General features: G+C 41.2%; 3 protein-coding genes and 1 long non-coding RNA gene across 4 annotated transcripts; all 4 read right to left on the bottom strand.

Moving 5' to 3' along the window:
• Positions 1 to 23,569: 23,569 nt before the first annotated feature.
• Positions 23,570 to 28,369, bottom strand: LOC140372496 (cilia- and flagella-associated protein 43-like). Its single transcript, XM_072459610.1, has one exon. It carries the CDS (start codon positions 28,367 to 28,369, stop codon positions 23,570 to 23,572), a length of 4,800 nt encoding a protein of 1,599 aa, XP_072315711.1.
• A 33,702-nt stretch (positions 28,370 to 62,071) lies between these two features.
• LOC140372492 (uncharacterized) lies at positions 62,072 to 72,731 on the bottom strand. The gene is made up of 5 exons (XM_072459598.1): positions 72,610 to 72,731; positions 67,974 to 68,666; positions 65,953 to 66,018; positions 64,003 to 64,151; positions 62,072 to 62,137 (listed from the first exon to the last, which is right to left on the bottom strand). Exons 1-5 carry the CDS (start codon positions 72,644 to 72,646, stop codon positions 62,072 to 62,074), a joined length of 1,011 nt encoding a protein of 336 aa, XP_072315699.1. The 5' UTR covers positions 72,647 to 72,731.
• A 142-nt stretch (positions 72,732 to 72,873) lies between these two features.
• LOC140370544 (uncharacterized) lies at positions 72,874 to 85,670 on the bottom strand. Its single transcript, XR_011928374.1, has 4 exons — positions 85,387 to 85,670; positions 78,759 to 78,847; positions 73,027 to 73,148; positions 72,874 to 72,920 (listed from the first exon to the last, which is right to left on the bottom strand). It is a non-coding gene; the product is annotated as an uncharacterized lncRNA (long non-coding RNA).
• A 2,191-nt stretch (positions 85,671 to 87,861) lies between these two features.
• Positions 87,862 to 130,592, bottom strand: zbbx (zinc finger, B-box domain containing). The gene is made up of 10 exons (XM_072459584.1): positions 130,567 to 130,592; positions 129,619 to 129,732; positions 128,632 to 128,745; positions 104,054 to 104,156; positions 102,104 to 102,155; positions 100,984 to 101,090; positions 96,045 to 96,140; positions 92,085 to 92,306; positions 88,986 to 89,166; positions 87,862 to 87,899 (listed from the first exon to the last, which is right to left on the bottom strand). Exons 1-10 carry the CDS (start codon positions 130,590 to 130,592, stop codon positions 87,862 to 87,864), a joined length of 1,053 nt encoding a protein of 350 aa, XP_072315685.1.
• Positions 130,593 to 144,179: the final 13,587 nt, after the last annotated feature.

The raw sequence follows: 144,179 nt of genomic DNA, 5'->3' as shown, positions 1-144,179 counted from the left end.
AAGCATTTACAACCCTTACTAATTCCCTTCTACCTTTGTTACTCACATTAAACACAGTAGAAAGTCTTCAGTTTGTTTCCAGCATCTCCACTTGATTCGTTTACTGCACTGTTTGTCCACAGCCACACTGCCCCGGTCGATGCGAGTGTAAATGTGCTTACACTGTACATGTGTACTAATGATATATTGGCCTGTTTGACCTCTGTTATTGCCGAGAGAACGTGAATAATAGATAGAGCCAATCAAAGAGATGGTGTTTGGAAATGATCCCTGCACTCATGGAGAGGCAGCAGTGCCATGTGCAAACAGGAGAGTGCACACAACAGTTTGGCTCATAGATGGTCAAATTGGATTTTTCCCCCATTCCCTATTCTTGTAGTAATCCTTATATATATATACAATAAAATCAAATAATATTATAGATTCCATAAAACGAGTAGTTTCAATCCTTTGGACTGGCAGTTTTCTCGTACCTGCTTATCCATGTCACGCCTTTAAATAGTTCCAAGGCCTAGGCTCATTATGGCATGATGTTAGTTAGGTTTTTTTGAACATGAAAATAATTATTTGTTTAATTATTTGATTTAAGTTAATAAACATCAACAACAGAGAAATGCATGTAAAACATATTTCCTCACATTTGCTCCTCAACACTGGAGACAAGGTGGCTGCAGTTTCCTATCCATGAACACAACAACAATAGGCACTTGATCTATACAGGGTTTTGAACTGGCGACCTTTGGGCTGGTGGTCGAGCGCTTTATCAACGGAGCAACAATAGTTAAAATGGCAACTTTACATGTTGCAATTTATAATCACCTTTTGTAGATGTACCATTGTCTGCTAATTCAGAAGAATCAGACGGAGAATGAGAATGGAGTTTATTGCCATTGTCATTGAAGAGAATTCACAAACTAGGAACTGGCTTATCCCACTACCCTCCTCCACACAAGCTCAACTATCAAATATAAATAAATTGTCAGACTATTTGCTGCATGTCCTTCCCCAGTCCCACCGCTTTATTCCCTTAGATCTAAATACAATTGTTGCACCATCTCTTTACAGTATGTTGGATTAAAAAAAATACACCAAAGCCCTAAATACATTTCATGACATCACATATCTCATCACCCTAGTTACTTGGTTGCCAGTTTCCATGGCGTCTCAAGGGGGAAACGGTTTCAAAAGCACATTGGTCGATTCGATTGGTTGTTGGGGCTTTTTCCCTCTGTGCCGCTAATTAGCAGTCTCGTGGCTCGCCCCAGGTCTGGGGAGATGTTGGTGGGACAACGGGCTTCCGACTAATCACACAATCCGCAAACAACTCCATCTCCGCCGGCGTGTGGGATACAAGCTGTGCGACGGATCCTTTTATGGGCTATTTGATCCTGGTCCATGGCTTCCCTTCCGCCCCCCCTGAACGCTGGATCTCACCCGGGGACGTAATCAGAGAACAGGGACGGGGAGGAATAACAGGAAGACAGCCATCTAACATTCAGACGAAGACGCATCACAACATCAAGAAGCTGGGAATAAATAGTCCAATTGAAGGCTTCTACAGCTCTGTTTCCAAGAGCGTTACCTTTGGACAACCTCTGGTGCTTTCAATGGAGGGAAATTATGAGTAATACAGCTCACTCAGACATTGCCTCACTCACTGCACCCGGATGCTGTGGCAAATAGGTGTAATTCCAGTCTGGTGAACATTCCAGAAACACTAAAATGTCCCCCAAATACTTACCGCAGTCCTTATAGTCACTGCAGTGAGCTTCTTTCTTGTACATCGGCCACATTACCCGCTTACCGTAACCGCTGCGTGTGCTATAATCGTCTGGCTCCACAAGCAGCTTTACAAATGGTTCATTAAGTGTGGCCTTTAAAACATAATACCCCTCTTTGATTACTGTATTATACCCCATTAGTGCCACTCCACTCAGGGGCGGTCCGGTACATCACAGGCCTCGCCAATCAAAACCACCAGGCTTTTCTTGTGCGCACTCTTGCGTCGTGCCCTGCTCCAACTCACTGTTTAGAAGGATCATACGCAATAAAGTGCGGCTCTCTGTTGGCCTTGGTGATGAAAAGGATCGATGTCAGGTATGGTGGAACTCGTATCCCCGATCAATACAGATTTATGCAGCGAGTTTCAAGGTGCAAGCGGGTGAATCTGAGAGAAATGCCGTCGGCCCGTTCGCGGTCTGCGGGAGAGAGGTTAAAAGAGGAGATTTGGAGATGGACTTCGCAGAAAAAATGGTAAACAGAGATACGAAGGTTACGATCAGCTTGCTCACACTCAAGAGAATAACGGTAGAGACGTGAAATGTGACTTCTCAACAAATACTGTCAAAGATGACGCCAGATTAAGTGGTTCAAAGGCAGAGAGACACAGAAAGAGAGACGTACAGCTTCTTACAAAGCAAATAAAGTCTGAACGGTGAGTCACACAAAACACTTTCTTGATGTTGATCCTCCTCGTTCAGCCCATAGTCCTGATGAAACGCTGTGTGTTTAAGGAGAAAAGGCCTGTAATTCCACTTCTTTCCTCTAATTTAATTATGTGCAGACAGTCTTCCAGTTTTACTTCTGCAGGATAAAGGCAGATTAAGCTTATACAGAGCTTTAATGACAGCGCTAAAGAAATGTACTCACGAACTGCATGGCTCTAAGTGAAGTCTCTCCCCGGCACATGCTGACAGTAAGTATTTATGGCGCAGACTGGATTTTCCTCACTTTTTTCCCCCTATTTTCTTGACCCATTCTTCAACCACTGGACAACGGCAGAAATTGGCGTCCACAGTGCAGCACAGAACAGGTCTTAATATCGTTTTTAGCTAATTCTATTGAAAGGTTTTAGTCAAAAAAAAATAAGATAAGATAAGATATTCCTTTATTGTCCCACATGGGGAAATTGCATTGGTGCAACGCAGGTAGATACAGAGGTAGATACAGAAGAAAAGAACAGATCACTTATAGGAAGTCTGAAAAACACTTTCAGTAGAAGATCTCCTATAAATAAATAAATAAAAACTCCCATAGACAAATAAATGAATAAATAAATACATAAATACCATTGCATGTGATCACGACAGCAATTGCACATGAATATGTGTCACGACAGCACATAGATTGCACATGAATTTCACAGTAATTGCACATATGACAGAATTGCACATGGTTAGGTCAGTATTGCGAGTGTTCAGTACTAACAGTTTTTGTTATAAAGCCTGACAGCAGCAGGAAGGAAAGACCTACGGAACCTTTCCTTCACATAGCGAGGGTGGATCAGTCTCTCACTGAAGCTGCTCTCCAGAGCGGAGAGAGTGTCCTGCAGGGGGTGACACTCATGGTCCAGCATAGAAAATATATGGATAATAATGTATTATGTACCTTGAAATTATCATCAAGTACTAAACACTTTTTCCTAACTGGAGATATCAACTGATGTTTGCATCCCCATGTTTCTATCAATTGGAAACATTCCAATTGTGTAAAGTTTTTTGTACAGCACAAGCCAAGATATGCTTTGTGCCTCCCTCACCATTAGTCACGGCATCTTTGCGTTGTTTAGTGTTTGGTCCGTGACAGTATGTGAAACACAAACGCACTCATTATCTGACATATGAACAGTGTGTCAGCCATGAGCTGTTCTCTGCACAATAAGTACTCACACACATTCACACAGAGCAGTGGTGTAGAGTAGGCCTACTCAACATCCACCGGATATTTAAACATGTACAGTATATTCACTTGTTCACTGGTTTAGTCTTGGTTTAGTCTTGGTATAGTATTGGTTTAGTCCTGGTTTAGTCCTGGTTTAATCTTGGTTTAGTCTTGGTATAGTCCTGGTTTAATCCTGGTTTAGTCTTGGTATAGTCCTAGTTTAGTCTTGGTTTAGTCCTGGTTTAGTCTTGGTTTTGTCCTGGTTTAGTCTTGGTATAGTCCTGGTTTAATCCTGGTTTAATCTTGGTTTAGCCTTGGTATAGTCCTGGTTTAGTCCTGGTTTAGTCTTGGTTTAGTCCTGGTTTAGTCTTGGTTTTGTCCAGGTTTAGTCTTGGTTTAGTCCTGGTATAGTCTTGGTTTAGTCCTGGTTTGGTCCTGGTTTAGTCTTGGTTTTGTCCAGGTTTAGTCTTGGTTTAGTCCTGGTATAGTCTTGGTTTAGTCCTGGTTTTGTCCAGGTTTAGTCTTGGTTTAGTCCTGGTATAGTCTTGGTTTAGTCCTGGTTTGGTCCTGGTTTAGTCTTGGTTTTGTCCTGGTATAGTCTTGGTTTTGTCCTGGTTAAGTCTTGGTTTAGTCTTGGTTTAGTCCTGGTTTAGTCTTGGTTTAGTTTAGTCTTGATTTAGTCTCGGTTTAGTCCTGGTTTAGTCTTGGTTTAGTCCTAGTTTAGTCCTGGTTTAATCTTGGTTCAGTCCGTGTTTAAATTATCCTTATTGAAAGTAGTGCAATCCCAGATTGTGTCAAAAGTGCTGACGCAGCGTGAACCTATTCAACCCAGAGGCCAAGCCCCTCAGTAAAATATGGCCCACAGTTGCTTCCATACCACGAGCATTTGCTGAATGTCTCTACCTTCTCTTCGTTTCATGCTGTAGCTGCCCTTTCCAAAAAAGGCCTTCAGGCCACAAAATCTTTCAACGTATCAGTTTAGGACCATTCATCAAACTGCTGTAAGAGGAGGACTTGCATTGTAGGGGTCAGCTGGATGTACGGCAAGCGGAAGGAGCCAAATCAGCACAGATATCTTTAATTAGCATGAAAGCAAAGACTATAGTCACACGGACAAACAAACAAGCCATTCATCACCCCATTGGCGCTCGTGCACATGAATTCACAGACTCAACGCAGTGTGGACAAGGACAAAAAAAAGGAGTAAAAAGCGATGGTTAAACATGAGTCACATAACGACGAGTTCACAATAATAGACAATAATCCTTGACCAAAGAAACCTCCTGCACTTAATCATTCAGCGTTCAGAGTTATGTGACTATCTAGGCAGGGATTTGTGTGGGGGAAGTACTGAGTTATAGAAAAGTATATACAGCATGTTTGTAACAAAGAATAAGACAAAAAATGCAGAAAAATACTTTTTGTTTGGCGCAGTCATACTTCATGTTGTATTGGAGAGTTGTCCCCAATTAGAGAAGCAGCATACTTGGCCCTAAGGCAACACTATTTAATTAATCGCTACTTTCAAAACAACAACAAGCATCTTGCTAAAGTGAACGAGCTCAGTAGCCTGGCCATCATATTATCTGTTTTGAATAGGTCGCGTTCACATTCTAGAATTTGGTGGCATCATTTCAGATGGAGCCTTCAAGAAAGAAAATAACATACAAATTATCACCTACAAATGTTTTTTTCATTAATAGTTAGAGATTTAGAGACCAATTGATCTGACAACAATCTCGTCTTCAGGGTTGAATGATGGCCAGACTTTTTAACTTCAGTTATTTTGGCTATAACTAACTATTTTCTAGTTAAGCTGTAATTCTGATCATTAAATTGAGAATTGTCTTGCCCTGAAATGGCATATTAACAACAATGCATGCGTTCTCTGAGTGGCTTGATTCAGTTCATGAAGAAAAAAATAACGAATTTGGACAGAAAATATGGAGTTCAAGAGTGAAAGCCCTTAGAAAATGTAACTTTAATTTCCCCCTTAAACTTTAAAAAAAAAACTATATGTTGAACGTTTGAACGCATGCAGGGGGGTAACCAGCTATGTAGTAACTATTGACCACAAGAGATTGATTTAAATCTGATTGTGAAAATGTATAAACCACCAAGATATTAAAACATTTTGCCAATTTTGAAGTTTTAAATGTTTGTTGGACAGAAAACAACAACAATACAGACATAAGCTCCATTAGAATGTACAGAAAACTTGAATGAGTCTCGCCCGGCGGGGAGAGCACGCCAGTGGAGAGGAACGGCCCATGACATCCCCTCACTCAGAGGAGTTCATCTTACAGTAAGTGAGATCACACTGAAATATAATCCTTTGTCATTGGCAGAGGTCGAAATTGACTAATAAGAATACTCATCTCACTGTAATTGAGCAGATTTTCTTGGTAGTAGTATTTTCTTTTGTTTTAGCACATTTTTAAACTTGTACTTGCAGTTGAGTGTAAATTCAGCATGTATTTTAATCAATGACATCTAAAATCATATTAGTAACTGAGTACAACTTACCTTCCAATCGTCCCAATGCATGTTTTCCCTCTGCTCCTTTTTAAACCTACAAACTCACAAAACATTACTCAGAATCAGAATCAGATGAACAATGAACAAAACTCACAAACATAAGAACTTGTCCTGGTGATTCGATGCAATGAACAAGTCAAAAGAGGAACAATTTAAATCTACAAGTACTGTGACTCTGATTGGCCAAAGGGTGTGCGTATTGTGTTTCAAACAACTTAATTTAGCTTTAAACAGTTTAATAAATGAAGATTTGAACAAGAGTAGTACATTTTTGGCAGCAGTACTTTTAATCGGTTCCTGCCGGACACGTGCCACGCGCAGCCATCATGGATCAGGTTGCTAATGTAAACTAATGTAAACTCCTCAGAAAACATGTATAAACTGCACAAATATCAGAACAGTCTAATCTTTACTGTTAATTGTGGTTCTGACATTTATACAACAACAAATTACATTGTGCCAAAGTACAGCTGTATTTTAAATGCAAATGTGGCTTTGTTGTCGTAAGTTATGTAGAAAATGCTAATAAATGATTAGCATTGGTGACTAGCATACAGGTCAAACATTATGGACTCAAAGAAATCTGCTAACACCAGAAATATAGCTTGAAACTTTCTTTTTGGTAATAGTGCCGCACTAAATATAAATGTGTTTTGTGTAATTTAGAGCTTTTAATGCTTTGATGAAGGTATGTGCCTGTTAAAAATCATTGTAAAGCCATGGAAAAGCCTCAACATCTGCAATGACAGCCCTGTGAGACGATAGTAGGAAAAAAACATGTTTTCATGCAACATTTGTGCACCTATTTTGCATTTATTAAAAGGCAAAGTACAAAACGGAAACCCTTGTCGCTAGAAACAATGCCTCGCAATTTAACCCTTGATACGTGACGTCCGATGGCACGAACCGAGTACATTTTCAGCCACGCAACAGTAAATAAATACAAATACAGGATTGGTTAGCTAACAAATTGAACTTGGCCCATCACGGTTTCTGTTTTTTACTCCATATGCATCAACCACACATCCAAACTTTCTTTCCTTTCATCTGTTCATCTTGTGCAATGCTACGTTGGAAATAGTGTTGCCCGTATAAGCAGATATTTGTCTAATTGAAGTAAATCTAGCTTGCTCCCTCCACTGTCTGACGCTCGCTCTAATGGGACCGGAACAAGGGCCGGCTAACGAGCTACGCTAACAGGTGCTTTCTCATTACACACAGGCAGCGCGCCGACATTTCCCCGCGTTCTTCATTAGCGTGGGATCGTGGACTTTCTCACTGATTGGCTGTCCGTAACATCTATACGGAGAAAAACAAGCGCGCTCAGGTGAGGGTCTCTTTGGCCTCGCGCACTTCCAGGGCAGAACACGTCTTTTCATCTCCAAGGCAGCTGAGTTTTGTTTTTTCTCTGATTTATGCAGGTTTCTTTCATTTTTGGAGCGTGCAGATTGTGTTTGTTAAAGATTCTCGCCGTGGGTCTTACTGGAATTGATCAAACAAGTTGAGAAAATATGCAGTATTTATTTGGAGTTGTAGATTATTTGGTGGTGTAGAACTTTTTGTTTTCACCGACTGCATCGCAATTTTATGTTCACACAATGTATGTCAAAACGGTTGATGCGATTTTGAGATGATAATTGCTTTCCTTAAATCATTTCGTTACGTTTTTTTTATGAATTTGCATACATGACAATATGGCATTTAAATACAGAACAGTGAAACCAGGCTGACAACACTTATTATATACCTAGCTACTCATTTAACCATCACATGTCTAAAACGGTTTGACGCTCTCATTATCAAGACAATTATGAGTATACAGTATCATTTGTGTTGTTGCTTTCTTATATTTTAAGATAATTTTAGAAAAAAATTAATCGCCAATTCCCCCCCCCCATTTTGATCACCTGACCTTTTCCAAACTCTCATTCTAGAGTTTTCTTATTACTTATTTGAAATGATTTTATAATGATTTTGCTAGTTGAGATAATCAATGACAGTCTTCACATGTGATAAATGGACATAAAAGGACATTTCAGCTCTTGTAGTGTGAGTTTTAGCAGATCGGAGCAGGACCAGCTGAAGATTTGGCTTTTATCTTATTCTTATGAGAATCAGTTTGTTCATTTCACAATAAATAACCGATTCTTAGGATATCTTCACACTTGTAGTTATTTGGTCCTAAATTGAGCCCAGACATGAACTAGGTTTGGTTCTGTTCCAGTCCTTGTTTAGTCCCGGGTTTAGTCACAATTTTTATGTGGTGAAAGTGGTGAAAGTATCAAATCAAATCAAATCAAATCAATTTATTTTTGTAAGGCCCAAAATCACAACAACAGTTGCCTCTGAGGGCCACAGGGAGAAATGAATCAACAATGTCTGTGGTGGCGATGGAGTCAGACAATGTCTGTGGTGGCGATGAAGTCAGACAATGTCTGTGGTGGCGAGGGACGATGTCCCAGGGTCCTCTGTCCTTAGACTCTCCTTCTCGGCCAGGAAAAACTACAAAAAAAACCTCTTTGGGAAAAAAGCGTAGAAACCTGGAGGAGTTCCAGTGAAGGAGAGATCCGACTCTCACAGACGGACAGACGGACACGAGGGAGACTGGAGCTGGACCCACTCTTCAGGCAGAAGAGGGACCGTCTGAGTCGAGCTGGACCCACTCTTCAGGCAGAAGAGGGACCGTCTGAGTCGAGCTGGACCCACTCTTCAGGCAGAAGAGGGACCGACTGAGGCGAACTGGAGCCACTCTTCAGGCAGATGAGGGACCGTCCACACAGGGCAGGGACCACTTCACCAGGGGAGGGGCATCTGGGTCCACAGGTCCTCAGGAGTGAGAGAAAGAAAAGAAGGCGGTGAACAGTTTGCAAGTGGAATCAAAAAATAAATATTGTTTGATAGCATAAGTAGTCAGAAGAAGAAGAGGATAGTGCTCAAGCTGTCATACTTCCCCCAGCACAGTTACTCCTTAAAGTATAGTTACCGTAGCTAGAAAAAACAAACATGCAGCAGTGTGTAAATCACATTTATTGTAAAAGAGCCAAGAAAACATTGTGAGAAAAGCATGTATATGTTTTTTCAGCTAGTATTCTTTAATTTGAGCTTCCACTGGTTAGCTGTGTTCACTACTGCCCCCAGTGGTCAGCACATGTACAGCTCAGTTGCGACGCATCCATAAACCAAATGACAGACATGCAGAGGATGTACAAAAGCCTCTATCTATCCTTATCCACCTCAAAAGTAGTGAATAAATTAGCTCGATCTGAGCCGAATGACCCATGACTATTTCATTGAGCTTTCCCTCGACTCAAGTCAGTTTTCAACCAGGTTCAACGGTTGTAAAGAGGATTTTAGAGGTTTAGTTTACAGTCAGTGTGCATTTTACATTTAGCCTTTAGATGCCCTAAATACCTCTCAGAACCCATCCATCACTTTGGGGTCACTCTTATTGTTCCTTAGTGTCCCGAACCTGTCACCAAACCCACCTGCTCACACCCCCACCCTCCCCCATGGAGACACCTCGCCGCACATGGCTCCACTACGCCTTTAACCGCACTGCACCGAAGCCCACATAGGACAAAAAGACCAACACACGTCAGTTACTGTGACCTATTGATTTGTCCGAGGGCTGCTGTGGTTCAGAGCAGGTGCTGTGGTCCAAGGATGATATGACAAAAGATTATGTAGGATAATAAGTGAATTGAAACGTTTTAGTGGTGCTGTGATGGTGTTATGATGCACCAAGCCAAAATCCAGAATAGACTTTCCAGCCTGATTTTAAATTTCACAACCAAAATAATCCAGAAGTGACAACAATAATGACATGCAATATTCCAATAGGATGAAGAAATTATATAAAAATAATTTGGCAACAGAAAGTTTTCAACTGATAGTGATTAGGGTCATTTTAACACAATAAACAATGAAGCCATGGGAAAGGGATCATCTTTTCACAACTGTGTCCCAGCTAATTTCCTTTCCAAATATGTTAGTTTTGCTAGCCAACTTGCTTTGCACAGCCTATCTTGGCCTCTATTGCTCTGGTGCTCAGGGCCTGTTCCTGTGCAGCCATGACGAGTGCCTCTGTGCTCGGTCCGGCCTGCTCCACTCCAGTTATGTTCCAGTGGTATGTATATAACTGAAGTCCAGAGTTATCATAGTGGATGAATGTAAAGGCGGTTCATGTAAAAGCAGAGGTGTGCAGATTTCTTTCGATAGCTTAGATAGCATTTCTGTCTATTCGCCTCCCCCTGTCTTTGATGTGTGCCCGTTCACCTGTCGGTCCTGCGCCTCCTCCTCTCCTCTGATCTGCCTCGCTTCATATTCCTCTCTCCTCCCCTCCATTATAACTTTCCTGGATAGACTCTGGTGCAGGACGTTCTGTGCTTCCATCTCCAAACTGAAAATAGACACACTTATGCAAACTTAAGAAGAACACTTAAGCATGAAGCATCTACATGCACAAACTGTTTGATTAAACTAGAATTAATAGATTTAGGTAGAATGTTTTCTTTAAGAAACTATATATTGACGATTATGAGCCTTTCAATTACGGGGTTAGCATGTTCTCCCAGTGTCTAGGTGGATTTTCTCCATACCCCAGTCCACCCAAACTAAATATGGCCAAAAGCGGTAAAGGGGCCTTCCAAAAGACATTTTAAATGTATCATAAAGAATGGGTTACATAGTATTTGCACGGTAGGAACCTTTTTCTGTTAGTGGTACTTTAAAAAAAAGCCAGCCCCATTTGGTGCATGTTTGCACAGAGCAGAAAGTAGGGACTGGGGTCAGACCAGCCTTTTTTGGGAACTATTTTCATACATTTTCTCTTAGACAAACCGATCCATTAGATAAATTACTGCATATATGACTTGCGCTAAGAATACCATTCTTAATTTGTACGTAGTATTCATTTTTTGTGTGTGTCCATTTTTTTGATAGTTTGAGCTTTTTGCGCATCACTTTTTGTAGCCTACATGGTTTACGAAGCTCAATAGAAGTACAACAAAGTTTTCTTACCCCGCTTGATTAAATATTTAAATGTCACACACTTCATTTAGTTCATATAGTTCATTTTAGACTCTTTGCAGTAGTCCAAAGTTAATGCTTTTGTCAACTCTCAGAGTAGGGTTTTGTTTTCACGGTAAAGCTGACAACAAATGAAGCCTGCGTAAGTTCACCTGGAAGACCTAACCTAAATCTGCGTCGGCCTCCATGGAAGGACCCCTCTCCCCAGCGCCATCATCGCACTCAAGCGGGCGTCCGCCTGTCCGTCTGTGAGAGTCAGATCCCTCACTTCACCATGGACTCTTCCAGGTTTCTGCGCTTATCCCAAAGAGGTTATGCAGTTTTTCCCGGCCAAGAAGGATGGTAAAAGGACAGGGGACGTCTGCGTCATGGCCCCTACACCTGCTCCTCATCCCCAATCAACGCTCTCAGTCACTCCTCCCCGCTCCTCCCCGCACAGGCGGCAGCATTTAAGCGCTCAGGTTGATGGCTCAGTCGCTTCAAACCGTATCTGCGACCCACCACCTCCCCTGCTCCTCCTCTGCATCTATTATTCTCTCCATCTACCACCACCAGTCTCCAGGGTCCGGGGGGAAGGTATCTAATTCAATCAAATCATGGAGTGCCCATGATCGCTACGCCTTCCACCGGGGTCTGAGCGCCAAATAAACTTTGCAATAAAGTTCGCTAAAACATCTTTTCTGCTTTTGTGTCTGAGTCTCTCCAGGGTGAACTAGCATGCTAACAGGGATTTAGTTCTTGGTACATATACAGTACCTAGCATACCACAAGCTTCCTCCCTAGGTTTCTTTAGTAACAGCCCCACCCACATAACAACACAGGGACCTATAGCTGAGCTGAATGTGTAGCATGACTGAAACTATTGTGTAAAAATGTCCTTGTGGATTCTGCTATAAATGAATCCGGCATACATCTATGACACCCAGTCTCAAACCTCCAGCACCTTTTTGTGAAAATATATGGCATGCTCACCTCATACGTGCACGCTCCACATACCCATCATTATTTCCAAATCCCCTCCGCTGTGCTTTACTACAGCAGCACTGCCATTCACAGACTGCGGATAATAAGGTAGACACGTCCTGCTGCCTGCACAAACCAAGTAGCTGTGAGGTTGTTTAATGTATTTTTTTTTACCCCTCGTATTCCCTAGAAGACAGACAACACGTATGCAGCTCTTCCCGTAATGAGGTAGCAGCGCAGCAATAGACAACATGGGGCATGATTAAGATATTCCTTTATTGTCCCACATGGGGAAATTTCATTGGTGCAACGCAGGTAGATACAGAGATAGATACAGAAGAACAGATCACTTATAGGAAGTCTGAAAAACACTTTCAGTAGAAGATCTCCTATAAATAAATAAAAACTCCCATAGACAAATAAATAAATACATAAATACCATTGCATGTGATCACGACAGTAATTGCACATGAATATGTGTCACGACAGCACATAGATTGCACATGCATTTCACAGTAATTGCACATAAATTCCAACAGCAATTGCACATATGACAGAATTGCACATCAGTATTAGGTTAGGTCAGTATTGCGAGTGTTCAGTACTAACAGTTTTTGTTGTAAAGTCTGACAGCAGCAGGAAGGAAAGACCTACGGAACCTTTCCTTCACACATCGAGGGTGGATCAGTCTCTCACTGAAGCTGCTCTCCAGAGCGGACAGAGTGTCCTGCAGGGGGTGACACTCATGGTCCAGCATAGATGTGAATCTAGCCAGGACCCTTCTGTCCCCCACCTCCTGCACCGAGTCCAGAGCACAGCCCAGGACGGAGCTGGACTTCTTGATGACTCTGTCCAGCTTCCTCCTCTCCCTCTCTATGATGCTGCTGCTCCAGCAGGCCACACCAGATTAGATGGCACAATACGCCCTTGACCTCATGCGCGGGAAGATTAAAAGAAGTCATTCGTACAAGAAGACGCACTTGAAAGAGAGATTCAAGGTAAGTTATAAAAAGACCTAAAGTGTGTTGTGTCCCTTGCGGTAAAGGGTAATTGTGGTTTGGAGTATGGGTTTAGTTGTTGCACATAAAGTTCTTGAGGTGATTCTGGTATAGAAAAACATAGTATTTTGGAATATATAGCCTGCATCTCCAATTCACTTGTTGGGCATTGTAAAAACAATAACAACAGCAATAAAATAAACCTCTAATTGAATAAATGTAAAGCAGATAAGTTAATGGCCTCCTATGGAACACAGAAATCCATTCATTCTCACGTGTCACCATCAGATTTCTCTTGGGCATGTAAACAGCAATAATTGGATCTTATTAATGGGTTTTCTAATTATCGTGGTGTATGGTTTTTAATGTACCCACTCTGGTTCTGATCATTTCCACACTCAAGTTTCCTTTGCTATGCTGCAAAACAACTTTTTTCCCCAGCAAATTCCAGCAGCTATTGTTTTTAGCCCATATTAAATCGCTTTCACTGTGAAATGAAAGTTCTGGTAGCCACAGCACCAATGCCATCCAATAAACATTTATTTTAGATTGGCAAAAGCTTCAAAGCCTTGCATTTATATGGCCTGCTGTCTTTGCAGTTATTCTGTTATCATTTATACTTCTGATAAAGTGAATAAATAGTGCTTTCCATGGACTTGACTAAAAGTTGTTCATTTGTGCAATCAATCGATGCAGTAACTGTCCCTCATGGCCCACTGCTGCTGACTTCTGAGACATGATAAACAAGGAAGTCCTTTCTGGGCCTTCTGTGTACCAGCAATCAAGTACATTTTCATCAAAGAACAAGTAGACCGCCAGCCACAGGCGCAACAAAATACTTGAGTCGAGACAACTGTTGCAATTTTAGGAAGCCACTGTCTCCCAGACTGAATAATAGACAGGCAAAGAACTCTCCCGAAAAATGACTCAAACCAGAGGCTGTTGGAGTGATAGAAGCCAATATTTTTTAGTGATAACAAAAAGTTGCAATTACAGTCTGTATTATTAAAGCAGAACTAATTCTGCCCAAAGCCCTGTTATGGAGTAGAACACCCAGTAATTACTATCATACAAGCATTTATTTTATCACGGGTTAAATTATGGCAAAAACTGCCTTGAGAAACAGATCTTATTTTGATAATCCACAGCTAAAATAGCATTATCAATGTGTAGTTGGGCTTCAATTTGTAGTTGGGCACCCTTGGTGTCATCAGCATTTGTGACTGTGTAAGGCAGTTTTCACACTTGTTAGAGTACTGTTACACTGTACAATATATACTGTAACATACTACACTACTAAATGGGAGTAAAAGCATTGTGTCTTAAAGATCCCATATCATGCTATTATAATAAGTGTTGTGCAGCGGCAGCACGCGGAGGCAGGGAGAGCATGGATCTATTATATTATCTGGATAGGGTATGGCTGAGCATGACTCAACCACCCCCAGTGGCCACTCCATTGGTACTACAGCCAAAGAAATTGTGCAGCCCAGAAAGCTTTTTTTCCATAGAGCGCAATGTAACAAAAAACTGCTCATGTTCGGCTGACAGGGCACCTACAGCTTTCAAAAATGTTGGATATAGCTGCAATTCTTACCGATTTTTGAGTCGATGACTTTTTTTTTTAAAAGATTCTTCAATCATCTTTAAAATTTTAAGCTGTTAGCTTCGGCTACGCTCTAGCGCCCCGCTCGTGCGCTGATTGGTCAGAGCGGTGACCGTCACCGCTCCGACCAATCAGCGCGTGTAGGTGATGCCATGAATGAGCTACAGCCATAAAACTATGGATCCATGAGTTTAATAACAGAACAAATCATCAAACTAATGACCACCGAAGCAATGTCTTGAAATGTTTATGCCTGAAAAAATAAATAACGTAATTAATGCTATGGAAGGAAAACAAGAAAATGGAATGTTTTGCCAGGTATAAAATAATCTATGTTACGTTTTGTGTCCATCAGTGTTGTTATCTGTATATTACTGACTTTCAGCATGATTTGTAGATAGATAAACATGTCATCTGAACACATTTGACATGTTGAGAATGATAAACCACAAAACACTGAATAATAACACTAAAATATTGAGCCCTGACATTAAGAGATTTTGGTAAATACATTATAAAATTTACAGTTTAGCACGATGTATAAAATATAATTAAATTGACGTATAAAAACAAAATTGTATTAATGAGCAAATGTTCTGACGTAAAAGTAAAGAAGCAGCACAACAGCATTAGACCATGAGCTAAACTTTAAGGTAAAGCTCATATTTTAATAGATCCATGAGTGAAAACGGCTTAATTTTATGAAGACGCAGTGGCAGCGTGCGCTCTCCTCGCTCCGCACTCACTACTCGCTTTGCGCGCATCATGGAGCTACTAAAATAACACCTTTATCGGGTCATTTACTTTTTACGGTTCATAATCCTTCAGTTTTCCTAAAACCAGTTTAATATTTTTATTTATCTCACACTGGGCTCTGCGCTGCTCTAGTAACTCTCGCTCTGATTGGTCAACACGATCACATGGTACGCAAACCTACGTAACTTCCGGGCCGCAGTGCCTGAAGGCTAAAGGCTAAATGGCCGCATGCGCCACTGAGCAGCAGCCATTGACTTAAATGGGACGCCATCTTGGCCGCTGGGGGCTTGAGAAGAGGGAGGGGTGCGTGTTACAGAGTGCTTCCTGGAGGAGGGGCTGAAACAGGGAAGGGATGACGCCTTGCTGTGGTCATGACGCCTTGCTGTGGTTATGACGCCTTGCTGTGGTCATGACACCTTGCTGTGGTCATGACGCCTTGCTGTGGTTATGACGCCTTGCTGTGGTTATGACGCCTTGCTGTGGTTATGACGTGGTTATGACGCCTTGCTGTGGTCATGACACCTTGCTGTGGTCATGACGCCTTGCTGTGGTTATGACGCCTTGCTGTGGTTATGACGCCTTGCTGTGGTTATGACACCTTGCTATGGTTATGACGCCTTGCTGTGGTTATGACGTGGTTATGACGCCTTGCTGTGGTGGTTATGACACCTTGCTGTGGTTATGACGTGGTTATGACGCCTTGCTGTGGTTATGACGCCTTGCTGTGGTTATGACACCTTGCTGTGGTTATGACACCTTGCTGTGGTTATGACACCTTGCTGTGGTTATGACGCCTTGCTGTGGTTATGACACCTTGCTGTGGTTATGACATGGTTATGACACCTTGCTGTGGTTATGACATGGTTATGACGCCTTGCTGTGGTTATGACGACTTGCTGTGGTTAAGACGCATTGCTGTGGTTATGACACCTTGCTGTGGTTATGACACCTTTCTGTGGTTATGACGCCTTGCTGTGGTTATGACACCTTGCTGTGGTTATGACATGGTTATGACACCTTGCTGTGGTTATGACATGGTTATGACGCCTTGCTGTGGTTATGACGCCTTGCTGTGGTCATGACACCTTGCTGTGGTCATGACGCCTTGCTGTGGTTATGACGCCTTGCTGTGGTTATGACGTGGTTATGACGCCTTGCTGTGGTCATGACACCTTGCTGTGGTCATGACGCCTTGCTGTGGTTATGACGCCTTGCTGTGGTTATGACGCCTTGCTGTGGTTATGACACCTTGCTATGGTTATGACGCCTTGCTGTGGTTATGACGTGGTTATGACGCCTTGCTGTGGTGGTTATGACACCTTGCTGTGGTTATGACGTGGTTATGACGCCTTGCTGTGGTTATGACGCCTTGCTGTGGTTATGACACCTTGCTGTGGTTATGACACCTTGCTGTGGTTATGACACCTTGCTGTGGTTATGACGCCTTGCTGTGGTTATGACACCTTGCTGTGGTTATGACATGGTTATGACACCTTGCTGTGGTTATGACATGGTTATGACGCCTTGCTGTGGTTATGACGACTTGCTGTGGTTAAGACGCATTGCTGTGGTTATGACACCTTGCTGTGGTTATGACACCTTTCTGTGGTTATGACGCCTTGCTGTGGTTATGACACCTTGCTGTGGTTATGACATGGTTATGACACCTTGCTGTGGTTATGACATGGTTATGACGCCTTGCTGTGGATATGACACCTTGCTGTGGTTATGACGCCTTGCTGTGGTTATGACGCCTTGCTGTGGTTATGACGCCTTGCTGTGGTTATGACGCCTTGCTGTGGTTATGACGCCTTGCTGTGGTTATGACGTGGTTATGACGCCTTGCTGTGGTCATGACACCTTGCTGTGGTCATGACGCCTTGCTGTGGTTATGACGCCTTGCTGTGGTTATGACGCCTTGCTGTGGTTATGACACCTTGCTGTGGTTATGACGTGGTTATGACGCCTTGCTGTGGTTATGACGTGGTTATGACGCCTTGCTGTGGTCATGACGCCTAGCTGTGGTTATGACGTGGTTATGACGCCTTGCTGTGGTTATGACGTGGTTATGACGCCTTGCTGTGGTCATGACGCCTAGCTGTGGTTATGACACCTTGCTGTGGTTATGACGTGGTTATGATGCCTTGCTGTGGTTATGACGTGGTTATGACGCCTTGCTATGGTTATGACGCCTTGCTGTGGTTATGACGTGGTTATGACGCCTTGCTGTGGTTATGACGTGGTTATGACGCCTTGCTGTGGTCATGACGCCTAGCTGTGGTTATGACACCTTGCTGTGGTTATGACGTGGTTATGACGCCTTGCTGTGGTTATGACGCCTTGCTGTGGTTATGACACCTTGCTGTGGTTATGACACCTTGCTGTGGTTATGACACCTTGCTGTGGTTATGACGCCTTGCTGTGGTTATGACACCTTGCTGTGGTTATGACATGGTTATGACACCTTGCTGTGGTTATGACATGGTTATGACGCCTTGCTGTGGTTATGACGACTTGCTGTGGTTAAGACGCATTGCTGTGGTTATGACACCTTGCTGTGGTTATGACGCCTTGCTGTGGTTATGACACCTTGCTGTGGTTATGACACCTTGCTGTGGTTATGACGCCTTGCTGTGGTTATGACACCTTGCTGTGGTTATGACATGGTTATGACACCTTGCTGTGGTTATGACATGGTTATGACGCCTTGCTGTGGTTATGACGACTTGCTGTGGTTAAGACGCATTGCTGTGGTTATGACACCTTGCTGTGGTTATGACGCCTTGCTGTGGTTATGACACCTTGCTGTGGTTATGACATGGTTATGACACCTTGCTGTGGTTATGACATGGTTATGACGCCTTGCTGTGGATATGAAACCTTGCTGTGGTTATGACGCCTTGCTGTGGTTATGACGCCTTGCTGTGGTTATGACGCCTTGCTTCGGTTATGACGCCTTGCTGTGGTTATGACGCCTTGCTGTGGTTATGACATGGTTATGACGCCTTGCTTTGATTATGACACCTTGCTGTGGTTATGACGCCTTGCTGTGGTTATGACGCCTTGCTGTGGTTATGACACCTTGCTGTGGTTATGACACCTTGCTGTGGTTATGACATGTTTATGACGCCTTGCTTTGGTTATGACACCTTGCTGTGGTTATGACACCTTGCTGTGGTTATGACATGGTTATGACGCCTTGCTGTGGTTATGACACCTTGCTGTGGTTATGACACCTTGCTGTGGTTATGACATGGTTATGACGCCTTGCTGTGGTTATGACACCTTGCTGTGGTTATGACACCTTGCTGTGGTTATGACATGGTTATGACGCCTTGCTGTGGTAATGACACCTTGCTGTGGTTATGACGCCTTGCTGTGGTTATGACGCCTTGCTGTGGTTATGACGCCTTGCTTCGGTTATGACGCCTTGCTGTGGTTATGACGCCTTGCTGTGGTTATGACATGGTTATGACGCCTTGCTTTGGTTATGACACCTTGCTGTGGTTATGACACCTTGCTGTGGTTATGACATGGTTATGACGCCTTGCTGTGGTTATGACACCTTGCTGTGGTTATGACACCTTGCTATGGTTATGACGCCTTGCTGTGGTTATGACGTGGTTATGACGCGTTGCTGTGGTTATGACGTGGTTATGACGCCTTGCTGTGGTCATGACGCCTAGCTGTGGTTATGACACCTTGCTGTGGTTATGACGTGGTTATGACGCCTTGCTGTGGTTATGACGCCTTGCTGTGGTTATGACACCTTGCTGTGGTTATGACACCTTGCTGTGGTTATGACACCTTGCTGTGGTTATGACACCTTGCTGTGGTTATGACGCCTTGCTGTGGTTATGACACCTTGCTGTGGTTATGACATGGTTATGACACCTTGCTGTGGTTATGACATGGTTATGACGCCTTGCTGTGGTTATGACGACTTGCTGTGGTTAAGACGCCTTGCTGTGGTTATGACGCCTTGCTTCGGTTATGACGCCTTGCTGTGGTTATGACGCCTTGCTGTGGTTATGACATGGTTATGACGCCTTGCTTTGATTATGACACCTTGCTGTGGTTATGACGCCTTGCTGTGGTTATGACGCCTTGCTTTGGTTATGACACCTTGCTGTGGTTATGACACCTTGCTGTGGTTATGACATGGTTATGACGCCTTGCTGTGGTTATGACACCTTGCTGTGGTTATGACACCTTGCTGTGGTTATGACATGGTTATGACGCCTTGCTGTGGTTATGACGCCTTGCTGTGGTTATGACATGGTTATGACGCCTTGCTTTGGTTATGACACCTTGCTGTGGTTATGACGCCTTGCTGTGGTTATGACACCTTGCTGTGGTTATGATACCTTGCTGTGGTTATGACATGTTCATGACGCCTTGCTTTGGTTATGACACCTTGCTGTGGTTATGACACCTTGCTGTGGTTATGACATGGTTATGACGCCTTGCTGTGGTTATGACACCTTGCTGTGGTTATGACACCTTGCTGTGGTTATGACATGGTTATGACGCCTTGCTGTGGTTATGACACCTTGCTGTGGTTGTGACACCTTGCTGCGGTTAGGCCCCGTCCGTCTGCACATCAGAGGAAAGGGAGAGATGTTGTTCTCCAGCTAAAGACTGCAGGAATCAATCAAAACAACACTTTGGGCACATATATGAGCACAAATCATGGAACTGATGACCACCATGGATCTGACGGCCATGGATCTACTTCTCAGAGGCGTTGTATTGAAATGTTAATGCCTGAAAAACTAAAGAACCAAAGAAAGGAAAGCAATTAAATGGAATGTGTTGCCAGACAGGTATAAAATAACTGATGTTTACGTTTAGTGACCATCAGTGTTGTTACCTGTATTACTCATGGTATGTAGACACACAAATTATCCAAGTTGCCTAAATAGTTGCAAAGACTTTTAGCATCTTTTAAAAAGGTTCACAAACTAGTCATTCATGGATTTATATTTTATTTGCGATACACCACTAAACACTGAATAATAAAATATTGACTGAGCCAAAACAATAAATAGATTTTGCTAAATACATAATGTAGAAAAAGGTCAATGGTATTAATATACAAATTAGTATAATTACACTACACTGCATTTTGTTACATGTAACAAAATATGCAAATTGGAAAATAATTACATTATCATACATTCAATATTATAACAACATGTTATTGTCAGTTTAGCACTATGTCTACAATATAATAATTAAATTGATGTATGAAAACAAAATTGCATTAATAATCAAAAGTTCTGATGTATTGAAAAAGTAAAGAAGCGGCTCAACAGCATCAGACCAGACCATGAGCTAGGATTTAAGGTAAATCCAATATCCAATCACTCCTTGCTCTGTGCACACCATGGATATGCTAAAAATAATGCCTTTAACATTAACCTTCAAGTTTTTTTAAAAAACTGTTTTTTCAATATTTAGCTTGCTCTGCGCAGCTCTAGTAACAGAGCGATTGCGGGGTATACGAGCCCTCGTAACCTCCGGGCCACAGTGTACTAGCTACTAAAGGCTAACTGGTGACATGTGCTAATGAGCAGCTGCCATAGACTTGAATGGACCGTCATCTTGGGCACTGGGGGCTTGGTGCAGCGTGGAGCCAAAACTGCTTACAGGAGAAAGGCTGTCTCGTCTAGCATACAACTATACTGAACAGAAACTGCTAGAGAGACTGTCCTCATGGCTTTTCCCTGCTCTGATGGCACAGCTCGTGGAATGGACACTTTGAACTCAAGCATTGTTCTTATGAATTTTGAAACCTACACAACAATCACCTCAGGTCTCAAGCCCCGCTCATCACATCCCGTGTATGAAATGGCAGCAGAACTGCGCAGAATGAGCCAGAGCGCTGTGTTAGCTCTGCAAGAAACTGTGAGTGCGTAGGATTGTGTCCGCTCTGCCGCAGAAGTGACTCCTTACTACTGTAAGGAGATGAGAAGTCCTCTGTCCAGCGTCAGGTGGATGTATCATCACACATCAACACTTTGACCCAGTAGGCAACACTGGAGAGGGAATCACACTCATACTTTGTGAATGAGTGCGATGTTTACAAATGTTACAGGCATATAACAATATAAGTGCTTGTGTGCAAAGTGTCTATGCCATGACCTGTGCCACACAGAGCAGGGAAAAAAACACAGCCATGGCAAGCAAGTTTTTTCATAAGATTTTCACCATTCCACTTTAGCCTCGAAAGCATCGGCCAGTAATTCTGCTGTGGTTATTGTCTTAAAATAATGTAAGAAAAGGTAAGGAAGTATATGGTTTATGTCTTGATGTCATGATAGGTGAAGTTGTTGTTGTTGTTGTTGTTGTTGTTGTTGTTGCTGCTTTTAATGGCGGTTGGCAACCAACTGCAAAGGTGCATTTACTGCCATTTTATTTAGATTTTAGACGTAGTAACAGCTCTATGTCATTGCACGTATTGAAAGCCTGATGACAACTCAAAAAAGCCAGAAAAGGATCATGTATACCATAACTCTTTCTATCAGCCAAGCGTTGAACTAAACATGCATAAATATATTAATATAAATAAAAATATAAAAGTATTATTTACTTAAAAGCAAAGCAGAAGGTATGACGTAAATATTGTCAGTGGTGTTGCTGCCAAAATCTGGTCTTCCAGAAGATGTGAGACAGGCTTCTACCCTGACCATGTTCAAATCTAAGTTAAAAACTGTTTTGTTTAGCTGTATGACTGAAATTATTTTATTTGCACTCTTCTCTTTTATGTTTCTCTTAAAACTGTTTTGTAATTTCTGTCTTGTCTTTGTGATTTTTTCCTGTTGTGTGAGCACTTTGAATTGCCTTGTGTACAAATTGTGCTCTACAAACAAACTTGCCTTGTGTGGTGACCAAGAGGTAGGGTTATAGTTTGGACTACGAAATTCCCCACTAGCTCCCCAATAAGTCACCCACAATCCCAAATTCTATGCAACGCCACCTGATTATGGGTCCAGGAAACCCAAATAAAATTTAGCCCCTAGAATTGGGGCACCAAAGTAAAAGGACTGACTGGTCAGAGACAGGAAATATGAAAGTTACATTCTTTATTTTATTAAACACATTTTAATTACCAATATTCTAAAAGCAGACCATACACCATGCACTCTCTCATTCACACATAAAACCTGGCTGTTAATGGAAAAATATTTAAGAACTAGCAATTTATGCACAGGTGAAAGGACAGTCCAATATCATGCTACTTAGTGCGCGCTGGCGGTACCGATTCAGACCCAACTAGTTCAAAGGGCGCGGTGTAACTCGCCTTGTAGGTCTTTAAACTACGGCAACAATGCAGAGGAGCCTGATGAGCGGAGAGGTGATCGGAGGCAAAGGGGAAACAAAGGGGAGACCAAAGGGGGGCAAAGGGGAGGCTTGAGCCGATCCTGTAGCACACAATAAGTTTGGAATTAATTAACATACTCGCTATGGGTTTAAGCCGGCACAGAAACATACCTGTAGCACTCTAGAGGCGAAACACCGCGTAGCAGTGTTCCGAATGGTCCATGTGCACGGCGCAGCGCTAAACAAACACCAGACATGAACCGCACGATCCGTTTACGATTGACTAATGAATTAAATATAATTAGATTGCTTACCAGGATAATCAACCGAACAATCGTACGCGCCAGGAGTAATGCAGACTGCGTGTGCAGAGTCGAGGATGCCAGAGATCTACGACAACGTATGTTTAACTCTCATGGCAATGTATGAATGGACAGGCGAGGACCCACAGTACTCACCTACGCGCAAACAGCGGAGCGTATGTTGCTGGGCATTAGGCCGTTTGGACAGCAACTTGCGGTGTTTGAAACTATATTAACACGTTTTTGAACTGGCGGCTCTGCTTCAAAGCGGCGCACTTGTGTGCCAACATCAGGTGAAAGCCAAGAGAGAGACGCAGGTGAGGAGGCTTCCCTAAATTAGCTTTGCTAGATTGGCCAGCCCGCGGATGTGCGTGTCACTACACTTGCTTTGCCTAAAAATAAACTTGCCCTCTCGTGCCTTTCAGCTGAGGGACAGAGGGAAAGTTCCTGTTCCTCATACATTCAAGTTCATCCCAAAGCAAAGCCAGCTCCTCGGCCTGCGCAGTGGCCAAGTCCTTCAGTGTCCCCCTTCGAAGTATTTGCTGATAGCGTTCTTCTGTTTTTATTGAGGGCTTATCTGCAGCTATTCTGTTGTAAATGTGCTTCCACTCTGACACAGTAACTTCCATATCTGACAGCCGGAAATCCAACACAGAGGTTTTGCGCGACTTTAGTGTGGCCTGGTATTTAAGGTGTTTAATTTTATTCTTGCGAAACTCCACATTTTTTAGATGACGCTGTTCATGACCATCTGTCTTTTTTTCAAAATGATTGACTTGGTTAGACATTCGGCTATCTCCACTAGCCTTTTGGAGGAACTCCTGTTGCTCTTCAGAGATCTTTAACATCTGGATGTCTCTAGCTTTATTTTCTCGATCTACAATTTGCATCCTTTTATTTTTGTGTTCCCACTCCTGCTGAACAAAACCTTTGCGGAAGTCTTTACACGCCACCATGGTTGACAGCTTCTGCTTTGCTAGAATCCTAATTGTTTTATTCAGGTCTTCCACCACACGTCTATGGAGCAGCAGAGAGTTGGAGTAGTTGGCTGTGAGCTCTGTGTTGGCTTCCTCTACTTGGTGCCATTTCAGGAGAAACTGGACCTTAACGTCTGCCATAAAGCGATTCTTCACTTTATGCAGTCTTTTGAGCTCCTCTGAGATAGTTTGAATCTCCTCTGTGGCAGCTCGCTCCTCTCCACTCCTCTTTTTCAGAAATTCTTGCATCTCAGCCAGAATTAGAGCATTGATTTTTACCTTGTGCTCACTCTTTATTTTGGTTCTGCAGGCAATGCAGAATCTTTCCCAGATGAGGGGACTCAAGCCCTCGGGCATATTTTGGGGTGAGTTCATCTTTTCCATCGCCTTCAGCTCGTTCTCCAGACTGTCCGGAGCAATAGACCCACATAAAGTCAGGCCTTTGAATGGAATCTGGGTTTGAACCCTGGGTCTACGCTTGAACATTTTGTACAGTTTGCTAACAAAGTGGCTGGGTACATTGCTGAACCTTTTTAGAAAGTCTTTCTCAAGATCTTTGTCTTCAGCTACCATAAAGTTGTAGATCATGCGAAATTGGTCTACTTCCTCTTTACATTTTACCACCTCTACTGCGATGCCATCCTTGTATGTCAGCAATTGTTCAAGTTTGAGCTTGAGTTCCACCTCTCGATTTCTCATCTCTTCTTCAATAAGCAGAGTGTAGACCAAATGGGTAATTTTTAACTGTTCCTGATTTATAGCCATTTCATATTTAATTTTCCTCTCAGACAACTTTTCTAAAGTTTCATCAAACTTTTCAGTGGCTTCTTTTGTCGCGCTTTGCAGTGTTTTAATTTCAGTTTCCATGACATTTCTGTATTTCTCTTTTTCTTCATTGAGGTTTTTAGACTTAATTTCATATTCATTGTGCATCTTTATCTCCTCCTCGTTCCACTGGAAACTAGGTTTGGTCAAAACAAACTCAGGCGGAGGAATTTCTAATTTTAAGATTTCTATGTTCACTTCAAGTACTCTGCCCACCATGTCGTCCAGAGGTATTTCCTGGGCATTATCATTGTTGGAGGCCAAACGTATTTTCTCTTCCAACTCCTTCTTCTCCTGCTCTTCTTTTTGCTCTGGGGTGAGGTATTTCTCAGTTTTAATCTCTGAGTCTTTGACCGTCAGCAGCTTCTCGGGACACTCGGCTATAGTTAGACTCGGCTCCCAGATCTTCTCCTGGAGATCCAGCGTGGTCATGATCTCTTTAACGCGAGTGTTTCTTTGTTGGATATTCTTCAGCTCGTGCACTTTCTGTTCATGTGCTGCATCAAACTCCTTGTTAAAAGCCGTTTTGACTTGACGGATCACATCTTGTAGCAGTATGATCTGGTTGAGTATCTGCTCTCGACTCAGCACTTCGAACTGATCATAGAGGTACGGACTCGAACACCCAAATTCAAAGGAGGAACTGCTTTTAATGTTGACACGCTGTCCCTCTTCCTCTCGCTGGGTGCATTGGACTTTTTCAATTTTTCTCATCTGCTCAACTCGACGTAGCTCCTCCAATTCTTGTTTAGTGCGTTCTTCCAGAGGGTAGTTCTTCACTTCGTAGTCTGAGTGAAAGGCCCTGACAGATCTGCCTTTGACATTCATGGCATCCCAGTACTTGCTCTTTAGGGCGTCACGGTTGTAGCACTTTTCCAGAATGTCCCACTCAGTTTCAGTCCTCAACTTTACCACTTCTTCCTCCATTATGGCTTCTAGTATGTTCTCCCCTTCCACATCCAAATTGAACTTGTTTTGTTCCAGACGCTCCATTTCAGGAACACTATCATTTTCACGCACCATGTCTTGGATAGTATCTCGTAACTCTTTTAGTTCTTTCATGAGTTTTTTCTTTGTTTCTTTGCTTTCTTGTACAATCGCCTCTTGTCTACTTTCCAACCAGGTCTTATGTGAAAGGCTTTTTGTACTTTCACTGTCCTGTCTGTTCTGTTCACTCCACTCCCTCATATCACCAAGGGTAGAGTTTTCAGTTTTGACTTGGCTTTTTAAATGACCCTCTAACGACTTGCTGTAATCAGAGGCCCGGTGAATAGCGCCTTCACTCATTCTCAGATTAGTACACACAAGAGAGCCATCTTTAGTATTAGCAGTTAGAATAGTTTGGCTGTCAGCAGAGAATGACACAAGCTGAACTCCAGTACTGCACAGGGAATGGCACTGTTGCTCAATGCACTTATCCATTGAAGCACATCCTCTGACTTGCAGGACACCATCTCGGCCCAGGGAGGCGAGCCATAACTTGTGAGGAGAGAGCGCAAGGGAAGCAGGTCCCAAAGCATGGCCTTTTACTTCACATTTTGGGTTAAGGTGAATGAACTGGTCACTCCGACTAAAGTCTGAGTTCTGTGGAAGCTCAAAACACTGCAGGGTTCTCTTTTTGTGGCAGTAAGCAAAAATCTCATTGTTCCCCAAGGCGCAGGATGTAAGTGGATAAGGAACTTCATACTTGGACACATTTATGACATTATTTGATAGACAGCCATTTCGATCAACACTATAAGGAATTTTGTTTAAGTTCTCTGCAGGAAAAGACAATAGTGTCAGCGTTCTGCTGTGGTTCTTGCCTGAGTCGACACACAAAGCAAGAACTTTTACCTGCTCACTTTCCTTTACATACTGAGCAGATAGAGTCAAAGATGGGCTTGGTAAAATTATGTAGCCAAAGATAGCAAACTTTGATGATGGCTTGGGATCAAGAACATACATGTAGGAATCTGGGCCACTTGTAAATAGATAGTGACCGTGTTGTTCAAATACTAAATGCTCCACAGATGTGTGATAGAGCTGAGTTTGGTGCACAATACGAGGCTGCTGTGGATCTCTGACGTCAATGAAGAGAACCTTTCCACAAGCCGTTCCTAAAACCACATAGTTTGCGATGGGACAACAGGCCAGACTTGTTATCTTTGTTTGCTGGGACAAGGAGCCGAGGATTTTGCCGTCTGTCGACCACACCTGCAGTTGTCCTGTGTCCCTCGCAGTCAAACATATGTTCTTGTTGGTGGGCGAGAAAGACAAAGCCACAAAGTCCCCACACGAAACATCCAGGACCTTTGTCATATTCTCTGACGAGTTTTTGTTTAAAGTAAAAATTTGACCCAGATCAGACACACAGAGTAAAGTTTCATAATCTGGTGAGTAAAGAGCAGTTGCAACAGGACAGGCTAATTCCCATGTTTTTGTTATTTTTATCTGTGTTCCTTCTATCTGTAAGTCATGAAGTACATTATTTGTTCCTGCTGCAATTAAGTGGTCTTTATGAAGGGCGAGAGCTTGAAAGCCATGTTTGAGTTCATGGACTTCATTAGGAGTTTTGGGATTGAAGAGAGTAGAAACAGAAAGGTGCTGTGGATCAACAAGCAGAAGAAAGCCTTCTTTACAGCTCACATACAGCTGTGATGTGTTTGTCCAGCAGATGGCAACAGGAGTCACTCTGGCCTTTTGGAAAAGCTTGTTCACAATGTCTTCTGTGTTGTCTCCTTTGAGGCCAGCGATCGCTGATGGAGGCATCTCAGGTCCTAAGTAGCAAAGCTCTTCACTGACACTGTGGGAGCTCAGCACAAATCTCTTAGCAATGGCACCATCAATGTCTGGAAGGTCCACTGAGCATGGTTTAAGAACGTGAATACTTCTGTTCCTCTCAATATTCCAAACAGTGAGGGAGGATTTGTCTATAGCACACAATTGGAGCCAATTCCAAGGGTTAAATACTAAAAAACATCTATCGTTCCCACCACGTTCTTGTTGACAAAGTGGTGTTGCATTTTCCCAATTCCACACTGTGATGGTGAAGTCTGGAAGAGAAGAGCAGCTTACTAAATATGGCCCACCATCACTTAATGCCAAAGAAATGTAGTCTAGTTTAGACGATCCTTTAAGTTCATTATTTAATCCTAGCGAAGGATGACTGTGTACAAATATAGATGGGTTCAGCCCACGTGGAGAGAATGCAAAGACTCCGTTGTTTCCATTTGCAGTAAACACACTCACACCAGTGCCAGGGCCCTGAAATATACTTTGTTGTTTAGTGTTCAAATCTAAAAAATAAATATAATTGCCACATGGGTATGCTATGGTGTTTTTGTCCACAAAGTAAACGTCCTTATTTGTAAATCCTTGTATCCACCTGACTTGTGCAGAGAAAGCCATTTTGAAGTGTTAAAAGAACGCTTTACACTACATAAATACGATTTTCCTGACAAACTGCTAACTATACATGGGATGTCGGTTCGTCCCCTAGAAGACCAGATTCATCAAGACGCCGTGCAATGGGAACAAGCCATTCTCCTTCTTTGGTGTTTTATGGCGAGTGACTTCTTCTTCCGGTTGGTTGTTGTTGTTGTTGTTGTTGTTGTTGTTGTTGTTGTTTTATGGCGGTTGGCATCCAATTGTTGCATTACCGCCAGACTTTATTCCTCAGACTTGTTGTTGTTGTTGTTGTTGTTTTATGGCGGTTGGCATCCAAGTGTTGCATTACCGCCAGACTTTATTCCTCAGACTTTGTCGTAGTCCCCTCAGACTTTATCCAAGCATTACCGCCACCTACTGTAGTTAGTCTTTATTCCTTAGACTTTATTCTTTAGACTTTATTCTTTAGAATTAATTCTTTAGACTTCATTCTTTGGACTCTTTAGGCTTTGCTCTTTCGACTTCATTACATCTTTCCCCCAACCCCCGAGGCCCCTTCTTCTTCTTCTTCTTCTTCTTCTTCTTTGGTGTTTTGTGGCGGTTGGTATCCAAGTGTTGCATTACTGCCACCCACTGTCTTTATTCTTTAGACTTCATTCTTCAGACTTTATTCTTCAGACTTTATTCTTTAGACTAAAGTCTGAAGAATAAAGTCTGGCCATGCATTACGCCCTTCTTCTTCTTCTTTGGCGTTTTATGGCGGTTGGTATCAAAGTGTTACATTACTACCACACACTGTAGTTGTACATCTTGGACTTCATTTTATAGACTTCACTCTTTAGACTTCGAGGCCCCAAGGCCTGATGGCCATATCCTGTACATTTGCCGTGACAATGATGTCACGCCTTTGAATCACTAAATTCCGCCACAGTGATGTTGTTGCGTCATAAAAAGAATGAATGTATTTTTTATGACATCCCAATGATTTAATTTTTAAGAGGAATAAAGTCTGGCGGTAATGCAACACTTGGATGCCAACCGCCATAAAACTAAGGAATAAAGTCTGGCGGTAATGCAACACTCGGATGTCAACTGCCGTAAAACAACAACAACAACAACAACAACATAAAACAACAACAACAACAAGATAAGATAAGATAAGATAAGATATTCCTTTATTGTCCCACATGGGGAAATTTCATTGGTGCAACGCAGGTAGATACAGAGGTAGATACAGAAGAACAGAACAGATCACTTATAGGAAGTCTGAAAAACACTTTCAGTAGAAGATCTCCTATAAATAAATAAAAACTCCCATAGACAAATGAATAAATAAATACATAAATACCATTGCATGTGATCACGACAGTAATTGCACATGAATATGTGTCACGACAGCACATAGATTGCACATGAATTTCACAGTAATTGCACATGAATCACAACAGTAATTGCACATATGACAGAATTGCACATGGTTAGGTCAGTATTGCGAGTGTTCAGTACTAACAGTTTTTGTTATAAAGTCTGACAGCAGCAGGAAGGAAAGACCTACGGAACCTTTCCTTCACACATCGAGGGTGGATCAGTCTCTCACTGAAGCTGCTCTCCAGAGCAGAGAGAGTGTCCTGCAGGGGGTGACACTCATGGTCCAGCATAGATGTGAATCTAGCCAGGACCCTCCTGTCCCCCACCTCCTGCACCGAGTCCAGAGCACAGCCCAGGACGGAGCTGGACTTCTTGATGACTCTGTCCAGCTTCCTCCTCTCCCTCTCTGTGATGCTGCTGCTCCAGCAGGCCACACCATACAGGAGGGCTGATGCCACCACAGAGTCGTAGAAGGTCTTCAGGAGTGGCCCTGTCACTCCAAAAGACCTGAGTCTCCTCAGGAGGTAGAGCCGACTCTGGCTCTTCCTGTACAGTGCGTCTGTGTTATGAGTCCAGTCCAGTTTGTGGTTCAGATGAACACCCAGGTACTTGTATGAGTCCACTCTCTCAATGTCCCGTCCCTGGATGTTCACTGGTGAAGGGGCAGTGGGGTGGCTTCTGCGGAAATCCACCACCATCTCCTTGGTCTTCCCCGCGTTGATGAGGAGGTGGTTCCGCTGACACCAGTCCACAAAGTCCTGCGCCAGTCCTCTGTACTCCGCGTCATCGTCGTCCGTGATGAGTCCGATAATGGCAGAGTCGTCAGAGAACTTCTGCAGGACACAGCTGTCCGTGTCATGTCTGAAGTCTGCAGTGTAAAGGGTGAAGAGAAAGGGCGCGAGGACAGTGCCCTGGGGCGCCCCCACACTGCAGGTCCGAGTGTCAGACACACAGTTCCGGGCTCTCACAAACTGGGGGCGGTCTGTGAGGTAGTCCAGGATCCACTCTGCCAGGTCATACTCCACACCAGCCGTCTCCAGCTTGTCCCTCAGGAGCAGCGGCTGGATGGTGTTGAAGGCGCTGGAAAGATAGAAGAACAGAATCCTCACAGAGCTGCCAGGCTTTTCCAGGTGAGAGAGAGAGCGGTGCAGCAGGGAGATGATGGCGTCCTCCACTCCGATGCCAGACCGATATGCAAACTGCAGCGGGTCCATGGCTGAGCTCACGGTGGAGCGGAGGTGGTCCAGGACTAGCCGCTCCAGTGTCTTCATCAGGTGGGACGTGAGAGCCACTGGCCTGAAGCTGTTGAGGTCTTTGGGGCGCGGTGTCTTAGGCACAGGTACCAGACAGGAGGTCTTCCAGACCTGTGGTACCACCCTCAGCTTCAGGCTCATGTTGAAGACATGCTCCATAAGTCCTGCGCAGATGAACTGTGTGGAGTTATGGAGCCTGGGGCTGATGCCATCAGGTCCTGCTGCCTTCCTTCCTCACTTTAATCCTCTTCAGCTCACTCCTCACCTGTGCTGCTGTGACAGTCAGTGGTTGGCAGGGGGACCGTGTGCTGGGGGGATGGGTGAGTCCAGGCGAAGTGGGGAGCTGATGGTCCGGGGCAGATAAGCAAAGAGGAACAGATGCAGGGCATTGTCCAGCTGTGGAAGAGGGAGCATGCAGCTGTGCAGGGGGAGGGGCGGGTGACCGATCAAACCTCTAGAAGTGAGCATTTAAATCATTCACCCACTGTAGATCCCCCTCTGTCTGGGCAGGGGGGATTTTGAAGCCCGAGATGGTTTTCAGGCTCCTCCACACTCCCTGAATGTTCTTTTGCTGCAGCTGCTCCTCCATCCTCCTCTTGTAGCCGGCCTCAGCCTGCCTGATCTTCCTCCTCAGCTCCTTCTGCACAGTCCTCAGCTCCTCCTTGTTCCCTGACCTGAAGGCTCTCTTCTTCTCCTTCAGCAGAGCCTTCAGTTCACGGTTAATCCATGGCTTGTTGTTTGGAAAACACCGCACCGTCCGGGAGGGAACAATGTTCTCAAAACAGAAGTTGATGTAGTCCGTGATGCACTCTGTGATGGTGTTGATGTCCTCCCCATGTGGGTCATAAAGCTCAGTCCAGACAGTGGTGCTGAAGCAGTCCCTCAGAGCCTCCTCGCTCTCAGCAGACCACATCCTCACCTCATGGGACACCACAGGCTGCCTGCGCACGATGGGTTCATACACAGGCCTCAGATGTACAAGGAGAGCAGTGCTTCACAAGCATTTTCAGCATTGGCAGACGGGGCCACATAGACTGCGATCAAAATCACATGTGAGAACTCCCGGGGCAGATAATATGGCCTCATGCCAATAGCCAATAGTTCAATATCCCTGTTACATAGCTGCTCCCTCACTGTGCAGTGTTCGGGTTTGGACCAGCTCGTGTTCACATACACCGCCAGACCTCCACCTCTTTTCTTCAAGCATTCTCTCGTTCTGTCCGCCCGCAGCAGATGAAAATTGTCCAAACCTACAATAGAGTCTGGCATTTCTGCTGTTAACCAGGTCTCTGTGAAAATCAAGACGCTGCTGTCCCTATAAATCCTCTGGGACCGCATGAGGCTCGCTATTTCCGTCATTTTATTTTGAAGGGACCTCACGTTACCCATGACTACGGCGGGAACCGACTTCCTGTTTGTCCCTCTCTTCTCTCTGAGTTTACGTCCAGCCCGTCTGTCTCGTTGCGTTTTACTTAGGATGTCCGCCGGGATAACGTGACGATCTCCGGGTAAGACGACTGTTCTCCGCAGTTTCATGAGTTCCTCCTTTGTGTAAACGCGGTACGGCGCCGGGCGGGGGGCGGGGCCGGAGCCGGGGGACTCAGAGACAAGACACATCGCAATGACACGACAAAAACACTCAATCCAGCCGAATAAAGTCAAAACAAGTTAATTTAAAGCAATTCCAGTGCGTGTCCCGATCGTTCGTGAAGTTCCTCTTTCATATAAACGTGTACATAAACGTGTACCGACGACACGCCGTACTTTAGCGCGGCCGGAGGGCGCGGGGGGGGCTGGTGGGCTCGCTCGGAGCTAGCTCACGTCACAACAACACAACGAACGCCACGAAAAACGCTCAAATCCAGCCGAGAAAAGTCAAAAACAGTTGAATTAAAAAACTATTCCAGCGCGTGTCCCTATCGTACAGTAAAATAGAAAAAATATACTAATTATATTTACAAAATATAGGAGATAAAGCACAATAAGTGTGAGAAAGAAGAGAGAGCGTTTACACCGGGCTGCCAGCTGTACCAGCGCCTTATGACGTATATTCATTTCTGCTGCGACGGGTTGGCCACTGTCCAGGGTGTACCTCGCCTAAGGCCCGAAGTCACTGGGATAGGCTCCAGTCACCCGCGACCCCGAAAGGGAACAAGCGGTAGAAAATGGATGGATGGATATTTATTTCTGCATATTCAATCAAGATTTTTACTTGATTGAATGTTTAAAAAAATGCAGTTCACATAGTTCAAATGCAACATGAATTAATTAATTTATTACATGAATTCAGTGGAAAATACAAGTTTGGTAATAAAAACACAAAATATCCTCCATACGAATCTGATCACAATTTTTTCAATATTTTTTTCAGCCAAAAAAAAAAACACTTGATTGTGTAAAGGCAAGATAGAGTTTACTGCTGTACTGTGGAACATAACCAGCAAAGCAATAAACTCCATGAAACTAAGCAAGAGGCAAACTTGCCGCCAGAAAGTTAAAAGAAGGACAGGGATGTCAAACGTGACGCCTGTGGGGCGTATCCAAGCCCCCAGACATTTGAATTCAGCCCACAAAACATTTTTAGTTTATATTGATTCATTTCTGATCACATTAAGCTTTTTAGCTAGAATTACAAGTCCCACAGTCCTTTGCAGCAGCTGACCCTCCCCTGCGTGGCTCCTCGCCGCTACGCTGCTGGAGCGTCTCTTCAGTAAACTTGAATCAATATGAACAGTAAATATGTGTGACCGACTGTGGAAAAAGCAGTTACATGTCACCCCGGAGACATTTTGAGTTATTCTGAAAGTGTGAATTCAAAGCTTTCCAATGATGTCTAACTCATGCACATCTGATACAATTTGAGTAAGTTGTGGTCATTTGAATGTATACAACTCTGAATTCCTCTTTCTGAGAAAACTGCCTCTAAATATTCTCACCTGAGTGAGCTCAGAGTCACAGGGGGGCTCATTTGTGTAGGGGACCCATATGTCCCAAAAAGACGACTGAAAGATAATACCTTTTCACAGCTCAACACAGTTGCAGAAATCAAAGCATAGTGTTGGGTGTAAAGGAATGACCCCCACGGAGAGGACACTGTCTTCACCGGAGCCCTTCCCCCTGAATCTGATAAGAGACATTCCTCAGGACTAAGTTTCTTAATGACTATATTTCACATCTAAACCAACTTGATGCTGACTGTGTGATCTAAACTTGTGACTAAATCATGTTTTAGTTTTGTTTGCCACAAGAACTGGTTTGAAGTGTATTCATGTCGTACTTAATGTACTTTCTCATTACCTGCTATTGATGTGTGTTTGTTGACAATGTTGTGTATTTTATTATGGTCACATGTCATTTTTGCTGGTTTGAGTTAAATTTGCCCAAACCGAGAATAAGTTTGACCAAGAGTTAAAGCCACTCCCGCTAGGCCACTCCTCCCAGGTCAATAAAAGAGCAGACTCAGCTCTGCTTCCTTCTCTTTTTTCTTCCATCGTGACCTGCCAGGACGACACACCGGGTCGGGGACCCCCGCAGGGGCCCCTCCCCCACCAGTGAGGCTGCATTATCTCCCAAACTCGGCTTTCACCAAACAACCCGAACATCTTCATCAAAAAAATGCACAATTCAACGAACCCTGGACTCATCAAACTCTTCGAATGCTAAACCTGCTCAAGCATCAGCGTCCGGACAGCTCCAAGGACGCAAAGGACTCTGAGAACGCAAAGACGTGGGAGGCCTCGCTCCACACCTTCCTTGGACACGTGAGACCAGAGAGTGGCTGATTACAGAGAGGTATTTAAAGACAGGTTCCCTTGAATTATTCCCTAAAACCAATCAAAACCTAATTCTTAATACTAGCATTTCTTCTAACTAAGTTGAGCCCAGGCACAGCCTGTGTAACCAAATGTGTCATTAATTGATTTTATATCTTTGTTTTTGTTAAACCACACAAAACCATCCTGGTTTATAGAGCCTTTGTATTGATTTTTATAGAATTATAATTGTCGGTCAATGAATCGTGTACTCCCCTTCAGAGAATGAGACTGAGTAGATATTAATGTTTTGCTGAACAAGCTTCAGATGGTGCCCTTTTAAATATAAATATGAACATTAACTACCTAAAGTGCTACACGTGTTGTCCACGATGAAATGGCTAGTCCCAGAGAATATACATTCCATCTTGGTACAAAATTATACTCGTTTCTTACTCACACATTTAATGTGTGAGTAAGAAACGAGTATAATTACCCTACATTTGCATCTCATTGGGATAAGCCCTCCCCCCTGTCACACTGACTGTCACACTGACAGACTTGAATCAGAATTAGAAGTTACTATATTAAAATGGAAATACTTGGATTACAAAAGGCCCCGAATAGCATCAAAGAATCAGAATCAGAATAGGGTTTATTGCCATTTGTCGATAAACAGAATTCACAGGTGATTCAGTACATAGTAAAAATGTATTAATCTAAGAATGTGAAAGTTATTTTCACGTTAACAAATCACATCTCTACCATCCAGAAGTTGGAGTTGAATTAAATATTTACTTTTGATTCAGGACCATAAAACACACACATAAAGCACAACCCACATGTAGCATGTGTGTCAATATGCCACTGGGCTAGATCAGAAGGTAGGTTTGACTCAGGGAGGTGCGTGTAAGCAATAATACAAACTAGTGAATCAAAGTGTGGCTGTGCCTTATATATTTACAGTGAAGGTTTACCAACATACAATTGATCCAATACTTACAAAATGTACAATCTGCAGATGTTCAATGGTTTCATATACTGAAAGGTTCACAATCTATGGTTGTATAAATTTCAATCAAAGTTCAACACGAGATTCAGCATAAAACATCCAGTGTAGGAAGTGCACACACATATTAAATAACATTTGCACATCTCAATGAAATAGCAATAAAGTGTCCATGAAAGAGCAAGCAGAGTTTTTTGTATTGTCCAAAAGATAGCGCTGTGACTGATTTGAGAGTTTGCAAAGTCTGTTTTGTCTTTTGGGTGGGATTGGACGGCTGAATCAGCCCCTACCATACCGCAGGCGACTCATGTTGAAGGATTTGTAGGTTTGTAAAGTTCAGTGAATCAGTTCTGGTTCCGGGTCCAGGCTGGTCTCAGCTCGCCATCAATTCAATCTTTTGTTCTGGTACCCCACTGGGCACACCTGGCCTGCGGTCAATAGACAGGACCATCTGTGAAATACCAAACATTAGCTAGCTTCTATGTCATTTAGTTCATCTCTTTAAATTAACAAATAATGCAGTAAATACTTCAGTACATTCATCAATTCAATTGTATAAATACATTATATAAATACCTTTCGTTAAGGTAAATAACCGGTTGGTACGGGTAATGAATATATATATAAATATATCAACAATCAAATCAATATGTAGCACAACAACAAGAAAACACAGACAAACAATTCAGACAGACTCACCAAATTCCACATTTTCCTGCGCTCTAAAAATCCAGCATCGGCAGCGGTTGATAAGGCGTTTATGAACATACACTCGAGTTTAAAACCGGCGCACATTAAAGTGATTAAAAGCGGGTGTTTTAGTCGCAAAGCTTACCTGGTTCAGACGTCCTGTCGTCTGTGCACGGAAGGACGAGAGTTGTAGTTTTTTTTCTATTCGGAGCTAACAGCCGGTTTAGCCACGAAAACCAACGCAAAGCATCATAAAACACATAAAGCACAACCCACACAACCTACGGGTCAAGAAATACTACATAAGTATATCATTTGTACAGACAAAACGCTGAAAAATAACCCGATAACAGGTTGATAGCAAAGTTTAGCTTCCAACTTAGCCCCACAGCCCGGAGCTAAACGCAGGTTTTGCCACGAAAACTAACGCAAAGCATCATAAAACAGACATAAAGCACAAGCCACACAACCTACGGGTCAAGAAGTACTACATAAGTATATCATTTGTACCAACAGAAGACAGTCTGGACAAATGAATAATGTCTCGGAGGAGAACGCGTAGCTGCTGCTGAATCAGTAGCCATGTGGTTCACAGCTGATTGGTGGAAAAAGATCAACATTGCGTGGCTAGAAAAAGGTGACGCCCCCGAGGAGCGCTGGAAAAAGACACGAAAACTACACATTTTTAACAGCTTAATGTATATGTTTAAGACAACCAATAGTGTTATCTGAAACACACAGGGACTCCTTCATAACTTCAACTTGAACATTCTGCAAAAAAACAAAAATCAAACATTTGAAAAAAAAAAAAAAAAAAATCATGTTATCTCATTTTCACCGAGGCCGACATGGTCTGGCATTTACAGCGCTCAGGCACATATGTGCAGAAAACATAAAATATGAATAATGTATTACAATATAAACACAATTTATTTAAAAAAAATATTCTTTTGCATGAGCATCAATACTTTTTGATACCTGTGCCTGTATCGATATACAGCCCATCGTCCTGTTAGCTTGCTAGTTGTTGGTAAAACTCGCATTGGCCTTTAAAAGCTGTGAAAAGAGCAAATAAACTCACCCTGAATGATCATGAAGCTGTGATTACGTGTGAAAGTGAGAAATATTTTCAAACAGTTTAAAATGTTTGTTAAAATGTTCTGCTTTTCAGACAGTAAAAAACAGGTACAACACCTTAACTCGCACATTAACAGACTGCCCATTTTACACATTGCCCAATCAAATCTCTCAGCACGCAAAAACTCAACCACCAAATTTTCCTGTAGAAACCACCCTCGAGTCCAGCTGTTTGTCCCTGTTTCATTGTTCACTGGAGACAAAGTAGAGGCATCGTGGCGGACTGCGGGCTCGGCTAAGGATACCAGAAGTCTTGATAGATTAGAGCAGGCTGGGGGAAGTCATGCAAACTAGCAGTATCTGAAAAGCGTGTACACCACCGAGCCAATAAGCCACTTCACGTAGCTATCTCGCACACCTCACTTTCACACACACGCACACAAACACAAACTAGCGTAGCCGTAGCAGCAGACAGTCCTTGGCTCTGTTCCCTTTCCCCAGCCTTACAAACATAATTTATCACCTGCAGAGTCTGTGAATGTGTGCACAAAAGCTCTGGCCTGAACATAACCCTATTAAGATACAGCCTGATGACAAAAGCTTGGCTGAGGAGCACAAAGTCCAATTCCAAATAGTCTGGGCACAACAAAATGTAAATAAAAACAGAAGTGCGCTATAGCTGCAACCTATATGACCTACTAATAGCTACTAATAGCTTTGCCTGGAATATTCCACAGTACGGCATTAAACTTGTATCTGTGTATTCAGTTACAGGTGTTTTCATCTTGACATTTGCATTTATATTGTGATTGGTCACATCTCCACAGATCTGACCACCTACAACATGGCCTGTTGGTGTTACCTGCTTGTCCCCTTTGAGATAAGTATGTTTAATGTCGTATTATGGAACAGCCGACATGAAGTAATAACATCTCCATGGAGACAGGCAAGAAGCCAACTTTTTTGGCGAAAAAAAAGTTGTATTGTGCACCCATAACACATCTCCAGTTGTTAAAGGGCCCATATCATGCAAAATAGACTTTTCAGAGCTTTTAACCTTCTTGCTGTGCTATTGATACCCCCCCACCATCTCCATGCTAGGCTATGTCACGCGGGGGCGCGGGACACACGCTCACGCTGAGGCTACTTCACGGGTTGGGCGGGGGAGGCAGATCGCTCTTCGCGAGGGTGGGGGCGAATATCAAACTAAGCCGTCTGCATTTCCGGCTTTGTGAGCGGGGTCCATGATATGGGTGATATTTCATAACTATTATGTTATGGGTGTTGCACAACACTTATTATGATCAAATATACCCTTAGGGTAGACTACGAAACGGGAAAAATGTGTGTGTGTGTGGTGTGTGTGTGTGTGTGTGTGTGTGTGTTGTGGTTCCTTTGTTTGTTGTGTTCAACCAGAGAGCAATGTAACAAAATTACAAGAATGATTTCAACATGCCATACAATGGCTTCTGAAAAAATACAAATAGCATATTTTAATGTTAATGGAATACTGGTTTTATTGCCATTGTCAGTGAACAACATTCAAAAGCTTGGAACTTGCTTTGGTGTTTCAGTGCAACATACAACAATGAACAATAATAAAAGCAAGATATATCAAATCAAATAAGGCACGCACAAAAGAAAACTTTAAATTAACTATAAGACAAAAGTAGAAAGTAGTACAAAATGTACAGCTAAATTTACAGATGTAGTGTCTCGGCTCTCTTTTTAACTGTTCTGCAAATGTTAAAGGTGCTTGCTTATCATTTTTTCTGTCGTCGAGCAAGTCTAATGTAACCTATTATGTTACGCAGCATGTTGTATAATGGGTCCAGTTTCCATAGGAGCTAGAGGGACTGTACAATTGCAGTGTGAGGCAAAAAAGAAACACGATTAGGAGACATAGAAGGCGAACCCCTGCTGGGAAATTAAACGTAACCCACCGTTCATCTCCTTGTCAGCTCCTACTTCCTGCTCAGTCCTGCACCATCAGTTATTCCGGACTAGCCGCTTAAAGCAGATGTACAACAACAAGCGGCGACACAGGGGGAATATGCACCCTACAGCCCTTTAACCCATCTGCAAAGAGTTTTCTTTAAAAGATTACTACATAGGTTTAAAATACAATACATATATATATATATATATATATATATGTATTGTATATTAGGATTGACATTGACCTCAAACGCATCACAAAAGCATTTTAAGGTAGTAGCAGTACGATTTCCTGATCCTTCTGCATGGCTTCCTCTTCATCCTGCTCTTCCTTGCTCATTCTTCTGCAAAAAAGAGAAAAATAGCCAATATAATTATTTCCACTATTTGAGTGTGTAAACAGTTAAATGGAAAAATTCACGTATAGAATGATCAAATCTTAGACATTTTTACATCCAAAAGAAATACATGGGTAAAAAGGGGTGGTGGTAATAATCAATGTTTCTATTATGACATTGTATTGTCGGAAAAAAAAGAAAAGAGATCTTATAAGACAGTTTTATAGAAAGAATTTAAACGCTCCTCAAGAAAGACTTCCACACAGCCTTGAAAGCACATTTTCCTCAGAACTTTACTGGGGCAACTTTCAGTCTTATAGGTGTTTAATTTGAGATGAGGATAGTGTTAGGGCCATTCAATATAAGTAACTCATCCTAAGACTTCTATGAGGGATGGTGACGAGGACATTCACACGAAAAAGACTGTCCGTGCTATAGTTCTTATCTTCGACCCCTGTGGATCAATGGACATTTTAAATCACAACATTGATCGAAAATGCCAAAGAAACAAGTCCTCTCGTCACTGTGAACGGCATCACAACAAAGCGCTGCTCTTCAGTCGTTGACCACCTTGACAACCATTCATTTGCGCGTCTCAATATTTACAGAGCTTTTATTTGCATTAACAGGAACCAATAAAATAAAAACAGTAGATCATTCCCATTTGAGCTGAGGAGGATCAATAATTAACATTTCTGACTCAGTGTTTCATTCTGGTATTTATTTATTAATTTATTGCTGTGCATGCTTTTTTTAATTACATTATTCATTTAAAAAAAAAGGTTTTATGGGATTCTCCTGCCTCTAGGTTATTTCATCAGTGGCATTAAATCGTTTCAATATCATGTGGAAGTTTTCAGTAACAATAAACTTACTGAAACAATACACTTCCAAGCTTGTTACCATGACGAGCCTTGATGGGCTGACAGAGGCGCCGCGGTCACAGTGTTCGTCTTAAAAACATGAGGTTGAAGGTTTGATCTCAGCGCACACACTATACTCGTGCTGACCTTGGGAAAGTCTCCTACTTATCCTGAGAGCGACTGTGATGTGTGAGAGATTAGAGGGGTCGGAGAGGCTTTTGGAGCAGATTTGCAGAACGTGTTTCTATCTAGCGGCCGTGGCTAAAAGAGTTGCTGACACGCAGTATAAGTTGGAATATTAATGCAGGTGCTGCCTGGTGGTCGAGTGGTTGAGGCGCAGCACATGCATCACTATGTGGGACCGTTTTTCATTTTATCTACAGAAACAGAATATCAAAAGTGTTGCTTATTATTTGTTGTAAAGACTTAAAACCCTCAGTATTTAGATCTGATCTTGAAAATGTTTTATGTTCTACTTCATTTTGCCAATATCCTGGGATTTGTTAAAGCATTTATGTCTTACAAGGGTTCAAACATCTTCATTGTCAGCAAAAAAACTATTGTGTCACACACATTTAGAGTTCATTTTAACTGTACAATATTTCATTCTACTTTGGGATTTGCTTTTTTTTTACTGTAGCTCCAGTTTTGATGCAGATTTGGGATTTTCTCGACGATACTTTTCTCTGAATTGGTTTGTAAATAGAAAAGCAGAATGTGATTTTTGTTCTTCGACTCGCCCTCGTTTGTATTTGGTAGTTTTATAAAAAGTCACAGATTTAACTTTAAGCAATTATACATTATAGAATCATGTGACCTGAAGCTAAAGCTAAATAAAGATTCTGTACTTGATTATATTATGATCTTAAGAATGTAAAAAAAGAAAACATATTACATTTAAACTGTTTTTATTGGTCCAACGTTATTACTTAAGCATTATTCACAACAATAAGTTTATAAGCACTTTCCGTTGTTACAAAGCTAAAACATGCTAATGTGAGTTACAAAGCTAAAACATAAAGCTAAGATGAATCCTGCTTATCTAAACGCAAAGTACATTTTGGATTTCCAGTGTAATTTAACACACCTATCAGATTTCAGGGGCAGAAAAATATGATTGTTTTTGTAACGTGGACCTATGTCAACAAGTCCATGAATATTTGAAGGTCAGGAGCCACTTTGTTTGCCAGCGGTGTTATCTGTGTTAATCCGGTTGTTACACTCTACACTGTATCTCCCATGTGCTGCTCTGCACCCGGCCGTGAGCACAGAGCCACACATTACCCACAGTGGAAGAAGGACGCTCTGATGCCCTCTCCTGCTCCTGCACATGCATTAAGCAGCACATTAGGAGCCCGTAGCCGCCGCGCTGTCAAAGCTAAAGTCGTTTTGCAGCTAACGATCCAATACAGGGCGCATATATCCAGCAGAGACGAGCACTGACGGGACACAAAAAGGATTACCCCCCTATGGGACCACAGCGCGGCTCCAGGAGCGCAGGGGGCAAAGAATGTAATAGATAACACGCCCATTACTGTGGAAATGGGAAATCTTGCATGTGCTTTTGGATTTGTTCCGGTGGAAGAACATGCTACACTGCAAAAAATGACTGTCCGCATGAGTTACATAGACTTGAATTCTGAATATTTCTCTTGTTAGAGAAGTTTTTACTATAATATTTGACCTTCATTATGCTCCTCTGGTTCCCTGACTGTTTGATCTATTTGCTGAACTCTCTCTTTTAAGTGAACTCTCTGAGTTGCGCGCTTCGTAAATCTCTGTCTTTCCTCTGCACTCTCTGTGCAGTGCACGCCAGAGCAGGAGGAACATGGCAAACAGAGGAGATTTTTAGCATTTTGGGAGTTTTAATTTCATCTCAATCCATTCAGGGATAATTTTAATAGAAAGCGCTAAAGTTTCAACTGGTTAATGACGTTAAATACAGCAGATGAATCCACCGCAAGTCTAATTAGAGATTGATAACAGCGGCACACTGACTTTTCAGATCGTTTCATTCACATTTTAGTGTCTGCAATATGACTTAATCAGGCCTACGTTCACTTGGTTAATAGAATGAGAAGGGAACAGCAGCAGAGGAGCAGGAAGAGAAGATAAGCCTTAGATTTTGATCAATGAAATTCATTTATATTTTGTTCTCCCAAGTTATGAAATAAATGATATTTAACACTCAGCTGTAATTGACTGAAGCAGTATCTTATTTTGTTTCATCATGGAAGGTTCTGATTTTAAAAGTGCGCTATGTAACTTTTTTGATGGATGTGTTTGTCTTAGAAATGATCCCTTGCCTAGAATGTTCTGTATGGCATATGACATCTCCATGGACACAAGCAGTGTCCAGGCCCATTTAAAGGTCAGATCTGTGGAGAAGTGACCCTGCTCACAGTAAGAAAGCAGATTTTTCTGGGTAACTCTAATCCTGTAATTGAATAAACACAATATACCTTCAATGACATAGTGGCACATTCCAGTCAAAGCAATCTCCACAGAGACATGCAGGTGGGACCTTGAATATGAACAGGATTTGTCCTTTCCTATTCTGCTCAAAAGGATCCATAGGCGTCTGCACAGCTGTGTGATATTTGAATTGAAATAAAGGACTGTTTTACAAAATAGGCTTCACATTAGGTGCACGGGTTCTATAGAGTGGGCAATTTACAATTAGCTGCGGACCTGTGGTTTAGTCTTTAGACTATGGTAAAAGCCACGATTTTACACACTTTCTCCAGCTGTAGGAAACCTGTAAAAATGCCCTAAAAAGCAGGGAACATAACCTGTTTTTTGCAATAGTTCCTGGGGGTGGACTCCCCACTGCTTGACACCCATGGGTGTGTGTGAGTGATTGGTGGTGGTTGGAGGAGCAGATGGCTGCCTCCCTTTCTGTCAGTCTACCCATGGCAGCTGTGAGAAACAGAACTATTTAATTTTAAACAGTTTGCAGAGACTTATATTTAAAGTTATTCCTCACTTTCTCACAAAAATGGACACAACTTACTTTGAGAGTCCACAGACAGGTTTGTCATCACGGTAAAGCTAACAATAACTAGCATGCTAACAGCTCACTTCCTAGATTTTGGAGAATAAAACGCTCTATTATTTTCACTTTAAGTGCTGGTTTTACAATGAAATACAAGAGCAAAACAAATTTAGTTTATTTACGTGGAAAAAATTGGCTACAGAAAACTAGGAAACATTTTTACCTGACTAAACGTCTCTGTAAGTCCCTGTGATTGTTAAATATTATTGTCAGTGCATTGTCTGCCGTTGACCTCTGCTGTTTCTGGGCGTAAAACCAGCCATTGACCCGGTGACAACTCTCCTGAGAAACCCCGGCTCTTTTTTTATACTCGGCAGCGTTACATGTTTTTGTATGTGATTATACTGCCATTATCCAATTAAAAAAAGAAAACTAAGTAAAAAGAAAAAAAAAAAAATTTAAAAAATTGTGTCTGTTCTTTGACAGTGTATTTTCAAAACAGATCTGCAGGGGGAGCTCTATCACTAAAGTTACTTTAATACACTAATAAAAGAAAAAAAAAGGTGAAACTGGAGAGGACAGCTGCAGTGTGAAAAGGAGAAAGAGAGAATCAAACTTACAAGAAGATGTCGTAACAATACACATGTGCTATGCCTTAAACTACTAAAACAGCGGTGTGTACCGTTTACATTATTATTATTATTTGTCTTTTTTACAAAACTTTCTAAAATTCTCTTTTGAATACTTGATTGTGGGATAATCACTGTAGAGTTTAGGAATAAAAATGGACCGTATCAGTATCCAGTTACATTATTAAATTGAAGGAATCAAACCGTGACTAAAACCTATTTATATTACATTTTAACTTGTTCTGAGGTGTGCTTGCTTTTCTTTCTTTCAAAGTTTACTGTATATGCCAGCAGGGGGGAAAAGCAGTCTTACTTTCACAATTTATTTTGAAATAATAAAACTAAGAAAAAAGAATTCAATCATTTTAATGAATGCAGCTATTCCTTTTATGCAGTGCAGCCTTTTCTTTACATCCACCATATAGGTTTTAAATGACCCTTGGGGAAGTGTAATGTGTGTTTGCCTTCAGCAGAGTGGTTTAATATCCTACCCACCGTGTGCAGTGACGATTCCCTCGAGGATTCTCTGTTCTACCGTTTCCTGGAGCAACAGTGAAGACCTCTGACCTGCTCTCTGAAGCAAACATTAACAATGGTAAACACAATTAAAACAAGACACTATTCTTTATGTAATTCAAAGTCATCAAATTAAGCATAGCAACCTTACGGGACTCTACTGCAGATGGTAATGACTGAAAAAGGTATAATATAACATAGCTGTCAGAAATGGAGAATAAAGGCAGATTACTTCTAATTATTTCTGACATTTCTACTGTACTAACAACTGTGCCGCTCTGCTTCGTATACATTTGCGTGCCGCCCCTGACGTAATACTTTTTACAGCACAAACTGTGACAAAGTGTGGATGCGTTTACCCTCGACCAACATCCGCAGCTCCAGTTCGAGTCTCGACGCTGTGTGCTCCGTCGCATCGGCCTCCATGTCGGGGTCCTCGCATCCACTCTGGTCCACCCCACTCATCTCTTCCTCAGACCACTCTGCACATAAGGACAAAAATACGTGATCCAATGACGCAACTTTCAATAGATGGCTTTACAACAATGCGCATATTTTAGGCTGCGTTACATAAAAAGCCAGCTGAGGATAGCTGTGTAGGAACAAAGTGCGATGAGGGCAGGCAGAGAAAGGATGACAACAGCTCGTGGAATGAGTGCTGTTTCGTCCCTGAGTCACATCAAATTGAATCAAATTGAACATCTATCCCCACCTGTTCACTGTAGATGATATCCAGGCCCCCGTCGAGCCGCGAGCAGGTTGTATGTGTATGTGCAAGTGTGAATGTGCCCTAAATAATGTAAAAGGCACTATAAACCTACATGTGCGAAACTCAGGACATTTTTTACATTACAATAAATACCAAGGGTGGAAAGTAAGCTAATACAAATATTCATGTTACTGTACTTTGGAGCAATTGTACTTTTTGAGTATACTACATGCACTTGTACTTGAGTACATTTTAGTTATTAATTGTCATTAGTTTCGACTGGCCCTGATCTCTCAGGCTGGGTCACTCTGGAGGGTCTCAGAACGCTTCTGTTAATGGCGGTCTGTGTTTCCTGTCCTGGCTCACAGAGGGCTGACGTCACCCAAAACATAACCCTATTTTAAAAGTTAAATCTAAATCATACCGGAATTGTATTTTTTTTTATCATCCGGCCAATTTCAGCAATTCACAAAAAGATGTTTGTGTCGCTGTGAGATGTGGCTAAAGCTCGAATAAACAAGAAGCAACAGCCAGTTTATTATCAGATGTTTCTGTTCTGTTTTTTTTTTTCACTTCTCTGTCTCTACGCATTGTTTTCACGTCTCTTAATGAAATGCATTTCGGTCTTGATTCACGTGTCGTGCGTTGATAAAACGGAAACAGCTGATGCTAACGTGTGCTAACTTTGTTATGCTAAGTTTGTTGCCTGAACAAATAAAGTTATCATCACTGGAAATGCAGTGCTTTATTACAAGATCAAGGTCGCGTTGGAGATCATTTTTTATTTTTATTTGTTTTCACCTGAGTCTACATTCTCTCTTATCCAGTCATCTTGCGTTGAAGCGTTCTGGGAGCCAAACGTGAGCCAGCTCGCTCTGGGAGCCCTTAAACAGGCCGGTACAGTTCATGTGAGTACGACAATGTACAGTTGTCTCACGACGATCTATATATCTGATTCTTTGTACACCAACAAACACATAACAGTTATGTATTGCCTGCTCTGATTGGCCAGAGCTCAGAGAATTGTGGTTTAAAACTACTCAAGTATATATCCAAAATGCAACTAAAAGCATTGAAAAGTACGTAGCAAGTACTTTCAGTAGTATTTTTCATGTGTAATTAGGTGTGGGCAGTATCGAAAAGGATTGTGCTCAAATGTGCCTGTAAAAGTACATTTTTAATAGTTTCAATTATAGAAGATATACTCGATATACAGTAATTGTTTACAGTATATCTCCTAAGCAACTAAATGATCAAATTCTGGATACATCTCCTGCCTCTACGAGTACTTTTTACTTTTATACATTATTAGTAATTTTCTGTACTTTTACATGAACACTAATTTGCAGTACTCACCACTGATAAACACTGTGATTGACAATGATGGTACTTTACTTAACATTTACAGAACTTATTGGATTCTTGGAAACATTTTGCTCTGTTAAATACACATTGCATGGATTTTGGGGGACAGATTGAGATATGACACCTCTCAAGGAGAACTCTCAGATTCAAATCTCTATATTTCACACTCAATCAAACAGAATCAAACAGATAGTAACACAGCTGCACATATTTTACATTTAGAGTGTTCCCTGGTGACCTTAAAAACATTCAAATATCACCCTCTACACTCGCCATGTAACAACCAAATGTAACTAGTAAACGTAATTGTAAATTGTAAACAATTGTAATGTCAGTAACTGTACATCACTTACTCCTCATTCTCCCATTATCCTTGTCTTTGTGTAACTGATGGTCTTTTAATTTTTTTCCAAGAAACCCCAGGCGTATAATGAGAAAAGTACATGTCTTCAACGTAAAATTGCTGCAATTCTATTATTCTTATTCTATCTGCGTTGAGACTTTTGTACTTGCCGCCACCTTTCCCGTTTTTATCACACTCTTCATGGTCCATAAAACACTTTGAATGCCTGGATGGTAGACACAATGAAATCCAGACAGATCACGTCGTACCGCGCAGCACTCGCTTTTGACTTTTAACCGGCAAAAATGAAAATGGCGGAGAATTTGCTTCGCTATCTTCCCCAGACGGTGTTCAGTTCTATATAAGCAAAGGCACGGAATAGCAACTAAACACGGGCATTTTTATATGAGGCGTGTGTGCGTAATAATGATTATAAAGGGGTACGACTGTAGTAATACCCCTATAACAAGCCTGTTCAGCCATTGCCGACAGCTGAAATACAATTACTGCAGTTTTCGCCTCTCTCCAGTGGTTGGCTAATCAATTAAAGCTATTGGCCGGAGGGAAGATCTACTAACTAGTTTAAATCAGCTGCAAATGAAAAGAGGAAGGGGCCGACGGAGGGGGGCAGAAGGGCGCAAACTCACAGAGACAACGATGATTAAACGTGTTGTAAAAGTTAAATGTAGAAACGTCAAATATTTACTTTTAAATGAGGGTCGTGCAATTCATTGGATTTTCAACAGAGAGCCAGGTTTATGAAGTATGTGGTTTGGAGATAGGTAGAGTAGGTAGAGTAGGCTGAGTTTTAATGCCATACTGTGGAATATTATAGTCAAAGGAACATTTCTGTGGAAAGAAGCCGATGGAGATGAAGAACGAGTCATGTAAGCTCGCTCACAGGAAAAACGTGTGTTTTTTTATGTTTTTCAGAGCAATAAAAACATCCAAAATGAAAACAGAATGGTCTATTTTATGATTGTCAGTTTTTGTGTCTAAAAGTTTAAAAAAAAGTGAAGTACTGGGGGTTCAAATAACTATATAATGGCCTGTAGTTGTAATGTAAAGCGATGGAAAACAGGTAAAAAAAAAGAATAATACAGTTTTATGCTGCTGGTGAAACGCAAGGTAATTTGGGGAAATAAATGATTAAATGAAAGTTTAAGGAGCATAGAGGAGCACTCATGACATCAGCTGGTGAGACAGGGCGCTCTGAACTCTGGAGAGGATTCGTCAAACATGCATGATTATCAAAAACACCCCTCCATGTACGTTTGTTTCCTGAAAGAGGAACATTTTAACATTTTCAGCTGCTCACCGTCGAGTTAAGATGACAAAAAAGCCGCTCGGCAAACATATAAACTAACCAATTATTCCTCTTATTGCCGGTCTGTCTGTCCATCTGTCTGACGCGTGGATCCGTTAAACTGACCAGACAGAAAGCGCACTCTTTTCTACTTTTCTAACTGACCGGGCGACACGGAGTAAAGCCACCCGAGGAGACAGCAGCCAACAGACGTTATAAAACCTTTTGGAACTCAGGACAAAAATGGCGGGGAAGAATGGGGGGTGAACATAAATGAATGTGGAGTGTTGTCAAGGTGATATGGCTCAGCTCTAACCTTTCGCTCTCATTAACTCTGGAGCTTTAACGATGGCGGCGCAGACAGGGAAGGTTTTTGACGAGAGCCTGGTGCTGAGGGGGGTCTGTGGAGGGCCGCGGCGCCCTTGTGGGAGCGCCTCTCTGTCAGCCTCCCATGTTTAACTCGGCCCCGGTTATATCACGGACGGAGGAAATATGAGGTGGTAAAAAGATTCAGGGAGAAGTCAGGAATAAGAGTATTTTTCGGCGTCAAACATGTTAGTTTCTTAAGTTTCACTTCTCTTAAGTTTCACTTCTTATGCCTGACAGCTAGGGGGCGATACTGTTCTGTTTTACCTGTATTACGTGTCTGGGAGGGACCGAGGTAGACGTGTTGGTGTTGGCTAACGTGAACGTGGTGTTCACGAAATAAATGAACCAAATCAAAGTGGAGTTATTATTTGGACTAACACTGGTAGCAGAGGATGGTTAGTAACTACAGAGTCCCACCATCGTTTGAAGAGGGAAAACCCTATGAAAGCTGGAAGAATGAAGTCGGCATGTGGATTAGAGTCACCGATTTGGAGAAAAAAAAACAAGCTCTTGCCGTGGCGTTGGCGCTATCTGGAAGAGCACGGGAGACGGCGATGGAAATTCCGGTTGATGATTTAAACAAAGACACGGGAATTGCCACTCTTTTTGGTAAACTTGATAAGAAGAAGAGAAAGATTGCATCTATGAAGCGTACACGAACTTTGACCGGATGATGAAAAGCGGAAACGTGTCCATGGTGGACTATATTATTGATTTCGAACAGCGATATTCGCGCATGCGCAATTACAACATGGAGCTTCCCGATGCAGTTTTGGCTTTTAAACTGCTGGACACTGCGTGCTTGGATACGACGGACAGACAGCTGGCTCTAACTGCGCGCACGGATTTGACATTCGCCTCTATGAAGTCCGCTTTGAAGAGAATATTTAGCGGGAAAACGATTGCAACTACAGAGGGAATTAGTCAAGAATCTGTTTTTGCAACGGAGCAGCGACGTCAAAACAGGCCCTGGCAACAGGGTTCCAGAGCGAAAACTCCACTGCCCGGTACGAACCCGCTGGACAAGTTCGGACGGCGGTCAAAGTGTGCTGTATTCCAAAGTACGTTTCATTGGGCAAAACACTGTCCACACAAAGGTGAGAGTGTTCAAATAATTGAAGAAAAGACAAACGTGGAAGAGTGTAACATTACACTGTATACAAAAGAATCGCCAACAGATGCAGAAATATTCATGACTGAATGTTTTGGCTCCGCTATAATAGACACTGCTTGCACTAGGACAGTGTGTGGACAACAGTGGCTGGACGACTACATTAATGTGTCTGGAAAGAAAAACATAAAGTCTATGATAAAAACTGAAACACAAAGTCATAGGCCCTTCAAGTTTGGAGATGGAAAAGTGGTGAACTCTGTCAAAAAGGTTACGATACCAGCTAAGATTGGCACCACAAAGTGTAATATAGAAACCAAAGTTGTCCCTGTTAATATCCCCCTGCTTTTGAGCAAGACATCTCTAAAAAGGGCAGGAACAGTTCTGGACATGGAAAATGACAGTGCTGTGATGTTCAATCAACCTATCAAACTGGACTTTACAAGCTCGGGACATTACTGTGTGAACATAATCGACAGTGAAGATAAATGTTTTGTTAATGCTGATCAGATATTAACAACTACTGAGGAAGAAGTGCTGACAAGCACAGACAAAATGGACACAAGTGAGAAGACAAAAGTTTTAGAGAAACTTCATAAGCAGTTTGGGCATGCTTCTGCTGAGAAACTACAAAGGCTTTTAAGTAGTTCTGGAAACAAAGACACAGAATGCATTGGCTTACTAAAAAAGGTTGTAGGTCAGTGTGAAGCATGTCAAAAGTACTGTAAGACCAAACCCAAACCTGCGGCTGGCCTACCACTGGCTTCAACGTATAATGAGACTGTAGCTGTAGATCTGCACGAGCTTGAGCCAGGGGTGTGGTACCTACATATCATTGACCAGTTCACTCGATTTAGTGCAGGAAGTGTCTTGACCACCAAGAAATCCTCTGAGATCGTCAAACATTTTATTCATGATTGGATCAGTGTGCACGGCCCACCACGAAAGTTGTTCAGTGACAATGGTGGGGAGTTTAATAATGAAGAAGTGAGAGACATGGCTGAAAACTTTAATATTGAAGTAAAAACCACACCAGCATACAGCCCCTGGAGTAATGGGCTGTTAGAACGCCACAACCAAACTTTAACAGAGATCATACTCAAAGTGAAAACTACTACTAGATGTGACTGGAGCACTGCCATGGACTGGGCTCTTATGGCAAAGAACTGTATGCAAAGTGTCCATGGTTACAGCCCACATCAGCTTGTGTTTGGGCAAAATCCTAACCTACCTTCGGTGTTGATTGACAGACCACCTGCTCTAGAGGGCACCACTAAAAGTGAGTGGGTTGCCAAACACATTACAGCTCTGCACACTGCAAGGAAGGCCTTTACAGAAGCAGAATGCTCCGAACGAATACGGAGAGCGCTAAAGAAACAGATACGTCACAACGATGAAAGGTATGAACAGGGAGACAAAGTGTTTTACAAACGTGTGGACTGTCCAGGGTGGAAAGGGCCTGCGGTGGTCATTGGGCAGGACGATGCTGTTGTTTTTGTTAGACATGGTGGCACCTGTGTCAGAGTTCACCGACTTAGGCTGAGGAAAGCCAATCAGGAACATGAGGAACCTCAGACCAGCTGTGATGAAGAAAACAATGAGGACGAACAACACTCATATGACATAAATGAGGATACGGAAGAGACAAATGCTGAAAACAATGACAATGATCCTCCACCCGCTCATGAATATGCTGGGGCAGAGAGTCGGGGTGCTGGAAATATAAAGACTGGCCAAATTGTTACATTCAGAAACGCAGAGAGTGGTGTTTCACGTACTGCTAAAGTGTCAGGACGTGCTGGAAAAGCCACCGGAAAATTTAAGGACTGGTATAACTTTGAGCTGCTTGAGCCTGCTGAGGTGGCGGGAAACAATGAAGCAGTGGATCTGTTACAGCTGGAAGATCTTCAAGTTCAGGTTCAGGCTCCTGGTGGTGACACATGCAAGGATGTTTTTGTCACTAAGGATTTGTCATTTGATGAAGCCAAGTCCAATGAAATAAAAAGTTGGACACAAAACGACGTGTTTGAGGAAGTTGAGGACAAAGGAGAAAAGTGCATTTCCACTCGGTGGGTGTGCACTCTAAAAGAGACTGAGAACGGATTAGTACCAAAAGCCAGGCTTGTTGCACGAGGATTTGAGGAGCTACAAGTTTCTGAGCTACAAAAGGACTCTCCAACCTGTGCTTCAGAGTCCCTGAGGCTCTTAGTGGCAGTCAGTTGTCAGAAACAATGGCAACTTCGTTCAATGGACATAAAATCTGCCTTCTTACAAGGACTGGAACTATCTAGAGACATTTTCATCAGACCTCCTCCAGAGGCTAATAGCACTGGTGCACTTTGGAAACTACGAAAATGTGTGTATGGTTTAGCTGATGCCTCACTCTATTGGTATAACCGAGTGAAAAGCATAATGATTGAAGCAGGAGCTGTCATATCTAAAGTTGACCCACAGTTTTCTACTGGTTAGATGAGGACAAAAATGTAACTGGTGTACTAGCTTGTCATGTTGATGATTTCATTTGGGGAGGTACACAAATGTTTTCTATGACTGTCATGCCTCATCTCAGATCAAAGTTCAATGTTGGTCGTGAAGCTCAGGATAGCTTTTCTTATGTGGGTGTGGAGTTGGTTACTTTGAGTAAAAAGGTACAAATACACCAAGAGACATACATTCAACATTTACATCCCATACCTCTCACACCCTCACGGGCAGCAGAGACAGGCTCACCCCTCACTGAAGCAGAACAAGATCAGCTCAGATCTAAGATAGGGCAACTTCTGTGGGTTGCCAGACAGAGCAGACCTGATGCCATGTTTGATGCAAATAACTTAGCATCAAATCTTAAACAGGCTACTGTACAGACTATTAATGAAGCAAACAGAGTTGTGTGCAAACTGAAGGCTAAGTCTGTTGAGTTGAATTTCCAGCATCTTGGTAAAGACAGTAACTTAAACTTGGTTACTTTCACTGATGCATCTTTTGGTAATCTGTCAGATGGAGGAACTCAAGGTGGGCACTTCATTGTTTTGATGGGTGACAATGGATGTTTTTCACACTGGCAGTCAAAGAGAATCAAGAGAATTGTTAGAAGTACACTTGCAGGTGAAACTCTAGCAATGTCAGAGGGAATTGACAATGCAATCTTTCTTTCAACATTGATCTCTGAACTTAATGCAGGAAGCACTGAACATCCTCTACCAATAATCTGTGTCACTGATAACTTTTCCCTCGTTGACGCACTGAAGTCTACCAAGTTTGTCACAGAAAAACGACTGCGTTTAGAAATCAGTTCAATCAAAGAACTAATTCAAACTGAAAAGGTCCTTCAAGTGTTGTGGTCTGAAACTAAAGAGCAGCTTACAGACTGCCTTACTAAAAAGGGAGCTTCCTCGGCCATGCTTCTTAAGGCTCTCCATGAAGGACATTGGACTGTTAAATAACTGTTCAACAACAACACTTACACTCATTTTATGTTGTGTTGCTGTGTGGTTTTGTTTTTTTTTATAAAGAAAGTGAGTTTGTTAGTTTCTTAAGTTTCACTTCTCTTAAGTTTCACTTCTCATGCCTGACAGCTAGGGGGCGATACTGTTCTGTTTTACCTGTATTACGTGTCTGGGAGGGACCGAGGGAGACGTGTTAGGGTTGGCTATCGTGAACGTGGTGTTCACGAAATAAATGAACCAAACCAAAGTGGAGTTATTATTTGGACTAACAAAACATTTCGTCAAACTCCTCCATTTGGAAGCATTTGTAGACTGACTATGGTTATTTAAGCTCAAATCCCCATTTGAAACGTTGGAAAAGGAAGCAGCTATTTGGCCGTTTTAGCTCTGAATAAAGCCTATAGTTATGTCTCACCCCTGACGTGTTTGGAAGTGTACAATCATCTATTAATCCAAACACCACAGCTTTGAGTTTGATAAAGTTAAGGGCTGCTTTGTTGTAGTTGCTTTGGATCTGAGCCTGCTTCCTCTGCTGGTAATGCCCGCTCTCTCATTGCTCCACACACTCACAAAGCTGATCCCGGATATAAATAACTACGAATGCTTTTAGTTATGTGTTTTGTTGCTTCAAGACTTTATAAAATAAGAAGAGCTGCTTTAGCTTGGCTCTGAATCACACACACAAAAACATACATAAAACACACAAAACATGACTGTTTTTTGACCTTTGACTGCCACATTGTCACTGCTCCTGAAGCGTCTGATTGGTTGATGAGACGCACATTTCACCGACAGGCGACAATGCTGCATCATGAAATGTTAACCTAAATTGGTTGCGTTCAAGTGCCGTGACAACATGAATGTAGAGTTTAAAGCAGGATTGGAGCAAGAGGGCAGGTCAGACTTTACGGTTTGATTTACTGTTGATTGCAGATTTGTTGACCTGGTTTATAGTTCATATATCTAATTACAAAGCCTATCTAATGAAAGTATAAACTGGCACAAAGGTAAATGCCTCTGCTGTCAGCGTGCAATGTTTCAACAGTTGAAAGGACTTTAAGCCACAAGTTTAAAATTGCAAATTAGTGAAGCCAAACCCTAAAAAAGAATAATAAACGTCAACATTTGAGGCTCATACATTTGGTTATGTCTTTCAAAAACAGTTACCCTATCAATCCCATCAAGCACCGCTGAGCATTTAAACCTGGACTAAATCATGTCTAAGTTGTTTGATTTTTATTACCCAAGACTTAAAAACAAGAATAAAAAAAAAGAACCTGATTGTTACTTGAAGAAGCTCACATTCTAAAATGAGTAACTCTACCACATATTGAGAAACATTCCAAAACAATACATTATTTCATACAATTCAGAAATGCAGTATTCATCGAAATTCGTATAGTTTTTCAAATTTAATAAATGTCAGAAAACATAATTTCCAGCAGAAATGACTAAATAAACCATAATAGGCTGAATGTGAGTAATGATTACATTATGATCTCCTTTCACTTAAATCCTTTGATAAGAGAACCTTGTACTTAATAAAACAGGCGTAATAAAAGTGTCCAAGTCTTTGAGTTAGTTTGGGGAGCACAGTGACCACAGGACAGTACGTATGAGTCTAAAGTAATGACAGCATCTGATCCGAATCCATACAACTTCTCCTGTGATTCAATGTGAAGACGCATGGCCAGACTTCCATTAAAACTGTACCTCTGAGAGCACACGGATCAATGTCAAGCTCCTTCTGCTACCAGAGAATTGAATTGTTTTTCATTGAAGATTTACAACTATAAAATGGACGCGGCAACATAAAAATCGAATCCAGACTCGAGCTTACATTTTATAATTAAAGTGTGCCTAAACACCTAAACTCCTTTTCTAACGAGGCTCTGGTGTTACTCTCGTGTGGGGAGGAACCGATCCAGCTTTTTCAATCCTGATACCAATACTTGGGATTTGAGTATCTGTCAACACACGATATCGACCAATATCACGTGACTTTCTTCACAACTAGTTGAAAATGTAATAAAATTGCTTCCAAAGCTTAGGACTGTTAAACCATTCAAATAGGCCGATATTATTGTTTATAAGTCCATTACAGTCTCTGCAACAAAAACTGAAATAAAAGCTAAATGGCCCCTCCATTAAATAATGTCTTATTTGTTTATTCGAGCCTCTTCTTCTAAAGCCATAAGTGCATTACAGTTTTATTTGCATGTTCACAATGCAGGATTTTGTCTATATGACTCAGTGATTATGGTTTAGTTTGATAGGATTGCACCTTTGATAAATATTTATCATGGTTTTACTTCTGTTAAGTTGCAGTTTGTGAATACATTTTGAAAACTAAAAGTTTAGTTTTTAAGAAGAAGAAGTACACAACAGTTGTGTATTTTATATGTATTTTGGCTCTTGTTTTCAGTATGGTTGCTAGGTAACAGTTGTGGAATATTTGCTGCCCATGTCCAACCCGGAAGTACAATTATAAACTTTGCAAAAATGGTCAAACTGGGGACAAACTGTTTAGTAAAATCTGAAATATACAGTATTGTGTTGTAGTCTAACCTGACATATGGACTTTAAACCAAACCTGTCCTCATTCACAATTGTCTGCAATGTATTACAATTACAAATTCAGCAACTGAATTCTACAGAGCCCTGAGCTAGTTAAATATGACATGTTCAGACATATTCAGTGAAATTCAGTTGTCCATGTGTCCGCTTTTGGGCGAGCGCTACTTGCCGTCATCTTTTGCACAGTGAGCTAATGTAACTCAATGGATAATAAACTGAATCCTGTAGGTTCAGATCTTTAATATGAGGTACGACATTACTATATTCAGTTAGTTGAAGTTAGTCAATATGTGTTTATGTCCCCAATGCATGACTAATTGGGGAATCTGATCAGAATCTGGAAAACAGGAGCCGGTTTCAGGCCCTTTACATTTTCCAACACCGGCGCATTCATAGTTTGTGATGCTTGAAAGCTAATGCTAACTCTCCCATTGAAAAGGCAACTTATGGAGCCACGCTAGGAATGAACAGATCTTTTTTTTTTTACAAATAAATGGTGCTTAAATTTGCATTTGTTCTCTTTTGATATGGGAGTTATATCTGCCAACATCGCAATAACAATATATTAGCAGCTCCAATCCGCTCTGCCTCTTTAATCTTAGACCAAAGCTCGTCTTGACGTCAAAGGTGCTGCAATAAGAGTATGACATTGCGGTGAGGACGTTCTAAGCCTTTCATTACCTTGTGTTTAAAAGCGAAGTCATAGAAAACTTAAGCGAAGGACGTAGATGCTATTTTCCAGTCAGTCAGCTGGGAGTTACACAAGAATAACAAGGAAGTAATATGTGTGTGCTTGGCTGTAGAGTGACTTTTGGGACTGGACTATATTAAAGAAGCTTAACCGAGGAATAACACAAACATTTGAATAGAGAATCAGAAGGTTTTATGCTGCGCGCGATGACAAAACAAGAGAGGTATTTGAGGAAAACTCCCCTGAAACCGGCCACTGCTAAATTATCCGCATTGTCCCTATCTATTTTCTTCCCCCCACCAAGCAGAACCGCTCCTTTGGGTTTAAAAACTCATTTTCATCCCTCTTGTAAGCCCTGCGTTTTAACATATTTGCTTTAAATCCTATTATGAGGCCTTTGTTATAGGAATAAGGCTTGCAAATTGGAAAGTATCTAAGGGCAACAAAAAAAAAAAGAAGAGCGGGACAAAAAGTTGTACATGGAGGTAATCTTTAGAATCTAATCTCTGGAAGGAGAGAGAGAGATAGCGGCGGGGCTGCCTGGAGGGTTGTGTAGGAGAAGCATGAATTAGTTTTAAGTTGAAAAGTAAAGAAGGAGATTGTATGTGGATGTAGAGAGAAGGAATTATAAGGAAGGATTACCTGTTGAGGTGGAGGAGTCCGGTGATGTTCGGTTTTGGTGCAGTGCGTCAAAGCTGTTCAGTCGGAGATCGGGGTGAATGTTAGAGGGAGACGGAGGAGGCATGTCAACGCTGGAGTCATCGGAATCAGACCAAGTGTGAATCACCTAGGAGGAATAAGTTATAGAAGTGAAGTAATACTGCGGTAAGTAAAGGTAAGTAACTTTTCTGACCACCAGCCTGTCTCCGTGGAGCATTCATTTTGTAACAGCTGTCTTTATCGCTTAAATACATTGATACGTTCTTGCTGTGAACGGGGCCGCCACTCCGCAGATCTGACCTGCTTGTCTTAATGGAGAGCGACATGTTGAATACCATACAGCGGAATAGTCAAGGCTAAGCAATGAAACCTCAGTGGAGACAACAGGTAGCGTCGCCTCCAGTGTTAAGCGACCAGTCATTTCTATAGACGGCTGACTTCCAAAACATTGATTTTTGGGTTGATTTCGACACAGTGGCTCCCCCTTGCGTCCGTGTCGTGCAGTGCACAGGGGGTTACGAGCTTCGATTGCCGTTCACGGTGGGTGCGCGACTGCTGATTGTACTGGCGCAGGGATTTGAGACATTTGCAGTGGTTTGATGTTGTGTACCGGTACATGGTCAAATACCAGGCAACAAGCAATCCTCTGTCTTCTGAAGAAATCACACCACTACACACAAAACCCAGAAAGCCTTGCTGATTTTGAACAAAGACGTGCTAAAAGCAGTAGGAGAAGATATTGGGACCACAAACGTGTTCACAGCCCGGCACACATCCCTCCTCTGGCTCACGTCCTCGTACAGTATGAGCAGATAGAAGGGGAAAATACAGTATTTCTAGTTAAACTGATGTATCAACAACTTCTACAAACTAACACGGTTTACTTTTGATTATTATTTTTAGAAGCTTTTGTAAAAACTTGAATTTCACTTATAATTCATTCTGTGTTTTAACTGGAGGAAATGTCCGCGATTAGTGAATTTCTAATTAACCCCTGGAGCTCTCATGGGCAGCTCCTCCCAGTGAGTTAGCCGAGTTCCCAGTGTCCTTCAGTGAGATGAGGCCACAACAGGAAGCTCTGTGTGGTTAAGATTAGATGAAACATATTAACATTCTTACCATAGCTCTGCGAGACACTGCAGTGGCCTCGTAGTGAAAAGGAGGGAGGTGTGAGCGAGGGTGGACAGGCATAACAATGGAAGGGAGAGAGACCAACTACATTGCATTTGGTTTGGGCAAAATTGTGTTGTTACATTTGTTTTCCTTATTTAGTGCAGCTTATAGTCATTTTCAAATCAAATCAGATTCCTTTTCTAACACAACTGTCATTTTTTTTATATTGACTTGTGAACCCATGTGGCTGCCCTTTAGATACTGTATGCACCCAAAGGTCAGTGGTTCGATCACAGCTTAAGGGCAAAAGTATTTATACTTTTCTCTCGCTTTTTGGTCGATTTGGTCTGGCAATTGTTGTCATTAATAAACATTTAATATTGTAATGCATTAACAAACCTTTAATATTGTAATACTGGCTTCACACGCACACAAATATATACCGTATTTTCCGGACTATACGTTTTTTTCAGGGGTGCGACTTATACTCCAGAGCGACTGATATTATTCGTTATTTTCACACTGGCAACCGCATTTCACATGTTGATTATTTTCACACTGACAACCACAAGAGGGCGCTCTAGGCTCTTAGCGATGCAGAAGAAGAATCTGCACTTCCTCTACCTCCGGAGTTTGGGGAGTTGTTTAGAAGTGACACAGAGGAAGATGAATTCAATGGATTTAGTGATTTGGGGTAATACTGATGCTTTGGTAAACTTGTTAGCATGTTCTTTATGCTATAGTTATCTGAATAACTGTTAATATGTTACGTTAACATACCAGACACCTCACCTATTCACCATGTTCTATCATCAAATAAATATCCCCCAAAAAATGCTCCGGTGCGAAAATACAGTACATACAGTATATATTCTTTCATGGACTCAAGGCCAACTCTGTCCGTTATCTGTCTCGGATGATGTCATATCACCTGTTTCTTGACCACAATATGACCAAAAAAGATGATGGAAAAGTTCTGCAAGGCTGGTCCCGAGTCTTTCACTTATTTTTTGATTTGACAAATGAAAATTCAACTATAAAAAATATCAAAAAAACCTTAATTATGTCAACAAAATAATGAATTAAAACATTTAAACCTGGCTCTATCCATATTCCAGATGTATACGTCCCAAATATGTGAAATGTTGCCCACCTTTCTCAAATTGTATTTACATATGAAAATATTACATGATGAACCACTGGTATTTTTTCCCCTCTAGTACAGCCTGGTCAACTGACCTGAGGGAACGCATTGGACAGTGAAGCACCAGCAGATCAGAGAGCTAATGGGGGAAGGCCATTTAGGCATTTAGGCATGAAATCAACTCTGTAGCATATGCTGTAGGTAGCCAGTGACGCCAGGCAAAATTAGAGTAAAGATTGGCTTATGGCGACATAGGGGTATCACAATAATCCAACCTTGGGCTTTGGGCAAGACGCTTTACCCACCCTGCCTATGAATGAGTGCATTGAGTGAGTGGTCAGTGGTTGGAGGGACAATTATGCAAATTGGCCAGGCTGTGGCTACATTAGCATACCAGCAATAGATGTGGAGTGGATGAATAATGCAATGTAAAGTATCTATGAGAGTCAACAAAAACTCAAATATAATCCAATGCATTATATCAGACTCCCCCATCATCACCGTCACCCAGGACCTCAAGTGGGAGCCCACCATCAGCTCCCTCATCAAGAAGGCCCAGCAGAGGATGTACTTCCTGCAGCAGCTGAGGAAATTCAAGCTGCCAGTTCAGATTATGGTGCAGTTTTACACGGCCATCATTGAGTCCAACCTCACCTCCTCCATCACCGTGTGGTACACTGGAGCCACAGCCAGGGACAAACAGAGACTACAGCGCATTGTGCGCTTTGCTGAGAAGGTGATCGGCTGCAGACTTCCATCTCTGCAGGACCTGTCTCCTGCGCTCTGGGACGAACAGGTCGGATCACAGCCGACCCTTCTCACCCTGGACACGGACTATTTGAGCCACTCCCCTCAGGCAGGAGGCTACGGTCCATCCGAACCAGAACCTCCCGCCATAAAGAACAGTTTCTTTCGCTCTGCCGTTGGACTCATGAACTCTTCCTAAACACTGTCACTTTTAACGATATTTAATCACCCACTGCACTGTTCACTTTCTGCAGTACATATGTAAATGTAACTGTAAACTTGTGTACATAGTAAGCCTTTTTTATTTTTATCCTATAGCAGATTTTTATATTTTATTTAATGCATGCCCTTTTTCATTTCATATTGGTTGTCTTATCATTGTTAGTGAATTCTGTTCATTGACAATGGTTAGGGTTAGGGTTATTTTACTGTGGCTGGTATTTCTTTCCCTTGTTTAACAGATAAAATAATCTCTGTGAATAAACAATAAATGTGTGCTGTAACAGTGAAAGAGTGATAAAAAGGCCAAGAAACTGAATATAGAAATGGACAAGGCAGGGAAATGACTTGCTAATCATAACCACCATCCGTACAATCAGGCAGCTCATTTTAGCTGTTTTTTTCTTCTACGACAAGACTGCCCTGGCATCGCTATTCTTCTTTTCTTGCATAAAGGATTCATACATTAAATGGCTGATAGGTCACTGGGACTGGTGTTGCACTCTCCCTGCAATCTACTCTTTTCTCCTCACTCCGGCGTGTACATTTAACACCAGACCCTTAGGTGTCTTCCGGCTAGAGATGAATAATGTAAAGTAATTAGAGTGGTACAAGACTTTTCTGATATTGCTGGTATGCTACAACTAGAAACTAACAGAATTTTTGTCTTCACGGTCCAAGAAGGTTAATGACTTCAGAACCTGTACTCCTCCCATTAATCAGCCTTGGGAGAAGTAAAAGCCAACAATTCAATACAGCTACATTTGAGAATGTACAAGCTGGGCGATATGGACCAACATATATACCGGTAATCTCATTTTCTTTTACATATAAACACATTGATTTCAATCCTGCTTATTAGAAAGTACAAATGTAAATCTGCATAGAAGTGGCTTGTTTTGGTTAAGCCTGTTCCCAATAAAAAAAAAAAAAAAATCCAGACAAAAATAAGTTATAGAAAAAGCAACAGGTTATACGTTATGTGTCGCCATGACTTTAGCAACAAAAAATCTATTATCATGAAATAAACTTTCTACGAGGTCTATGACGAAGTGCAGTTAAGAAGTGTTCGGTTCATGCACATTTTTCCCATTGTTTTCTCCAGGTTTTTATTGTAAAGGTTTCTTCTTTCTCTTCAAAAATAACTAAAGATTAATTATTTAACAAACGAAAAAAAAAACAAGAAAGAAAAACAAGAAATTAAATAAAAAACCCAAAGAACATAACCTGTAACTATTGTATTTTTGGAAATTAAAAAAAAAATAGTAGCCCAAAGAAGGTTTAGGCTTAGGTTTAGGTCTGAGGATGGCGTTGTAAATGGGTGACAGATTGTTCCTTAGACCACCACTTCAGAGATGGATTGTCTTTCCTGTCAAATCTAGCTTCTTTGACTCCGTTCTCAAACCACCTCTTCTCTTTTGCCAGGATTTGTACATCACTGGCCTCAAAGTTGTGACGTGACGATGTTCACTGCAGTTTTATTTATTTTATACCTTTATTTAACCATGAGGTCCCGTTGAGATTCAGAATCTCTTTTGCAAGAGATACCTGGCCCAGGCAGCTGCCAACACAATCAACACAGTACAGAAAATCACTAAATATTACATTATAAAATAAACTTGCTCAGGAAAAACGTAAACAATTCTCAATTAAATTTTCTTTTTATGATTTTTTGGCTCGAAGACTTTATTAGACAGGAAAGAACAGTGTGAAATGGAGATCAGAGAGAAGGGAGGACATGCAGTAAATTGTTGGAGTCAGGATTCAACCTCATGATACAGCGGTCGGCTGCACATACGTGTGCTGTGCCGCCTGAAATCACAACAGCGATTGCCTCGAAGGGCGACAGTAAGAACAGATTAAACAATGGTCATCATTTGTCCTTAGACAGGGTTCAGGGACAGGGGACCTGACCTTCTCGGCAAGGAAAAACTACCACGTGGATTACAGAGAAAAAGGTTGCTTCAATCAGTTTTTCTCTTGGCATTGAAAGAAAAACAAGATTTGCGTTGAAAATAAAAGACAATCTTTTGCTTTAGTTTTTTTTTATCATTGTTGTAATATGGATTTTAAATGTCAGAATCAGAATCAGAAAGGGTTTATTGCCAATGAACAGAATTCACAAAGATAAGAACTTGTCTTGGTGATTCGGTGCAACATAAAACAATGAGTCAAAAAGAGAAACAATTTAAATCTGCTATGGGATACAAATAACAATGAGCTACAAGATAAATAAAAATAAAATATAGGCTCAGTATGTACACAAATTTACAGTTGAATTTACATATGTAGTGAGACATTTATCAGTCCATTATTTATATGCGTTTATAACAATTTTGATGGGTTTGCCTCAGATGTAAAAATATTAAGATCATCGTTCAAATGAGCTTTTGAAAATATCATGAATTGTGTTTTTTGGGCAGTTTATGTGAGTATTAGACTCAATAGAGCCATGCCTAAGGAACGGAAGCCTTGACATAAACTACTGTATTGTCCGCATATAGATTAATAGAGTAATTTGGCTTGCAGGTCTTTTCCCAGATCATTTACGCTGATAGTAAATAACGCAGGTGCCAGGACTGATCCCTGCAGGCCCCTTTTACTATGTTAAGACATTCAGATGTGTGGCTCTCTGCTTGAACTCACCTGTAAAATAATTTTGAAACCAATATATGGATTTTTGACTGAAGCCATCTTAAGTAATTAGAATTTTTCACTACACTGAAAGGAGTATCAACACATAATAAAACATTATGCATAACCATTAATTTGGTTCAGTTATAAAATAAAAGGGCATTTTTTTAATGGTTTACTAATTTGTACTTTTAGTCAGTGTGTATGAAATGATGTGGTGATGTCTGTACAAATGAGCTGCAGCAACAAAATATATATTCTTGAAAATAGAGTTTTTTAATCCTTATTTATTGTAGTAGAAAAAGCTTCAGTTGTAGTCATCTGAAGCTTTTTCTACTATGGAACACGCCTGGACGAATGAGGGATTACACCGACATAATCCTTATTTATTGCTCAACCTCCTAATTTTTTTCCTCTGTGACAGGGTTTATTTTAAAGCAAAAGTACAAAATGAATGAGCACTAATGCAACAGCACATCCTGTATGATTTGCCAGTTAATTCCCTTTGTGGCAATAAAGATTTAACTCATGTATTCATCATTTTAACCAAAGAATCAGGAATAAACACATGCTTGAGTTACGAATAAGAAGAAAGCTTTTTTTGTGAATGCCCAATGTTAAGAAATAGCTTCCATTCGCTCAAACCTAAAGTGAAAGTGGAGGGGAAAAGTAGAGAAATGTCACCTGCTCTGGTTCTGACAGCTGCTGGGCCTCATCAGCGGGCAAATCCCTCTCTCCCTCTTCAAGTGTGTGTGAACTCGCCCTGGCAGAACTCGCCCTGGCAGAACTCGCCCTGGCAGAACTCGCCCTGGCAGAACTCGCCCAGTCGTCTGTGGATCTGCAGTTGTGTGTCCGGCTCTGTGCTCCGGAGTCTTCATCTGCAGAGTCGTCCTCACACAAGGCCAAGTCCAGGCTGTCGCTGGACATCTCGTCATCACTGTCTGCCACAACAGCACATCCACAACAGGATTATGTTTATTTCATTTATTTTCTTTATAGATATTATTTAATTAATATGTGATGAAAACTAATTTGTTAAAACACTTTATTTTAGGGTACACTTATCAACATAACTAGATGTTATTATGGCGGCAATTAGGGACAATTAGCGGCAGAATAACCTTATTATGTAGAATAACCTTATCATTAATTGGATGTTTAGTAACATTTTCTATTACTTAACTTTATTACTGCTCATGTATCATGTTATGGTGACATTTTTGTACAGTAATTATAATTCCAGGCTTTTTTAAATAAAGTTGTTGTTAAGGACTAGTCTCAAGAAATGTTGTTCAAGATTCAAGATTGTCCAAGATTATTCTAATAGCAGTTATTAAAAGGAAAATGTTAGTAAAGTTCTAATTAGAAGCAAAATAAGGTTATGCAGAGTAAGGGTTGAATTCATACAAATTAACCACCAACTTACAGAATATGTATGTTGTTTGTGATGTGATTTTAATGCATCTTTTCCAGTTATGTAAAGCACTTTGAATTACCGTACTTTGTGTCAAATTTGGGCTCTACAAATAAACTTCTAACCAGTTAAATATAATAAATGTAGCCTAAAATAATGTGTTACCAAAGAAAATCTAACTTTAAATGCCCTTATAAAGCTTGGCTTTGAAGATGAAGAGTGAAGCTGCTAAAATTTGGCTAAAAACAATAGCTGCTAGCTTTGAATTTGCTTATTATTACAGGATATGCATCAAGGCCATTTTAGCCTTCAAGTGAAGGTACTTTGTGACAAATGTGGATTTCCAGGGGTACAGTTCCCCACAGAGCTGAAAACTGAGACAGTCTAAACTAAACTGTAGGATTAAACTAATACAAGACAAACAAAGCAAAGCAATCAAATACATTTCCAGAATAAATATTACAGATGCCTGATATATCAGTTGGCTGATATGTATAGACTTAAAAACAGCAAAGGAAAGGTCGAAGCTCTACCTATGACGTCACTAAACTGGGAAATGTGTCGTTTCTGAGGCTCAGAGGGAAAGGACTTATAAACCGGATTCATCAAAAACATGAATGAAACTAAATACAACTCCAGGTATGTTTTTGACCAACGGACGTTACATGGTCGAAAGCTCAAAAAAGTAAATTCTATATAATATGTGCCCTTTAAATCTTCTGCATAAGCCGATATTTAGATCAAGCTGCCCAAATGCATCGAGAACAAAAACATAAAGCTTAATTTTACAATTTAGAGTGCGCTGAGGGCACTGCAAAACATGTGTTTACACGGCCCTATTGTAGATAGGTAATAAAACTGTGATGTTGGCATGTAAAATGTGTTTATCTTTCATATTTTTAATACGCTAAATATAGACCGTAATTCACTTTGTGGTGTTTTCTTTAGTAGAATAATTTAGCTGTTTTTTATTTCAAACAATAGGTAAGATTTTGTTGAAAATAATTCAAAACTGGCCCGGCACATAGACCCAGAAATATCAGCTGCTTTGGATCGTATTATATTGGTATCGGCATTGGCCATGTAAAACCATATCGGTCGATCTCTAACAAATACTTTCTTATTGTGAAGGGAAAAAACAAAGAGAATATGTTTGCCGTGCGTAGGCTCAATCCAGGGTGATGATGGGTAAATACAAAAACTCAATATTGTGTTTTGGGCTTTTTTGCTTGTGCGTGGTTGTTGTTGTGGCTGAGGGTGCTGTAAATGTGTGCAGTGACAGCTTGCCGAGGAGCGCTTTAAGTATTGTTCAAATATTTGTGCAAAACCTTGTATTGACTTCAGGGCGTTGTGGTATTCTCGGATCAGAGCGAACGTTGATTCTTTTGCACAACCTCAGAAGAAAAGAAAAGAGAATAAAACAATCAATTTGTGTTCCATATTTCGAGGGGTAAGAAAACAACTTTATTATAAATCAAACGCTAAATACATACGTCAGAGTCAAAAGTAAATCAGTGCCTCTGGATAATTACGTTTTGTCCTACGCAATACAATTATTCGCTAGTATGAAAGTTGCCATTGATTCAGAACACAAGGGATTCAGGTTTTTCTGTAATTACCTCCCTGTCTGGTGAAGCATTGTCTCTGTCAGGTATTTACTTAAAAGTTAAATCAATATAAAAAAAATAAACATAGCCGCAAAGGTTTTTATAGTGAGATTTAAATTAGCTGTGACAGAGGCCGTTAGCGCTATCCACAAGCGCTATCCAAAAAGAGACTGCAGCCTTGATTAGCTGCCTGTATCGATTTGGACCCTTATTTAACACAAGTGTGATCTCTTAACAGCAGCGTTGCCCAAACTTTTTAGGGAAGATTTGTAAGTCGGTGCTCTTAACTTTATGCCCCAGATGTATCGTTATTCAGGTTTGTTCAACCAGGATTCAACACAGCGGAATTAAAATTTCACGTTTTACAGTTTAAAGAAGACAGTTATTTATTGTATGTGAGGGCTTTTTTTTTTTCAATTGATGCAAAAATGACAAGTCAACGCGACTAAATTCTTCACGTATCACCAAACCAAGTAGGGAAAACTGGAATTTTGGATGGCATCTTCATTGCAGGAGAATAATGATAACTCAAACATGAATCACTCTAAATACTTCAAAATGAGAAGAGAAAACATATTAAAAGCTCTTAAAAGTTCAAAACAGTAGATGGATATATTTAGACTTTTCTCCTAGCAACTGACAAAGGACAATTTTAAAAAATGGAAGGATCCGACTACCAAGGACTGGACACTGATAACAATGGACTTGGGGAGTAAATGGGAGTAAAAAGATGTTTGACATATTTAGCAGACATTGGGACGAATATGCCAAACAACATGTGCCTATTTGACTTACTGCACTGTGTCTTGTATGTGGTTTGTATTTCTTGTTTTATAAGTTGATTTGCAGAATGTGTCTCCTTTAAAAAGGTCAAAGTAATTCAGTTCTGATTTTTGGCCATACAAAATGTAGATAGCAGTCAACTGAAGAGGTTCAAAAGTGAATAAAAACAATAGTAGCTAGTTTTAAAGTCAATAAGAATTTGGTGGTTGTGTTACTTTTAATGGCGGTCGGCAGCCAACTGGAAAGGTGCACATTTACCTCCATCTACTTTAGTTGTACGTCTTCAAAGTATGTGTTTTAAGCTATACCGTAAAAACTAAAATAAGGAGAGAGAAAGAGGGGGAAAAAAAGAAGATAATTTTTAGTCAAGGAAATTTGAAGCTGGAATGATTACGATACATTAATGACATCACAAAGTGAAAACCAAGCATTTTGACATTTGAGGCCTGGATATGAAAACAGACACATAATAAATTTTACATGTTTGAAAGAAAAAGAAAAAACAAAGGTTAACAAGGTTAACAAGTGTTTATTTAATCAATCTGGAAAAAGTATTATCAGCCAGATAATATCTGATCTGGATCCAGTATGTAGCACAATAAATCGCAAATATTTTTGATATTGCAATATTCACTAATGCTTTAAGTCTTATTGCAAGAAAATTAAAATCATTGAAACAACACTTTTATTTTTCATATAAAATGTTTTAAAAAGTCGGTAGAATTTTCTTTATTAAAGACTATGTAAGCCTGGTTTGGTCTTGTATTTTTGTATATATATTTATTTATTTATTTTTTCAAATAAGGCATGAACATATTTATATTTGTTTTGTTTTATTACTTATATTTTTTAAATATTGCAATACTATTGTTATTGCAAAAAAACAACAACTACCAAATTTATAAGAGTTTTCCTCATATTGTGTAGCTTTATATATCTTCTTAGACACTTTCACTCACCTGTTGACATTGCCTGGTGTTTTCCTGTTAGGACACTGCTGCTGTTGACATTCTGAGACAAATCAGATAAGAAGTGTTGCTTGTGCTGCTTTGACATTGATCCACGGCCGGTCGGCTCATGTTGCGACGTTCGACAAACTGCAGTGTCACCAGATAACCTTGATCTAGCCGTCGACAAAGCCAATGACCGCCGTGGGGACTCTGCGCAACCGCTTCTTGAGCACACTTTGGACGGACTTGGCGAAATCGTTTTCTCCTCATCCGATTGGTCGGCATCGAGATCTAATGACGAATTTTGAAAGGGCTTTGAGGATTTGACGTCGCTTCCCGGTGGCTTATGCAACGATATTTTGGGTAGGAGCTCCGCGTCCAAAGAGCTGCACGGCGCGAGAGTGAAAGTAGTTCTGAGGGCAGGGGAGATTTTAGGATAGGAATTGCGGTCCTCGGACGTTAATGAGCATCCAACGGAGGGAGAATCATTAGGACGAAATGAGAAAGGAGAGCGTGAGGGCTTGGGGGGTCGGGGAAGCGGCGTTGAGGGAGACAACGAGGGTGATAGAGGTGATTCGATACGACTCTCGTCTTTGTGGCTGGTTGGAGAGCGGGTCTTTGTAGATGTTGAGGTTGCCGTTTTAATTGAAGCTCCGCGGTCCCCTGGTGTGTCGACGGTGAGCTCTGGTTTAGAGGAGAGGGCTGTGAAAAGGAGCACAGGTAGAAAACAGGAGGTGAGTTTCTCCTGAAGGCAATTATTCTCAGAGGAGTTGCCGTCTAAAAATAACTGCAGCTCTCAATGTGGTTGATTCGCGCGGAAAACTAATTAGAAACTGCTTACCGGTGGATACAACGGACTACTAACACTTTCCCTTGTTTAATAAACGTCTTTGTAAAACCCGAGTCGACATAATTGGTTTAATATTCAGAGCAGAAGTTAAACAACACCAAATAAATGTATAATCTAAAGTAAATAAGGAGCAGATAAACTTTTCTGTCAAGCTCCTTGCACTCACACACATCGCATGGAAAATGGGATTAAACTTGAAACTAAACCTGGATTAGACCAGAACTACAAGTAGATCAAGACTACGCTGGTTTTAAACAAGGACAAGTGTAAAAGCAACAACAAGAGAGTTTTTACGGATGAAGGTTTGCACCAAAGGCATGATGTAGAACTTACAAAATGTTCAATGTACTCTTGGTTAACATATCATGATTCTGAATCAGGGTTATTCTACTACATTTTCCTGAGAGCCAGATTTTTCAGAAGCTAAGTAAGCAAGTTGAATGGGCCTGTTTTAAATGATCAGAATTTTAAATGCGTTCCAAAGCCTAGTGCCATTCCATGTAATAGCTCTAATGCATTTTCAAAGAGAGAGTTAGCGTTAGCCTCCAAACATCACAAATTAAGAAAAACCAGGGCTATTTTTTGGAAACTGACAACCACTCGACCTGACGTGAGTCATACCAGAGCCTTGTAAAAAAAACATTATCACGTGTAGAAGTGTTTTGTGTAGATTGTTAGTGATTAGTGAGATTAGCGATGAAATTAGCATAATATGCCAATGTAGCAATATTGTTTTTTGCCAGTAAGTGGCGCTTAAGTGTTTAAAAGCATCTCTCATTTTCTTTTTTGTTCTGTGACTCGTGTCTTTCCGCTTCCGGTCCGGTGTACGCCCTGTCCTCAGCTTCGCCGAGTAGCTATTCCAACCGTTTGTTTTCCAATTTAACACTATGGCCATTGAATTAACGCCTGTATTGTCGTAGTGCAGTAGTGTGGCTGAGCCCCATCACGCACCGCTTCATGGCGCCTGTTGTCTAGCACTTTGGTGCCGTATCTTTTTCAAGGTTGCGCCACAAGCCCTTACATAAAGTAGCTTCTGCCACAGTACGGTGCGTCGGAATGACTATTTGTGTTTTGAGTTAATCCAAATTTCTTATTATCAGGCTTCAGGGTTGAGCCACCGCCTTTCTGTCGCCGCCTTGCCTTCCTGTCGCCGCCTTGCCTTTCTGTTGCGGCTTTGCCTTTCTGTCACGGTTGGCACTAGGTCATATAGGGAATTTGACAGGAAGTGACGAAATCCAAGATGGCGGCGCTCTTGCGGCCCAAATCACTTGTGGTTCACCATTTTGCTACACCTGGTGGTGAGAGAAATCAATTTACTGTCTCGCGGCTGCAACTCAGTAGACTTACTGGCCCTGATGGTTAAAGACATGGCTTAATGCAAAGAGTTTGAGGGTTCGATTCCTGCACGGAGCTTTATCTCGAACATTTTTTTTGCAGTCTAGTTTGTTTTGGGATGAGTTAGCTACACTTTTGCTAATACAAAGTCATGGTATGAACTAGTTTTAACCAAACAAAGTAAACCTAAAACTTAGGGTTGGGTTTAGGGGTTAAGGTTAGGGTTAAGGGGTAAGGGTTAAGGTTAGGGTTAAGGGTTAAACCCAGACCCATGTGATTTACATTTTCACAATTCTTTGTTTTACATTCAATGCACGCCCATTTAACACTATTTCTTTCTAAATTATGAATATGATACGACCGTTCGCCATGTTTACTACGGTCGACCACCTGTTTACTTCCGCCCGGCTCCCGCCATGTTGTCCTCTCCATGTCGTCACTTCCTCCTGTCCAATTCCCTATATGACCTAGTGCCAACCTTTCTGTCGCTGCTTTGCCTTTCTGTGTGGGCTGCCTGCTCTGTGCCATGGCGTTCCACATTGCCTGGTTCATGTTTGGTGATGTTGTTTATTTCAAACCAAAGGATGTGCAATAAGAGTGAGCAATATTACAACTAATGAACTCTAAGGACTCGTTTATGTTTTTATATCCGAAACCAAGAACAAAGTAATTAAAAGCATTAATTAGTTAATACATTATTTAACATTATGTAACTAACTCCTTTTTAATCAGTGTGGACGAACCTGTGAGCCTTATTGCCCTGTGTATGTTGGGTATGTTACATGCCCTGGTGTTGTTGGGTTTTATATACTGAAATGTGTTTCTAGAGAGTGGCTAACCGCTCAGTATGCCACACTAACAACCTCGTAACAAATATTTCTTAAATCTACCATTATTCTGGACAATAATGCACCAAAATCATAGGAGGAAAATGTATGTTTTGTTACATCCTGATACAAACATCACTCCTGGAAGGTTCTATCAGAATCAGAAAAGGTTTATTGCCATTGCTACTGAACAGAATTCACAAACATAGGAACTTGCTTTGGTGATTCGGTCCAACATAAAACAATGAACAATGATAAAACAACATATATAAACTCTAAAAGAAAAACAAATCTGCTATAAGATAAAAATAGGCTTACTATGTACACAACATTTACAGTTGAATTTACATATGTAGTGCAGAAAGTGAACAGTGCAGTGAGTGATTAAATTATGGTTAAAGTGACAGGTGTTTAAGAAGCGTTCATGAGTCCAATGGCAGAGGGAAAGAAACTGTTCTTGTGGCGGGAGGTTCTGGTCCGGATGGACCGTAGCCTCCTGCCTGAGGGGAGTGGCCTCCTGCCTGAGGGGAGTGGCCTCCTGCCTGAGGGGAGTGGCTCAAATAGTCCGTGTCCAGGGTGAGAAGGGTCGGCTGTGATCCGGCCTGCTTGTCCCAGAGCCCTGGAGACGTACAGGTCCTGCAGAGATGGAAGTCTGCAGCCGATCACCTTCTCAGCAGAGTGCACAATGCGCTGTAGTCTCTGTTTGTCCCTGGCTGTGGCTCCAGCGTACCACACGGTGATGGAGGAGGTGAGGATGGACTCAATGATGGCCATGTGGAACTGCACCATCATCTGCACTGGCAGCTTGGCTTTCCTCAGCTGCAGCAGGAAGTACATCCTCTGCTGGGCCTTCTTGATGAGGGAGCTGATGGTGGGCTCCCACTTGAGGTCCTGGGTGAAATCGGATGGAGTCCACTGTGGTGACGGGGGAGTCTGTCATAATGAGGGGGGGCTGGGGGCTGTGACTTTCCTGAAGTCCACAACTGTCTTCTGGGCGTTGAGCTCCAGGTTGTTACCGCAGCACCAGGACACCAGCCGGTCCACCTCCCTCCTGTAGACGGACTCATCCCCGTCTGAGATGAGCCCGATAAGGGAGTTGTGGCTAGAGGTGCAGCAGTTTGTGTACAGGGAGAAGAGCAGAGGAGAAAGTACACAGCCCTGTGGAATGTGCTAATAGTCCGAGAGTGAATGTGATTTATGTTATTTGGTCTGAGCTGTACATATGCTGACCACTGGGGACAGTAGTGAACATAGCACAGTGGAAATATTTCTAAGTAACTAGAACAAGCTGCAAAACAAATAAACGCTTCTCTCTTGATGTTACTTTGAAATGTGTTCTAAGAACTCCATGTTTGTTTTTCTTGTTTCTTGTTCCCGTTTTAGTAAAATGCTCTAACTGACTTTGAACGCCCCCTGGTGATTGTTTAACAAAACACAAATTTGACTTTAGAAAATGCAGGGACAGCAACTAAATGAGAAACACACAGATCTGTTTATGTACAAAATGGATAATACATGAGCCTTAAGAGTTAAATTAGGTTATGGTTGTGTTTGTGTTTCTTTTAGCTTAAGATGACATATACTCAAGAGTACATTTTTAATTCTTCTTGTCTTTTATTTACTTATTATTTACCTGAGAAAACTGCAAAAGATGTTTTACTGCCTCCCATTTCTCGTGACAAATGTAATTGTTGAGTTGTACGAGAGGAGAGGCTTTTGGACGTCCTGTTCTTTGGACTGGCAATTTCATTTGAAATGATTCTGAAAAGAAATTGAAGCAAACCAATGTGTAACAGAGATAATCAAAAGATGATAATAAATAAAGACAACGAAGCATCAGTGTAATCTACATGTATATCATTAGATGGCAAACAATACCCACTTCTCCCATACTTACATTCTGTTCACCATTCTCTTCGCTTCTACATGCACATCCCTGTCTTCCTATAGAAAGGAACGCACGAGAGAGATTACCACGCAAGAGAAAAACTGTGACATATAAAGTAAGAGAAACTTTGAGAATGTGCGTTTGTTGTATTGTCATTCTCACCTCATCCAGGACTTCCATTGCGAGGAAGACTCCTGGTTTGGAATTGTCAAGCACAGATCTTTTGGCGTTGGTGGGGAGAGCAAACAGTGAAGTGAGGTAGGCGTGAACTTCCTTTTCTTCAGCTGCAAAGAAAGGGAAAGGTTGTATTTATGGTCTAGGACAAGGTTGTATTATAATACAGGTAATAGTATTTTACTTTATGGCAATTTATTCTTGCACTGGTATATGTTGCGTAGACATAGGTGAACAAGATGTTGTGCATGTTTTTTTTCTCCAAATATAATACAGTAAAACAGGTTGACTGCACTTTCATACAAGTTTTTCACAGTTAATCACAATAATAACTCACTGTGAAATTGTTATTGTAATATGCCATCCATGCTTCATGTTAGCCACACTGAAAGGGAGAAAATATGGACTATGCATGATGTTGGATCAAAGAGCATAGAATTCGGTCATATAAAACGTTCTGGTTAATTTGTGAAACTAATGAAACGACATTGGTAACCATGTTATAACGATATTCCCTCATCAACTTGTGCTTTATTATTCTGGTTTCTGAGATCATCTTGCTCCGAGTCTCACAAATCACCCCGTTTCAATTTTCTCTGAATCTTTGCCTCCGGTGCAGTTTTGAAGTCATTGCCAGAGCGGGTTAGGAGCATTTCTGCTGCCAGAGATCAACACCAAATCAAGGTGTGGGGAGCACAGTGCGATGTGTGTTTTCTATACATAAGCATTATTTTAAGTTCTAAAATATAAAATGCCAAAGCAAAGGTTCTCAAGAGCATGTAAATATTTGAACTTTCAATTCAAGTAATTGGAGCCACTGATGAGCTTCTGGTCCGAGTGGACTTTAGCCTCCTGCGACGAGAACAATGACTTCCCCTCTGCCATTGGACTCCTGGTTAATAATGAAATTAATAACCATGTCGATAACAATTATTTGCCCTGAAAATGTTGCACTACTGTTCACACCATACTGTAAATTTTGTGTTTATATTTAGTCTATTTGTATTTTAGTGAGCACCTTATTTTTTATACACGCCTTATCTTATCATTGTTTATATTGTACTATTATTATTGATTATTTCATATTGCACCATATCTCTGAAACAAGTTTCTCGTTTGTGAATTTTGTTCACTGACAAAAAAAGAAAAACAAAATAGATTAATTTGCATTATGTAACATTTCTGGAGAAGGATCTTCATTAAATGTTTATTGCCCTCTTACTGTTTGTGCCCCTCCACAGCCCTGACTGTAACTTGCCCTGGAGGCGTCACCTGCTTGGCTCCATGGATAAGTTTCATGCCACACTGCGGAACATTTCAGGCAATAACATTTCCAAGGAGACAAGCCGATGACAGACCCTCCAGCAGAAAAGCTGCATACCTTTAATTAAGTATGAATAATTTGAAACAACTAAATAACTATGAACTCGCCAGTGTCCTAAAGCAGTAGAATCATCTAAACCTGCCCTCTTGATAAGGCTCTGTCTCTCCTCTCATCGATGTTGTCACTCCACATTACCTGAGTGCCACCGAGCCCCTCTGGCTGTCTCCTGCTAACAGCCCTTCTATCACATCTCCACATGGGTCTGACAGCTCGGAAAAATGAGAATTTAAAACAAGGGAGAGTGCTCGACATGAAGCCACCAAACAGCCTTTATTATTCATAGACACACAGGGCCCAGCCTTTCATATTCAAAGGCACCAGAAGAGAGGAAACTTTGCAACCTGTTGTAAGTGTTGCTGCTGGAAATGTGTGAAATGGGAAGGCACAATTTATTAGATGTATAGTTTTCTCAGACGCTGTTGTCAGGCCATCTCCATAAAATTGTCTACATAGCAACAGATCGAATTATTCGATTTCTGAGGGCAATAAACTTGAAAATACATTGATGCTGGTAGAGAAATAGCTGCATAGTTTGCTTTTGGTTGTTAGTTTGTTGTGTCAATAATGTTCCAAAGTATGGCCTTAATTATTTATATGGAAACATATGTCGATTTTGTGCACCAGCATTTGTTCTGCACTGTCCCACTCTGTGCGTGTTCATATGTCAATCCCAGGTTGTTCTCAGTGCATCCAATTTGTCTTTTTAAACAGCCTCTCCATTTTTGAAAATGGAAAAGCAGGCTAAAAATGTCTGTATGTACAATCATGCAACAATCATGCAACACATTATTTTCTAGCCAAGAAAAATACATTATTAAGCCTGAGTGCCACAAGCTGGCGAGAGGCCTATTAGTTTCATAAGGCAATGCAAAGCACAGCAGCAAAAGTGTACACAAAACACCCACTAACGCACTCGTCAACTCATGCACGCCCCTTGCATACTAATAAGTTGAACATCATTTTTGTAAACGGGCGAAGACCATGTGAATGTGTGCACGAACTGAATGCGAACTGAAATATACATTTGTAATGCAAAAATTGAAAATTACTGTAGTATTGAGGGCCAATAACACACATTACTATAGTATTGAGGGCCAATAACACACAGTTGGCCGAGTCCATTCAAAAATAACTGAGGGGTGCGAAAGTGCGTTGTGGGGCAGTGGTGGGTGTGCATTCAGTTTCACTCTGTTCAAATATTTTTGTCTGCATTCCATGTAATTATTTTTGTTAATGGCCAAACAGAACATGCCCATTGCTGCTGGCACTGACCTGAATGGTAGATTATTTAAATACCTGTAAGCACTTGGGCTGCAAGGACATCTTCTGAGAATTCTGTATCATTTATAAACACCAGACAGAGTAAATATTTTCAATTAAGAACAATAATTCAACTGCACAATAGAATATTACAATATAAAATAATGTGAATAACAGAGCAGAGGCAGTTACACTTCACACACGTTAGAGCGCTGTGTGGTGCGGGCCCAGTGTGCACTTTAGTTCTGTTTACTTAACTTTTGGGTCGGTCCTGTTGCACCGCTCCTCATTCCCCCCAAACACAACACAATGAGCCATGTGAGAGGCATCAGACGGCCAAACAACTTATCTCCATGACAACAAGCTTCAAGCAAAAAGAGCACACAAGCACACGAACTGACCCGGTGCTGTAAGTGGTGATTTTTTTGTTAAATGCATCGTGAGGGTGATGCGCGATTGTGGCGAGCACAGAGGCTTTACCTGCTGCTTACAGGCAGAGTCTTGCTGATAAATAATCTCGTCAGATGAAGGTGGTAAACGCAGCTCTGCAGCGGCCAGTCCTGCAGATGTACGTAATCCAAGTGTTTTGCTCAAATCATGGACCGTGCGGGTTAGATTTCACACCACTCTCGGCCTGCTTCAGACTGTGGGTGGAGACGCTACGAGACCACCTTTTTAAGTGGCTTTTCTTGGTTGTAGACGTGAATGAAAACAAATGTAAACTCTAAAAGAAATCTGCATGAACTGCTCCAAAAACAGAACAGTCCTAACCTTTACAGCTGTGGTGCTGACATGTGTGTAGCAATTTACATCAGACAAAAGTACAGCTGCATTTTAAAATACAAATCTGGCTTTGTTGCAGTTATATATTTAATGTTAATAAATGATTAACATTTGTGACCAGCATTCAGATCAAACATAATGAACATAATATGAAATTTTACTGTGTATTTTTTTTACGAGCCAAAAGTATAAAGGAGTGTTATGGCATGTCACTTTCCGTGTGCATAGTTATAGTGCTGCACTAAATATGAATTAAGTTTTCAAATGAAAGTTTTAAAATTTTAGCGCTTACAACGATGAATGTCTTTGCCAGTTATAGGTCCATTTAGAGCTGTTCAAAAGTCCAGATGTCTGCGCTTACTGCCCTTTGAGACAACACTTTTCAGGCAGCATTTGTGAACAATTTTGGCACGTATAAAGAGGAACAAAGTACAAAAAGTAAACATGTGTCACTTCCTGTAGAAACAAGGAACCAGTCCAGCCAACCAGCCGCGATTTAATTCCATTGTTGATATGTGACGCACGCATATGTGTGATATATGTGATATGAATCGATTGTGTTTTCTAAACTTGACTAGCTTTTAAAAGCTTTACCAAATATCATTATTCTGGTATTCAGCCACAGCTGCCCTTGGACTTACAGACAGAGAAGTGTCTGCAAATCTGCGCCAACAGACTCTCCAACAACATCCAATTATTCACTCACACAAGCATGGTAAGTCAAGGATACAGTGACCTTATAAACTGGCTAATATCTGGTTTGAACCACGCGCCATCCAGTAATAAGTAGGGCTGGGTATTGCCAAGACCCTCGCTATACAATACGTATCCTGATACTTGTATGTCCCGATACAATTCCCTCATTACGATACGTATCCCGATACTTTTTTGAAAAAAGGGTCTTAAAGTTTACCAAATGGGCATTTGTTTTATTCCGGATAAGAAAATGCATGAATTTTCATGTTTATCCACAAAGCTTATGCAAAGAACACATTCAAGTAAAGTTGCCAAACAATTGGCAAGGTCTGTGTAATGTGTGTGATGTGTGGAGTCTGTTGACCCTCTGTTTGTGTCTTTTTGTTGTTGTTTTGGTCTTAAAATCCCGTTTCTTCGGGTCGGGTCGGGCTCGGCATTAAGCTAGGTAGCGCTAGCGCGGAAGTGGCCGCGGCTAACGCTAAGCTAACAGGCGCTCAGCGGGGCCCTGTTGGATAGTTGTATTGTTTAACGGCTCGGTTTTATTGTTTAACCGTTCGGTTTATGTAGTGTTGAGTAGGGAAGATATGTGTGATGTTGGTGTCAGGTTTGTGTCCGGTTTTTTGCCTCCGGTTCGGCTGTTGTAGTGGCCTCGGGGCTGTGTTAGCTCCGAGGCTAAAATGGTGGCCTCGGGGCTAAGTTAGCTCCGGGGCTGCGTTGAATTTGTATAAAATAAAGGGGTGAAAGGAATGAAATCAATGAAAAAGGAAATCAAATAGAATGGAAAAGGGAGGCGTGTAACAGTAGCGACGTTTCGAGCCAGAAGCTCTTCTTCAGGCCTGTGTACGCTGGTGCACGGTGTGTGTCTGTCTCAGTAGTTCCGCGCTGTTTACCGCCCTCTACAGGAGGGAGCTTCTAAACGGCCGCCCGGACAATTTTTAATAAATTAACGTTATTGAAAAGTATCGATACGACGACTCCCGTGACGATATATCGCCGTATCGATATTTTGAACACAGCCCTAGTAATAAGGCAACCGCTCTATCCCACGTTATCTTTTAAAACGTGAACAAGGTAGTGTGTGCATCAGCATTTAACTCAACAAACTAGTGTATTTGTATTGGAGAGCAGACCATGGCATGCAAATGCCCTGGCCTTGACCGAGTTGTCGTTCGAAAACTGAAGGATCCGGAGGTTTAGGAGGGGAGCGATAACCCTGTTCCACCCGCATCCTGTCAGACTCGACAGGGGGGCAGACATCCAGGAGACACCCCCGCTGACTGATGAGCTTCAGGGCTAGACTAACCGGCCCATCCCTTCTTCCCAGGCTCACTGTCAAGGTTCCGAAACATCCCTCTAACCCACACAATCAGCACCAGTGATTACCCTTCACCGGGCCACGGATGGATAGGCAACAGGGTGCTTTTTTATTTTCCTGCGTCCACATGCGGGTCGTCTGTCAGGCTGCTCTCAAACTCACCTGCTTTCGGCTTGGATGTGTAAATCGTAGGGGGTTAGAGGGTTTGTCGGAGGTGGTAAGTCTACATGCTTCTTCTGAGTCCAGGAGGTGCGGTGCGATTTAAGTGGATGAGTGCATTACCTGTCAGACAATACTCCGGATCCTTCGCAGGGCTTTGTGGGAGTGGTTTCACTAGTGGGTCTGTCAGAGGAGGAAGTTCAATTGGATTTCTGAAATAATAGAATGAGTATCAAATAAAGCTGACAATTACTTTATTTTTTTTTATACTACTAAAAGTCTAGTTTCAGAAAAACAAACAGCCAAACATATATCCCCCTACGTCTCTGATCAATCTGCCAGTGTCAAGTAAATTTGTCAATTCTCCAGTTCAAAATAAAAGTAAATTTTCTAATTTTGTTAAAAAAAAGAAAAAAAAGTGACTTCAGTCCAGTTGTTGAAAATTGGTTTCGGTCCCCTCCTCATTTCCCTGTTATACATTTTTTTTTTTTGTGCAGCCTAAAGAACATTCCACAGGTATCCATCAATCGTCTCCATTGTTAGTGTTTTATGCCTCAGATACATAGTTCTAAAGTTGTTGTAATGTTGCTGTTAAAGACAGTTTGCAGCTGAAGCATGTATTTAAACATAAAATAATTCATTTCCTGCTTGCTGTCACCCGTTTTCACCATCAGCACAAGTCAAGCTGTTCATGGGAACTTCAAAAGTCTGACCCAGGGTCCTGGTCATACTTTTTGCTAATGATACAGCTTCACAGCAACAGCAGAACTATTAGCCTCCTCTGCCTTTCAATTATTTTCCGTGTCAAATACAAATAATGGCTGTGAAAGACAAAAATACAAAAAAATCAATGTGAAAGAAATCCACATAAGTGATGATTGGGCCCGCTTCAGTTTCAGATTTCGATTTAATTGATCCCATTTTTTAATAACCCCATCTCAAATCATACACACCCCAAGAACTAGCCCGGTGAGAGTAGGGTACCCAGACACTAATCAGTACTAAACTAGTCTTGAAACTCGGGTTGGACAATATGTTGAAAGCTAGATCACAAGTTTGATTTGATCACGATACATGTAGACTTGTTTATGTTGCCTGTAAGAGCCAAATTCTCTGTGATTGGTTGAATCCACCTTCCACACACTAGGAGAAGTGAGTCGGAAAAAAGTGTTTAGTCTTTGAGTCTGGAGCTGCATTAAATCACTGAATCACAATCATGATGATCGTCATGATCATATTGTATCGCCATATTGCCTAATTGAACTACTCATTTGAACAGGTATTAATACAGAGTGTTTTTTTTACCGTAATGATCTATTTCAGAAAAAGTTTAAGAGCAGAGTATAAAAAGTATCATTATCTTGTTAGGAAAGTTGGATTCTATTCTTGATAAAGGACTTTTCATCTCGACCAGGCTTTGCATTTTACAGAGCCCCAAATCTGCAGCTGTTGATGATAAACCACTTTATGCTTGACAATGACTCTTGGATGAGAGTCGAAACGTCTATTTTTTCTAACTGAGTCCAGATGACTAGAACTGAAGCTTTTTCTACTATGGAACACGCCTGAACGAATGAGGGATTACACCGACATATTCTATTGTATAAAAAAGGAGCTTGATGTACATTGGAAAGGTATGGACACTCGCATACCTAAACAGTAAAGGTTTTGTCTTAAATTCCCTCTCCGTCCTCCCTCTGTCCTTCATCACATCCTCCCCTCTTTTGTGCTCCCTTTATCCTCATCTAATCTGACCAAAGGTCGGCGAGACTTTATAAGCAGCTCTTCTTGGCGGCCCAGGAGGGGTGACTTGCAAACTTTTTACGCAGTTTCTATGTCTCTTCTTACTTGCCCAATATTTATCTTTTTGTCTACGTTCAATATTTAATCTTGTTCTTCACATTCAGTTTTAATCCCTTGCTCTTTCCTTTCGTCTCTCCTACTATCTGTGCTTTCGCCCTCGGATATTTGCATTAAGGCTTTGGCTGGACTGCGCCGCAGAGGAGCAATGTTGCTTTTTTTTGGTCTGCACGGCGCCGATTCAACATTTGAGTGGAATGATTCAATCCCTTCTGCTAAAATGTAGTTAATATAAAGTGGTTTATCATCAACAGCTGCAGATTTGGGGCTCTGTAAAATGCAAAGCCTGGTCGAGATGAAAAGTCCTTTATCAAGAATTTTAAAAGCGTGCAAAATTACTGGCTGCTCTGTCAGGATGTGCTGGAGGGGGAAAGTTCTGTAGTAATCAATTGCCCATCAAATATTCATCGCAATCTGAGGAATATTGAATGTTAGTATGACTGCTCGCATAGAAAAATCCCTTTCACGACAAGCTAGATCTGCTGAATTATGTGAAGGTATGCATAAAACAACAGCAAATCTAAAATTAATGCTAAAAAAAAGTATTATGGTCAAAAGTGGTTTAAGTACAAGAGAGTTGGGTTAGAAAAACAGACTAATATAGAGTTATTCTACTCAAAGTAATTGTACCAGAATTTGACTGTCTAAAAATGTGAACAACATTTTGCCAGAAGTCCAAAGATATTCCTCATTTTCTCACGTATTCCAAGCATTCGAATGATTCATCACAATAAGTTTGTAAGTGCTTTTTACAACCAAAGGCCAGAACGAGTTTTGCTGGCTTTGTTTCTGTTCCAACCGTTCTGCTACACAACCACCACTTTGCATTGGTGGCTATGCTAACAAATGTTATTTTTTTACAATAATGAGTTTACACAATTAGTTTAAGGTTAGGGTTATGGAACAGTGAATTTGGTTAAGTTTAGGGCTTTGGGGCACCGGGTCTTGGCAGAACTACATTTTGCCATGCTAATAGCTCACTCCTTGGTTAGATCCAGAACGCTCTCAGCGGTCTCATTTTACCCCCCTGCTTCTACTATTATAGGGAAAGAATAGTACAGCTTCTTTAAGTACCTAATTACCAGTAAGTAATCAAGCAGCTGGTGTCCACTGCATTATTTTGTATATGTTTTTGTCTAATGAGACATAGCACTCGTTTGTGACTATGACAAAGTTGTGCGTTTTGTGAGGGAAAGTCAGTATAGTAGTGGTTAGCGGAGGCTGTTTGCATTTGTAAAAGTTAAAGTTAAAAGTAAGGGAAACAGGTAGATATTGTCTTCGCTCTTCTGCAGTACTTTGAGTTATGTTTACTGCTGCTCACACGTTTGACAGCGATTGATCGCAGACGCAGCGATAGTAGTGTTCCCTCTGCTCCAAGATTTAAAACTATTAAGACGTGTTTGATATCAATTGCACCTCTTTGAACAGTGGGGAAAACCTTTATTTGATCAGAGACGGTCAAAAGTGTGCAGTGAAGAACCGGCTTAAAACAGGCCTAAACTATAACTTAAAGGGCCCATGACAGGTTGGGTGACTCAGTGAACTAAAATGCAGTTAAGATAAATGTATTTTTAATTTTTCTAATTTTTAGGTTTATAATTTTATTTCCTGTTTGTAATTGATGACATCACAGTAAGAAAGTACCCAGCAAACACTGAGCAAAAAATCTAACGTCACCATTTTTTTTATTTGACAAATAAAAATATATGAAAGCACCTTTATTATTGAAATAATGTTTAGAGGGTCAAAAAAGCTGTTTGTGTAAATTCGGCATAAACCATGGATGGAATGAGTCTCTCTATTGTGATTTCACTTCCAGATTTTTCAACTTTGATTGGTATAATATGTATGTACAACAGGTATAAATACACTGAATAAAGTCAAAATTAGACAATCGTAAAAACCTTTTATACACACTTCAAGCATGACTTGACTGTATGAGAAGAGACAAGAAAACAGGAAAGAGTGAGGGAGAGAGATGTGTGGAGAAAGGGGAAACTAATTGCTTTTGGTACTACAGACAACAGAGCTCTGGCAGGCTGCGCTTATTCTGCCCAAACTGCATTTAAAGTACTAAAAACCTATAAAAAAAATGATGCAGGCTTGTGTTGGTTTGGGCCTTTTTTATTCTGGAAATGGTTTGGGTTCGGGTATTATGCACAGTAACGAGTCGTAAAACAAACCAAAAAAGTGCTCAAATCAGCCAAAATGCAGATCTACTTACGTTATTTTATCAACCCGGACATTGTAGTTACAGTTACAGTTTATAAAGCATTGTTTGAATTGTTTGAATTTCTGATTTTGTTCTCGTTAGCAACACACGTTAGCATAGCATAACAGCGTATTTATAACTTCAGAGGCTCAGCAGGTTCAAGTTCACACGACAGGCGGACAGTAGAGCACAACGAAAGGGAAAATAACACAAAGTACTAACAACATTTGAACTGTTTAAATGCAGGGCGTGGCCATGTTTGATTTTCAAACTCTGAACTCGGGATTCTAAAACGTTTTCATTCTTCCAAATATGGCTGTTCAAGAGTGAATTTACAAGCTGGAAAATCCGATCCCCGAGGTCAACAGGAACGCAGAATATGATGGGCCAAATCCATTCTCTATCAGAGGGAAGACTATTATACTTTTAGTACGGATAAATGCAAGGGTAACCAGAGTATTCAAGGAGAGAATCTTCGACACAGGAATCAACCTAAGACAACAGAGCACTATAAGAGTTTAGTTCATGTCTCTGTGCTAGATAATGGATGTAGTCTAGACTTTAACCTTAAGGCCAATCACCTATACGGTACCAGGGTTTATATCTGTATTAAACCTCCACATTTTTTTTATTAAATAACTTTCCTGGCTGCGGCTCCCTGCTTTACTTTGCCCTCTTGCACATTTTCACAGAAGCTTGTTAAAATTCACCCTCTCTCTGTCTCTTCATTAGTTTGTGCCACCATGGCCGCTGCGGGCTTATTGCACACTAGATTGGCTCTCCAGTCTATTCCACACTTAAAGGCGGCGGAGGCAGGGGAGTTACAGCGTTCCCAGCCCTGGCAGTCGCTCGCAGTGTCTGATACTGCTCTCTGCCCTCCCCCTGCTCCCTCCTGCCCTGCTCTCCAGTGGGCTCGGCGGCGCAGAGAGGAGCCGCTTAAATAAAGGGCTGTAATAATGGGAGGCGCAGGAGCCGGGCCCTCTGGCAGTCGAGGCGCACAATAACTGCTGAGAAAGTGCGGTTCGCTGGCAGCTCGAGCGGGCCGATTTTACAGGAGTGCCAGGAGTGAGTGATGGAGGGAGATGTGTACGTCAGGAAATGGAAAGCCCGGGATAAGTTACATTAATGGAGCGATTGGTCGTTTTCAGGTTCTACAATGGTGATGGGGAGAAAGAGACAGTGTTTTTAAATGGATTCTGGTGAAAGAAAATCTACAAATGTTAAACCTGATCAATTCTGTTGATTAATTAGGATAACAATCTCTGAAGATATAATAACTTATACTGTATGAATGTATTTGATATTTGAATGACAGGACAATAGGTGGATGTACTCATTTGCAATACTTAGCTCAACCATTAACATCACTACAAGGCTGACTAATTAATCCCTGCTACATTGCTACCCGTTGCTGTGTCCATGGGCAAAACACTTTTCCTGGGTAAAATCAATGCACCTAATTGTGGCCTGTTTTGAATAGAAACTAGTGCCCTGATACTTGTTATTTTTATTGCGACTTTTTTAATGTTATTGTGATAGTAAACACAAACCATTACTTGTTTAAAGATACATATACTGCATTCATTGTGTTGTTGTTGATCTTTAAACATGCTTTTGAGTATCTCTGCTAAAGCATCTCATGTTTTAGATTAGAACTTAAGAAAAGGCACACATTAATTCATATCAGTCCAGTGTTTCCCACGTGAAGAATTGAGTTAGATAAAGGGGAGATAATCAAACCTAGCTTTTCCCCCACAGGCACGCAGGTGAAATGAATGCAATTTGACAGCAGAATCGCTCAGAACGAGTCTGGCGATGATTTATGTATTTATGGCGAGACACTACAGGCAAACCTCTTGCCTATAGTTTCAATGAATCCACTCACGTCTATAGATTTCTGTGGGAAATAGACGTCAAAAGTCGTTTTTTAAACCCGTAGGAACATTAAGATCACCCCTTAATGTAGCACCCACACACATCAAACTTTAGAATCTTGGACTGAACAAGATTTTGACAGCTCGTACAGAATTGTTTGATATATAAATCTAAGCCTGATTTATGAAAGTAAAACAAATGAGGCAAAATTTTTAATTTTTGGGCAACTTTTCAGTCAGATCTAGTTTACTCAAAAACTGTCTGGTTTTACACATACAATGCCTTATTTCTATATGAAAACCTTAAATGATAAAAAAAAATACAAATACATTTTCATTATATCATATTTATATCTTTAAATTTAAGATTTTTTCCTAGTTACTTGTAGTGGGGTCGACCTATGACGTCACAAAACTATAACATTTGGAACAGTGTTTTTAGAGGCTCAGAGAGGAGATGACCTTCTAAACAAAAACAACCAGCATTGTTTTTGACGCTATAACATCACAAACAAGTACATTTAGCATAATATGTGTCCTTTAAGCTTAAGTTAAACCATCCTCTATTACTTATATCCTTACAAGTCCATGATGCTTGTCAAAGTATGTAACGGGGCACTATGTTCTGGTGAACTGCCCATTCTGAACACTGAAACAGCAGCAGACATAAAATGTTCTGACATTGAGAGCCACAAATCTTATTTTTCCAACTCCTGTCGGCCAATGTGTTGTTGTAAAGTCTGCCCAGCGTAAATCCCAGAGCAGGAGACTTTGCATGCATTCATATGTGGTGTTGTGTATGTACCTGCGATGTTTCTTCAGCAGTAATCTGTCCAAAAGGGTAAGGCCGTGTTCCGAAAACTCCACCCTGACAGGCACTCTTCCCCCCGCACCTCCTCCGCCCGGGGAGAGGTCGGCTTGGGTCGGTACATCGGCCACCGACACTGGAGGAGAAATGTGAGAAAAAAGTTGTGATATAAGTACGAAAGGGCACCAAAGTGTAGCCCCAAGGAAAGGACAAATCAGGTAAAGGTAGAATAGATGAGGATTTATTCACTGCTTGCAACACACCTTGGGAAGTGTAAAGACACATTGTCAAGACAGGCTCCTATGGGAGTGGGAAAACTTATACGACAGGACACAAACAAAACAAAAGATATACAAGCTGGACACACAAGTAGATTAGAGTTTCAGAGCTTTAATAATGACATTTATTAAACAAAAAAGTTGAATTTCTGCCTTTCTGTGCATTTATTTTGAAGGGCAGGTTACGTAAAGATCAATATTTAATGTTATTTAACTGATGTTGAATATGGAATGGTGACCTGCTGTAGGATTCAGAGAAAAGGGGTTATGCAGATGGAATTACATTTGGAGTGGCCAAACTGTGTCTATGGTGAGTAATGAAATCTGCTCCAAGAGCCCAAAACAAATCAAAATTGTGAAAAGCTGTAACAGTCCAACAACAAATATAAAAGTCTAAAATACAACTGAATATTTAGTTTGTCCCTGACATCTAAAATTGAACAAAAGTAGAAAACTAGATGAACAACGTACTCACATACAGAGTTAATTATCATATACAGTTGAATTGACTCTTTCAGTCTTTGTGTTGAAAAAATGAATAGTTGTAGTCAGAGGGAAAGTGTCCTGTATCTCCCTCTTCTGATAGCCAACTAGCAAGCTGAGCAAAACCTCTCTCCATGGGATTAAGCTTCCTGTTTAGGTGATATTAGAGGACCTTTGCTGCGTTCATGTGTCCTCGAGAACTCAGGATCCAAAGTCGAGGTTACAACTTGTTTCATTATCTTGGAAAGTCTTGATTTTGACGTGACCAGTAATAAAATCGAGCTAACCATTAATTTGTGTTGTTGTTAGCTTTTTCCAGAGCTAAATATTAGCTAGTTATTTATTTTGGATAAAATCCTACTATTTTATTTTTTAACAGTAGCGTCTAGTCTTTTTGCACAAATATGTTGACAACTGACAGTAAACCCCTGAATGTGGGTTAGGGTTAGGCTCTGTTTTCCCGTTTAGTCAAAAAGTTCAAATGTGTAAGATAAATTAACAAATCAGTTGATTTTGGTCCGTCACAGCAGTTTTAAGTGGGGCAGCCACTTTTGACCCAAATTCCCAAGTTTTCTTTCCTACTTATGTGAATGTTCATGTGCATTTTTTAGATTGGAAAACCATGTTCTCAAGTTTCCAGAATTGCCATAGCAACGGTACTAGATTTACATCACTCTAAACGCTATAGATAGTTAAATAGAACTTTCACCTTTTGCATCTTGCATCAAAAGAAAGCTTTTTTTTTTTTCAGTTTTCGCCCACTCTCTAATAAAACAGCAGTTTGAAAGTGTTCATAAAAGCAATTCTGAAATGTCAACATCTGACAGCAACATCTTTGCCTCAATCAAAGTCACGGGTCTTTGTTTTCTTCCCTTATTGGCGTCCAGACGTCCCCCAAGAGCATATTAATGATGTGTCCCTGAGCAAGACACTGCATCCTAAATGAATGAAAGGTGCACCGTGTTTTCTACTGGAGTGCGCTTCACCTCCTTGTCTCATGAAGATGTCATTGCTTTGCCTGGAATGTTCCACAGCAGGGTTGTCAAAAGTATCTAAAATTAGATACTCGATATTAAAATTAGTATCAAAACTAGATACTTATTAGAAAAGGTAACAATACGAAAAAATATAGGAAAAAAAGGATGATCGTGAGTTTGATCAGAACAAGTATAAAACATGCATTGTAACATGAATTGTACTATTGTTTTTTGTTGAAAATCCCAGTACTATATTATCTTAAAGAAACCTTTTTTATTATTATTGCCCTATCGAAATTAGTATTGAGTATCAAGCCTATTTATTGGAACAAAAATGGGAAGTCTTTGTATTGTGACAACACTATTCTATGATAGAAACTAGCTTGATTGTCTCCATAGTGGATTGCCAAGTTAAATGCCATTTTGTAGAACATTCTGGGCAAAACATCATAATATCCTTGCCTAAAAACCTCCATAATGCCCCTTTAAAATGAGTGCATTTGGAAGAAGTGTCCAGGGAAGTAAAATGAGACTCAAGTTCTGCCCTGGGAAGACTCCACTGCAGCAAACCAAGGCGAAAAACAACCAACAAAACATGATCCTAGACAGAAAATTAAGAGGACGGAGGTACGACAGCAAAAGGTTCTGATTGTTCTCCTGACACTTTTGGCTGTCCACTGTGGCTGGTTTAAATTGGACCCTGGCGCTAGTGGCTTGACAGAAATAATTAGGTGCTAGAAGGTCTGCAGCAATTTGCAGAGCACCGCAAAAACTGTTTAAAAAAATAAAAAGTAGAGTAGAGTAGAGCAAAGACTGTCCAAGCAGTAAACCTGAGAAAGAGGAGGCACACAACCTGGGATAATAGCGCTAATAGCAAACAAAAACTGCACACAAACATTGGTGTGCAAGCGTAAAAAAAGAGTCTTAAGAAGCAGAAAAATGGCTTCACGTTGTTGAGTGGGTACACACGGGTACGAGGCGATTAGCGCGGTGCAGGGAAATAAGGCCGCACCGAATGCTCTTCTCATTATCTGGATATGTAACAGCCGTGGATTACTCCCATGCTGCAGCCGTAAGCACTTTTTGTAAAGCCTTAACCGATCAGAGAGCAGACAGGGAGAGGAATGCTGGCGGAATGAGGGGAAACAGGACACAGTGAGAAAAAGAAAGGTATAATGAGCTAATCCAGCTATTTTCAATTCTGTGAAGGGTAAAGTAAAGTCAAGCAGCGTTTGGTTTAATCAGATAAAGGTCTTAAAACTTAATATGACAGGTTAACATGTTTCTGTAATTGATTACTTCATGTGTCATCAGTTAAGTGGACGTTTGTGAAGATCAAAAATACATAGCAGAATTGTAAATGGGACTCGGGACAAAATTGCAGTAATTTAGGAAAATACAAGGTGTTTTCAAATATTTGTTTACATCAAATCATCAATATAGTGTAATTTAGTTGAGCTTTGGCCATTTTTTACAGTCTGATTGCTAGGTAACAGAAGTGGAATAACCACTTGTCTCATTTGCTGCCCGTGTCCAAACAGGAAGCATAAAACGTTGCCACTACAATTAAGTGAAACCTGTCATATACACTTTATGCTTTCAATTAAACTGTGTATTGTTGGTGCTAATACCTAGTCATAAAAGTGATTTGTTTCATAAAAGCATGTTTGAGTCATTCCTTCATTTTTAGCCTGGATCTGTAGATACGTGAAACCAGAAAGTGCTCTGGAGAATCCATAAAGCTCATGCGCCATTGTTAGAGCCATGGTTCTAACACCAGCGCTTAGTAGTGTTTTAAGCGTAGACAATGTGGGCATTTTGAGAAAGAAGTGGCCACAGTAGAAGACTTTGGAGTTACCCGGGAGAGGAGGAGGTATCCACATGGGCTCTTGCGCTGGGGTTGGTCCTGTTTCTCGCCATTGTCTCAAAGCGTCCTGGAACGATTTGGAAGACTCTTCCTCGTCGTATGTTCCGTTGAAGAGAGAGGGCTCCGTTTCAGGTTTCAAACTGTTGTTTTCTTCAGGATGAACTGTAAAAATCTACAAAAAGAAAGGTAAATCGGGTCAGGCTTTATAAAAAATGGTGTCTCTCTAGGCTTTGAAGGCGATGGAGGGCACGGTTTACAAAGTGGACAGAGGACAACATCCTAAAGGATCCTGGACCTCCATAACCTGTGTCCAGACTCTGCTCTTATGCCACACCAGCGCACTTTCATCTTTTACATCACACACTCATTTTCTTACTTAAGTTATCAAACTGACTAACATTCGCACTGCACACAACACAGCACATCCCACATAGTCTGACAACAAAAACAAACTTTCTAATTGTGTCAGATAAAAAAATAAAAAAAAGAAGTTCCACCAAGAGCTCAAAAATGTAAGAGTCATAATGAGACGTGAACTCTCGAGCAAAGCAAATCATTATAGGTTTGGACTTTTGCTAATCAAAAGGGCTAAACCTGATTTTCACTGTTTGAAACGTGAAAAACAGTCCATTTAGAATATTTTTTTTGCAGGTAATAAAGTAAAATCTGGTTTTCCTCAGTATATATATATTGTACATGCCAGTAGCGTGCTGTGACTTTGATGAATGGGCAAGCAGACCTTGGGCGGGCTTTGAACCCAGTTCTACTCAGGTGAGTTAAGATCACTTCACCGACCAATTCCTTAAACAAATTAGCGCTGTTGTTATCATCTAATGAATCATTAGAAATGTGAACAGAGCCTGAGCTACAAACACAGACTCGTCTCTAAAAGATAGTTTTTAAGTCTGAAACTTGGCGCTGCTGTTGCTTCACTCCTCTGCACATGCTCAGTTTGAGTAAAACCTCCAAACATCCTTGATTCTCACACAGGAAGAGAATCAATAGAACAATTCATATTTAGTTGTTGACACTCTGTAATTTTAGATTTATTTGGCCAATCACTGATTGCCTTGATTGCCATGACCACACACCACTGGTAAATGCATCTATTTGGGTGAAACTGAGACCAAAGCGCTTTCGCTACGTCTAAATATAGAACGTTTTATTCTCCAAGAAACAGGACGTGCGCTGTTAGCATGCTAATGTTTGTTCATCAAGAGCATTGTGAAAAGTATTTTTGAACTCATTGCGGTGAATATTTAGGATGCTGGAAATGCTTTAGGTAAGTTTAAAATGAATTAGTTGTTTTTAATGTTAAAAAGAGTAAAACCTGGTACAGCTCCTTTAATGGCTAAGGCTAATATACCTCAAAACAAGCCATGTCCGTTATTAGCGTCTTCTCTGGTTCAGACTTTCAAATAAAACTGGCAAAACTGTGACAACACCACTCCTACTGCCCATTTCCATACAACACATTCATACATATTGCGAGCATGAGTTGACCACTGCTGTTTGAATGGCTGCTCAGAGAACAATGTTAACCGCGCTTGGTTCTGTGAAGAGCCTGAAATGTCAATGTAACATTTTTGTCGGCCCGGTTGGGGGCCATTTTGTGGTGTAAAGGTACAGCCAGTTCATAAGCCTGCCTGGAGATATTGCCTGTGGATAGAACGTCAATTAGGTTTGGTCTGGGTCGTTTTCTTTTGACTCTCGGGGAGCAGAGGTAGCATTCACGCCATGCCCAACCTTGTCTGACATATTTGTGCTTGGCGGTCACAGCATGTAAACGATAAATGGAGCGAACCCCAGAGCTTTGTGCATCAATATTTGGTCAGAAAATATTCTTTGAGAGTTTGAGGTACGTACGAAAAAGCTGAAATAAGTGAAAAATGAAACATCATTTTTCACTTATTTCACCGACTCACCGACCGGACTTCTCTAAACTACCGTGTCGAATATTTGTATCACACTTGTTATCCTTACAGCAAAGATAACGTACTGCGCAACGCATGTGCGTCTGCCTAGTCACTCCCCCACATGTGTCTGTAACAAAGCAGACCGCGGGTTAATGACGACATATTACATTAAACAAGTTGGTTTGTCTCTGTCGGCGCCACTGAAGTGTCCATAGGACATGCCAGGCTCTGTCAAGTGTTTTTTTTGTCAATGCATTCTGGGATTGACACACGCCCAGTAGCATCATCACAACAAACATGGCGGCGCCCGTGTCCCCCGCATGTTCCCCCGCTCGCCTTCGCTACCAAAATAAAGGATAGCGGCGTACAAAAGGTTGATTGAAATGTCTTAAAATCGTGAGATTTAGTCTCCTGATCGGGTTGATAGAGACGTTTTCCGTCCGTCATTGACTGTTGAAGCCTGACCCCTGGTGGTCACTCCGACTCTTTTCTTATTTTCTTTTTTTTGCCTTCAAAGTAAAAAAAATAAGAATTTGCCTACCGACCGAGCCACTTGAAAAATGTTGACTCGGGTTACAGCAAACAGACAATTTATTTGGGGTAGCCTTACGGTAATTTAAGACAATTCACCAGAAAAACCTGAGAGCAAAGGAAAATAGAACAGAGCAGATTGGCAGCCTTGTTTCTGTCAGGCAGCTTTGGCTATACAATAATTGCTTACCAGGTATGGAGTGAATGACATATGCAATATTAATTTCTGTGTCTTTGAGTGTCCCAATATAAAATAATACTATGAATAATATAACGCATATTGTCAATGTTGAACGATTTGGTATAAGTGTGACAAAATCATCTGAGGTTGGGCATGAACTTAATTGGAGGGTTATCTTTTTGTATTTCAGATATTATCGTTCATGGAAATAAAATAAATAAAATAAATAAAATAAATAAAATAAATAAAATAAATAAAATAAATAAAATAAATAAAATAAATAAATAAAATAAATAAAATAAATAAAATAAATAAAATAAATAAAATAAATAAAATAAATAAAATAAAATACCTCTTGGAACCACAAAGGTGCTACACTAATACCAGGACTAACAATACCACATAACAATACACATTTACAATCAAATTAATGACAAGGAAAATACAGTACATTTACACCACCTGACTGGGGTTGTTCTGATTTAGCGCATGTTGAGCCGTGACAGCACCAGCAGGCCTCTGATCTGTGAAGGCGTCGGACAACAGGCCGTGATTGCGAGTAGAATTGGGACGTGGATTAGGATTTGAAAAGATATCGGGATAGCAGCTCGGATTAGGCGTTGGAGGCTGGAGGCTGCTGCTGCTGACAACATCTCGGGCGCTCACATGGGTCTGTAACACTGTCTGCAAAAGAGGGACACAACTGGAAGATTAGGGTTATGTTCCAGTGAGAAAGGTTTAAGGATTAAAAGAGTAACATCTAATATCAATATCAAAGGTAGGTAACTTTGCTGCTGCTGTTCTGCCTTTTACTTTCTTGAAGCTGTTCTACAGTAGAACAAACACAACAAAGATGTCATGGAGATGTCAACAAAAAGAAAGGTTACATGTGTGGTGAGCACCAAAAACTAATACAACGGGCCAAATATTTCAGCAATACAAACGCTAGAAGTCGCCATGCCAGAGCCAGTTTACACCAGTAAGCGGCAATGAAGGTCCTTTTACCCGACTTTTTTGGTCCTCTACATAATATCTGAAACAAATCCTTTATGAAATACAATGTCTAGACTTTAAAGGGCGTATGACAGGTTTTACGATTTTCTAATTTTGACTTCATTTGGTGTATTTGTACCTGTTGGAGTAGGTATTTATGGAGAAAAATCTACACAAAGAAACAACTTTTTTGATGCTCTGAACATGAATTCAACTAAATAAAGCTGCTCTCATATGTTTGTATTTGTCAACAACAACAAAATGGTTGCCCAGTGTTTGATGGGTCATTTTCTAGTGTGATGTCATCCATTAGAAACAGGAAGTGAAATGATAAACCTAAAAAATGTGCTATTATGTGATAACATTCTAATAATCTTTAGCAAAATTCTAAATATATTTATCTTAACTGCATGAGTCGGCACTTTAAATTGTAGCCAGTTGGGCTTTTAAATAATTTATTTAGACTTTTTTAGAATTTAGATTTGTGAAATAATTGAATGACTGCAAACTTTTTTTCAAATGAGAACATTGTATGACCTTAAAATCAGCACCTTTAAACTTGATGGAAAAATAAATATAACAATAGCATCACTTTATTTTATTTCCCATTTGCTGCCTGTCAGCCGCTATGACCACACGCTGTGTAAGCCAATCTTTTACAACTACACCTCAATAAACCTCAATATAAAAGTGTAATAAGAGTGTCCTTGAATATCTGAAAATTATTTGTCAATAGTATAACACATAACCTGCGGAACTGCTTGAAAGAATGCCAGTTAACCTTTCAGAACAAATAATAAAACGTAGAAGGCTTCTTGGGTAACTGAAGCAATGTGCTGAAATTAATATCCATTTTCTTCTCATTTTGCCTCTCGCCTTTATTCCAAGGCAAATGAAACAGGATTAGTGGAGATAGAGAGATGCCTGCGTCAGCTGGGTATAATCCCCAGTCTTAATGTCCTGCCAGTATCCACAGTTTGGTGAGGGGCTGTGGACTGTGTGAGTGGGACTGCAGCGAGGGAAGATAAAGACAGATGAGCCCAAAATGAGACACACACGGTGGATGAGTGGCAGGTAGAGTGTTAGCGTAAGCACTGTTTCCATTCACAGAGGATTTCAAGTCAGGAAATATTAATATAACTCAAAAGCAGATTGCAAATGGCTGTGTTTGTCATGAAGAAATACTACTTTGCCAAGATCTAGTCCCTTTTTGCAACAGTACAGACATTACTGTTCAAAATACTTGCTCTGGGATTGGGACTGTAGGGCTGCAATTAACCATCATTTTGCTAATAAGATTTTTTTTAATTCAATAAATCAATTTGTTGTTTGGAATGAGAAAGGTCAGCGAATATGACATTTTAATCAATTTGACTAAGCTAAAATGATGCCTCTTGAAGATGCGCTGATGGAGTTTTTTTATTTTCTAACAGGTTTTAAAGCACAAAAAGCTAAATTGTGGGTGTAATTCTTGCTTTGTCATAAACCTCTTGAAAATATAAAAAATAGTAAGGCTGAAACTAAAATGAAAAAAACTATCAATTCATCTGGCCTATGGACCAAAAAATGCTTGAAAGAAAAGAATGTGTTTAAATTGGACCAGCGTGCATGTAAACGTAGCGCGTGACCTGACACCAGTGTGAAGAGTGATTCAATTTATCAACTTTGATCCTAGTTTTTGTATCAGAATTAAACCAAGCTAAAAATTGTTATGGGGGTGAAAGCCAAAAAAAAGTAAAAGAGAAAAATATAAAATAATTTTCTAATGGAGACACATTTCCTGATTATTGTTTTAAAATTTATAGAGAGGGGGAAAAAAATATGTCAGTATTCATCTATTCATCATGAGGCCCATTTAAATAAACCAATTCTCCTAACACTTTGGACACAAGAGTGAAGCCTGATTGTTAGTGATGAGCTGAAAAGTATTGATACGACAAATATCAATGCTTAAAATGTCATACATTGTTTATCATTTATGTTTTGCTCATTTTCATAGTAGTTCAAGAAGAGGTTGAAAAAAATAAGTTAAGTTGTTCATAGTCAGTGAGTTTCAATGCATTTGAGTACAAACCTAATCAATACAAAACACTTATCACACATCACTACTGATCATATGTTGAAAGAGTTAAACGCACATTCCCTGTTCATTGATTTAAAAATAAATTAAGCATTGGCTAATTGGAAAGGACAGCTGCAGTATTCCTGGGTTCCCGGCATGAGGATTCCTTTCTGATTTGAGAGATTTGGAATGACAATGAAGGGCCGTTGTCATAGCAATAGCACACTATTACCGTATATACAAGAGTCGCTCTGCTGGACCATAGTGACGGGCCCGACAGTGGAGAGCAGACACTGTTGAGTTTGAACATGTATTTCGTTACAGAATACTGAACGCCTGCATTAAAATGTATTTTGTGATATGAATTCCATCACTTTGTCTAATCAGAGCTCTGTATTCTGAATACTTGAATTTAATTGTATTAAATCATAATGTGAAAAGATTCAAATTGCTTTATGTTTTTCTTTCACAGATTCTTAAGCATTTTTTTATACCTTCATCTCCAATTAGAGAAGGAAACATTACATGCTCTCACTATAACAACAACGGTTTAGTTTAGTTTTTCTCACTAATTCAGTGCAGTTGAAAGCCTAAATTTAAAAATTAAATACCACAATGTATTCTTCTGATTTTAGAAAAGTAACTGTACTCTGAATACAATCAAAATAAAGTAAGTGTTGAATAGAGTTAGTCAAAATGAGTATAATAGTATATTACACATGTTCAGTTTCAGATCATAACAGCAGCAGACAGTGGATTTTTTTGGGTATTTGACCCAAAATAGATAGGTGCTGGACTGTCAACATAAAAAAAAAGAAAAATCTGAAAACAAAGCAAGTGCATAAAGTGGGAGGTAGGTATAAAGGGAGTGTTTTGAACGCAGGAGAATAAAGACGACTCAAACCTGCACAAACCGCTCTCAGTGCAACTTCCAGAGTGTAAATGAGAACAATTACAACACGTTTAAAAGCTCTTAAAAGTCCATTTTGCATAATATGCGCCTTAAAGCTCGCTGCCTTTGACCTCTGCGGTTGTGTCTCTCCGTCTCCCGCCTGTTTGTTGCGCTTCTCATCATCGTTTGTGTTGTTTGCGCCGCACTGCACCAGCCGCCGCTATGAGTCTCCATGATCAAGGCATTCACTAATGAGCAACATCTACACAAGCTAAACTCTCACTCCACCACTTCTCTGTGTTCTAATATTTAGTAAGCACTTATGGACTCGGGAGCGAAAGATGAGGAGGGGAATAAAGACGAAATTAGATGAGAGGAATGCAAAAAGGGGAAGGGAATGGGATCAGGGGGGATCGCGTTGAAAGAGTGGGAAAGGGAAAAGGAGCTACACTTAATGCACAGGGATCAAGTTCACCTGAAGCGGGATGGTGGAGTGGTACTTCAATGCCCCCTTCTGGTGGAATTTGGAGAAGCAGCCGATGCAGTAGTCCTCGGAGCATTCGATACACTTCTGTAGAAAGAGAAAAGAGGGTTCACATATTTGGACAACCACAACCACTTTCTACTGCTAATACTACTGCTGCGACTGCTTTTTACATCGTTTCGTAAAGTGAAATAATATATATCACTAAGTTAGCAACAGCAGCTTCAATATCTATATCGATGCAGACATTTTTTCATATATACAAAGAACTTTTCTCTAATTCCTTAACAAAACTATGTTCCCGTACATGATTAAACGTTTACGCACAGTGAAGGAAGGGCAGGTGAAGTGTGTTGCCCAGTGACACAACTGTAGGCATTTACTTTACTACTTCACTACAGATGAGTTTTAGTATCAATTAGACCCTGGATATTGCTCCCCCCCTTTTTTTTTCTTCTGTTTTTTGTTTTTTTTTACCTGTCAAAATGTGTATTCTACCTGTTCATTATTTACAGTATAGATCCTTACTAAAGGTGTCAAAATAATCACTGAACACTTAAGAAACTATGTCGTAAAAGTGAAATAATGTCAAACTTTGATTCTTTGAAATAGCCACCATTTGCTCTGATCAGAGTGTCCAAAATATAAAACATATTTATAAAGGTATTTTCTATACATCTTACTTCATATGTTTCATGTTTTCGGTATGTACTGTATCTACAATATAAGTGTTTAAACGTTGGCTGGTATTGAGTTCAATTCCGGTTCCGACCATTTCCCTCTCTCATCCCCATTTCACGCTTCACTGTCCTGTCCAATAAAGTCCCAAAAAAATCTTGTGGGTGTGTGTGTGTTTTATCCGTGAGAATTCTGTGACATTTAATTTCCACAAACCCTGCCTCAGCACTCAGCAGACAGAAGGGACAGAGGTGTATGCAAAATAATGTTCAAGTACATCGCTGCGAGACAAGCAGGAGAGACGGAGTTTGTTTTGATCTCATCCCGAACATCTCACTGGGCAACAAACAAACCGAGGAGAGGATTGATTTACTGAGCCCAGAGCAACTCGATAGGACTACTCTGAGTCAACGCATTGTGTCAGAGGCCACGGACCCCAGAGGCTGCGAGCAGAGCCGACAAATGTGTACACAGGAACCTTAAAAACCCCGTATCGAGGGGGACTATTTTCCTAAAATGCCGGACTAAAATGAGTCAATTGAAGCTGTTTCTGAACGCTTTGGAGCAGAAACACACGGCTGGACTCTTTGTGAAGCTGAGACTCTGTAGTATGGGCCTCTGATGTCTGATTTACTCTAATTATAAGGGGAAACAAAAAGGAAAATCTGATTTAATCCTGCCTTGATTTTCTATGTATAAATATAAAGAAGAGTAAAGCTGGTGTCTGGAGGGATGATTGACACTAGTTTGGGCATTTGATTGTAATACCTGAAGCTAATCTCACAAAAAATTGATTTAGGGACTTTTTTTTTTTTAAAGTAGTCAAGGTGAAATTAATCGAAAAAGACTGACCCTGATTCATCCCAGAATGGTTGACGTGACTGGAAATAAGAGTGTTGGAGCTTTCTTTTTAAGTTTTACATGCCTTGCAGCAGCTTGATCGTTCCTTTTTTATCAGATAATGGACAAAAAAGAATAATTTAAGAAAATGTCAAAGGGGCCACTAGTGTCTGATTGATTATAAAAAGAGAATATATTGTAAAATGATCACATCATTTACCAGAAGATTCTAGTCGGGTTTTAGTAGGTTTTGGTGCCATTCTCCTTCCTGTAGTAAACACTGGTAGAGGAACAGCGCCATCTGTAGGTATGAGAATGGCGACAAGATCTGTTTAAATTAGCCACGTTAAAATAACACTGTTCTGGTTTGTTTAAAACAATGTATCTGATAAATAACCTCGAAGACTAAATGAACCTTTTTGAAGTATTTAAGTCCTACCTCCAGTAATCCTCATCTTTATCCAGCCTAGGAATGTTTGCTGATGCGCAATCATTCAGCAAAATATTGGTGGATACAAAATGCACAAAATAGGGCTTGTGAATTGGTATTTTTATCCGTCTGAAAAATACATTTCCAGGTGGTTTTGTTAGTTGAGCAGAGATGAAATCCGAGGGGACAAAAAGCAGACCGAAATGATTTTGTTGCCCAAACAGAGCATTCATTATCGGCGTGCAACGTCAACTCCGCATTGTGCAAAACAAGAATACCAAAATATCTTGTGAGTGGTACCTAGCCACAAGACTAGCCTATTCTTGCCACTTCTAAAAGGCTTAAGATACTGCTTAAATATCATGCTATGCGAAGCAATCACGCAGGCATTTGTTGAAAACACTTGTTACAATATGGCTTTAAATGACCCCATACAACATCGCCTTATTTCCCCCTTTAAGCCCGGAAGGATAAATTACAAACACTCCCAAGAGCCTAGGTATCTCAACCAGGCAGTAAATGGCATTTTGATGACTTAACAGCCCCTGCTCTTGCCTGAATGAGCCTGGAACACAGCATAAGGTAGAAATCGTGTCCGTGGATAGTTCCAAGTGTGTGGCGGCAGGACTCAGAGGTTGTGCTTTTGTTAAAGTCCAAAGGAAATGGCAGAGACAACCGCAGCACTTTGGCCTTAATGCCGTCGTTAAGGGTCATAAGGGTTGGCCCAAAAGTGTGTTTGTGTGCGGCGTACGCGCTCGGTCAGACTACTACTATAAAACATTAAAGGCGTTGCCGCTGGGGTCATTAGGAGTTTCATTCAACCATTCGGTGCCATCGACTTCAATTGCACACATCCAGCAAATTACCGCATTCCATTTAAGTGGTACACGCCTAAAATAACCCGACAAAATGGTCCCAGCTCCTCCCCCTTGGTCATTACATTCATCACGCTCTTAATGGTAGTCTTCTTACTTCAGCCCTCCAGAGGTTTGTCCATACACACAAGCGGCTTTGGGACTTTTGTGTTTAGTGGTTTGTAGAAAAGGGTAAAATAAAACACATTTCATTTGTGGTTCTTTGGTTAGATATGGATTTTTCAGTATATACAGTATACAGTATATAATAATATGTCATGCTGTTGTTGCCGATAACCAATATTTGCCAATCGCAATATCAAGATTTTGAAATCCATAGTAAGGACCACAGATGGATGCAGAAATATTATGCTTTTTTGTGTATTGTTTTTTTTGCCCTTTACAAATGCTCTAGATGCTTTGGCAGCTTGTGTTTTAGAACAACAACAAAATGTCTACAAAAGCACACATGACTTGATATAAGGGGTCCATCTATTGGCTGCAGAGATAATGAAAAAGGCTAGATAAACAAACTGTATGTAACGCAAACGCAGTTGTAATAAATGCAATAAATAAAAGGTAGAACTCCTCTGACGTAAAGGTTCAGAAGGAGAGGACTTATTAATGCATGAATGAAGCTAAATACTACTGACTCCAGATATGTTTTTGATGAAGGAACAGCCTTAGAACATGGTTAAAATCTTACAAAATATGTGTCCTTTAAGAAATATTAACCTTTTAACTTTTGTATTATATTAACACAAGGTATTTATTTAGGATTTAATTTGTTGCATGATTGAATCTGTAACAGCCATATTTTTGTGGTAATTGCTCTTTTTTACTCATTAGTCTTTTCAAAATGCCAAGTCTGATTTGATTCACTGTGGACAAAAAGAACTTGGGACTTGTTCTAGTCTTTTAACATTTGTGCACTACTTATTAATTAATATAAATTTATTAAAGTTCTAAGGATGATCCCCAAAAATATTTTTTTGTCTATTACAGAGTACTGGAGAGGAGAATCCGACCGATAGTCGAACCTCGGATTCAGGAGGAGCAGAGTGGTTTTCGTCCCGGTCGTGGAACACTGGACCAGAACTATACCCTCCATCGGGTGCTCGAGGGCTCATGGGAGTTTGCCCAACCAGTCCACATGTGCTTTGTGGATCTGGAGAAGGCTTTCGACCGTGTCCCTCGGGGTGTCCTTAGGGGGGTGCTCCGGGAGTACGGGGTCCGGGGCCCTTTGCTCAGGGCTGTCTGGTCCCTGTATGACCGGAGCAGGAGCTGTGTTTGCATTGCTGGCAGTAAGTCAGACCTGTTCCCAGTGCATGTTGGACTCCGCCAGGGCTGCTCTTTGTCACCGGTTCTGTTCATAATTTTTATGGACAGAATTTCTAGGCACAGTCAGGGGTCGGAGGGTGTCCGACCCCCGACTGGGGACCACAGGATCTTGTCTCTGCTGTTTGCAGACGATGTTGTCCTGATGGCTCCATCAAACCCGGACCTGCAACATGCACTGGGACGGTTTGCAGCCGAGTGTGAAGCGGCTGGGATGAGAATCAGCACCTCCAAATCCGAGGCCATGGTTCTCGACCGGAAAAAGGTGGCTTGCCCTCTCCTCCACTTGCCCCAAGTGGAGGAGTTCAAGTATCTCAGGGTCTTGTTTGATGAGTGAGTGATTGTTGCAGCGTCTGCAGAGATGCGGTCGCTGTATCGGACTGTTGTGATTAATTAACATAAATACCTTGCTACATTTATATAGAGTAAAATGTTATGAACAAATGCTGCTTTTGACTATTTTCTTTTGGATGAATCTAAACCGTAATGAATGTTGAGACTCCCACTCCAAGTCCATTACACAGCAGTACAGCATACAGACCCGCGTGCACTAGATGCTCTGCAGCTCCCACATGAACAAAGGTAGAGCGAAGAGACTCAAACACGCAATCACAAGGAGAGGTCTGTAGTATTGACGAAGGGATTGGGCTTAAGTGTAGTTAATGCAAACATAAACGTGCAAAGCACCGAGGGGAATGGTCAGAGTGGCATAGCATGGGGAGAATTGCATTAGCGTTGTTTTGTGTTTTTATAATTTACTTAAATGGACTTAAATGGTGAGTGTACGTACTACACCAGCCGTTCTGACTTCACACTGTCCACACGTTATCCCCTTCAGCTTGCTTTTTCTCAGAGTTTTAGGAGCCGCAGTAGCAGGAGATGGAGGGGGGGGCTGGGCTGCAACAGACACAAAAAAAAAAACCTTGCTTTGAATGCACTTACAGCAACACAAACATTTTCACTTATGGTACAATGGCAATGGCATCTGGCTAGCTCATTGTTACTATGACTACATCCTGGACATCTCTATCTCTATGGGGTTTTATACAATCAATCAATAGTCAGATCTCACAGTGGAGAGGTGAGCTGCAGGCGGATGTTACTGTTAAAGACTTTACAAAAAGCGTGAAACATTCAGCCTTCTGTTGTTTATGATGAAAGGTCTTTGCGTTTCTACCACTAATGTTCATTTTGAGACGTAACAAATATTAAAATAAAGCCACAAACTGACATAGCATACTGTACATTAATTACACAATTTAATTTATATTATTTTCAAATCGAGTTACTTTTTCTTTACGTTTATTTTATATTTTACGTTTTTGATAAAAGTTAGAATTATCTTTGAGACGTAGTGAGGCTGGGTTTCGGATAGAACTGTACAACATATACAAAAAAATATCTTTAAATGTATTAGTTGAGGTTTAATTATCAAACAAATGTGAAATGTCTGTAAAATGAATCAGAAAAGTGTAGAAATATCATCATATACCCCATTTTTCATTTCTATTTTTTAATCAGTTGTGTTTGTAGCATTTGTTTACTATAATAAACAATACTTTACGTTGCATAGCTTCAAAACAACATTCATATATTATCTAAAAACAACATTCATATATTATCTAAATTTCAATATATTGCCCACCTCTACTGCACAATATATTGCAATCGAAGACAAAATTGCAATTGCACATTCTATTATTTAGGTAGAAGGTCCTTGCTAACAGTTTCAGTGTCTTGCCCAGAGACACAAGGGTACGGTTTGAGCAGGTTAGGAACAGTTTCAACGCGACAGCAAGGAAAACTATGATCTTGTTTGGATAAAAGTACACAAATACAACAAGTTACTTCACAGGTGAGAACAAAGTACACAGAGTATTAAGTACTGAATCCGGCCATGACCCACTGACCTGTCAGAGGTTCATCCTTCAGCACTCGGATCTTCACTTTGCCACTTAATAACTGTGGAAAAAAGAATGATAAAACAAATGTCAAGTCTCTGTAACATCAAAAGCCATGTTTCCACTGGTTCACTTTGGAGCGGATCGGTGCGGTCTAAAAGTGTCTCCACTGCCTTAAGAGAACTGTGCTGGAGCCAAAGCGGACCCTGCGAGATCTAGCTTCCAACGTTCTCTGGCTCTCTTTGGCTCTTGGTATGAATTAAGCGAGATGATTGGATAAGAGAGAACGCAGACGACAAAAGCAGAAAATAATAATGTCCCCAAATGTTGACTTGATCTTGTTATAACTTGGGGTATGAGCAAAGCAAAGCTAGCGCACCTTCAAGTTTATCGACGCACGGCACTCGAGTAAAGATCCAAAACATTTCCAGTACATAATTCATCTAACATTATTCAATCCCAATACATTAAAAATACATTAAAATGTGGCATAGAGATATAGAGAAGGAAATAAATGGAGGGAAAACTGACAATAATCCCGATGTAATTTCTTGTTTACTTTGGCTTTAGCCTCTTCTCAGAGCGCCACAGTATTTGAATTACTAAATATCTTCCTGAGATTGGCCTTGTGATTAAAAGGTTTAATTCAGGTACGATTTTGATGTTATTTATTAAAAAAAAAATTGGGTGAGGTCAGCTGCTCAGTGCTCAAGTTTCAGACCTGGCTCATGGAAATGCATTCCGACACTAAAGAAGCCTTCCAAAGAGCTCTAGGTAGAACTGCCATCTTGAGGACGAAAGCCGCATGTTGCAGTGTGGGCAAAAAGTCTCTTCTGTAACGTCCCCAAAGACTCTGTTTGTCCAGAAATGTATTACTGTGGTCAGGAGGGACCAGTGGACTTACAGAAATCACTCCAGACTGAGGCTGAGCTGTTTGTTTCAGGTAGTTAGCAGCTTGCTAATGCTAATTTACATATTATTATACTTGCAGACAGTTTTAACCAGCCTAATTTCCAACTGTCCAGGTGTTATATTTTAGCTTCAGACACAAAGCCCGAGCTCTTGAAAGCTTTGAGGACTTGTCCGGTGCAGAGAAGAAGCTTCGATGTAAATGTCCGCAAAGGTTTGTTGTGACATGTTGTCGCTGCTTTAAAGTGTCGGCGTTTCTCCGCTGTAGAAAAGGATCAAAGCCCATAACCTCTGTCTTCTCGAAGTGTCAACATTTCCTTTTTCAGTTCTATGATCTGTTTTTCATGACTATCCAACAGCGGAGAGGCAACAACATACTGTGACGTCTTGAAAATGGCAGTGACAGCAAATAAGTCACATGACTGAAACCCATGGCTAGAGATGAAATAACCATACAGACACAAACAAATAACTCAAATAACTGAATGTAACCTGCCCAATCATTACCAATTTTTGTTTTACACTACCAGAAAACTAAAACGTTTCCTTTCTTTATAGACACTTATAATATATTGTCTTTGTTCAGCAGTTAATATTTCAGTGTTACGCACAATCTGATCGCTCTTGGGTGCGTTTTAAAAGTGCACTGTGAACTGAATGGTGGTTTGTTTGTTTTTTTAAATGTATTGCAAATATAATAGCAACAGTTACCAGAAAAAATGCAACACGTGTTTCCAAAATCTTTCAGTATTACCACTAGCCTTGGAATGCTTGTTAATTCAGTGGATGTAATGAAAACGAAAATAGGCCTTGGTGAACCGGTATTTTCTAACCATCTAACTACAAACAAAAAAGTATTTCAGGGTCAATTTGTGAGTAGAGTGAGATGAAATCTGACCGAACTAAAAACATATTGAAATAATTTTGTTGCATTTACGTCAACTCCACATTGCGCAAAACAAGTGCAGCAAAATAGTTCTGCGAGACATCTTTCAAAGGTTTGTTTCTCCTGAACTGAATCCAAATACTCATGTCATATTGGAGAAGTACCTTTTGGAGTTGGTTGTCCTTGGTCCTCCTGGGATTTATCAGCGTTGTAGCCTTGTTTATAGGCCCCTGCTGTCCAGACTTCCATTTACAGCTCCCAGATTGCCTAAAAAATGATCACGAATATAGATACTTTTCAAGCGCACAACTCAACAATTCAACACATGGTAAAAATACAGATAAATCCCTGGTAATATCGACTTCAATAAATCCCCTACCTTTACGTTTTAAAGCTTTTTTTTTAAGAAATGTCCATTGGGAAACAGATCTGTGAGTTCCAAGTGTAGTCACCGTCACTGCATTTATACTTTCAACAGTTTCTATAAAGCCAAATGACCACTAGAGGGCACTTCTAGTCAAAATGGAAGAAAAAGAGCAACAAAAAAACAAACATAGAGGAACCTATAGTACTTTTTTTGGTTCACATTTGTTGAGTAAAGAAAATGAGGCAAAAGAAGCATTTATTTGTATTGCAGTTTGTTTAAGTCACTTCCATCGCGCTTATGTTCACTATGTTCACTACCTTCCTCAGTGTCAAGTATCAAAACTAGATACTCATACTCAAAAAAATATTTATTAACGGGACCAAATTTCCAGAACAGTTTTAGAAAAGATATTATTTTGCGTATCCATGTTTGTTTGGCCTTTTATGTTGAGGAGCAGCAGTTCTACTCTAAGCTCCTTGTGTATGATTGAAGCCACTACCCATCTCCAAGTGAGCACTCAGCCCAGGCCACCGTGTGGAGGAAACTTATTTAAATATACTACAATATACCTGGCAACACAGCACGACAACTCCACCGCACACAGCAAGAGTGCCAGTTTCAAAGTCCTATTCAATACTGAGAATATATTAATTGAAAAAACAAAAACCACACATTTGGAACCCCACTCTGCAGTCATGCTGAACCATTGCAGATTCAATTTATGATTGGGTTCAGTTCACTGAGGCTGGCATACAGTACATTGTGGTAACTTTAATGAGCATTAGACCACAACCAGGGCTCACAGTGAACTCGCAGTTATTACTCAGTCCGATCAAGCTGAAAATGTGTTTTAGGGGGAGACGGAAAGAGAATGTGTGTTGTTTCATTGGTAAACTCTTTTACCCATTCAGACGGGACACAATGCTTAGACAAACCAAGCTCATTAAATATCTATTTTGTTCTATCCTGCTCTCCACTCATGCGATCACAAGTTGCCGCGACAGAGTGGCTCCTTAGTTGCATTTTTTACACGTTGAGGCCTAAACTGACACAAAAAGACTAAGGGATATTCTCAAGTAATAATGGCTTGGGTTTATTGATTGCTCTTTACAAGCTTGACAAGTTTCCCAAAGTGCTACATTTGCTCCGCACACTCAATAGAGGTTATGCAGATCACATCACAGCATTTGGAATTTTAGCAGTGAAAAACTGTATGAGTGTCAGTGTGAGTAATGACATTGTCTCCTGTAACAACAGCTCAAAACAAAATGTGGAAGAGCTGCTACAGTTTAATAACACATAATGGTACAAAAAGGAGGGTGGGTGGGGGGGAGCAAAGAAATGCAATTTGTCAGTTGTGCTGACCGTAATTCTGCCACTCACTGTCAAGCAACAGATGCCTTGAGTAATACTTGAGGCTGACTTTGATCATCATTACTCACAGACACACCGCAGACACACAGAGAAGTCAGGCAAAGAAGAAGACAACAGCAGTGAATTGTTTGGAACTGAGCTCAAATCACAAACTTTTCCCTTACAAGACGATCACACTACCACCTAAACAACTAGTGTAAGCCCCAACCTAGTAACCAATTAGCCTTTCAAAGTAAAAGACATTACACAATAAGGCTGAAGTCGACAAAATAAATTCTTTATCAACTAAAGACAAGCTCAGTGCGTTACTCAACTTAAAAGAGGGCGTGGTAAAAGCTCCCAAAACTATGAAATTGAAATAAAATAAACTACCTTTTCTCTTTGGCCATTTAACGCAACCAGAGCTGAGTCATTTTATTAACTTAATCTGTATTTTTAATTGATTTATCGATGTATTATTGCACTTTTCTGTACAGCACTGAGCTTTTAAAGTTGTAAGTGTGCTTTATAAATAAACTATGACATTGACACTGATAATATAATTCTCAGTTCACCAGAAATGTGCTAAAATGTTCCTGTAAATGTTTTGGTTGAGGGTCAAGTGTCGCACAAAACGATAATGGACCATTAAATTAAACAGAAAAGAGTAGAAATATCACTTTCTACCTTTGTTTGAGAGGTTACAATAGATGTTTCTGTCTTCTTGTGAGGTTTTAATTATAAATTATATTATATAATATTATTAATTTTGCATACTGTATCTCCAAAATCACAATTACGTTCATCCATTTTCTGATACGGCTCCAACCTTTATACGTACAGCAGTTTATGGAAAAACAACAAAATAGAGAAAAGCATAAACTTTTCACTCCCAAATCTTCAGCCTGCTACATCTAGTCTAATTTCTGCTGTCGCCCCTATAAATCCTTCAAAATAAATGAATGATTCGACTAATAAAAAAATTGACTACATGACTAAAGACCTAAACATAAAAACATTGTGTTATATGGAGAAATATAACTGACAGGGAATAAATTGCAACTTACTAATACGCACAGGAACACACAGAGCGCTCCTGTCAGTCAAACAAACTGAAGACGAGCAGAATCCCCCTCATTTAGACAGGAGTTATTCATGCTTATGTGCTTGAATTATTTATGCTATTTATGCCATTGTGATGTCTGGCTGTCTTTGAAAGAAGTTTATTTTGGTTGGAGCTGGCAGCCTGTCAGAGCCTGGCAGAGTGTGTGCGCTCGATGCCAGAGAGTTGCCAGCGCTCCTGACACTGTTGCTGCACCGCGCTGACACTGAGGGTGGGCGTCAGGTAATCACCACGGCGACGTCACCCAGGCAACTGGACTGTCGCTGCAGGAGACAACTGAGGCGCACCTCTGTCAGCGCGGGATGACAGGACGGCCCCTCTGGACATGCCACCTGGAGTGAGGGAGGGAGGGAAAGAAAGAAAAAGAGATAGACAGCTAGAGAGAGAGGCAGAGAGACAGAGAAAGAGGGAGACGGAGAGAGAAAGGGAGACAGAGCGACAGACGGAGAAAGTGTAGTTATATTGGTGTATTGTGCGTAATTCATTCATTATTATTTTTAAAAGGGCACCAGCTGAATACAGCATTGTCCAGCGAAACATTACGAATCTACTCACTCTCATATTCTGAAGGGAAGTTCTCGGCTCAGTGTCTTAACTATACAATTCCCAGAAAAAGATCAGATACTTCAAAGGAAAGTGACTGGGAGAAAGAGGATGAGAGAGAGACAACGGAAGAAAAGAAAAAGAAAGAAAGAAGAAATAGAGAGAGCCCGAAAGTTGGAGAGAAAGAGAGACAGAAACTGAGACAGACAGACAAAGAGTGAGAGTGAGAGTGAGAGTGAGAGTGAGAGTGAGAGTGAGAGTGAGAGTGAGAGTGAGTGAGTGAGTGAGAGGGAGAGAAAGAGAAAAATGAAAAAATACAGCGTCAGCAACAGCAGGAGAAACACTATACCTCAACTTTTTTGCTACTAAATTGTGCACATTTTATATTTTATTAGAATCATCTACTGCTGCAGGGGCGGAGTTGGAAGTCCGGACACCTTTTAGACCAATCCCACTCTTCCATATACCTCCAGACCCTCCAGGAACTGCCATAGACTGTTGTATATTAGTGGACATAGCTAACCCGCTAGCCACTGCGTTCCAAACAGGAAGTAAGCCTGGGCGCCAATTGGTTTCTTGACTTTCTGTTTTTAAAAAAATTGCTCCTCCTACTCTAACTGCTGCTGTCATCATCTTTCCTAAAATGTTCATATTAAAACGTGATCATGGTGTTTTTTTTATTTCACTATTGTCTTTGGAAATCAAGTTATGAACGATAACTCCGAGCGAGCCCACCAGCCCCCCCCCCGCGCCCTCCGGCCGCGCTGAAGTACGGCGTGTCGTCGGTACACGTTTATATACACGTTTATATGAAAGAGGAACTTCACGAACGACCGGGACACGCACTGGAATCGCTTTAAATTAACTTGTTTTGACTTTATTCGGCTGGATTGAGTGTTTTCGTCGTGTCGTCGCGATGTGTCTTGGCTCCGGCCCCGCCCCCCGGCTCCGGCCCCGCCCCCCGGCCGGCGCCGTACCGCGTTTCCACAAAGGAGGAACTCATGAAACTGCAGAGAACAGTCGTCTTAACCGGAGATCGTCACGTTATCCCGTCGCAATACTGACCTAACCTAATACTGATGTGCAATTCTGTCATATGTGCAATTGCTGTTGGAATTCATGTGCAATTACTGTGAAATTCATGTGCAATCTATGTGCTGTCGTGACACATATGTGCAATTACTGTCGGGATCACATGCAATGGTATTTATTTATTTATTTATTTGTCTATGGGAGTTTTTGTTTATAGGAGATCTTCTACTGAAAGTGTTTTTCAGACTTCCTATAAGTGATCTGTTCTTCTGTATCTACCTCTGTATCTTCCTGCGTTGCACCAATGAAATTTCCCCATGTGGGACAATAAAGGAATATCTTATCTTATCTTATCTTATAACAACTGACCAATCGGGCGTCTTCTTTTTATGCGGTCCATGCCAGCTTGCGTTGGCAAAAGATCTTGATTGACATGGCACGGCTTGTTGCAAAATGATGGAAACTGATGGCGTGAGCGGGAAAAGGCAGAGTAATTTCAGCAAACTCGCTCCGGATTGGCTATGTGGTTGCCATGAAACACGCACTGGCTCCACATTAGCCATTAAAACTGCTCGCCCATGATTGGTTCCAATGGGCTGGAGCTGAATAGTATGGTGATGTCCACTTCAATGTACAGTGTATGGGAACTACCCAGTTTCCCAGCTCAAAAATGTATTCATTCATAAATATAAGGTGTTCATTCAATGTCTTTTACTTGAAAATGGCCATACTGCTTTGAGATGAAAGTGGTGCATTGGTAAGACCTAAACCTTTAATCTAATCCTAATCACTGTTGGGCATTGGTACATTCTTCAGTCTCCCTGGAAACAAGGTCCATCCATCCCAAAATGACCACTGTGGCTTGAACATAATTAGTCCGTGCTCTCCAAAAGCCTCCCCAAGCACAAGGTCTCAACCCAATATACCACGTGGAAAGAACCAGAGTTAGTTCTTATGGATGTTTCCAGTTCTACACCCCAATTAATCTACACTGTATCTAGAATTTAGAGATAACCAGTTGTCAAAATCTTTAGTTTCCCAATCAGAAGTATGCATACATAATTTCTTGGAATTATTTCGGTAAGTAAAAAAAAACTCAAAAACTCAAACTGCAAACTCAACTGTTTAAATTAAAAAGTAGTACTAAAGTGAACATTCATTTCCCTAGTGCCAGGTTTAGGAGTTAAAAGGTTGGGAAACACCACACCAATCAATTCAATGTTAGTGATATTTCTTTGTCTATTGTGAAGTGAGAGATTGCACACAACGTACTTGCTGTGATATAGTTATGTGTTCTCCACTAAAGCGTTTGTGGGGCAGGACAGGACATGTACTCAGGACGAAGCACTAGATAGCGCTGGACAGAAAGAATGAAAAATAAATCTGTGCATGTAAGGCATGTAAGCCATGTCAGGCTAAGACAAAGCTACACTGAAGCCTTTGACTCTATCCACACAGCTTTATTATTGTATTCACGCAGTTCCGAAAACAATCTTATCTGAGATTCTGTGAGAAAGAAGAATTAAGAATGGACACGTAGGTATGAAGACGAAGCAAGGAAGTTAAAGAAAGTTATTGTGCTTTTGTCAGTTCTAATCTTGGACATTGGACATTTAACATTTAAATTGCAATATTGATCTAAAGGACTGTTTTTTTCTGTTTCTATCTGCCCTTGTGACGATACGTCGGCATAAACGTCATCACTACAAACACAAAAAAATTCCACAAGCTGTCAGCCTGACTTTGGAAAGCTGCAATTCACAAAAGCGAGCTCTAGATTTTAAAAAAATTGTGCCAAAATGACTTTGCAAAGCTGCCGAATGCCAACGTATGTCACAGTTTAAGATTGGATTGTCGAAGCAATGGCGTCATGTCAAGATTTACATGAGTTTCAAGTGTTCAAGTTTAGTTTATTTGCCATTTTCGTTAAAAGCACATGCAAAAAGCAACTATAAATGGACGAACAAACAATGGACATAAATTACAAAACACTACAAGTACAAAGAAACATTTGATACAGTGAAAATGAGCAAATGAATCACTTAAATACAACTTAAAGTGGTTCAATGAGAAGGGAAAACAATTAAAATATGGTTAAAAGCCGCTAAAAGTCACTTCTCCAATGGTGCTGGGACAACCTGTCAGGAGCAGCACCCATCTCTAGATCTCGAGCTAGACTTGGTCAGGACCTTTGTAGAAAGGTTTTACCATCTGCGTGTGTTTTGGGTTGATGGTGGAAACCGAAAAACCCTCCCAGACACAGGAAGAAACTCCACACAGAAAGGCCCAGGTGTTGAACCCGAAATTTCTCTGGCATGAGGTGAGATTGCAAGCCACAGCCAACGTGCCTCCGGGAGAAGAGGCAGGTGAAGAAGAGGAAGAGAGGAAGTCTGGAGGGAAACAGCAACAGCCTGAGCACCTCATTAGTCTAACATTTTCAATTTTTCCCCCCACAATATCAGGTTATGGAGAAAAAAGCTGTTATTTCTATAGGTGAAAGATTTTTACAGTGAAGCCCTAAGAATGGGAAAGTGGGATTATCACAAAAAATGTAAGCTCAAATACACACAAAAAGCCACATTTAAATAATTTGACCTAATTCTTTTGTCCGTCTCAATCACAAGATTTACTAGTGCACAAAGTAAGCTGAAAAAATAATTAAGGAAAATATGCGCTTTAATAATACAAAAAGGTAGTTTAATTAGAAATTAAGAAGTTAAATAGAAATTTGTTTCTGCTGGGATGGACAACAGCACTAAAAAATCAGCACTCCTCCACTTCATTACTGCTGCCAGATCGGCCCATTATCTCTCAGTCATCCACATTGTAAAGTGTGCCCTCTGCACTGTCAGCCAGGGGAATGTCTCTCTTTATCTTCAGCATCTTCAGCTCATTGCCATATCAACTTATCATTACCACCAGTGCTTTTCCCGGGCATAAAGACTTGCCAAAGTGACTACGCCTGCCCACCCAACCGATCTTCTTCAAATGATCGCTGACACAGCAAGTTCAGTGAAAAATGCAAAATGACAATTTTATTTGCAGGGAAATAATTGTTTCTGGAGAAACTGTGGCTGTCAGGTGGCCAACCATTATCACGTATTTTAGGATTGGATTGTCCTATTGTTCATAAATATTGAGACTGAGACTGATAAAGCTCTCCAAAAGCTCTCCAAAATATCAACATTGCACTTGACTGTAAACCGTATCCATGGTTGGGTTGCAGAGGCAGCAGTCTGAGCAGGACTTCCTTCTCCACATTTGTACCCAAAAATGATAATTTTAATTCTAGCTCCCTCACACACACAAACCGTCCCAGTGTCCAGGTCCAGATTTGATGAAACCATCAGGACGCATCATCTGCAAAAAGCAGAGATGAGATCCTGTGGTCCCAAAACCGGGCACCCACTGCTGACTGTCCCGTCTAATCTCTTTCTTCTCTCCTTGACTATAAAGAATGACTGCGTGCAAACCAAATGTAAGATGCTTTTGAAAACTAATTAAAAGTACTAGAGGTGTGTAGCATCACTAATCCTGTCAAAGGGCACAGAGGTGTCAGCTCTAGTCTAAAGCCTAGCACAGTGTAGTGTTGTGGAACAGTCAGGGATGATTAGTGACACTGTCACCACGGATTATGAATAAACAAGGGCTTTTCTTATATGAGGAGTTAGCAAAGGTGCACAAACAAAATTAAAAGTGTAACGCCAGCCTTCTGTCACGTAAGATTAACCTGATACTGTCGAGACAAATGTTTTCTTGCGTGTGCTCAAAATAATGAATGTGAAAAGGGAATGGTAAGTAAGATATCAGAAAAATACAGTTGACAAGTCAACCAAATAAAACAAAATATTTACTCAAAGTTGCCAACCATGAATTAGTTACTATAGCTCGGTTCACCATACAATATACAGTAGGGTTGGGATAATACAGGTATATCATTATTAAATTGCCCGGTCTGGATGCCGTCATTCCACGTAATCCTTCGTTTGGTTGTATTAGTTAACATAGAGCTTCCGACTCGAGTGAAAACAAGCCACCCGGGGGAATCGGTGCGTTGTTGACTTGTTAGTCACATGAACATTAGATATTTCAAATCAATCTACTTCATATCATGTTTTAGCAGTGTTTTTCATTGTTCTCCATTTAAACTAACGGAGTTCCCACTGGACCGGAAGTGCGATTACAACAGAAATGCTGATATGTTTATGTAGGAAAGAGGAAAAAGTGGTTAATAGAAGCAACATTTGTCTTAAAGGACAAATTATATGCACATTTAGTTTTCTGGCCGTCAAAAGCACTCCGTTCTGAATCTCCTTGTGGCTCGGAGAATCTTCTTTGCTGTTTTTAATCATCGCCAGGCTCGTTATGTGCATTTCTGCCCTCAAATCACGATCATTGCAACTGTGTGCTAAAACCAGGAAGTCGAAAAGCAGCTGCATTGGCAAACTGTATTGATTTTAAAATTGTGTTCTCAAACATGAAATGCCAAAATAAAGGTACTCAAAATCACATTTCAAGGCTAATAACAATACAAATTAAAGCCGCAAGCGGCATCCAACGGCCCTCGCGGGCCGCCGGCCTTCCGACTCTGCTCTCTGCATTTTACAGAGTTGGCGCTAACGCAATTGTCTAAGAACTAAGACAGCGACACATTGGACATGTACAAAGCTGTGCTTAACCAGTGCAAATGAACACAAATGTCGGTCAAATGTGCAGCTCCAGCGCACAGAGACCGTGACACTTGGAATAAAAATATGGATAACTTTTGATGCTCCGCTTGTGTAGATTATTTTCCCCAAATATGAGCTTGATCGAGCTATTGCCCACAGAGGAGTTCATTAAAGTGTGAAGCATAAATGTGAACATTTCAAGGATTTGGCGTTTTTCCCATTTGTGACATATATTTGCGGGTCCGCCACACAGAGACCGTAGCACTTAAAATCAAAATATGGATAACTTTTGATGCCCCATTTGTGTAGATGATTTCCCCAAATATGAGCTTGATCAGGCAATCGCCCTGGGAGGAGTTGGTTAAAGTGTGAAGCGTGAAAACGTGGTCATTTTAGAGATTTTGCTGTTTTCCCATTTGTGACATATATTTGCGGGTCCGCCACACAGAGACCGTAGCACTTAGAATCAAAATATGGATAACTTTTGATGCTCCGCTTGTGTAGATGATTTTCCCCAAATATGAGTTTGATCGGACAATCGCCCTAGGAGGAGTTTGTTAAAGTGTGAAGCGTAAAAATGTGGTGATTTGAGCGATGTTGTGGTTTTCCCATAGGGATAACATGGGAGGTTTCTGTCATCGCTACGACTACGCCGTAAAAAATAAGGCATTTGTCTGATTGGCTTTTTTGATCGGGACGCCAAAATAGAATTTTGGGTAAAGTTTAGAACATTTTGGTAAAACAAATTTTTGACCTTCAATGTTAATTTAAAGGTCACTCTGTAGGGGGCGCTATCGCGCCCATTTCAATTTTGTCATCATAAACTGGTCCAAACTAGAAAGTTTAACAACTGATTTAAATGTGGTCCTAATCGGACTCGTTTTGATCAAATGGGAGCAATTTTTAGATCTGCAATATTCCAAAATAAGTTGTCCAACTTTGCGGCTGCGCCGCACACAGACCGTAAAAGGTATCTCAAAAAATTGGATAACTTTAGATGCCCCACTTGTCCAGAGGACGTCCGCCGATTTTGAAGTCGGTGGGCAAAACGCCCTAGGAGGAGTTCGTCAAAGTTTGACGTGAACAAAATGGCTAACACAGCGTGTTTTCATTTTCAAAGGAAGATGGCGGCCATAGGGTAAGTCTGGGGGCGTGGCCACAATGATTTTTTTTTTTTTGTCCTCACGAGAGGAATGCGTGTCCCGAATTTCGTAGCTTTACGACAAAGTTGACCTCGGGGCGTCTCCCATAGGCGCAATGTATTTTGACTTTTGTCGGTGGCGCTGTCGCGCCATTTTTACCGAAAAAAAAAAATGGCCCAGAAAAAACTAAATTTTTCGCCGATTCTGAATTTTGGGCAAAGTTTGGTGAGTTTTTGAGCATGTTCAGGGGGTCAAATTAGAGTTCAAAGCGCTGAAGAAGAACAATAAAAATTAAAGCCGCAAGCGGAATCCAACGGCCCTCGCGGGCCGCCGGCCTTCCGACTCTGCGCTTTTGACTTGATAAAGATGGCGCCCTTATTGTGTGTTGAATAAAAAAAGAACTTGACAGACGGCGACACATTGGACATGGCCAATCCAGTGCAAATGAACACAAGTGTCAGTCAAATTTGCTGCGCCGCCGAACAGAGACCGTACCACTTAAAATCAAAATATGGATAACTTTTGATGCCCCGTTTGTGTAGATGATTTTCCCCAAATATGAGCTTGATCGGGCAATCGGCCTAGGAGGAGTTCGTTAAAGTGTGAAGCGTAAAAATGTGGTGATTTTAGAGATTACGCTGTTTTCCCATTTCTGACATATATTTGCGGGTCCGCCACACAGAGACCGTAGCACTTAGAATCAAAATATGGGTAAGTTTTGATGCCCCGCTTGTGTAGATGATATTCTCCAAATATGAACTTGATCGGACAATCGCCCTAGGAGGAGTTTGTTAAAGTGTGAAGCGTAAAAATGTGGTGATTTGAGCGATTCTACGATTTTCCCATAAGGATAACATGGGATGTTTCTGTCAACGCTACGGTTACGCCGTACAAAATATCACTTTGGCTCTCATACTTTTATGATCAGGATGGCAAATTAGAATTTTGTTCAAAATATCATGTCATTTGGAAAAACTCTATTGTTTATAGGCCACTCTGAAGGCCAAATAGTCAGAATTCTGGGAAACGTTTGCGGCTCCGTCGCACAAAGACCGTAAAAGTTATCCTTAAAATTTGGATAACTTTAGATACACCACTTGTCTAGAGGACGTACACCGATTTTGAGGTTGGTGGGCAAAACGCACTAGGAGGACTTCGTTAAAGTGTAAAACATAAAAATGTGGTAATTTGAGAGATTTTGTGGTTTTCCCATAGGGATAACATGGGAGGTTTCTGTCATCGCTACGACTACGGCGTAAAAATTTAGGCATTTTTGTGATTGGCTTTTGTGATCGGGACGGCAAAATAGAATTTTGGGTAAAGTTTAGACAATTTTGGTAAAACTAATTTTTGACCTTCAATGTTAATTTAAAGGTCACTCTGTAGGGGGCGCTATCACTGCCATTTCAATTTTGTCAGCCTAAACTGGTCCAAACTAGAAAGTTTAACAACTGATTCAAATTTGGTCCTAATCGGACTGGTTTTGATCAAATGGGAGCAATTTTTAGACCTGCAATATTCCAAAATAAGTTGTCCAACTTTGCGGCTGCGCCGCACACAGACCGTAAAAGGTATCTCAAAAAATTGAATAACTTTAGATGCCCCACTTGTCCAGAGGACGTACGCCGATTTTGAAGTCGGTGGGCAAAACGCCCTAGGAGGAGTTCGTCAAAGTTTGACGTAAACAAAATGGCTAACTCAGCTTGTTTTCATTTTCAAAGGAAGATGGCGGCCATAGGGTAAGTTTGGGGGCGTGGCCACAATGTTTTTTTTTGTTTATCCTCACGAGAGGAATGCGTGTCCCGAATTTCGTAGCTTTACGCCAAAGTTGACCTCGGGACGTCTCCCATAGGCGCAATGTATTTTGACTTTTGTCGGTGGCGCTGTCGCGCCATTTTTTAACGAAAAAAAAAATGGCCCAGAAAAAATAAAATTTTTCACCGATTCTGAATTTTGGGCAAAGTTTGGTGAGTTTTTGAGCATGTTCAAGGGGTCAAATTAGAGATCAAAGCGCTGAAGAAGAACAAGAAAAATAATAATAATAATAATATTTTTAGCAAAAACAATATAGCCGTTTTCACTATAACAACAAATTATACATCGTTTGAAAGCTCTAAGCCTTCCCGATGCCGCCATGGGGTGGAATCATCATTACGAGCGCTTACGCCCATTCACTAATTGTTGACTATTTCTGTCATAGCAGGAGTAAGTATGCATGATCCATGCCTTCGGCATGGGCTAGTTCACTGTACTTGCCAGGGGCGACGGGGGACCAAACAGACAGTTGCAACGCTGCCTTCGGCAGCGTTGCGGGAGCAATAGGCCCTCCGCCCTGCTGGGGCTCGGGCCTAATAATGCATAATATTTGTCCTTTAAATATTGCTGAGGTTGGTAAGAGTTGCGTGAGCACACACCACAACAAAGCGCTAAATTCAAACAAATATTGACTTTTCTTTCTAAGGACAACTTGCTCCGACTACAGTTTCTCTAAAATACTACTACAGAATGTGTTTGTCTTTGTTTAGTAAGACATATTGAAATGACACTAGCAGCCATTACAAACTAAATCACTTCCACTGCAATTACCTCTTCGTAATGCTTGCCTTTGGACAGTGAGTGTGGCTACCTCATCCCACATCTATCTCATTTTATCTATATAGTTTGCATCTCCCTGAACACAAGCTTTAAATTATGAACTTGTACATTAATTGATGTACGTACCACTGTATCCATAACCCCGCGCTGGCCAAAAGCTATTAATGAAATGAGAAAAAGTACAAGTCAAATGGAGAATAAAGCAATCATGTTAATAGCTGGTGCTTGTTTTCATTCCGCAAAGTAATTTTATGCTCAAACTGCCTCCGATGCCCCTCAATCGGAATTTGTGGGATAGCAGCCGCAGTAATGAATCAGGCATATTATCAAATGGGAGCGCAAATAAATACTTGTGTTTTTTATTTGTTTTTCCGTAAGATAAGTTATTGAGCGAGGACATAACGCAAGCATAATTTTCCATATCGTTTGTTGTAAAAATGATTTGGAGGCGGGGGAGTTCGGAGCCCTCTTTCGACCTACACCAAATAAACGAATCAGAAAAACAATGGGATAAAAGCCAGCGACTTGGAGCATTTGAACAGCTGCTGTTTCGAAATGAGAAGGGGGAAATATCTTCGCGAGGTCAAAAACAGAAAATGAATTCCCTCAAATACACAGCCGCACATCCAGATTCACTGTATTCCGTTCACACGATGGAGGTTAAACTTTCTGCATAAGACAGGAATTATATTGGATCAGAAGATGAGCTGAAACAATGCACTTTGAACTTTGATCGAGCATTTTATTATTATTTATTTATTTGCACTTTGAGCTTTCTACACATGTTTTTTAATTACATATAAACAGAACAGAATTGATCATCAATCACCTCTTCAAACTGCCACTTACACATACTATTATATGCTTACTCAACTGCTATTCATCTGCTTTTTATTCTGTCCATATACTGCACTCTATACTTAAGCATGTCATTGTCACTGTAAATAAATGTGTCTTTATATTTTGCTCTACCTGCACATTGTGTTAGCTAAATAAAGTGTTGTTTTTTTTATTGCATGTCTCTATTCTCCTGCAACACTGGACTTTCCCCATTGTGAGACAAATAAAGGTTCACTTATCACTTAAACACTCACTAACCTTCATCTGCACTGACAAATTAAGGACACGACAACCGGCAACTTGTAAGATTAGAGCATTAACTTCTAGTCAATTAGACTAATGGGCAGTCTGCAATTTGGACTCATTCATTCTTGATTTAACTACAGTAGAATTCAAACTCAAGCTCAAAAGTTTAATAGTGCTTGTCGGGACGGGACGCTCAAAAGCCTTTCACAGTTTTCTACGGTGATCATTCAGTTTTGTACAGTAATCATTCAGTCCATATTAGCAGTAGAGATGTCACAATATCAGACTTATTGACTAAGTGTTAAAATAAAGCTTCATCTGTTTCGTACCAAACATAATCGACCTATCCTATTGCTGAGTTTCAGATCACAACATTTTATAGGCCAATGGTATTTAATACAGGTTGTGTAGAATATTGTTAAAATATAGAAAATTTGTTGCAATATGGTGAGTTCTAGGCTAATTCCATTGATTACAGAAATGGTTCAGCGTTTGTAAATTTACCTTTCAATCAAATTCAATGTCGGACGTCTCGTTGAAGTCAAATGCAGTGAAGTTGTATATATCTAAATTTTGCTAAGAAAAAAAAAAAAAAAGATCACAGAATGGCTAATACTTTAGGTTTATCATTTCACTTCCTGGCTGTAATTGATGACATCACAGTAGGAAATTACCCAGCAAACACTGGGCAAAAACACATCTAATATCACAATTCGTTTTATTTGACAAATGGAAATATATGAGAGCGACTTTATGTTGTTGAATTAACGTTTAGAGGGTCAAAAAATGTGTTTCTTTTGTGTAAATTATGCACAAACTGAGTGTCCCTTGTGCACTTCCTGTCATTTTCTACTGATTGTTTTACTTTTCTCCACAAATACCTACTCGATTGGTGTAAAACTATCATTTATATGTACAACAGGTATAAATCCACCACATAAATCGTAATAAGTCATAAGTGCGATATGTGACAAAAAAGAAACTAAAACTTCTTTGACCGCCAAAAGTGTCTTGCCTAAGGACACGACAACACAACAAGTCAACACAACTGCTACACCCGACTTCACACAACACAACCGCTCACATTCCATTTCTTTCCAAATATAACAATTTCGTAAAAGCGCTAATCTTTTCCTGCTCGCTGCGTCTTACCCCCCGCTGACTACCCTCCCACACAGACCCCGTCGCTGCCCCGTGTGGTCGACTGTGGCGGCGTTGGATTTCATGTTTCTCCTCTGCTCCTCTCTAACGTTAAGTCTTTTCATCCCCCACATCACCGTATTCAGCCCTTAGTGCCTCTTACGTGTAATGACTTCCTCTTCGGCTCCCAGCCTCCCGCCGTCTTCCCCTTTCCCTCTTCTCCTCTCTAACCTGCAGTTTGCGAGCGCCCGCCTTATTGAACCGCTTCTTTTGACAGACTTACATAAGGGGTTTTATTTCTGACTGCTTTTTTGTGCTGTTGTGCAACCGTCGTATCCTCCTCGGCATCTCATCTTCTGCTGCTGCGACGTCTGCGGCTGTGGTTTGGTTTTCAGAGAGGAGAAATAATGATTTACAACACAAAACGACAGAGCTAAGTAATTGTGTCAATCACAGGACTAGTACTGTTCAGTATTTTGTGTAAATAGGTAATGATGAGATAGCATTGTTTTCCCCAGATAATAAAAGTAACCGTCTATAGCAGGGGTCCCCAACCACCGGGCCGGGGACCGGTAACTTTGGCCTGTCCCTCATGACACACTAATAAGCTTGTCTGTGGATATATCATGAAAAGCCTTATAGGAAATTGCCAATGAAATCCATTAAATATAATGGCAAGTATATTATTACATCTTTGCTCTTGTCCTGCGTGATAACAACTGATACGTGCATTATACATGATACGTCATCGCGGATGCGTCGCATCAAACGCGCTGCCCAAAAGTAGACCCAAAAGCTCGCGAAAATTAGTAAATAACAAAAGTCTTTGGAGAGCGTTTTTGCAAAGGGGAAAAGGCCAAGTGAGGAGCAGACGAGGAGCAGACGAGGAGCAGACAAGGAGTCAGCGGGGATTTTGGAGGACACGTCTCCTGGACCAGCATTCTGCTACTGCTACACGATCACCTGTTTTTACTTTTACAAGAGTTTGAGCGCTACTTCCCGCGTGCAAAAGATCCATGAACTGCACGTGAATGGATCCACGACCAATTCGTGATTAAAGCGGGCGAATCGAGCATGTGCAACAAGAGGATCAGCTGTTGGAGATTGAAAATGACGGTGATCTTAAACGTATATTTGAGGGAACAACTCTGCTGACTGCCATATTTATGTGATGAGCTTCAGTCAGAAGAACAGTGAGGACACGTGTGACTGTACCTTATGTTACTCCAATTTGGATCTTTTGGAATAGAACACTTAATAATGTACAAACACGTCTTTAGAGAACATTTCGCCTTCCGAGCTGAATCGAATGGAAGCCCAAGCCCCGCCCACTTTTGCACATAAACTGACCGTGAAAATAAAAGGTGCAAAAAGTTAGAGCCTCTCAAGGCATATCCGACGCGGATGCGGTCAAGAAGGTGTCTGGTAGTCAGGTGACGGTGGATGCAGTGGGGGCTGCCAGTGCTGCTGGTGTCCTAGGCGACAGGGGAGGGGGCAGCGTTGCCCGCAGCCAGGGGGAGGTCCCCACTGGGATGCCCGTGAGTGTGGCTTCCACGGGCAGAGGCCCTGTGGGTGCGGAGGATGTACTGGTTGTGAAGAGGAAAGATTTCTTCCTCTTTATAGTGGAAGTGATTAACTGTACTGGTCAAACCAAGAAGAGATCCGAAAAGACTAAGATCATCGCTAAGGCTGCAGGGAAGTACTTTGGAGCTGGGGGCCCCGAGTGGACGGAGATAGAGGATGCGCTGCGGGAGGGCGCCCTGCCCCATTCTGGCAGTGGGAGTGGGGGGGCTCCCGATGCGCCGTCAGGTTCCGGGGGCTCATAATGGCGGTGGTTGTCTTGCAATGGAATGCGCGTAGTCTTCGTGCTAATGGCCAGGAATTTAAGCATTTTGTCTCTACCTTGTTGAACAAGCCTCACGTTATGTGCGTGCAGGAGACTTGGTTACGACCTAGGTGGGGTTTTGGGATACAAGGGTATGTGTGTGTTAGGAATGATAGGGAGCAGGGTAGAGGCGGAGGTGTGGCTGTGTTTGTCCGAGATGACCTAAATTACGTTGTTGTCAGTGTGAGTAAAGCGCCGGAGGCCCTGGCGGTGAGGGTCTGGCTGGGTGGTGAAGCTGTTACTGTGGTTAACCTTTATAATCCGTGTGGTGAGTTAACGCTAGAGTCCTTACATAGTATCGGTAAGGATGTTCGGGGAAAGGCCGTGTGGTGTGGGGATTTTAATGCGCATAGCGCTTTGCGGGGCGGTAGTGGTACCGATAGGTATGGGCAGGTGGTAGAGGGTTTTATCAATCAAAGGGAGTTGGTTTGTCTGAATGATGGGGGTGGGACCCGCTATGATATGGGGACCGGTGCGGAAAGTGCAATAGATCTTACACTTGTGTCCAAGGAGTTAGCTGGTGTTTGTAGTTGGGAGGTTCTTGGTAATCTTTCTTTTGGTAGCGATCACTATCTAGTCCGCACCGTGATTGGCTTTGGGAGCTGTGTGGTCAGGGGGACGAGGATCCAGAGGTGGCAGTTGGCAAGGGCGAACTGGGGGGCTTTCCTGAGGAAAGCTGATGATGGTTCTAGGGTTCTGCAGGAAGGAGGATTGACTCAGGTGGATGATCTCAATAGTGCAATTGTCTCGCTCATCACGCAGTCAGCGGTAGGCACGATTCCTAAGAGTGGTGGTAGTGGACATAGGAAGCGGGTGCCGTGGTGGACTGAAGCATGTGGTCATGCTGTTAGGGCGAGAAATGCGGCGTTTCGCCGGCTAAGGGTTGCCCACACTGAGGGTGCCCTCATTGACTACAAGAGGGCCCGCGCTGTTGTGCGGAAAACTGTGAGAACGGCCAAGAGTGCCTATTGGAGGCGGTATTGTTCCAAAATTGGGAGAGAAACGCGTCTCGGGGATGTTTGGGGGATGATTAAGCGGATGCATGGGGTTGAGCGCCGTCGTGGGACCCCGGTCCTAATACTGAATGGTGTTGAAGCAGTCAGCGACGTTGACAAAGCTGAACTGTTGGCCAGCACCTTTGTGTCGGTGCACAGCTCTGACAATCTCTCACCTGCGGAAAGGCACTACAGGGAGAGTACTTTGGCCCAGAATTCTGAGCTGATTGGGCACCAGCCTTCGACTCAAGATGACCTTGACCTTCCGTTTAGTTTGTTTGAGCTAAGGAGAGCACTTTCTAAGGAGAAACAGACAGCCCCGGGTAAAGATGAGGTGTGCTATGACATGCTCTCTCATTTGACTGATGACACGCTTGGGCTAGTCCTGGGTCTTTTCAACCGTGTTTGGGATTCAGGTTGTGTTCCATCTGCGTGGAAACAGTCTACGGTGGTGCCGGTTCTGAAGCCGGGTAGGCCAGCGTCTGACCCTTCAAGTTATAGGCCGATTGCCTTGACGTCGCAGCTCGGGAAAACGATGGAGCGCATGGTTACCGAGCGGTTGGATTACTTCTTGGAGAGTCAGGGTTTGCTTCCCGCGCACCAGAGTGGTTTCCGTAGGGGCAGGAACACCATGGATTCCGTGTTGTGTTTGGAATCTGATATCCAGCTGGCCAGGGCTCAGAAAGAAAAGGTTATTGCGGTGCTCTTTGATGTGGAGAAGGCGTACGATATGGTTTGGAAGGATGGGCTCCTCATTAAGCTGCGGAAGTGTGGTGTGAAGGGTAAACTGTTTAACTGGGTCCGGAGCTTTCTGTCTGGCCGGCGTATCCAAACCAGAGTGGGCGCTGCTTACTCTGGGGTCTATGGGGTGGAGAATGGGATCCCGCAGGGGAGTGTGTGTAGCCCTATCTTGTTCAATGTTATGATTAAGGACATCTTTGACGACGTGGATGGGTCTGTTGGGAGGAGCCTTTATGCTGACGATGGCGCTCTATGGGTGAGAGGGAGGAATCTCCGGTTTTACGAGGCGAAACTGCAAAGGGCAATACAGCAGGTGGAGCAGTGGACCCTGAAGTGGGGGTTTAAACTGTCCGTACGGAAGTCTCAAGTGATCTGTTTCTTCAATGGACATAGGGACGTCTCCCTTCGACTGCATGGGCAGGTGCTCGAACAGGTCAGGGAGGTGAGGTTCTTGGGGGTCACCTTTGACGAGAGGCTTAGTTGGCGTCGGCACATTGATGAGGTCAGTGGTAAATGCAAAAGGGTGAATAACTTGCTTCGTTGTCTATCCGGCCAGGACTGGGGGGCCAGCAGAAGGTCGCTCCTGGGTATTTATCGGGCCGTCATGAGGGCGGCTATTGATTATGGCTGTATAGCCTACATGTCTGCGGCTGAGACTAACTTAAAGAAGCTTGATGTGGAGCAAGCCCAGGCCTTGCGCATCTGCTGTAGGGCTTTTAGGACCTCCCCTGTCTCGGCGCTGCAGGTTGAGTTGGGGGAATTGCCGTTACGGCTCCGGAGGCTAGAACTTCTGTTGGCTTACTGGGTGAATGTGCAAGGTCATACGAGCTCTCACCCGGTGAGGGACTTTCTCAGGGTTGATGGGGGGCAGAGTGAGGCTGGCGGTATGATTTTCAGCCAGGTAGGAAATGCGAAGGCGCGGCTTGCGGGGGTTGGTGATCTGCGTGTGAGCCCGTCGGTGGCTTTGTCTGCTATAGCTCCGTGGAAGTTTGTCCCGGCTCCTGTTGATGTTAGCTTGCATGGCAAGCTTAGAGGAGTCGCTGGGAGGGCACCGCAGTTTGCCGTTCAAGCGCTCATCGATAAGCACTCAGGTGATGTGTTTATTTATACCGACGGGTCTAGGGATCCTGTGAGTGGGCGTACTGGCGCCGCTTATTTTGTGCCTGACCTGGGGCTAGCGGTCAAGAAGAGGTTGACAGATCGCCTTTCTGTTTTCACGTCGGAACTTATAGCGATACGGTTGGCGTTGGAATGGGCGGAATCTGCTTTGCAGTGTTGCGGCATTGTGGTGGCCTCTGACAGCCTTTCTGCATTGCAAAGCATTAAATCTGGGAAATCGGATTGCAGACAGGATGTGTTGAATGGCATCTTCTGTCTGATGCTCTCCCTGTCCAGGAAGGATGTGAGGGTTTCCTTCATTTGGGTCCCTGCGCATGTGGGGGTGGATGGTAACGAAATGGCTGATGCACTGGCTAAACGTTCCCTTCGGCGGCCATAAATTGATGTGGCGGTTGAGTTAAGCAAATCTGAAATCAAGCCTGTTATCAAGAGTCATGTGGTCGGCCTTTGGCAGGAATTTTGGAGCCACTGTGTTACTGGACGGCATCTCTATCACATACAGGGTAGTGTGGGTCCTTGCGGGTCTATGGGCAGGAACGCGTGGGAGGAAAGGGCCTTCGCCCGCATGAGGATTGGCCATACTGGACTCAATTGGTCACTGAGTAGGATAGGCAAACATCCGACCGGTCTGTGTGGTCACTGTCGGGTGCCAGAGACTGTCGAGCATGTGCTGATTTGCTGTGAGGCTTATGATAGGGAAAGGGCCGGGTTGGCCTTGTGGTTTCGGAATAATGGGCGGGAGTTCAATCTGCGGAATGTTCTGGCGATCCAGTCACAGGGTTTGTGTCAGGCTGTGGTTGCTTACTTATGTAGCACAGGGCTGGGTAAACGTTTATAGAGGTGGGGGGTGTTGGAGACTGAGCCGAGGATGAGGAGCAAGAGGATGTTCTAACGCGCTTGGACTTCATGGGCCTAGAAACGCCAAAGTGATGGAAGAAGGACTTCTAAAGGATAAAACGACAAAGACGTCCCATGACCTCATGGGCTTTGTAAAACAACAAAGACGTCCCATGATCTCATGGGCTTTGTACTTCCAAAGCACCGAACGTCAAAGAGGGCGAGGAAGGTGAAGAAGAGTCTCCCTGGAATAAAGCCGGTTGGTCTCTGACACAACAACTATTCTAGTCACAAAAACACATCATGACCTCATGGGCTTTGTAACGCCAAAGCGATGGGAGGAGTACTTTTACGGACTACGACAGAGTCTGAGGACTACGAAACGTCTGAGGAATAAAGTCTGGCGGTAATGCAACACTCGGATGCCAACCGCCATAAAACAACAACAACAACAACAACAACAAAACCCTTATATATATATATAAACAGGAAAACTCATAGTTATAGTCATAATGATCCGAAGAGAAGTATGCAAAGTCAACATTTCTGATCGTACGATGTAAAACTACAGAAGGTAATGTAACTCTTGGATACAAACCGCCATAAAACACCTAAGAAGAAGATAAATATGAATACATTATCATCATCATCACAATTATTATTAAAAGTAATGACAATAATAAAATAAAGACTAATGTACTTGATTGTTCACTGAAGCTATTTTTAAGAGTTGTAAGTGTGGCGTGTAAAAATAGACAAATTTAAACAACAATGGACAAAATGGAACAATTATTCAGAAATTAATATGCTAAAATGCTTAATATGCTAAATTCCTCTTTTTTTTCTTTTTCTGATACCACTCCCTTATTTTCTACTTTTACCCCTTTACTTCCTTTATGTTCTACCTGGTCCAGCTTTTTTTCCCCTTTCTGTTGTTGTTGTTGTGTTGTTTCGGTTGATCTATGTTCTAACAAAAATTAAATAGCAACACAAAAAAAAGAATGGCTAGCAGGTCAGCTAACTAGTAAAACGTTAGACTGTGGGGTTTTGAGTACAGATTTATCAGCAGATGTTCAGAACTCTTTCCAATGTACAAACTTTAGATTAAATGGGATGTGTTTTATTATACAAATACACATTAAATGAATGATCACACTCCCTATAAGCGTCGCATTAAACAACATTCAGAAAGCTGCACTAATGTAATCAAGCGTGTTATGTTGTCGCATCAACTAAAGATCTGAGTGTTTGTTTTAGAAACAAACACTCATGTAAATCATCCCACTCAGTCTTTCTCCGACAAGTGCATTTTCTTCTGTAATTAAGAAGCACCTATAACGGTGTTCAAAAGAGAAAAGTAAATGATTTCTTTATTTAACTGTGTAACTCTGTTTTCTCTTTCGCGGCAAAGGCAACTCAAAGCTAAAGGGGAAATGAGCGGATCAATCAAAACTGATATTTTAAAATCAACACTACTACTACTGGCATCGAGGACCAGAGATATTTCTGGGGGAAAAGTAAGAAGACACACGCACATCTTCAACGATTAACTGGTCGATCTAAATGCAAATGATTTTAAGTCTTTATAGGAAAGAAAATAAGAAACAGTTTTCCATTCAACATGGAAGAAATGTGTTTGCTTTTCTATAATGGATGCACTACTTTCAAGCCACAAAATTATTATTTGTGGTGAAGTCTGTAATATGTATGGGAAAAAATGATAGAGGCCACATTTGTAGAAGTCTTGCGTAAAAAGTTTAAAGGTGGTCTTCGGGACAATGTTTTTCAAATATCAAGACGTTTCTAGTGAGACATTTGACTCCAAAGTCTACGAGGCAAAAGCTGGTCGAAAAGAGTATAAAGACAAACAAAATGAGGAAAAGTGATCTACCTTGGCTTTCGTGGCATTTGAATTTGTTATTTTTGTGTGTAGTATATGAAATTACACATATTTTTTCCAACGACTAAGGATTGGACTGTAACATTAAAAAATACTTTCAGAATTAACTTGGCGGGAAATGGGACAGTTTTTTTTTTTTACTTAAATATGCCGTGATTTTTCTTTGCTGTTTAGTTGATGCTTATTTTGATTTATTTTCCCCTCTCTGGACTAGTTTTGTTGTGTTCTGTTGTGTTTGTGTTATGTTTAATCTTTGAAAAAAGAAAATAAATGTCACTTTTTAGAAGATTATACTAGATACTTCTGTTCATTTTTTAATCATCTCTTTTTTCTGTCCATTTTGATTTTAGACAATTAATTTATATTACAATGTTGTACATCTCCAGGCTCCAAGCTTTACTTTACTCCTTTACACAATTTTTAATACAGAGATTTTATTTTCCAGTATATCAGCCAAACCCCTGTTACCCATTTTTAAATTAAAAGAGATCAAATCAGAAGAAAAACGAAAGGCGTGTATGGTTTGGATCTTGATATGTCCAATTATTCTCATGTTTGCTTGTTCAACTCTGAATGAGTAACGTGTGAGTAAGTGGCCAATGATATGTTTGTTAAAAAATGCACTGTGTCTTTTAAATAAATAAATCTAAACCTCCATCCAAACCAGGTCTAACCCAAGATCAAACCAACCAGCTATAAACCAGGTCCAACCCAAGATCAAACCAGCTATAAACCAGGTCCAACCCAAGATCAAACCAGCTCTAAACCAGGTCTAACCCAAGATCAAACCAGCTATAAACCAGGTCCAACCCAAGATCAAACCAGCTATAAACCAGGTCCAACCCAAGATCAAACCAGCTATAAACCAGGTCCAACCCAAGATCAAACCAGCTATAAACCAGGTCCAACCCAAGATCAAACCAGCTATAAACCAGGTCCAACCCAAGATCAAACCAGCTATAAACCAGGTCCAACCCAAGATCAAACCAGCTATAAACCAGGTCCAACCCAAGATCAAACCAGCTATAAACCAGGTCTAACCCAAGATCAAACCAGCTATAAACCAGGTCCAACCCAAGATCAAACCAGCTCTAAACCAGGTCCAACCCAAGATCAAACCAGCTCTAAACCAGGTCTAACCCAAGATCAAACCAGCTATAAACCAGGTCCAACCCAAGATCAAACCAGCTATAAACCAGGTCCAACCCAAGATCAAACCAGCTATAAACCAGGTCCAACCCAAGATCAAACCAGCTATAAACCAGGTCCAACCCAAGATCAAACCAGCTATAAACCAGGTCCAACCCAAGATCAAACCAGCTCTAAACCAGGTCCAACCCAAGATCAAACCAGCTATAAACCAGGTCCAACCCAACAGTAAACAACAGTAAATGTCTTTAAACCGGGCTCTGATGTCACTCACATGTATGAGTGTTTTTCATTCGCCAAAACCACTTTGAGTTTTTATATTTTGTAATATTCTGTGGTGAATACACATTTCTCCACTTCACTTTAGCATCCAATCTTCCATCATTTTTGACTATTAGAAATATTCCTAAATAAATTGTTCACATACAGGCCGCTTCAACTGCTGTACATTTAGAGGTCTACAGTAAAAGGACACATAATACCACTAGAGCTGGGTTGAAATAATCGATTTTCCGATTTTTAATCGATTCGCATATTAATGACCGATAATCGGTTCGTACGTCCAAAGATCGATTTCTTTCTTTTTTTAATTTAAAAATAAATAAATAATCAAAATAATCAAAATTCTTTTCTACATTTCCCTCAGTGAACTTCAATCTACCTTCAAGAAAGATAATTCAGGACTCCTGGATTCTCTTTCGTGGAGGTAGATTGACCCTTAACCTTTTCATCAGTCTTCCATCAGTAACTACCAATACTTGTAAGATTTGCTGTTTAATATTGATATAATACTCGTTTTAATATGTTGCTTCTCTACACAGTCATGAAGTGAAGGTTCAAATACATTTTTCATTTTTAATAACATTAACCCCCGGATCGAATCGAAATCGGATCGAATCGAAATCAGATCGAAATCGGAGCGAATCGGATGGGATCTGAGAAATCGGAAAAAATCGATTTTGAAACGTAAAAATCGGAATCGAATCGATTCTTGAAATTTGAACCGAAACCCAGCTCTAAATAACACCATCATTAACTGCTTGTGTTTTGTCAGTATTTACTCACGCCCGCTCCTCCTTCTCTTGGCTCATCTTCTCCTTCAGCATCTTCAGCTTCTCCTCCATCTCGTCACTTTCGAGGGCCAAACTTCTCGACTCCTTCCTCAGCCCCTGCAGGTTCCTATGGCAACGCACACGTACGCACATCGAACGTTCTCACATGTATGCGATCAATCGAGTACAATCCATCATACAAATGACCTGTCCAGACAGAGCGACCGGCTGAGCTTTTATCAATCAGCTTCAATTCTTCAGATCCTCGTGCTGCCTAAGCCGGATCGATCGTTTGAATCAATTAGTCACTGGATCTAGGTACGACGGCGGCGGCGCGCATCAATTCAGTCAATTACCTTCTGGCGCATAAGGATCTATCTACAGTAGGAGACTGGAGTCACAGGGGGGGAAATAACACGACTGTGCCCCAAACTAGGTCTGTTAAGTACTATTATTATTGATACTTTTTGACTGGGGCTGCAACTAACGATTATTTCAGCAGTCGACTAGTTCCATTGTGACTTTTTAAATCCATTTTCAACCACATAAAGATTGAAATGTGGTGACGGAAGGCTTCTAGAAAGAGAATACAGATATTGTTATAAAAGGTCTTTTCGTGTCTGTTTTAGAGTCCGGATAACCAAAATATGACTACGATTATTCTTCTAAGACTAGTCGCAATTCGTCTATTAATCGTATTTGACCACGATAATTGCAGTAATATTAAAAACATTTTCACTTTAAAAGGAGTACATTTCTGTCGGATGGAGAATGTATTATTCATAGCGAAATATTTCGTTTGTTGGAGATCGATTTTTACAATATCAATACTTTAGCGATACTGTGCAGCTCCACCCCAAACTGCAAATCCGGGTCGCAGGATTTTGTGAAACGCTCATTTATCTGGACACGGGCGCGCTGTAGAAACGGAGAGAAGTGGAGGGCGGGCCGAGTCTCACCGAACGCTTTAAATCACATCATTGATCTCATTCCGTCTCACCTGGCATTGAGCTTGACGGATTTGGCCGTGCTGTTCGGAAGCGCCGCGTTGGCATTTGAATTCATGGCTCTTCTGTCTTTGTGCTTAAACATTCTGCGTTTTCCCAGGCCTCTCCTGCAAAAAGCAAAAGGAAGAGTGTAAAATTGGCAGTAAATAGTCAAATAATCTAAATAGAAAACTTTTTTACAACAGGCATCACTCAGCTAAAATTGTTATAGGTGTACATACAATCTCCAAAATGGTCTTATTGTTCGTTTCAGTCAGAGGTGGGACACACGCCTTGTTTTGCAACTCAGGTCCCAAGTCAATGGCCCCAAGTCCAGTCCCAAGTCTTTATACAAAATTACTTACTACAGATCACATTTTTGCAATTGATATTGTTCAACTGAAAGAATCTATTGAATGACTAGTCAAGCAATAAGCTATTTGTGTTATACATTGATGTTTTTAAATACATGTAATCAAATAAAGGTGACTTCGAAATAGATAATATTGACACATAAAATGGATTATTTATAGAAAATAATTATTACGGGTAGTTTAGTCTATTAGTCTATTTTGTAATTTTGATTTAATAATGCCACTGTCTTCGTGATAAAAGGTCTTTTTGCATGTCTTTAGTTAGAGTGAGAGTTTAGAGTTTAGTGCTGTGATTGATATTAATGCTCCATGACTTTCTGCAAATATCAATAGTTTAACAAGATATCTTCATATTAACCAAAGATTTAACGTTAAGAAAATATTGTAATAGAACTAACATCTAGTTCCACTATGATCGAGGCACGTTCATTAACTGCGTTTCCACCCTTAAAGCTCAACTTCCTGTTCCATTTATTCCTTATGGAGAATTAGCAGTCTTGCAAAAATAAATCAATAATGAATGAACGCCAAGCGAAGAGCGAGTTACAGAAGGATAATCACCGGCAGCATGTTAAGACTTTTATGTACCATGTAAATACTTGACCGGGGGACATGTTTATAAAAGTAAGTGGTTTTGTCTCTAAGCTATTGCTAACATACAATAAATGTAATAAATATTGGTAAAACAAACCCACAATCTGAACTAACCCAGAAAATCCCCGCGCCCCACAGCCTCTGGGACAGTGCAGAACTGCTGTAAATATGGCGTTTCAAGGAAAAGATGCACTTGAGTTACTTTTTGTCACTGTGGATCACTCTTACCACTGCGGGTCCACGACCGTCACACAGACTGCTTGTTGTTGTTGTTGTTGTTGTTTGTGTTGTTGTTGTTGCTTTTAATGGCGGTTGGACAATGTGTTGATAGAAAGAGAGAGAACTGCTTCTTCTTCTTCTTTAGTGTTTTATGGCAGTTGTTGTTGTTGTTTTATGGCGGTTGGCATCCGAGTGTTGCATAACCGCTAGTTGTTGTTGTTGTTGTTGTTTTATGGCGGTTGGCATCCAATTGTTGCATTACCGCCAGAGTTTATTACCGCTAGTTTCTGCGCGGCGCTGACTCGTACCGCTGCGTTTATGTTTCATTGTCTTCAAAGCCATGAGATCAAAGCGGAAAGGAATCAAATGCACACACATTCTTTTCACAAATGCTTTATATCCTTAAACGAGAGGTCAAGGCGGAAGAAGAAGAAGAAGTACTTTTTAGGACTACGACAGAGTCTGAGGACTACGAAAAGTCTGAGGAATAAAGTCTGGCGGTAATGCAACACTCGGATGCCAACCGCCATAAAACAACAACAACAACAACAAGAACAAGAAATATAGCCGCAAGCGGCAATGATCGGCCCTCGCCACGCCGCCACTGCCACGCCGCAAGAGGAGGGGGCGCGAACGCGCCCCAATTGTCCTTTTATTACGCCTACTGCTGAATCTGTCACGCTGTCACATCTTCTCCCCTTTGTTTTACCATCAAAAAGCAATTTTATTTTGAATTCTTGGCAAAATGTGCGGCTTTGCCGCACAGACACCGTGACTCTTTGAATAAAAATGTGGATAACTTTTGATGGTCCACCCCTGAAGATGAGTCTCACCAAATTTCAGGTTAATAGGGCTGACGCCCTAAGAGGAGTTTGTGAAAGTCTAAAGTGTAAACATGTTCTGGCGATTTCCCCATTGGAATAACATGGAAGGTTTCGGTCATCGTTACGGCAAAGCCATAACAATTATGACATGGGTCTCATTTACTTTTTTGATGGGTATGCCAAAATTGAGTTGTGTGTCAAATTTCATATAATTTCGCAAAACTAAATATTTAACCTCCATATAAAATCTGTAGGGGGCGCTGTGGCTCCAAATTAATTTATTTCACTTCAAGTAGGTTTAGGGCAAAGAGTTTAACAACTGATTCTAATTTGACGCAATTCGGACTTTATCTGCGCAAACGGCAGAAATGTTAAATTTGGGAGATTTCTGAAATTCTAGCTACAGTTTGCGGCTTCGCCGCAAACTGTAGCCGTTAACCGTGACAGGTATCAATGTAATTTGGATAACTTTTGATGTCCCACTCCTCAGTAGCATTTTCACCAAATTTCAGCTTTTTAGGGCCAACGCCCTGGGAGGAGTTCGTAAAAGTACGACGTTTGGAAAAACTCCGAAGTCATGTTTAGCCATTTTTGAAGCAATATGGCCGACATTTGGTTGGGCGGACGGCGTTGCCGTAATAATATTTTTTACTTCTCTTGTCACCATCTACCTCTGCGCCAAATTTCATGATTCTACGATCAGATTTTTTTTGGGTCATTTCCCATCTCTCAATGCATTTTTGGTACATTTGGGGGCGCTGACGCGCCAATTTTTTTTTATTTTAGAAAAGGGAAATAGCCAGAATGTAGAGAGGCACGATTTTTAGAGGTGTGCAAATTTTTGTGACTTTTCGTCAATGTTCACAGGGTGAAAAATAGGGGGGTTGGTCCCGAGAAGAAGAAGAAGAAGAAGAAGAAGAATATTCCGATGCGAAAACAATGTTTCCCATTTTTCAAATATCATAAACTATACATTTTCGGAAAGCGCGCGCGCTTTCCTACCTCATGGTGTGGGTCCCTGGTCACTGACGGGTACTTTAGTTAATTTTGAGTGGGCTCCGCCCACTTTGTGTTTTTGGCCCTCTATAAGATAAGATAAGATAAGATATTCCTTTATTGTCCCACATGGGGAAATTTCATTGGTGCAACGCAGGTAGATACAGAGGTAGTAATAATGTTCAATTTTTGCATTACATGCTTATATGCACGGAACATGCAAGAGATGGGGAACGTATTCGTGAGCTACTTAGTGCAAATGAGTGCTTCGCGGTCGTCATCTCAATGTAAAGTGCTCGTTTAGTGCGCACTTTTGCACGGGCTTCGCCCGTTTACAACGGTAATGTTCCATTTTCCTACTACTAATTAGTATGCACGGGGCGTGCATGAGTGAAGGAGTGCGTTAGTGAGTGTTTGGAAGTGGGCGAGCGCTTCGCGCTCGATTTCGTGCGCACTACGTGTGCACTTTCGCAGCCGTGCTTCGCACGGCCTTACGAGATTAATAGGCCTCTCACCAGCTTGTGGCGCTCGAGCCTAAAAATAATAATATTTTTAGCAAAAACAATATAGCCGTTTCCACTATAACAACAAATGATACATCGTTTGAAAGCTCTAAGCCTTCCCGATGCCGTCATGGGGTGGAATCATCATTACAAGCGCTTACGCGCTCGTCACTCCCTATTCCGTCGGGATGCCCCGCCCACTCCCCATAGACTTCCATTGATTTGAGCAGATACAAGCATGGCCCATGCCTGCGGCATGGATTTACGCGTACGGGACGATGCCAGGAGGGTTTTTGGAGGAATGCAGCGCTTCGCGCTGCTGTTGTCAAGAATGAGTGAATGGGCTACGCCCATTCACTCATTCTTGACTATTTCTGTCATAGCAGGAGTAAGTATGCATGATCCATGCCTTCGGCATGGGCTAGTTCACTGTACTTGCCAGGGGCGACGGGGTACCAAACATGCGGGCTGCGCCCGCATGTTTGGTCAGACAGTTGCAACTCTGCCTTCGGCAGCGTTGCGGGAGCAATAGGCCCTCCGCCCTGCTGGGGCTCGGGCCTAATAATATTCCGATGCGAAAACAATGTTTCCCATTTTTCAAATATCATAAACTATACATTTTCGGAAAGCGCTCGCGCTTTCCTACCTCATGGTGTGGGTCCCTGGTCACTGACGGGTACTTTCGTTAATTTTGAGTGGGCTCCGCCCACTTTGTGTTTTTGGCCCTCTAAACAGTAATAATGTTCAATTTTTGCATTACATGCTTATATGCACGGAACATGCAAGAGATGGGGAACGTATTCGTGAGGTACTTAGCGCAAATGAGTGCTTTATATGGGGATGACGACCGCGAAGCGGTCGTCATCTCAATGTAAAGTGCTCGTTTAGTGCGCACTTTTGCACGGGCTTCGCCTGTTTACAACGGTAATGTTCCATTTTCCTACTACTAATTAGTATGCACGGGGCGTGCATGAGTGGAGGAGTGCGTTAGTGAGTGTTTGAGCGTCCAGTTCGAATAGACGTAGAACTAAAGTGGGAGTCAGTAATGTAACACTTGTAGAAAAAGGTTCAGTTGTAGTACACTGAGTCCAGACGACTACAACTGAACCTTTTTCTACAAAGAAGAAGAGAAGTTTCTTGCTCATTACATTAGCATAACTGTTTCCCACACATTTGTCAGAATCTGAAAAGGTTTATTGCCATTGCTAATGAACAGAATTCACAAACATAGGAACTTGCTTTGGTGATTCGGTGCAACATAAAACAATGAACAATTATAAAACAACATATATAAGTAAAAAAGAAAAACTTTTTCAGTCTCCTTTAGGGTAAAATAATAAAAATAGGCTTACTATGTACACAGAATGTACAATTTAATTTACATACGTAGTGCAGAAAGTGAACAGTGATTCAATTATGGTTAAAGTGACTGTGTTTAGGAAGTGTTCATGAGTCCAACGGCAGAGGAAAGAAACTGTTCTTGTGGCGGGAGGTTCTGGCCCGGATGGACCGTAGCCTCCTGCCTGAGGGGAGTGGCCTCCTGCCTGAGGGGAGTGGCCTCCTGCCTGAGGGGAGTGGCTCAAATAGTCCGTGTCCAGGGTGAGAAGGGTCAGCTGTGATCCGGCCTGCTTGTCCCAGAGCCCTGGAGACGTACAGGTCCTGCAGAGATGGAAGTCTGCAGCCGATCACCTTCTCAGCAAAGTGCACAATGCGCTGTAGTCTCTGTTTGTCCCTGGCTGTGGCTCCAGTGTACCACACGGTGATGGAGGAGGTGAAGATGGACTCAATGATGGCCGTGTAGAACTGCACCATCATCTCCACTGGCAGCTTGGCTTTCCTCAGCTGCAGCAGGAAGTACATTCTCTGCTGGGCCTTCTTGATGAGGGAGCTGATGGTGGGCTCCCACTTGAGGTCCTGGGTGATGGTGGTGGAAGCGGAAGGAGTCTACGGTGGTGATGGGGGAGTCTGAGATGGTGAGGGGGAGCTGAGACTTTCCTGAAGTCCACAATCATCTCCACTGTCTTCTGGGCGTTGAACTCCACATTGTTACCGCTGCACCAGGACACCAGCCGGTCCACCTCCCTCCTGTAGACGGACTGATCCCCATCTGAGATGAGCCCGATGAGGGTGGTGTTATCCGCAAACTTGATTATTTTTGCAGAGTCATGGCTGGAGGTGGGGGTGCACGGTGGCAAAGGCGGTTAGCGCTCTTGCCTCCCAAGAAGGAGATCATGGGTTCGATTCCCGGACCAGACCAACATCACATGATCTCTCTGGGTGGAGTCTGCATGTTCTCCCCGTGTTATTGTGGGTTCTCTCCGGGTTCTCCGGCTTCCTCCCACCGTCCAAAGACATGCATGTGTTAGGTAAAATTGGCGACTCTAAATTGGCCCTAGTGAATGAATGTGAGCGTGAACTGTCTGTAATGTCTATGTCTCTGTGTTGGCCCTGCGACAAGTTGGCCACTGTCCAGGGTGTACCCCGCCTAAAGCCCGAAGTCACTGGGATAGGCTCCAGTCACCCGCGACCCCCGCGGTAGAAAATGGATGGTGGAGCGGTTTGTGTACAAGGAGAAGAGCTGAGGAGAAAGTACACAGCCCTGTGGAGTTCCTGTGCTGATAGTCCGAGTGTCTGAGACATTCTTCCCCAGCCGCACGCACTGCCTCCGATCCGTCAGGAAGTCAGTGATCCACCTGCAGGTGGAGTCAGGCACGTTGAGCTGGGAGAGCTTGATGGAGTTGGAGCTGAAGTCCACAAACAGGGTCATAGGTTCTCGGGGAGTCCAGATGCTGCAAGATGAAGTGGAGTGCCAGGTTGATGGCGTCGTCTACAGACCTGTTGGCTCTATAGGAGAACTGCAGGGGGTCCAGCAGCATTAATTCCAGTGAGCTGGGGATTCTTGGGGACAGGGACAATGATTGTAAATTGTAAAATAAACATTGAAATAGTTAAATAATGCACTGTAACTTTATCTTTGTTTTTTTATAACAGAGGAGGGACAGAGTCAGAGGAGGGACAGAGGAGGGACAGGAGAGACAGAGGAGGGACAGAGGAAGTCTGGCCCACTCCTCTGCTGCGCTCTCGTATTTAGAGATTAACCATGTGTTGGCACTGGATGTTTTTCTGTTGCTCAAAACACGGGTTATACATTTCTCCAAATGTCTCGCACCCGCGTTGAAACTTTGAAAACCTCTTTGTTTGATTTATATTTAAGTTAATGTATGTTAGCCTTTAGCTTTGAGACAAAAACGCTTAATGTTATAAACATGAAGGTGTCCTCCGGTGACATATTTACATCATACATGAAATATATTATTTATTTTGATTAATTTGAGACTCGGCACAGTGAATGAATGGAACGAGAAGTGAAGCTCTGCAGGAACCAGCCGAGCGCTCTCCATGGAAGGATCACCCGTGTGTAGTTACTCTGCTAATCCTGCAGAGGGCGCGCGGGGGCCGTCTGTTTGGTTTGGGTTCTCTAGAGACGCGTTTTGTCATTTAGCCGTAATAGCTGTGTAACAGGTGGTTAACACTTTAATAATAGTATACACTGAACAAACGGCTCCTGCTTCTATTTTTGCCAAAATGTTGCGCTGAAGTTGAAAAGAACGAAGTCTCGCAACACATTCATGTTGGACAAACATAAAGTATCCCTGAGTTTCTCCTGAAGCTAGATAGCGCATAACGTTACGTGTTTCGGGACAAGTTCCGGCCTTGTAACGTAAAGTTTGTTAGCTCTGCGTTTCCGGAGGATTTGGGACAAACTAACCTGATGGGCTCATGTGGATCATCCTGTCTTTGTTCATCACCTGGTCCCGCCTGGTGCAGGTAATTTAGCTGTTAGCTTAACTGTGCAAACAACAAAAAACACTAGAAGCAGCGAATTAACTTTTAGGGGACTTTAATGCTTCTAAATGCTATATTTGGCCCCTCCAGTTACCAATACGATACTTTAAAAATGCGCATTAAAATAAGGGTGTGGAAACGCAGTCGTGTAACATTTCAACCATAGATTTACGGTCTAACAACTCAAAATTAGCGTTGCAACAAACACAAGCTAACGTGACATGGCTCGTGCTTACCTTAGCTGCTTCCGGTTGGCGTTATTTCAGAATCGTACGCCATTTACCACGGGAATAAGTCATATATTAAGCTAAAAACACGTTTCCTTTCTTTCCCTGTGAAAGTCCCCGTGGATGTCCTGTTTGGAGCTCGTCCCGCGTTTGTGTTCCGTATCCATGGCGACCAACTCAGTCTCGCGAGAGGCTGCTGTGGTCGGCGATATCAACGCTCAACCGATAATATTATGCGCTCTTCACGTGCGCAGGTCATGGATGAGATTATAGTAGATCCATGCATGGATGGTGTAGGTGTGCGTTTGGTAGGTGCCTTTTTAAATCACAAAGATAGTTTATTGACGCATTTATATTGGTAGAATGATACTTCTAATCATTGACACGCATCAAAATAAATGTTATTCCTGGTAGGTTGATTGTACTCCTAACATAGGAGGGGAAAACCCGTATCATTCTTAGTGTATGGAAAATTGTATTATTCCACATGACAAAATAAACTTTCACTTCTGTTTGGGTGGGTGAATCTTTCTGGAACAGTGTTTGAGAAGTGAGTATTTGAGTTTTGAATGAGGTATTTATAAGATATTTTTATGTGAACATTGTGCAGTGGCACCTACATCTTTAGCAACAGTTTAAGTCACGACATATCACAAAATCTTAGTCCTTGGATGGGAGACACTGGGAACGCGAGGAGCCACAGCAGGGGCCACAGCAGGGGCCCCTGGTTGGGTTGTGTTCTTAGGCAAGACCCTTCACCACTTTTCTTAATATGAATGCAAACTGCTTGCACCACTAAATGTGGAATGAAAAATAAGGCACTGTTAAGTGTTTTTAAGTGTCTAAAACACTACAAACCACAAGCATTCTTATTATCACTTAAAAAGACCAAGACAATCATATTTGAAAACATATATGTATAATAACAAATCTTGGTGTAGACATTTCTTAAGTTTCCATTAATATCCTTAATAAGTAAGCTTCAAATATTTAGCCCGGAGCATTCGTTTGAGTCCAGAGAGCTCAAATGAAGTACTTGTAACTGGCTCTCCAGATTGATGTGTGTAGTGCTCTGAACTGAGTTCTACACATTCCTAAGACTTTGTGAAATAAATAGCAAGAATTAATCTGGCTGGCAAGGTTACAAATGAAGTGGATTAAGGGGATATTTGTGTTTTTATTATTTCAATTACAGCAGGTGGAAAAAATGATTTGAATGGGTTCCAAAGCGTGTTTATTTGACTCTCCCAAATCAGTGCAAATAAATAATTGCTGATAATCTTTCACAGACATCAGGCTATACAAAAAATGTTCCTGTTTGCATCATCTGAATTGAAAATAATCCACTTTTTGTGATATTTGGAATAAGAAATGCAGAGTTTATGATGCATTTTAAAAATATACAGTATATCATATCATGCTTAAACACATACAGAAACATTAGATAAATGAAACAGTTGTTTTGCTGCCTATTTAATTTATATGTACTAAATTGTGCATGAGGTTGAGTATTAAAGTCAATCCAGAAAATAATGTCATGGATAAACGTTCATAGAGATGCCTAAGCCAAACAAAAGAGCCCTGGAACAACCTGATAAACAGCAGTGTTACAATTAGTATTATGCATTCCAATCTCTATCTGTTTAAAATGTTTCACTATGCTTCCTCTCTTCCTTTCCACACTCACAGTTAGTGGTTGACCTATAGCTCCTGCCATCAGAGCTCCGTGGTGGCTGCATGACTTATTGAGCTTGCCCGGGCGCATGCGGCAGTGGATGGTCATTTGGGGTCACGACCTTCCAGACGGATTCTGCTCTGTTCCGCTAAAAACACTATGACTCTGTCCATCTCTGTGTCTCCAGGCCCTTCTCCAGCCCCACCCCAGCAGCAGCAGTCAGACGGAGGAGCATGAGCCGGCATATCGATGAGGAGCTGAAGGGGAGGAGTAGGGCAAGAAGGAGGAAGGAGGGAGACTGGGAGTTGTGGAGCTTTTTTCAGGTATTTAGTACTGAAGTATAATAGAAGTAGATGATACATTAACATGTTGAAACCCATAATATTGGGCTATAGCAACTTAGTAATAGAAACTTCTGTTGACTTCCTGTTCAAAACTGCAGAACTGATAAGCCCCGCCTCTTCAGAGTCACATTTCACTGTAACAAGCAGCAAATGATCATACACATGTTTTTATTTTTGAAAAGTGGCTATGTGACATTTTAGAACTTTACATGTGTCTCTCGGAGTCTTCATGTTTCAAATAATCACAACTAAGTACAGGGATGTGGGCGGGGATAGGAGGAATAGGAATTTCTGAGCACTCGAGCCTGAGTTTGCAGGAATCGATCAAAATACAACTTTGAGTAAACACAGGTTAAAAGCTCATTAAGGTTGCATCATATGTCCTTTAAAGATATCATCATAATAATATATTTTATGCAGTTTGGGGGGAAGAAAACCATGCTCAACATTATAAAAGATATGACACCAAACATTCATCAATAATCAATGTTACAATGTTAAATGATAAAAACATGTTCTATACATCACTGGAACATACATTAGAATCTAATAATTAGGCCCATAATCGATTAAAGATTTGCCCTGTGCAGTGATTAAAAAAGTAAAGCGATTCTCTACTTTTCTCAGCCGCGATCCTCAAAAAAACAATCTTTGGCATTCGCAAAATGCAATTCTAACAATTTTATGTTGAAGATTTAGACTAACGGCTTAATTAATAAAAGTAATTACCCTATAATACCTTTAACTACCTTTATTAATAACTTTGACTACATTTGTACCCAAAGGTTGATTTGTTTTGCTGCTTTTAAAGTTAGTTTTGGCACTATGTAACTTTTCTGTTAGGGTGTTGTTGCTTTGCTTGGAATGTTAAATAGTTACATTTATCTGACTTGCATTTATTTCATTCCAAAAAGTTTGTATTGCTTTTAGAACAACCTGGAAAAACATCCATTCTTTCTGTGAGCAGGTACCTCGGCCTGCTTGTGTAACTAGATGGATCGGTTTAAACTATAATGCTGTACTGTGGAACATTCCAGGCAAAGCAATAATATAGTTTTACAATGAGAATTACTAGTATCGATACTGGTTTCGATACCACATTAAAAAAATACTATCTATATCAGGTTTTTAGAATCTACACATAATGATAGTACTTTCTATGTTACTAAGTGGTCTTATCGACAAAGCTCAAAACCATTTTAAAACTGTTCAGGAAAGACCACATTTTCCCCTTTAATGTCATTCTAATTTCAATACTAGTTTTAGCATCTAATTTCCTATTAGTAAATTAATCAATCAATGCTTTTGACAACCATACAACCTAAAGACAGACAACCATTAACAGATTGATGTAGAAGGCATATCAATTGTAAAATCAAACCTTTAACTTCATAAGGTGCAATATGATTTATCAAATGATTAATGTGTATGAAAAGACAATAGACTTATTTTATTTCAATTAGATTTTTTTATTAAACATAACATATTAAATACACAAACTAGTGAGGATCAAAAAGAAAATACAACTTAAACAGCAAAACACAGAATTCAAGCAAATAATGTAATGAACTAGCCTAGACTATGTAAGTATGTTAGTTATAATTGTAGTCTCCAATTCAATTCATGTGGAAAAAAATGTGCGTTATTGTCTCAAATCACTATCAATTTGAGTAGTTTGTTCTAATATTACGCTCAGAATGTATCCATCAACTGTCCAAAGTGAAATAACAGTGATGTTTTTCGTTTTCGTCTCTCATTACATCAGACCTTTCTCTGATGAAGCCGTGGAAAAGGCTTATTGAAATGTTAGTGAAATCGTAGCCTTGCCCCCGGTCAGACGCTGCTCAGGGGCGCGCGGACACAAACACATGACAGAAACGGCGCGACACTGACTGCGGCCATAGAAAAGGACAAGTGTTTCTGTGTGAAATGTCACGGCTATTTAATTCATTAGCGGCCAATGATTATGCCGCCGCGCTGAATGTCATCCGCCGGGTTAAACCTTTTCTTGGCCCAGGCCTCATGCTGGAAATATATCGACTGTTTGGCAATCTTTGGAAAACCTTTTAGCATTGACGGAGGGGCAAGAAAAGAAGAAAAAGACAAGTGACAGCCAAAGCAACAAGTTATGCACCGGGGAGCGGAGATGTATCGACAGAATAACAGAAGAATCCTTGAATAACCTTCCAAAGGCTAGACGCGAGCCGGTGTTATGATGTTTTAGCGGAGTCGCCAGGGGTTAAAGACTGTCGCAGGAAAACAAATGTACTTTTCCATCGCCGAATCCCCAGACTATATTCACTGCATCATCTATTTGTGGGCATGTATTTATATTTCAAATAACTAACAGTCCTTTTTCATTTGTGACGCCTATTTCTTTGGGTGGTGAGAGGAAGTTAGAGTACGGAGAGAAGCCAAGGTAAAGGAAGAAATACAGACAACATTCACATATTTCTGTTTTGTTTTATTCCTCAATGGAACACTTAAGTCTTGATATGAGTCCATTGAAAGTCTGAATGAACAGAAATAGCTGCTAATACTGAATAATTCTAAGGTGCAAATGGATTAGGTCTAACACTATTAAACAGAAGAATTTCCTTATGAAATATAATTGCTTTTTATAATAGCTCGATATTATAATCAGATTACTTTGTCGAAATGTTTCATAAAAGTGGCAAGGCAAGCAGTGATTGACCACTAAAATCTAAACTTATTGTGTGTCACAACTATATTTAATTTGTTCAGAAATATATTTAAATAAGCCTGTTTTCCCCTCACTTTTGCTGCTGAAGCTTGGTTGGGAGTCACGGTGTCTTTTAGTGGCCTCTACAGGCAAATGAGCAGTACTGCATGGGAAGCTTGGTTCTTCTTCTCCTGTGGCAGCTCAGTATGTGGCCTGTTCATGCTCCGCTCTCTAACATGAGCTTTTAGAGCCAGAGCAGACAACAGCTTCTTTTAGAGCTCTGCACAGAGCTGTGCTCTGAGGACCACACAGCCTCAAACCCATGGATCTGAGCTCAAACCACGCTGAATAAACCTCTGTGAGAATCAAGGACGTTTGCAGGTTTTGCCCTGACTGAGCATGTGCAGAGGAGAAGTGAAGCAACAGCAGCGCCAAGTTTCAGACTTAAAAACTATCTTTTAGAAACAAGTCTGTGTTTGTAGCTCAGGCTCTGTTCACATTCCTAATGATTAGATGTTAGTTAGAAATACAGAAAGTATTTTAACAACATAGAGCGCTAGTTTTTGTAATGAATTGAGCAGTGTAGTGAGACTATTCAGTTCATTCAGGTTTGCATTAAGAATGGCAGATTGGTTCAGTGAGATTGGTGTTTGCCTTCCACGTGGAAGAGCCAGGTTCAAGACAGACTCTTAGTGATGAACACCCCAAGTCTGCTTGCCCATCCATGAAAGTCACCACACGCCCCTGAGTCATAATATAAAGTAAAACATAGTACAAAACATAAAATGTCTTAATGAAAAGGATTAAAATGGTTCTGTATGGCTGCAACAATTCATTTAATTTCAGATTCATTTCTTACTAATTGACTACTAAAGTAAATGTTACTTGCAACCCTATTGCTACTACAGTATTCTAAAATATTCAGTCATTTAAAATGATAATTTACATTTTAATTGAAGTTTTCTAGTTCTAAAACAAAAAAGGACACAGCATTGACTATGATCCTTTGATCAGTTTAAATACACTGAACAGAAAGATTTGTATTAGTATTACTAATCACTTAAAGGGGCTGTACCCAATTTTTTTCATGTAATAAAGTTAAATCTATTCAGCTCCAGTACAGATGTAAAAGCAGCTCTTAGTGTGCAAATAAGTCCGATGTGTGCTGTTTGCAGCTAATAGTTATTCATGTTTTTTTCTCCGCGAAGCAGGAAGTGTGCTTTTAGCATGCTAGTGGTTTGCTTTAGCGTGACAGCAAAACCTGCCCTGGGCTCTGAAAGTTATAAAGCGGTAAATAATTAAGATGCTGGAATGCATTAGGTAAGTGAGGAATGTGGACGCTACAAAGTTTTAAATTCATGTTTTTAGAGTTTAACTGTTTTTAAATCTGGTGGTTTTTAAGCACCTTTAATCACTAATGAAAAATGTATTTATTTATTGGATCGGGCATGTTAATGAACATGACACAACATGAATGTAAACACACCAGATTGAAGCCAATCTGGTCAAAAGGGGCGGGGCCACACATTTCGTCTTCATCGTTTGATATATGGTCCTCTTAGAAGTTTAAAGTTCTATCTGTGTTCTGGGAAGTTATTTTGACGTTCTGCCCCCACAAAGCATAATGGGGCGGTGCACAGATGGTATTCAGGAACAAGAATATATAAAGAATAACTTTATTCCAACAAAAATGTCAGCGAGAACCCCATAATTCCAAGGGGACATCATGACATTTTCTTATTCTTCTCATTTTTATGATGAAAAAGATATAAAATAACTGTTAAAAATCTGTACACTATGAATTCTCAATCTTCATTATAACAAAATAAATAGACACATTTGTCAAACTTCTTTTGCTCCTTCTCAGTGACTGTGTCCTCAGAATCTAAAATAACTTAATAGATATTTCACGGTCAGCCTTGCTCCTCACCACTGCTGCTTCTTGGCCCATTGAAAATAATGCGATTCCTTGTGAGTGAGCTCCTTATGACTGAAATCCTCCTGCTCAGGCCTGTGTGCTGAGAACAGGGACTCGGCGGACATGCCTTTCTCTGAGATATGAGTCTGGATGATGAGGGGAAGGCAGGAGGGTGCAGTATCCCAGTAAAGTGCCATCACAGCGGACTGCACTCGGCTGAGAGCTGGGCTGGGAATACTTGTCTGACTTCTTGACATGGCTCTGTAATGACTTCTCCTAATGATGTCCTCATTCTGGGCTGGCTCGCCTCAAAAGGTCGTCGCTGCTGTGTGATTAGCCGTGTGTACAGGTCACTGTAGGATGTGTCTGTCA

This window comes from Eucyclogobius newberryi, unplaced genomic scaffold, assembly GCF_026437365.1.
Source record: "Eucyclogobius newberryi isolate DKJ021-1_F unplaced genomic scaffold, fEucNew1.0.hap1 SCAF_10, whole genome shotgun sequence".
Classification (NCBI taxonomy): domain Eukaryota; kingdom Metazoa; phylum Chordata; class Actinopteri; order Gobiiformes; family Gobiidae; genus Eucyclogobius; species Eucyclogobius newberryi.
The sequence above is the reverse complement of the archived record's forward strand: the minus strand, read 5'-3'. Positions and strand labels throughout refer to the sequence as shown.

What these genes read in the sequence shown, in the direction of transcription:
- LOC140372496 (XM_072459610.1), bottom strand. Translation starts at nt 28,369, where the DNA reads ATGGCTTTCTCTGCACAAGTCAGGTGGATACAAGGATTTACAAATAAG.
- LOC140372492 (XM_072459598.1), bottom strand. Translation starts at nt 72,646, where the DNA reads ATGGGAGGCAGTAAAACATCTTTTGCAGTTTTCTCAG. An exon ending in ATCTTTTGCAGTTTTCTCAG is followed by an intron (nt 68,667 to 72,609) that starts GTAAATAATAAG and finishes TCCTTTTCACAG; the next exon opens with CCCTCTCCTCTAAACCAGAG. An exon ending in CGCCCTGAAGTCAATACAAG is followed by an intron (nt 64,152 to 65,952) that starts GTTTTGCACAAA and finishes CTGTTGTGGCAG; the next exon opens with ACAGTGATGACGAGATGTCC.
- zbbx (XM_072459584.1), bottom strand. Translation starts at nt 130,592, where the DNA reads ATGTCCCCCGGTCAAGTATTTACATG. An exon ending in TCCGTCAAGCTCAATGCCAG is followed by an intron (nt 128,746 to 129,618) that starts GTGAGACGGAAT and finishes GCGTTGCCATAG; the next exon opens with GAACCTGCAGGGGCTGAGGA. An exon ending in AGGACAACCAACTCCAAAAG is followed by an intron (nt 102,156 to 104,053) that starts GTACTTCTCCAA and finishes TTTTTTCCACAG; the next exon opens with TTATTAAGTGGCAAAGTGAA.